We start from the raw sequence: 136,135 nt of genomic DNA on the forward strand, positions 1-136,135 counted from the left end.
CATCAGTTTACCAGCTGTTTCATCACGAATGACTACTTTGTCTCCTTTCTCAAAACTGGTTACCTTGACTTTTCTTCTTTTGTCATGAACAATTTTCGATTCCTTTTGAGCATTTTTCAAGGATCGATACACGTCTTCGTGACATTGCCGTATCCCTTCAGTTAGGTTTTCGACAAGATCTTCGTCATCTTGATAGAATGGTCTTACTGTATTTACCATGATATCAGTTGGCGAGACGGTCACCCTTCCAAAAATAATAAATTCGGGGGCGAATTTGGTTACCGAATGGTATCCCGCATTGTATGATTGTACCACAATAGGTAACTTATCATCCCAGTTTGAGAAGTTTTTGGGATTATTGGTTGACAATGTCAGCATCTCTTCCAATGTTCGGTTGAGTCTTTCAACTGCACCATTTGTTTCATGATGGTATGCTGTTGACATTGGATGTTTTATTTCTAAAAGTTGGCACACATCTTCAAACATTCTTGATGTGAAGTTTCTACCTTGATCGGACACTATTTGTTCCGGAACACCATGAACTGCTATGATGTTTTCAATTACAAATTTTATTGTAGTTTCCGCAGTTTGATCTGGAATTGCTTTCGCAATTGCAAACTTTGAAAATGCGTCGACTGCTACAATGATTACACGATTTCCTTGTCTTGTTTCTGAGAATGGTCCCATCACATCAATATGTACCCTCTGGAACGGTCTTCTAGGGATTTCCCAATTTCCTAGTGGTAGTACATGCGAATATGCTGGGGGTGTCTTTCTTAGTTGACACTCTTCGCATGCCATCACTACTTCTTCAATCTCCTTTTTCATTCCGAGCCAGACCGCAATGCTTTCCATCTTGGAAATAATTTTCAGTGCTCCGATATGATTGTTTGTTTTGTGAATGTGTCTGATAAGACGTTTGGACTCCTTGTTTCGTCCTTCAATCAGTATCGGTGGCAACTTGTCATCTTCTACCGGAAAACCGTAAACGAAGTCATTTATCAGAAAATATTTGCACTTTAATTTTCTTGCTTCTTCATTGTTTCCGTATTTCATTTTCCTCTTGATGTTTTGAATCAGTTCGCTATTTTGTTGCATTTTTTCCAAATTAATTTCTTGATGTTCATTGTCTTCTTTTATGAATGCGACTTGCTCTGATTCAATTTTCTGTCTAGATAATGCATCAGCTAGCGGGTTTTCTTTTCCCGGACGATAAGCGATTTCTACGTCATACATCTGGATAATCGCTTGATGTCTCAGGAGTCTTCCGCTCATTTCTTTTTCTTTTCTGTGAAGCAATGATTTCAGGGGCTGGTGGTCTGTTACGACTTTTACTTTTCTTCCAAACACGTATGGTCTGAAATGAGTAAGTCCCCATGTTATGGCTAGTGCTTCTAATTCAATTGGAGCGTATTTGTTCTCTACTGAAGTTGTCGGTCTGCTTGCGTAGCCTATAACTTTCAGTTCCCCTTCTTGGTTTTGAAGTAGGACTGCGGCAATTCCAATTTTCGAAGCATCGGTATGAAGTTCAAAATCACCATCCATTTTTGGAGTTGTGAGAATTGGTGGAGACATCAATTTTTTCTTGATTTCTTGAAATGCCTCTTCTTGTTCTTTTCCCCATTTGAACGGCACGTTTTTCTGGGTCAGCATGGTTAACGGTCTCCCGATAATACCAAAATCTTTTATAAATCTTCTGAAATATCCTGCCATTCCCATGAATGATTTTACATCACTGAGTGTTTGTGGCGTTGGGAATTTTTGTATTGCTTCTGTCTTTTCTCCATTTGGTGTGATGGTGTTATTTTCGATGGTGAAACCAAGGAAACTGATTTTTGTTCTTCCAATTTGAGATTTTTCAGCCTTGAGTTTGAGGCCCATCTTTATCATCAATTGGAAAAATTCTTCAAGGTGAGTGATATGTTGGTCTTCATCGTTTGATACAACGATGAGGTCATCCACATATAGTATGAGTGTCCCAGAGAACTGTCTCTCAACTTCTGCCATTGCTCTTTGAAAGGTATCGGGTGCGCCCTTGAGTCCCATGGGCATTTTCCTATATTGAAAAACTCCCATGTGACAACAAAAAGCCGTTCTTTCCTTATGAGCCTCGTGCATGGGAATCGTGTGAAACCCTTGTGCAATGTCGAACACCGAAAACAGTTTTCCTCGAGATGCCTCCTCACATATATCAATAGTATTCGGCATTATATATGTTCGACTCCGAGTTATCAAATTGAGACGTCTGTAGTCTATGACTATCCGTATTTCTCCATTTGGCTTGGGGATCATGAGCAAAGGTGAAGTATATGGTGATGTGGATTCTTCAATGAGACCATTAGCTTTCATTTGTTTTACTTGTTTTTCCAGTTTTGTTTTCTGCTGAGGATTGATTCGGTATGGACGAGATTGTGGTATTCGGTGATTGTCATTCAATTCAATGTGGTGGGTTGTGATTCCCTTGAACTGTCCAATCTTTCCATCCAGTCCTACAAATGCGAGATGGTATCTTTGAACGAGGAGTCTCACTTTTGTTTTTGATCTTCCTGATAATGCAGAATTCTCGAGTTTTATCTTTTTCAGAAGTGACTCAATATTTTCGTTGGCATATTGTTCTGGTGTCATTTCTTGTGGGCTTGTATCGGTTCCTTTCCAGACCTCGGCCTCTGCAATCCGAGTGCCTTTTCTGAGAACAAGATCTGAATTTCCGGGGTTCGTTATTCTCATTACGACATTTCCTTCATTGTCCATTTTGGTGAGTGTTGGACTGATAGAGTAAATGTCTTCGGTCTCTCGGTCGGTGTCATTGATAATGAACTCGCTGTTTTGCATTATCACTCCCGGCATTTTTCCTGATATGATTGCTTGGCATCTAGCCGGAATTACCTCATCATTCGCACACGTTACGGTTATCGTGTTCAACTTCTTGTGTCCAATTTGGTTTGGATCAAGTAGTTTGACTTCTTCTTTGCCCACTCTGACTATTTTCTTAGCCATATCAAAAGTCAATAGTTGTCCTTGTTTGTTGATTGCGCTGATGAAGTCTATGCCCAGCAGACATGCTGCCGGTGCTCCTTCATCTTTTGTTATCAGTACTTTGTGTGAAACACTTGCTTTGCCCATAGTCACTATAATGCTGACTTCTCCCAAAAATTGAAGTTTGGTTCCATTTGCTACTTTTGCTGAGCAATGTGTTACTGTAACATTGTCTTCTATTTTGAGTTGTTTCACTACTGATTCTGGAATGAGTGATACGGAGGCTCCCGAATCTAGAAGAGCCACAATTGGAGTTCCATCCAAGTGTATTGGTACAAATGGTAGGTGAGCTCTTCCACCCACGGTCATTATAGATCCTACTGGGAGTTGTATCTTTTCGTTTCTTTTCGTACGACACGTTTTGCACGAGTTTATCACTTTCTGGATATCCTTCTTCATTCCTTTCCAAACTGCAATCTTTCCAACTTCCTTTTTCGTAACTCGAATGTTCTTGTGCCCTAGTCCTCCATGTATGTCTTGTACTAGCGCTCTCGCCATTTCACAAGAATCCAGTAATACAGGTGGCACTTCTTGTTTTCGTTTCGGAATGATGTGCACTGTATTGTTTATGATACAATACTTTTCTTTCATTTGCTTAGTGGCTTGCCCTTTCCAAAAGAGTTTTAGCATTTTTTCGATTCTTGGGGACGAGTTTTGAACAGTTTTCAGTAGTTCGTCAGTCCATCCGGCTTCGTTGTCATCTTCCCAATTTTGGTCGTTTTTACTTTCAACGGTCATTAGTAATTCACTGTTTTTCTCAAAGGGAATTTTTGTATTTCCTATTTTGATGAATCCGTTGCCGATAGCAAACTCCAAATTTTTCTTATTAAATTGAGTGATTGCGTCTATTCCTAGTACACAATCTTCCGTGATCTCGTGACTTTTTACTAAACATTAAACTTATCTTGTGATTTCTGATCTTTACTGTTTCTGTTATCTTTCCATATAGATTCAGTGTTGTCCCATTCGCTGTTCTCGCCCGTACTGGTGACTTTTCGATACTTTCTTCTTTTCTCATTCTCTTTACCATTGATTCTGAGATAAGGGAAATGTTTGCTCCCGTGTCTAGTATTGCTCTAGTGACGACTTTGTTGACTTTGACTTTCAGTACTGGTATAGTTTTATTCTCTGTTTCATTCACTTCTGTGGCAATCCAGTATATTTCTGGCATTGTTATAATTGAATCACTTCTTTCAATATTGAACACATTCATTTCTGTTGGTTCGTCGTCTCTTAACATAATATTATTGACTTCTGGTTGCCACCGTCTTATCATTCTTTGTATAGTAGGCGGAGCTTTTCTTGTGATTTTTACCAATTCCGACATGGCGATTCCAGCTGCCTTTCTAACGAAGTATATTTTAAAAGCAATAACTATAGCTACGGCCACAATAGCTATAAGTACAATAGGCATTATTACTTTTTTCAAGAAGCCCAGTACTTCGTTTCTAACGAAGTCCGTTCCTATATCAATGCTGTTTTCTATTTCTTCAGCAATTGTTTTCACACTATTTGCAGCTTTTATCAACATATCTTCAACTGTTTCTGATGATAATCCTTCATTTCTTAGATTTTGCATCAGTTCGATTTGCGTTATTTTCATGTTGATCATTTTGTTTGTCCAAGTGGCCAGATAAGCGAATGGATTATCAATGTTTTCCATTTTGCTAAATACCGGTGGGGCTGAGAGCGTAAGGTTCAATTTTTCCGTCTTTTCGATAAATGTAACGGGTATATTCCGAACAACTGATAAGCCGTTTTGACTCTTCCAGTTACCTTCCGCATCTTTGTAAACTCCGAGTGTTACTTGGTCACATGGGATTTCCACACTATCTTTCATCAAGTCTTTTTCCATTCCTGGGGCGATGAACCATGTTTGATTCTGGACTTGGACCGGCGTGTCTATATAGCACGTTCCGTTAACCTTATGGTCATAGAATACTTTTTCTGCAATGACTTCACTACACTGTGAGACCAAGTAAACCATTCCAGCTCTTTTGGCTACAATGTCATTTCTTTTCAGTAATGTCCGCATTCCGAGAGTTGGATCAATTGCCAGTAGGGTTTTTGAGATTTCAATATGCGAGTTTTGCATTTCGCATATTCGATGATATATTTTATCAAATTCCTGATAATTTGTTTCGATTATTTTATCAGCTACAAATTGTAGTCTACCATTCAATTGTGAGTTCTCTCGGTTTTCGGAAGCCTTTCTGTGAAGTTCCGATATTTGTTTGATGTATTCTACTCCTGCCATTTCTCTATTTAGTGGAGTTTTGGTTGTAGTGGGGGGCATTTCTTTCTTCGTCACTGTCACTTCTTTTTCGTGATTTCCTTCCTTTGATATGATGGGGTGAGCGATTCCAAATTCATCATTGAGATAACCATCAAAGTGATGCGATGGCTGTTCGAGCTGTTTGATAGTAACTGCATTTTCCAGATTTCCAGGATTTTCTCGAAGTTCCCGGATAAGCTGTTTCCGATATTCCCCTTCCCTTATGGCTCTCAGTACAGCCATCTGCATGTTCGGAAGACGATAATTTTCCCATTGCCATTTTACTTGACTCATGGTTATATCATTTCTTCTCATTTCGTGGATAATTCTGGGATCTGTTATAGGGTCATGTGAGAATAGAGGGTACTTATCAATGGTGGCCTCTGGTCCGAAGAGTCGTTCAATCAGTGGTCCTTTTGGCTTTTCTTTTAGTGTTAACGACCTTCTCATTCTTTGATTCTTTTCTACTGAATTAATTAGTTCTGTCAGTGACTGGCGATGATTTTTGATTGAAATCATGAATCCATTATTTGTAATCACTGTCATCCTTAGGGAACAGTTTTCGATTTGTGAATCGGTTTGGTTCTGTGCTATTTCCATAGCCATTTGTAGAGATAATATGACCACCTTCGTTTTTGTTATGTAGGCCTCAGTAGTTTGTATTTTTGAGAACTTGCAAAATTTTGTTATTCCATCAGAAATCCATAAGATTAATGCATCCGTCAATTCACATTGACCTTCATGAGCTTGGCATCCTGCCATGTCTCCCAATGATGAGATTACTTTTACTCCATCTGGGGTGGCAATTTCTCCCACTTCTAGACTGAACACTGTTCCTTCATCACAGTTTCTTTCCTTTATCCATGGTTCCACTTTAGTAAGTGAGGGTAAGCTATGGAAGATTCCATTTCCTTTTGAAATCAGAGTTTGATTTCTCACTTGGTGATGGTTCATTGCTTCTTCGCACTCTGACTTTGTCATTGGTGTTGTGGTAATGTTCACAATGTTGGGTTTTCTGACAAACCATTCAAGCCACCCTTTAGGTGAGCAAACACTGTAGGTCGTTTTTGAACATCGGTATGCCTTTGCTTTCATCGATGCTCCGAATTCCGTGTATATGTCTACAGCGGCTTTTACGACGGTTTCAACTGGGTTCAATTCACATGACATTTGTGGAGGTGGAGCAAAATATTCTCCACTTCTCACGTTTGGACAGATTTGGAACTGGCTACTTACAACTGGAAGAAAAATTGTAAGGCAGGCAACAATCATTAGAAAATGAACTCCTGATTGCATGGGAGCTCTGTTTGCATTCCATCCTCCTCTTGAATAGGAATTTCCTCTATTTCCGGAATATCTTCCAAAATTCGAGGATCCTCTTTGGGGGGGATATCCAAATTGATGAGAATTTCTTTGCCCCTGGTTTCGATCTTGGTGATTGAAGTGATTTGCACGTCCTCGTGAAAATCCTTGGTTTCTGGGAGTGTTTAACCCACGGGGGTTACTATTCCCAATTTGCTCAATCATTCTTCTTTGTCTTTTCGATTCAATTGTTAATTCTCGAATTTGTTCTCTCAGACTCTCTTCTTCGTTGTTTCGGTCTGAGATTTTTACTCTATCAATTAAGTTTATAGTCTCTTCATCTTCCTCTTTTATTATTTCTTCCATTTTTTCGGCGAGGGATATAGCATCCTCGAGATCTTCAGGGGTATCTTTTTCTAGCATCTTAACTTTGATTCGTGAAGGGAGACCCTGAATAAATCGGTTAATGGTGATTTCGGTTCTTTGTTCGTTTTCCAATCCTGGAAAGGCTGTTCTGGTCACATTTTCAATCCTTTTTGCAAATCTCACCATTGACTCTGTGGTCTTCTTTGTTGTCTTGGATAGTTCATTCAAAGCTTTGTCTCTTCCACTGCTTACTCTCAATTTTTCAGCTAGTGCTTGAGTAGCCAATCCGAAATCAGCTTTTTCTTCGTTGGAAAGTCCGTCATATTTGAGCCTGGCTGATGCACTCAGCATCCTCGGGAATACAGCTATGGTGAGCTGTCTGCCTAGGCGCAAGGCATTGGACTCGCGGACAAATTTTTCGATCCATTGGATATATGGATCTTCGTCCTTTTCACCAGAGAATCTTGGCATTGTGGTAAGCAACGCCTCTGTGGCAGTTTTAATATCTTTAAAATTCATTCGATGCGCAGCTGGAAGATTGACTGCTTCTGCAGCGTCCCCTCCAGGTGCGTTGGCTCTCGCAGCACCCCTAGCTCCGCGCGCCTCGGCGGCCGGAACGTTAATACGGGGGGCTGGGTTTCTTGCCGGTACGCGTAAAACTCTTCTGTTTCGTAATTGCAGCATCTTGTAAAAAGATAACATTTTCCTCTTTCCCCCCTATTTAAGTACGCGTCTTATCAATTTTCTGAGAACCGCCTCTTTGACGTCATGATAGTCCCTCTGGAATATTTGTTTACTTCAGTTCATACGTCAATGCTCTCTGTCCATGCCACGTTCTTATCAGTTTTCGTTACAATTTTCCTGAATTCTCTGTGGAATTGAAATATGATGCAATAACTAACAAATTTATTCATGAATAGAATGAATTTTTTTTTCAACAATGAAAAAGCATGTTGTGTTTTCTAGCGCATTTATTACACTGCGCACGTTTTCTGCATTCTCCTCCATGTGCTCTGAGACAATTAATGCAGATGTCGGCTTGTATGGCTTTGGCAAGTCGTTCTGCAGATGACAGACGGCTGCACTCGAAATCTCGATGACTTCCGCCACAAATTTCGCAGTTTGCTTTCGCACGTTTGTGGCCATTGATTGTGTCGGCAGGGGACTCATCTACCATCTTCCGTTTCAACAACTGAAGCTCATCCTTCATCTGCTCCTGTACTGCAACAATCTTTCGAAGACCCATTTCAATTGATGCACAAGTTTGTTCGATATTTTTCAATTTGCTCTCTGCCAAGGATTCTTGGAGCAAGTCCTCCATGGGCGATCCTTCGGCCATTCCCTCGGAGGTTCTGAAATGTCTTTGTTTGCTATTTCGAAGCCATGGCTATGAAAAGAAAAGGAAAAGGTGGCAAACGAGAAAAACGGAAAGAAAGTCAGTTTCAGTTTTCTCCTTCCTTGGCAGCCTTTTTATAGACCTCCTTTCCCGAATCTCTTGTTATCACATGAGATTTTTGTGGAATTTCTTTTTGTTTCCTTACTTCTTCACTATTTCATTTTCTTTCCCGCTTTGTCAATTTTTACAACCTAGCGGTGCCATTAATTTTTGGTTGATAGACGACTGAAATTATGGTTGTCTTCTGGCTGATAGCGTCATCATGGTCTCATGACTTTGACTTCTTTTATTGTCGTAGTTTTAATTTCTTTCTTCTATTTGAAGCAGTCTTGGTTTCATTTGAGACATCTTAGTTCCGTTTCTAGTAATTCTGTCTTCATTCTGGTAAAATGAATTTCGAAATCCTTCCTGGACTGAGATATAATGGTTCCAAATGTCAGGTTTGCTTCTTTCCTGTTCGGTTTTTCTTATCCCTTCTCTTACTGCGTTATAGACGTTTTCTAAACTTTGTTTGTTTCTTGTTTCTGTTTAGTTACTACTCCTATGCTTTCTAGTTAACGATTTCCTGAATTAAGATCTTTCTTTCGATAGATCATTGGACGATGACTTTGGTCGTTTTTGGCGCCTTCGACTTGCGTCATGTCTGATTTGTGACGTCTGTACCTTGTTGCAAAGTATGTACTGTCACTAGGATGACTACATTGATAAGCGATGTATTTCGAGCATCGCTGTGTTCTCTTATCAGGGACTGCATGTTTATGTCATCCCATGGACTTTTGCCCTTCCAGAGTGTTCTTTCCGGGTGGATATCAACTAGAGAAACCGACGGATTTAACCGACTTTGAACCGGAACCTTACAGGCTACTCAGTTGGTTCCAAAAGAGGTCTCTACCCAATATCACGCGTCCAATCTGCCGTTATCGTCTCCTGTGTTACATTTCTGAAAACCAACTCAGCAGTTTTCTTGTTCCGGTATTTTCAGAGAACATTTTATTTAAATGCACTCGGCAGATTAAGCAGTCTTTTTCTTATGTTTATATAGTAGGAAAAACGGAGGCCTCCACGTTAACATGAATTTTTCAAGTAGTGAAATTTATATTGCAATTTGCCAGCTCTAACATGGTGTATTCTCAACCATTGTTAGACGTGGTCTTATTTTGACATTGCTTGGCACTCTTTGATTCTTGCGATTCGAGTTTCACAGGAACAGTATATTCCTGTGCGAGGTGAACCTCCATATTATAATATCACTGTATGTTAGGTACAGGAATACTATAAGGGTCTGTGTAGCGGTATAATATAGAATCTTCAAGCTCATGTCACGTCTATTCAATAACCAGTTTATTATAGAAAAGTGAAATAATAATATAAAATAATAACTTCTTGACCATGAGAGTGAAAACCGACCCCGAATTCCTGATAAGAGACTCTTTTATAGGCTCGCTTATCAGGGAATTCGAGGTGCAAGAACTGGTACCTTGACATATCGACAAAGTTATTTCTTCCTCAAATCGTCCCATTTTAGTGCTGAGTGGAGTGATTTTTGAGCTGTCCACTAAAAATGGCTCTAAGGAGTGTCCGTACAAAAGTGTTGTCAACTATGAAACTCTACCTTTGTTCTGTATGATTCGTTAATCCAAAAGGGAGAGAGATAAGAGAATTTGTTGTCTTTGGGAAACTGAAAATAAAGCTTCGATCTCTAATTTCATCATTCAAATTGATCAAAAAGCAGTCTGAAACCTGGTTTATAAGTTTTCAAGGATGCGTTTTCGATAGCTATGGGCCGATTTTCAAGAGATTATAACTGCTTAGAAATGTACCCCTATAGGAGGAAGAAAATTTTTAAATAGAGAATTTTAAATCAAGATCAAGTTAGAAGCGCCAATATTCACAAAAGTTGAAGCCGAATTCAATTCTTCTCATGACTTTCTAAGAGTGAATGAATCCACTTACTGTGAAAAGTGGAGGTCCTTGAATCAAATTGTTTGCAGCTGCATCGTTTTGGCTCACAATTTCACGTTGTCTCATGGTCTGAAACTGGTACTTTTAGTGGAATACGACAATATCAATCTCACTCGTTTTCTTGTCATCTGCTGTCTCTTCCGTTCCTTTTCACGCTGCATCTAGTATGGAGACGTCTAAAATTGATGATGTAATCAGTAATTAAAAAAATTAACAAATTCTCACTTTTTTTGACTTTTCCTGCATCGAAGACACCGTTGATCCGTTTGCATTGATCGACACGTTCCCAGATGATGTTATCTTGTATAATACACCGGTGAAGTTATTCGCACCGGCGTATTTCTCTTTTCCATCCTCTGCCAGTTTTGCTTCATTCGAATCGGAAGATTTTGAGTGTCTGTTTCCCATTGTTCTCCTTGTTTCTAAAAAAATGGAGATGTCGGTTGGATGAAGTTTTTACTGCTAATTTCTAGGCTGGCTCTCTTTTTAACCAAAGAAGTCAATGTCTACTTTTGACCGTATTCCGTTTTGTATTCAAAATGCTTATCTTGCTATAATTTAACCGTCGTCGCCAAAAAGTTCAGAAATAACGTTCATAGTTCTTTCGTCGTGTTACGTATTATCTGCATGTGAGTTTTTCTATACATTTTCAGAGTAGCGTGTCGTCTCACGAGAATCTTTTTTCTACTCAACCGAGATATAATCAGACTTGTCACGAGCACGGGGCAAAAGTTTTGAAATTTCGAATTTTTTGAAAAAGTACAGTTCTCGACAAAAAATTTAAAATGCAATCATGAGTATGTATGATAAATTAAGCACTTTTACTCTACATTTTCGGTAAATTCTTTAAAAAAACCATTTTATAATGAGTACCCAATTTTGAATCGTGGCCGAACGGTCCGGCCTGGCCTGGCCCGATTTTTGACAAGTCTGGATATAATTATTAGCACGACATGCGTATTACAATCGCGCTCTACCGAAATCGATGAAAATTGTGTGCGAAATTGAGAGACTCAGAGAAAAAGAGAAATTTCTCAAGGTAATTTCGGTGGAGCGCAGTTGTAAGAAATGTGCTAGCTGCTGTTGAAAAGTGTTAGTTGAAAATGATAAACTTTGAGATGTCTCTCTGAACAATTTTTTCTCTGCGAATCATTTCAAGAGATGTCTGGGGGTGTACTCATGAACCTTCAATTTTTGGACCCCGGGTACGTACCAGATTAGTGTAGGATTACTGTAGCTACCGTAACCAATGAAACTGAAAATACGGGGCCCATACTTTGGTAGTGACACTTCTGCCATTTTCAGACAATACTCTAAAAAATTTGAGCCAGTTTGGCCGGAACATCCAGAATCAGAAGTTTCCAGAATGTTCCAGAAACATCTAGAAACTTCTAAAAGCTTCTTGAAAGTTTAAAAATTGAGAACCGTCCATAAAATTCCAGACTTTCCCAGAGAGCCTTCCAGAATTCGGAAGTTTATAGATTTTTTCAGAATTTTCTAGAATCTTGCAAAAACAAGGTTTTAATTTCTCAAGTACTTCAAAATGTTGGCTCCTGTATCCCGTACTTTTTTCTTGAAACAATTTTTCCACTACTATACCTCCTTGAGAGGTACTGTAGCTACAGTTACCAAAAAAATCGGAAAACACCTCAAACTGAAAGCATATACTCAAATTTCAAAAAAAAAGTTTTCCATAGCTGAGGGGGATTTAAGTCTTGAATTTTGATGAAAACTTCCAGGAGCTTCCAAACCTTTTATTTATTTATTTATTTTTTTCACGACAAAATGGCTAAAAAAATTCACAGAAGACTTGAACATGTCCCTCACGAGACACTTTCTAGAACTTTCCAGATACTTTCAGCAATCATTTTGAATTTTAACGGGAATTCAAATGTTGGATTCTGACGAGAATTCAAATATTACGAAAACTTCCAAAAACTCCTTGATAAATTTTTGAATTTTGAGGAGGAATACAAAACTTTGAACATGGGAAGGAATTCGAAAAATTGAAATTCGACGGGAACTCAAAATTTTGGATTTCATCATCTCAAAACCTAATTTTGATTCAAAACAATCTTTCCAGCAGTTCCTATTTACAAAATTCAAGTCAACAAAATCCAGCAAATTTCCTGCTGGTTAACAACTAGACAGAGCATCTAGATCAGTTCTACATAACTTTAAGGTTGCGTTTTATATGATAGCACTATAAACATATAACTACCGTATCCCTATTCTGAAAGTGGAGAGAGTCGACTAGAGAAAGCGAAGGAAAAGTACTGTAAAGATATTCTGCTAAATATGAAGAGGGTCATGGGATGAAGAGATTGGAAATCGAGCGAAGATTGGAAGATGGGCAAGAAAAAGATTTCAAGACTCTGAGAGTGACATGGCTACATCTTATTTTTCCCCGTTTTTCACCGATTTCTCTCATTTTCTTACCTGAGTGACAGAACAGAAGAGGACGACAAGGAGCTGGTAAAGACAAGTCGTTGGTGGATGAAGGTTGACACAGGGCAGCGAGGGAGACGACGGTTGGCAAGAGTGTGGGAAGACTGAATGTTACCTGAAAAAAGCTGTAAATGTATTGAAATGAGTCAGAAACAAGTCATAACCGTAACGAGGTAATATCAAGCTTGAAAAGTTATGCTAATTAGCACTTGAAAAACTGAGAAAAAGAATCAGAAAAAAAGTTGAAAACTATTTTTTTAAACTAAAAGAAAAAAGTGATTTTCAATTGAAATTTCGAAAGGCATTTTGCCAACTCATGCCACTTGGATGACGTGGAAAAGATGCGAAAACAAAACCGCCCTTTAGTTCACGTGAACGTGGAAAATATTATTTTTTCATCTCAAAAATTTTGCAAATTTCATGTTTTTTGCCATGTGAAATTTATTTTTTATCCGTTTTTCTCTTTTTTTTCCGGTAACCGAAGTATTTTTTAATCCCTTTTTCAACCGATTTCTACTGGACTATAAGATATTTAAAATTCTAGATTGAGAGGTCTGCAACCAATAAAATTAAAGATATTATTCTGCAATCAATATTGCAAGCAATACCGCATAATTGCAAGTCATTATGATGACTGGCGGAGTCACAAAATTAAATTTTACCAAGAAAACAACAATCGAATGTGGTAATAATCAACAAAGTAACAGAAAAGAAACATGCGAAAAAAACAGTTATAAATTATTGAACGTAGTCCAATTTTTCATCTTCTTCATCGTCTAACTCCTCATCGTCAAAGTCGTAGTCCTCGACATCTGAATCCTCCTCGTCAGAATCATCATCGAAATAATCCGTGTCATCGTCATCGTAATCGTCATCAGTCTCATCATAGTGGGATAAATCATAGCTCGTGTAGTAGTCATCCTCCTTTTCGATAATTGTCTGCTCCGCCGGAATCACATGACAAGACAACGATTGAGCGTGTTTCTTACACGGTAGAAGTCGGATGAGAATATGTTTCGATTCGTTGTCCGTACGGATACGAATGTAGTTGTCTTCTGATTTTCTGGAATCAAAAAATATGTCGAGAAGTCGTTTATTTTCGAACTAACACAACACGATCGCCAAAAAGCGTGAAAAAGTCGAGGAAGACTGTGGGATACAAAGTATGGCAAAAGTGTTTTTGTCCGATTTGAACGTCGTGCTTAATCCATCTCTGTAATTATAATATATTTAGCAATCGATTAAAGAAAACGATACCATAATAAAATCGAACACGAGAACTGTATTGAACTGTCTCAGAATCAGAAGACGTTTGACATTGATGACCTGAAAAATTATTAATTTCTAAATTTCCCAAACAAAAGTATATTTCACCGTTGGCGACTTCAGAAATGCTTCCGTATCCGTATAACCGGTTACATCATTTCGACACAACACTTCAATCGATTCCAGCATTTCTTTATTGACTTTATTTAGGAAAAACTCTGTCAATTTCTCACCGGTCGAATGGAAAGTAAGGCGCTTTACGCGGATTGTATCGATTTGACTATTTTTCAGTTCTTCCACCCATTTATCAATTTTTTCTCTTGGTAAGAAGACATAAAGGTGTTCGATAAGTCCATGTTTTAGAATATAGACGAGAAGTTTGCTTCCACATGAGCTTGTTTGTTTGTTATGAGCACATTTATCGGTTTCATGGATAAAATAATCTGTGTCATCCTCCACTTCAATTCCACCATTACACATATAGACATTATCCATTGGATAGAGGCGAGAATCGACGAGAGATCTTTCGGCACGGGCGGTACGTCGGAGGTTTAATCTGAAAGTTTTTTTTTATTTCGGAAGAAAAATTGATCAGTTGGATACCTGGTCTCAAAATCCATTCGACTAATACATTCCATCTTGATTTCCGGCGGAAATTCGTTCCATTTCTCCATGATTTTGAAATCAACTGATTCAGTTTTCACTGCCATTTTCTCCAATTTTTCGATTATTTTCTCCATCATTTCTACTTGAAGACTCTGTTTCTTCTTCATTTCTTCCATCTCTTCTGTCAATTTTTTGAAACTTTCTTGGTTTTCCTCTCGAATCGATCGGAGCTCTTCAAGAATCGCCGCGCTGTTTTCCGTCATCTTCTGGAAATTTAAGGAATAAATATTACATTTTGAAGCATGCGGTTAAAAGATTTAAGATAAATATAAATTAAAAGAAGAAGAAAAAGAAATATTTTTAAAAGAGACCGTACAAATCGGGAAGAAGCGAAACGGGAAGAAACGAATCGGGAGAAACGAAAAAGAACAGTTTTCCGCAAGTTTTCCTGTCTTTTGCCATAGAAATGGCTGCGCACAATGTTCTAAATCGATTTTTAGTTCCGTAGCTTTATTTTTGACACAAATTTTAGCGCATAACCGATTTCGTTTCTTCCCGATTTGTACGGTCTCTTTTAAAAAATGGAACGAAGAGTACGGTAGACAACTCCGCAAACACGTTGCGGACCTACAGTACCATATCTGTCTTCTCATATAATTGTTTTCTCGATGACGTCATTATTTTTGTTAGTTTTTGGATTATTATTAGTTGAATTGAACGGAAAACTGTCAAAAATCTGTCAAAATAATCAAAAATTAATTAGAAATCGGAAAATAAATCAGTCGCTGTGAAGACTAGCTCTAAAAATCAGTGTGTTTGAAGATTTTATGAACTGCAATTTGTTTTCCACAAGAAATTGTTATTAATTTTCTCTGAATGTTTCATCGCGATATTTTAGTTTCGGCACAGTTCTTACAACCGCGCTCTACCGAAATTCTCTTGAGAAATGTCTCTTTTTATCCGAGTCTCTCAATATCGCGTTTCACTCAATCGAAATTTCAAGTTTCAGACAAAATGCCGGTTCTCGAAGAAAAGGAATTCGTGATGAGACACTGTTTCAGTAGGTGGTATACTGACGAGTTTGGACCGAAGGAGATTCGTTATAATATTCCTTGGTAAACAAATACAAATTTATTTTTTTTAACTCAAATTTCAGGAGTATTATACTGCAAGAGACATTGCCTAGAGGCCTACCTGTTCTGTTGGAAAGAAGATTCTGGATGGTCGATCGACGCCGATTATGAAGTAAAATTCGTGGGAAAAAGAAAGAGTTTCGGAGTGAAAGGAACTGTTCGATTCGATGGATATGAATCATTTGCGAATCAAATGCTCCCATTCGAGAAGGCGAATTCTCATGTGGTAAATGACAAATTGAAAGTCGAATGGCGTATCAAAATTAACAAAATGACTGGATTCGATGAGGAGGATTCCTCTGGAAATAAGGAGAATGATGATATCGTTCTGAAAGTGAAAGAAGAGAAGTTCGAAGTAGATAAGAAGGTAAGACAGTAAAATTCGCTCTATTCCGAATCCATCAATTGTCAGTTTCTTGCCGAAAACTCTACTTATTTCAACAATCTATTCTTCAAAAGTTCCGACGAATCTGGAAAAACTGAAATCGAACTCGAAGACGTCGATCCACAAGAATTCAAAAAGTTTCTCAAAGTTCTCCGTGAAGAGGAGCCTATCGATGGTACGGGAAACAAGGAAACACAATTTTAATTGAATTCAAGTCTTTTTATTTTCAGATGAAACTGTTGAAGAAATTCTGAAGTTGGCAGACAAGTACGACTCTAAAAATGCTTTGAAAAGATGCGAGGAATTCCTTATCGATAAATCCGCGAAGCCGCTGAAAATGAAATTCAATGCAGCGATCCAATACAAGCTGAATAAACTCAAGGTAGATCTGTACAAAATACCAGGAAATAATCTCAGTTTTTGCAGAAAAAATGCATGTCAAACATGGAATCGAAAGAAGATATTCAAGAGATCGCTGAACAAGACGCTCGTCATTTCAATGCTTCGGTTTGGAAGGAGCTGCTTCAGATGGCTCTTTCTTTGGATTAATCTTGTTTTTGTTACTGTTTTTGTTGATCAAAATACACGTTTTATCAATGAAAATAAGTATAACCGAGTTTGTTTTGAAATGATATCGTGCCGCTGTTAAAACTTCAGTGTTTATATATTTTTTTTTGAAATTATTTTACAGTGAAAATATTGAAGTCCTTTTGTTTTTAAAATTTTTTTCTGTAAATTTCGCAAAAAGTTAATTTCCAGTTTGAAAAATTGAGCAAAAAGAATTTTCTCGTGAGATGACACGCTGCTCTAAAAACATAGAAACTCACGTGTAGATAATACGTATAATACGTTGAGAAAATTACTTTCATCATTTCTGAATAAAACAGCTGACGTGTGCAGTTCCAATCGATAAAAAGTGATAAAGGTAAGGTAACCACTTTGAATACAAAACGGAAAACGGTCAAAAGTAAACATTGACTTCTTTGGTTAAAAAGATTGCCAGTCTAGAAATTAGCAGTAAAAACTTCATCCAACCGACATCCGATTTTTTTAGAAACAAGGAACAACATGGGATCAAAAAGTTCAAAAAGTTCGAATGAGACGAAATCGATTGAGGAAAAGAAAGAGAAAGAAGCTGACAATATAAAACACTTTATTGGCGTGCTTTATCAGGTATCAGCAGGAGGAAACGTATGTATTCATGCAAATGGATCATCGGTTTCTTCGGTTCAAGAACCATGGAGTGATAAAAGAGTGAGTGTTAGTTATCAAAGAATCATCTTGTTTAGAACTTTTTTGTAATAAAAAAACATTAGAAATTAGTGGGCTCAAAGACGTAGAGCACAAAATCAGGGGCCTAGGAGTATTTTTGTCTTGATTTTACTTCCATTAAATCTTTTGAAAAGTAACAGAAATCTTGAAAAAAGTAACGGATTCAGAAGCATGGTACCCAGGGATGTGCCTTTGGAGGCGCTTTGAGCGCTGAAAGATTTCAAAGTGGGCGAAAATGCGACGAGAGAGAGTGTGTAAAATCGAGAGAGTGTGTCTGCGTCTCTCCATTTCGCACACTCTTTCTCGTCGCATTTTCAAATTTCGGCTGAAAATGCGAGGCGCTCAACGCCACCCGGGCACATACCCGATGGTACCGGTCAAAAGGTCAGCAGAACAGGTAAAAATGATATTTTATTGAGTAGCCACAACCATTCGTGGAGTTGAATCGTTGGAGAGTGCTGACTTTGTCCATGATTTGCGGCGAATCTGAAAATTCAGGCGGAGAAGTATAGAGTATTTTTTCAACTAACCGCATTAAAACTGAGCAATCGCTGAACGAGAGCACTTGAAGACGCATTCCTGGAAACAGATACATTATTTGAGAGTGTATTGAGAGAAGAAGGAGACAAAACGATTCAATAACAGTGTAAAGAAAATTATACAGATGTTTCAAAAAGAAAGACATTCTGCTAAGCAACGCTAAAACGAAGAATGCCAATTTTCAAGTAGTATTTTTTTGCTAAGCAGCGTTAAATAATAACTATGTCGCACAGGATTCCACTTCCTGCCAAATTTTCAGATAATTTTTCGATGATGATTGATTTGCATTGGAAAAATTGATAAGATTTAAAAAATCTATATAATTTGGCTAAATTTTAGAGAAAATTGAGGAAAATAGAAAGAAAAACGGGCAGAAGTGAGTCATCACAAGCTTTGCACTTTAGCGCTGCTTAACAGCGCTAAAATCCTACGACACTCCGAAATTACGCAAGCGCGTGTTGTTTACCGTAAATCGACACCATTTATTTAGCGCTGCTAACCAGCGCTAAACTGAAGGTGGCCACCTTCAAAATGTGTTTAAAAATATCGGCGCCGATATCTTAAATCTTCTAACCGCATGCTTCAGAATGTAATATTTATTCCTTAAATTTCCAGAAGATGACTGAAAACAGCGCGGCGATTCTTGAAGAGCTCCGATCGATTCGAGAGGAAAACCAAGAAAGTTTCAAAAAATTGACAGATGAGATAGAAGTAATGAAGAAGAAACAGAATCTTCAAGTAGAAATGATGGAGAAAATTATCGGAAAATTGGAGAAAATTGAAGCGGAAAATACAGAAACCGGGAGAAAAATCGTGAAAACGGAACCAGTTGATTTCAAAATCATGGAGCAATGGAACGAATTTCCGCCGGAAATCAAGATGGAATGTATTAGTCGAATGGATTTTGAGACGAGGTATCCAAATCATAAATTTTCCTTGTCAAATTAAAATAAAACTTTCAGATTAAACCTCCGACGTACCGCCCGTGCCGAAAGATCTCTCGTTGATTCTCGCCTCTATCCAATGGATACTGTCTATATGTGTAATGATGGAATTGAAGTGGAAAGTGAAACGAATTATTTTCTCCATGAAACCGACAAATGTGCTCATAACAAACAAACAAGTTCATGTGGAAGCAAACTTCTCGGCTATATTCTAAAACATGGACTTATCGAACGCCTTTATGTTTTCTTGCCGAAGGAAAAAGTTAATAAATGGGTGACTGAGCTGAAAAATAGCCAAATCGATACAATCCGTGTAAAGCATCTCATTTTCCAATCGACCAGTAAGCAATTGACAGAGTATTTCCTAAATAATGTCAATAAAGAAATGCTGGAATCGATTCAAGTGTTGTGTCGGAATGATGCAATCGGTGTGTTGGAGACAGGAGCATTTCTGAAATCGCCAACGGTAAAATATACTTTTGTTTGGAACAATTTATGAAACAATTAATTTTCAGGTCATCAATGTCAGGCGTCTTCTGATTTTGAGACAGTTCAACACTGTTCTCGTGTTTGATTTTATCAAAGTATCGTTTAAATATTTAAAATTTATCGATCGTTTCATTTATTACAGAGATGGATTAAGCACGACGTCCAAATCGGACAAAAACTCTTTTGCCACACTTTGTATCCCACAACCTTCCGCAACTTTTTCACGAATTTTGGGGATCGTCTTGTGTTAGTTCGAATATAAACTACTTCTCAAAATATAATTTTTCCAGAAAATCAGAAGACAACTACATTCGTATTCGTACGGACAACGAATCGAAACATATTCTCATCCGACTTCTTCCGTGTAAGAAACACGCTCAATCGCTGTCTTGTCATGTGATTCCGGCGGAGCAGGAGACTATCGAAAAGGAGGATGACTACTACACGAGCTATGATTTATCCCATTATGATGAGACTGATAACGATGACGATGACTTTGATTTGTTTGACGAGTTGGGCTTTTTTGACGATGATTCTGACGAGGAGGATTCAGATGTTGAGGATTACGACTTTGACGATGGGGAGTTAGACGATGAAGAAGATGAAGAAGTGGACTACGTTCAATAATTCATAACTGCTTATTCTTGTTTTTTTTCGCATGTTTTATATATTTTTTTGTTTCATTTCTGTTACTTTTACAAAGCAACTGTCCAACTCGAATTTTTGAAAAATGGGGGTGACCAGGTGTCCAACATTTTGAAAACAATTTTATTCGAAAAATGTGTTTTGGTAAGAATGCATTGGACAATCCTTATTGACTCTTGAAGAGCTCCGATCGATTCGGGAGGAAAACCAAGAAAGTTTCAAAAAATTGACAGATGAGATAGAAGAAATGAAGAAGAAACAGAGTCTTCAAGTATTTTCCAAAAGCTTTTTCGTTAAGGCTCCCCCCTCCTCTCGAGAGCTGCTTCGTCCCGAAGCGTCAACCAATTTGAAATTTTAGAAGTGGTTGGAAACTTGCGGTTGAAACAGTACAAAAGAGCCTAAAACAGTGAAACAAACTATAAACAAACATTAAATACACAAAAATCACTACCTTGTGGAAATATGGGGATTCTTGAATTGATATGAAGGTTGACATCTGAGTTTCGGAAAAAAACGTCTTACATCTGACTAGGGAATGCTACGGTGTCAAGTGGAGATGAATGCTATCTTGTAGAGAATTGTACACTGATTTCAACACTATAATATATTATTTTCAAATATAGTTTATGAGTAAAGTTATTCATGTTTTTGTGAAAACTTATTGAAAAAGTAAACATTGTCAGGGCACGGACTCTACAGCGAGCCATCTCGATTCAAAAGAAAAAGCGGGAAAACGCCTGTTTTCAGCGGAGCGCGTTTGCGTTTTCAGCATTTTTCAGCCGCTATTTTTAATTTTCTCATCGTTTTAACAATGAATTATGTATTTTAATGGAACTTTTTTCACTTTTTATGATAAAATAATGATTTTATAGAACATTTATCTCTATTGTTCTTCTTTCCACTATGAATTTAAGAAAATTCGTCGACATACGGACCAGAAAATTAAAATTTTACAGAAAAAAGTGCGTTTGACTGGAACAGCGAGAAATGGCGACCATTGCGATGTGTAAAGAGACATTTAAAGGTAAGATATAATAACAAACAAACGATTTTTCGCTAAATTAACTGTTTTTTTCATTTTTATTTTGTGAAAAATTCATTTTTCTAGATAACTCCGCATTCTTCTGCCCTACTCGAACTTGCCAATGACACCAGATGAACAAATTTTGATGGACTTCATATTTTTTCCGACAGGTCCATTTTTCCTTTATGTCTCTTTCCGTTTGTTCAAAAGTCGTAGTTGAGGATGAACATTTTCCAGGAACAATTCGCTCTCCGGAACAAGTCTGAAAGGATCACTTCTCCCGTGAACCAACATTTCTCGGCGCTCCGACATCTACATTTCTTTCTTTTTTTCCCATTTTTCATAATAAAATTGATACTTCTTCATTTTTTTTTACAATTTGCGAGAAAATGTACATTTGGATAACACCAACTTCGTAATCGAGCACAATACTGCGAAATTAAACAAATTTTGCAAGCGAATATCACTTTTCGCTCTATAAATGAACGACTTAAGTCGCGACTTGCGTCTTTTCATTCCAAATCATATCGAAAATCACATTATTTTTGCGATTTTCAATTCGAAACGTTTTTCTTATGATTATACTGCTAAAATTTTGACTAAAATTTTTCTTTCCCATCGCTAAACGGTATTTTAATAGTAAAAAATCTTGGTCTGGAAAATAATTAAATTTGAATTTTAGTGCTTCGCGCCAAAAAAGCCGCTGTGCCGCTGAGCGCGATTGCGTCGCCGTTTTTTCGAGATGGCTCGCTGTAGAGTCCGTGTCAGGGGTCTCAAAGTTAACTTTATGAACAGTTTTGAAAATATTCAGTATGGTTTCCAGAGCCAAATTTGAGAAAAGGGTGGGATGGTATAAATTCTCTAAAATCTGACTATTCAAAATCAAAAATAAATATCACATTTCTTTACTTTATTGGCTTTTTGTGCAGAAAGAAAAAATCTGAAAAAAACCTGCGTGAACTTTGAAAAAATAAATAACGTCAAGGCCTACTCTACTTTTCCGAATTCTTCTATTCTCTTCCAGAATATCCACGTCGTCTCAATCAGTTCTCAGTTTTTCTTCCATCAAAAGCGCCCATCTTTTTCAAAGGGCCCGTCAGCGCCCGTCATCAGGAGAATCCATTAAAAAGGTGAGAATATACAAAGCGATCGTAATCAAAAATTTTCCGAAAGCGCGATATTTTGACCTGAGATTTCAAAATGAGAACATTCGAACTGTTTCGTTTTGGAGGCCTTAAAAAGTAGTTAATTTTACATGAAAGAGGCAGAGTTGGTTAGTGAAATTCCTAAAAGTTCATTACAAAAATGCAAAAAACGCTTTGACTTGGCCGGGAACCGAACCGAAACCCTTCTCCATGCACAGGTGAATCGCGACTCATGAATAATCATACGCTTACAAGTAATTGGGAAATCACTCACATGTCGCGAAAATGGAAGACTTGTAATACGCATGATCGCGAAACTATCCGGGTCGATGAATAATTGACGAAGTATTGGACTATCGCGATAAGTCTGATAAAATATTGGTTAATCGCGAAAATGTGGGCGAGTGTTTTTTTTATTTTTTCTTAATTTCTTTATTGAGAGAATAGGCTTGGTTTTGCAAAACGACCATTAAAGTTGCGGTCCGAATTTGACTTTTTGAACTTTTTTTTTTCATAATTTTCTTTTCGCTTTTATTGAATCGTTTTGAATCCTCCTTTTCTCACTACTCTCAAATAATGTGTCTGTTTCCAGGAATACCGCTTGTCATGCGTCTTCAAATGCTCTCGTTCAGTGATCACTGAGTTTTAATGCGGTTAGTTGTAAAAAAAACTCTAAATACTTCTCCGCCTACATTTTCAGATTCGCCGCAAATCATGGACAAAATCGACAGAAAGGAGAGAAGCGGATCGTCAGTTCACTGGGAATTAACCGATTTTAATGTCTATAAGTATGTGTAATGATGGAATTGAAGTGGAAAGTGAAACGAATTATTTTCTTCATGAAACTGACAAATGTGCTCATAACAAACGTACAAGCTCCTGTGGAAGCAAACTTCTCTCCTATATTCTAAAAACTGGAATCATCGAACGCCCTTCCAATCGACCAGTAAGCAATTGACCGAGTTTTTCCTTAATAATGTCAATAAGGAAACGGGGTGGAGAATTTCTGGAGTCGCCAACGGTAAAATATACTTTTTTTGGAACAATTTATGAAACAATTAATTTTCAGGTCATCAATGTCAGACGTCTTCTGATTTTGAGACAGTTCAACACTGTTCTCGGGTTGGATTTGATCAAAGTATCGTTTAAATATTTAAAATTTATCGATCGTTTCATTTATTACAGAGATGGATTAAGCACGACGTTCAAATCGGACAGAAGCTTTTTTGCCACACTTTGTTTCCCACAACCTTCCGAAACTTTTTCACGCTTTTTGGGGATCGTGTTGTGTTAGTTCGAATATAAACGACTCCTCGACATATTTTTTGATTCCAGAAAATCAGAAGACAACTACATTCGTATCCGTACTGACAACGAATCGAAACACATTCACAGGGGTGCGAGGCGTAAGGTCCGCAACGAAAAGTTTTGAATTTACAGTCCGAGTCGCCATGCGTGTGCGTCGCGTTTTTCATTGAAAAATACGACAAACACACGCTAAACTTGAACTTGGCACTCAGCCAAGTCCTTTTTTGGCACGGTGCCAACCGCTGTGAGACGGAGCGCGTTCACGTGACCTTGCGTTTTGCACCCCTGTGCACATTCTCATTCGAACTCTTCCGTGTAAGAAACACGCTCAATCGCTCTCTTGTCATGTGATTCCGTCGGAGCAGACAATAATCGAAAAGGAGGATGACTACTACACGAGCTACGATTTATTGCATTATGATGAGACTGATGACGATTACGATGACTTTGATTTTTTTGACGAGTTGGGCTTTTTTGATGATAATTTTGACGAGGAGGATTCAAATGTCGAGGACTACGGCTTTAACGATGACGAGTTAGACGATGAAGAAGATGAAGAATTGCATTACGTTCAATAATTCATAACTGCTTTTTCTTTTTTTTTTCGCATGTTTCTTTTCTGTTACTTTGTTGATTATTACCACATTCGATTGTTGTTTTCTCGGTAAAATTTAACTTTTTTCGAATTTTATAGGTTGCAGACCCTATATATCTTGCAATTAATTAGTGTTCCTTAATACTGATTTCTATTAGAATCGAAAACAATGATCGATGAAGTGATTGAGTACACGAGTTGCTTAGTGCCAGTTGTAAACGATATTCTGGATGTTAGCGAGACGAATGGAGTGATGTGGTAAGTGGCTAAATACCGGCTCATAATCTTGTCAATAATAAATAGTCTTTGCATATTTCGTATGGAAAATCAAAAAATTAATGTTTTTTTTTAAACAGTGCACCGGCAATATGCTTCAATCATTTGTCAGCGCGTGTAGTGTAATTTTGAGAGTTTTCGGCAGTCAAATAAACATGATTTACTAGAAAAACCTTTACATAAGAAAAAAGAAAATGAATTCAATACGAGATGTTATTACTTAATTTGCACCGTGGTCATCGTTACTTCCATCGTGATCCTCCTCGTCAACAGTGAGATATCTTCTCCAATTTTGAACGTTAATTTTTGTCAAGTATCTGATTTCTGGACAATTGATGTCTTGGAGAAGAAGCCACGTGTGAGTTGGAACCTTGGGCGAGCCAATTCTCACCACGTGGTAACAACGCATCTGAAATATCAATTTTATTGAAACCCCTTTTTTCTTTGAAAGAGACTCACTTTTGGCCACCCTTCTGATGCGAACTCCACGGGGTAAGGTTGTCCTGTCAGGTGATTTCGATAAGAGAAGACAGCTGATTCTCCTGAAGTTGTGTGCAAATGAACCGAGTCCGGAGTCAGTCGCTCGTTTCTATGGGATTTGCATACTTCCATCTGCCGGCCAGCTTCTTCTTTCGAATTCTGATCGGTTTTATTGATCCATCTTTCCGGAAATGAGCATTGATTTCTGATTCCTTGGTCCGAGTCTGGAGTACTCGAGTCAGATCCGTCTGTAAAATTTCATCTGATCCATAGTTGTCAAGGCCCGGTAGAAAATTTTCAAGGCCCGGCTTCAAAAAATGATCCTTTTTTTTCAAATTTTTTTTCGAAATTTTTTCAATTTTTCATCGGAAATGTGACCATTTTTGATAGTCGAAAATTTGACTTTTTCGCGAAAAACTTCAAAAAATTTGAAAAAATTTGAAAATTTGACTTTCGCGCCAATTTGCCCGGGCCTTCGGGCCGGGCCTTGACAACTATGAACTGATCGACAAAGTGATTTCTTACTCAAATCGTCACTTTTTAGTGCAAAATAGAGTGATTTTTGAGCTATTCCCTTAAATGACCATAACTCTCTAGGGAGTGTCGGTACAAAAACTTTGTCAACTACAAAACTGAAGTTCTACTTTTGATCTGTATGGTTTGTACATAATTTATTTTGTGGGACAATCAGTAATACCGTAGCACCCTCTAAAAGTTGATCATTTTCAACTGAAAAAGGCCAAATTGGATATCTTACTGCACGGTACTGTATCTCAATGACGTCTTCAACTGGAGATATTCTCGAAAGTCCACCTTTTTTGTCAAAAATTCGTAGAAAAGTCAGATTTCGAGATCTCAAAGCTTTTGGTTTTTTGGGATAAAATAGCAAATCATAGTAGACTAGTAGGGAAATTCAAGTTCAAAAGTGAAATTCAATGTTCAAAATTTAAGTTCAATATTATTGAGAAGTGGTCGAAAACGCTGGTGCCAAAAAGACTATTCTAAAAAAGATTTGAGACTTCATTGAGTTTATGGGTGTTGTCCAACATTCTAATAACTTTTTAGAAAGGATTCAAACAAAAAAGTTGTCAACTAATAAAGTGAAGCTCAAAATTTTGGATTTCATCATCTCAAAACCTAATTTCGATTCAAAACAATCTTTCCAGCAGTTCCTATTTACAAAATTCAAGTCAACAAAATCCAGCAAATTTCCTGCTGGTTAACAACTAGACAGATCATCTAGATGAGTTCTACATAACTTTAAGGTTGCGTTTTATATTATAGCACTATAAACATATAACTACCGTATCCCTATTCTGAAAGTGGAGAGACTAGAAAAGGCGATGGAAAAGTACTGTAAAGATATTCTGCTAAATATGAAGAGGGTCATGGGATGAAGAGATTGGAAATCGAGCGAAGATTGGGAGATGGGCAAGAAAAAGATTTCAAGACTCTGAGAGTGACATGGCAACATCTTATTTTTCCCCGTTTTTCACCGATTTCTCTCATTTTCTTACCTGGGTGAAAATCAGAGATGAAGAGGACGACAAGTAGATGGTGGATGACGGTAGAGACAGGGCAGCGAGGGAGACGACGGTTGGGAAGAGTGTGGGAAGAATGAAAGTGACCTGAAAAAAGCTGTAAATGTATTGAAATGAGTCAGAAACAAGTCATAACCGTAACGAGGTAATATCAAGCTTGAAAAGTTATGCTAATTAGCACTTAAAAAATTGAGAAAAAGAATCAGAAAAAAAGTTGAAAACTATCTTTTAAAACTAAAAGAAAAAAGTGATTTTCAATTGAAATTTCGAAAGGTATTTTGCCAACTCATGCCACGTGGATGAGGTGGAAAAGATGAGAAAACAAAACCGCCCTTGAGTTCACGTGAACGTGGAAAATATGTTTTTCTTCTCAAAAATTTTGCAAATTTCACGTTTTCTGCCACGTGAAATTTATTTTTTATCCGTTTTTTTCTTTTTTTCCGGTAACCAAAGTATTTTTTAATCCCTTTTTCGACCGCTTTCTACTGGACAAGAAGATATTTAAAATTCTGGATTAAGAGGTCTGCAACCAATAAAATTGAAGATATTATTCTGCAATCAATATTGCAAGCAATACCGCACAATTGCAAGTCATTATGATGACTGGAGGAGTCACAAAATTAAATTTTACCAAGAAAACAACAACCGAATGTGGTAATAATCAACAAAGTAACAGAAAAGAAACATGCGAAAAAAAAACAAGAAAAAGCAGTTCTGAATTATTGAACGTAGTCCATTTCTTCATCTTCTTCATCGTCTAAATCCTCATCGTCAAAGTCGTAGTCCTCGCCGTCTGAATCCTCCTCATCAGAATCATCGTCAAGAAAGCCCAACTCGTCAAATAAATCAAAGTCATCGTCATCGTCATCAGTCTCATCATAATGCAATAAATCGTAGCTCGTGTAGTAGTCATCCTCCTTTTCGATAATTGTCTGCTCCGACGGAATCACATGACAAGAGAGCGATTGAGCGTGTTTCTTACACGACAGTTTATTGCAATTCAGATAGAGAGCGAGATTTTCGTTACGCCGAGAAGCGGCCAAATTCCTAATTAAGAAACTATATCAATTGAAATTGTTTTTCTAAAACCAACCATGGGACGTCGAAATGTTCCTCGACTTTACTCAGATATTTTACACCTTCCGTAAAATTCGAAACGCTCTCGAAGACGTGCGTCAGTATAAATTCGCCGTTACGAGTAGAAGTCATCTGAAATCTAAGTATTCTTTCACAACGAAACTTTTCACAAAGATAATGACGAATTGGTATAGAAACCGTCCAGTAGTGGGCGCGAGTAAAGCTCAGCTTCACTCCAAAATCCACGGGGGAGGAGAAATGTCTGCGTCTCTCGCTGTCGGCAATGGTGGGGCGCGCTCTCTCGCACTCCCTTCCCCCGCGCTGTGGCCGCTGCCGCCACGGGGGAGTCACTAATTTCACTCCGCACGGTCCTCGGAGAGACGGAGTGATGCGCCAGTGGCGTTAGCGCGCTATGTTTAGCAGAAGCGGAATTTCGGAGTGTCGTACTAATGGAAAATCGGGTTTACGGTTCGAGTGGCAACTTTCCTCCATAACATCCGTTTGATTTCGTGATTATTGAAATAAATATTGAAGGAAAAGGACAACACAGCCTCCTTCGAGTGAAAAAAGTCGGAAAAAGTATCTGAGCGAGGAGAGAAGTCAAGAGGAAGACAAAGAAAAAGTTTAGGGTGATGGTACAAGCTCAGAAATAGAGAAAATGTTTTGAAACTTTGCGTTTGAATAGATCAATCCTTGTACTTTAATTTTGTAGTTGGTCGTTTTTTGATGCGGGTCTCCCCTGGACAGTTGTACTACATCGAACGTGTCTGAGTCTCTATAAGCTACAGTAACCCAGGGAGGGGTCCTACAAAAAAGTGACCAACTAAGAAAACGATATGCTAGGTTTGAACATTCTACAGACAATCTTTCATGTCTATAGGTCCATTTTTGAGCTCACGGCAAGTTGCAGAAGTGAGAAACGACTATTTCTCTATACATTATTGCTGATCGACAACTTACCGTGAGCTCAAACATGGGCCGGTAAACCATGAAATTTTGTGAGTACAATGTTGAAACCTAACATATCATTTTCTTAGTTGGTCACTTTTTTGTAGGACCCCTCCCTGGTTAAAAGCTATCAGATTTCCAGATGAGAATATCGATGGAATTCTAAAATTGGTTGACATGTATGATGCCCCGACAGCGTTCAAAAGATGTGAAGAATATCTGATCGAGAAGTCTCAAAAGTCATTGCAGACGAAATTGCTGATGTCGATTCGCAATAAGATGAGAAAGTTACAGGTTTTATTCATGTTCTTTTGCAAAATAATTTCAAACATTTTCAGAATTTCTGTCTCGTTAACATCAAAACGAAGGAGGATATTCGATCAGTGTTGCCAGGAAGTCTCAACGAATTGGGTGAATCGGTCTCGTCTTATCTTCTTCATTTACTCGCTTCACTTGAATCACACCCACCCCGCCCACTAAAGCGAAAGAGCAGCTAGTGACGCGTCGTTCTGTCTTTATTTATAATGAATCGTGTCTTTTGTTTTATTGTTTCCCTTTTTGAAAGTGTAGCTAACATAAAAGTGAAATTATCAGAACAAAAAAGACTTGTCGTTATAAAACATACGCAGTTCTATTTCAGAAGCTGTTTTAAAATTTTTAAAAATAGAAGACAAAAATGGGAAATATTGAAGAACGTCGGTGACCTACTTAAAACCATACTTGTCACGGGCCGGGCCGGGCCCGCTAAAAAAATCTTCCGGCCCGGCCCGGCCCGGGCTGGCCCGTTCGGCCCGTCAAAATATTGAAAAAAAAATTTTCGTCGTTTTCCCATTGTTTTTTCGTTTACTACTTTATGGCAAACATATTATTGATTAGAAATTATAAAAAGACAACAAGTGCAAAATGAGATTGTCAGAATAAGTTATTTTGTCACTATAAACTTTGAGCCTCTCAAAGTCTCTGTGATGATCAGCCGATGATCAGAATCAGGATCAAGAACTTGCTGGAGGCTTCTGAAAGTAGTCTAATCGAATCCCCCGACCTTGATTTAGTATAGACCGAAGAAAAAATTTAATTTCCAAGACTTTCAATTCTATTTTTCAAAAATAATTTTTTGGTTCCGGGCCCTGCGGGCCGGCCCGGGCCCTGAAATTTTCAGCGGGCCCGGCCCGTGATTTGACAAGTATGCTTAAAACTGAACAATTATCTAGAAGAAAACGTAGCTACTGATATATTTGAACACATTACTATCAGTTACACATCAAATAATCATTCGAGTAGATCCAGGGATTTTTGAAGAAGAGCTTTCATTGTCGATGGATCCAGATCACTGATATCGGATGGGAGAACTGATCGAATCTCGTCAACAGACACGATATTGCCGAAGCAGTGTTTCTGAAATATTTATTAAAAGAATTCAGAAAACTTTCGAATGAATTCCTTCAACTTCTCCAATTTGTATTTGATTGCTAATTGCAATTTCTTCTTCTTTTCCTTCCCAGATTCATCGATTAGAAATTCCTCACATTTCTTCGTGACAGCATGTGTATCGTACTTCTCAGCCATGTAGAGGATGACTTCCACTGTCTTTTCTATAAGAAATTATGATACTTTAAAGATGATGAAGTGCATTGGCTACCATTAATAGCTGGTTCTCCGTACAAAACTTCCAAAAAGACCTGGAAATCTTCTGGTTCGATATCACTGAGTTCTACTTTTCCGTTCGGAGATATCTCTGATAGAAACGACTTGAAGTAGACGGATTGGGCAACGAGATGCTAAAAAGAAAGTTTAGAAAAGCAGTGAAAATTGAGAAAAAGTAACTCACCAACTTAAATACATAGAATTTCGTCTCTTTGACTACAATCACAACATCCGAAAATGCTTTATTTCTTTCATCGAAATTTCTCAATGTTTTTCCATATAATCCAGTTGTATCGGTGATTTTGACCAGAATTTCGACTTGCAGTTTTCCATCAACAATGTAATCCTTTTCCAAGCTTCCCCAATCGATAAATTTCTGCCATCCATGAGCACTGAGCTTGGTGTTGCCATTTTTATTACCAAAATCGTGGGAACTTGTTCGACTCTTTTTCGTTCCTTCATTTGAAACAAAGCTGTATTCCTTACTTGTCTGAGCCGACCACTTATCCCCTCCTTCTAACGATTTTGAACAATGCAGGCAAAAATTCATTAAATTTCCATTACGATAGATATACATTTTCCTGAAATCGTAAATGACTTTCGTTATTTTCCAAAATCATACCACGGAATATTGAAATGTTCCTCTTCTTCGCTGTAAACTGGGCTCGCTCCGATTTCTGAAACATTTTCGAAAACGTGTTTGAGAACGAATTCCTTTCCAATGACTCTTGCTGATGTATCCTGAATTTTCAATGTTTATAATTCAAATTAGAACAAAATACACTCACATTATTCACTGAAGTATCTGGAAGTAACGATGAATCAACTGAATCTGGAACACTCATCGATTTCTTCATTGACTGTATCGCTAATGAATGTTGTTTCTTCGATTCTTCCAAATCTGATTTTATCGATCGAATCTCTTTCAACACTTGCTCAGATTGATGTTTCAGTTCACTATTCTGATTTTTCAGTTCACTATTCTGATCTCTCATAGTTTTAAAATTCTCTTCAATGAACTTGTCTTGTTCGTTCTGCCGATTTGTTAGTTCTGCATTCTGAGCTTTCATCGTCTTCAGAAGTTCTTCATTGAACTTATTTTGTTCATTCTCACGATTTATCATCGATTCACACAAATCCTTGAGCATTTTATTTCCAGAGAGACTTGTCGCATCGAATGAAGATTGCTGAATTTATAAAATATCAGGTGAAAAAACTATCTCGAGCTGGCTTACCTTGGAAAATATCGATTGAATCTCATTGGTTTCAGATTGAAGCTTTTGGAATTTCGACATCAAATTATTGGGATTATTGGCGTCGTCAGTGGTGTCAGACATCTAAAATTTTTTAATTAAGGAGAAATCATGATTAATAAAGTTTTGATTCAATGAAAACTTTCAAAGTATATTCTTGCATTTAGATAAAAACAATCAATGAGATATACAAGAGGTTCAGTAATTAATCTAAATAAGCGGTTTATTTGGCACTCAGCCCTCTTAAAGTAACGGAAAAAGTGTACAAGTTATTACAAAAATGCAGATAAGAGAATGATAAAATGACAAGTGAAGATTATTAATTTGACAGAAATGGTTACAGAATTAACGTAACTATTCAAGAAGAGCTAGAGATTTCTGGAATAGTGATGCCATTGTCGACGGTTCCATATCACTAATTTCTGATGATATCACAGAGCGGCGGTGTTGATATTGTCGAAGCAGTGTTTCTGGAATTTCTTATTTTAGATATTCTGGAGAGAAACATTTATAAATACCTTCAATTTCTCCAACTTGTACTTGATAGCTAATTGCAATTTCTTCTTCTTTTTCTTCCTAGATTCATCGATAAGAAATTCTTCGCACTTCTTTGTAACAGCATGTGTATCGTACTTCTCCGGCATGTATAGAACAACTTCCACTGTCTTTTCTGAAAGAAATTCTTATATTTCAAAGATGATAACTGGAGTTGACTACCATTGATAGCTGGTTCTCCGTACAAAGCTTCCAGGTAGACTTGAAAATCTTCGGGATCGATATCACTGAGTTCTACCTCTGCGTTCGGAGATATCTCTGATAGAAGCGACTTGAAGTATGCAGATTGGGCAATGAGAAGCTGAAAAACATTATCAGAAAAACTCCGGAGAAGTCACTTACCAACTTGAATACATAGAATTTCGTCTCTTTGACTACAATCACAACATCCGAAAATGATTTATTTCTTTCATCGAAATTTCTCAATGGTTTCCCATATAATCCAGTTGTTTTAGTAATTTTGACACGAAGTTCCACTTGCAGTTTCCCACCCTTTCCATATTCATCTTCCATGATTTTCCAGTCAAATTCAGTATCATTGAAGTCATCTTTATCACTAAAATATTTGGACTTTTTTCGAATCTTTCTCGTTCCTTGATTCGAAACAAAGCTGAATTCGATTTCTGTGTGCGCCGACCACTCATCCTCTTCTAACGATTTTGAACAGTGAAAGAAAAATAAAGCCGTGAAATTTCTGAAGCGACCGACATACATTCTCCTGAAATCAACATTGGTTTTCGTACTTTTCCAGAATCATACCACGGAATATTGAAATGTTCTTCTTTTTCACTGTGAATTTGGTTTGATCCGTTTTCTGGAGCATTTTCGAAAACATGTTTGAACACAAATTCCTTTCCAGTGACACTTGCTGAGGTATTCTGAACTATTAAATGTTTATAATTCGAACTATTATGAATTCATTTTTATCTGTGCATGAGAAGTCCGCGCCGCACTCACGCGGCGGCCACGCCCACCCCGATTTTAACGCTGCGTTCAATTTTTGAACACTGCCGCAAGAAATGGGCGTGGCCGCCGCGTGAGTGCGGCGCGGACTTCTCATGCACAGATAAAAATGAATTCATAATAGAAAGAAATAAACTCACATTTTTCACTGAAGTATCTGGAAATAACGATGAATCAACTGAATCCGGAACACTCATCAATTTCTTCATTGACTGCATTTCTAATGAATGTTGTTTCTTCGATTCTTCCAAATCTGATTTTATCGATCGAATCTCTTTCAGCACTTGCTCCGATTGATTTTTCAGTTCTGTATTCTGATCTTTCAAGTCTTTATTCGTCTTCAGAAGTTCTTCATTAAACTTATTTTGTTCCTTCTGCTGATTTCTCATCGATTCACAAATATCTTTAAGCATTTTATTTCCAGAGAGACTTGTCGCATCGAATGAAGATTGCTGAACTTTTGAAATATGAGATACTAAAACTATTTCAAGAGGGCCCACCTTGGAAAAGATCGATTGAATTTCATTGGTTTCAGATTGAAGCTTTTGGAATTTCAACATCAAATTATTGTTGGCGTCGTCAGCGGTGTCAGACATCTGAAAACAAGTTTTTAGGGAATGATAATCAATAGTTCTAATTCAATGAAAACGTTCAAATATATGTTTGCATGTAGATAAAAACAATCAATGTGATATACAAGAGCTTCCGTACTTTATCTAAATATGCGGTTTATTTGGCATTCAACCTTCTTAAAGTAACGGAAAAAGTGTACAAGTTATTACAAAAATGCAGATAAAAGAATGATAAAATGACAAGTGAAGATTATTAGAATGAATTTAATAGAACTGGTTACAGAATTAACGTAACTATTCAAGAAGAGCTAGAGATTTCTGGAATAGTGATGCCATTGTCGACGGTTCCATATCACTAATTTCTGATGATATCACAGAGCGGCGGTGTTGATATTGTCGAAGCAGTGTTTCTGGAATTTCTTATTTTAGATATTCTGGAGAGAAACATTTATAAATACCTTCAATTTCTCCAACTTGTACTTGGTCGCTAACTGCAATTTCTTCTTCTTTTTCTTCCTAGATTCATCGATAAGAAATTCTTCGCACTTCTTTGTAACAGCATGTGTATCGTACTTCTCCGCCATGTATAGAACAACTTCCACTGTCTTTTCTGAAAGAAATTCTTATATTTCAAAGATGATAACTGGAGTTGACTACCATTGATAGCTGGTTCTCCGTACAAAACTTCCAAAAAGACCTGGAAATCTTCGGGTTCGATATCACTGAGTTCTATCTCTGCGTTCGGAGATATCTCTGATAGAAGCGACTTGAAGTAGGCAGATTGGGCAACAAGAAGCTAAAAAGGATGTTCAGAAAATTAGTGAAACTCCGGAGAAGTCACTTACCAACTTAAATACATAGAATTTTGTATCTTTGACTACAATCACAACATCCGAAAATGCTTTATTTCTTTCATCGAAATTTCTCAATGTTTTTCCATATAATCCAATTGTATTTGTGATTTTGACACGAATTTCTGCTCTTAATTTTCCATCCCGTACATAGTCCTTTTCCAAGATTTCCCAGTCAACAAATTTATTCCATCCTGTATAAGTGAACTTTGTATTTCCATTTTTAGTACCAAACTCGTGGGAAAATTCTCGACTCTTTTTCGTTCCTTCATTTGAAACAAAGCTGTATTCCTTACTTGTCTGAGCCGACCACTCATCCACTTTTAACGATTTTGAACAATGCAGGCAAAAATTCATAAAATTTCCATTGCGATATATATACATTTTCCTGAAATCGTAAATGACTTTCGTTATTTTCCAGAATCATACCACGGAATATTGAAATGTTCCTCTTCTTCGCTGTAAACTGGGCTCGCTCCGATTTCTGAAACATTTTCGAAAACGTGTTTGAGTATAAATTCCTTTCCAGTGACACTTGCTGATGTATCCTGAATTTTCAATGTTTATAATTCAAATTAGAACAAAATACACTCACATTATTCACTGGAGTATCTGGAAGTAACGATGAATCAACTGAATCCGGAACACTCATCAATTTCTTCATTGACTGTATCTCTAATGAATGTTGTTTCTTCGATTCTTCCAAATCTGATTTTATCGATCGAATCTCTTTCAACACTTGCTCAGATTGATGTTTCAGTTCACTATTCTGATTTTTCAGTTCACTATTCTGATCTCTCATAGTTTTAAAATTCTCTTCAATGAACTTGTCTTGTTCGTTCTGCCGATTTGTTAGTTCTGTATTCTGATCTTTCATCGTCTTCAGAAGTTCTTCATTGAACTTATTTTGTTCATTCTGCTGATTTCTCATCGATTCACAGAAATCTTTAAGCATTCTATTTCCAGAGAGACTTGTCGCGTCGAATGAAGATTGCTGAATGTTGAAATATCAGGTACAAAAACTATCTCGAGCTGGCTGGCTTACCTTGGAAAATATCGATTGAATCTCATTGGTTTCAGATTGAAGTTTTTGAAATTTCAACATCAAATTATTGGGATTATTGGCGTCGTCAGTGGTGTCAGACATCTGAAATTATTTAATTAAGGAGAAATCATGATTAATAAAGTTTTGATTCAATGAAAACTTTCAAAGTATATTCTTGCATTTAGATAAAAACAATCAATGAGATATACAAGAGGTTCAGTAATTAATCTAAATAAGCGGTTTATTTGGCATTCGACATTCTTTAAGTACAAGTTATACCAAAAATGCAGATAAAAGAATGATAAAATGACAAGTGAAGGTTATTGAGATTAATTTAATAGCAACGGTTACAGAAATAAAATAACTATCCAAGAAAAGCTAGAGATTTCTGGAAAAGTGATGCCATTGTCGAGGGATCCATATCACTAATTTCTGATGGCACAACCGATCGAATATCTGCGGCAGTATTGATGTTGTCCAAGCAGTGTTCCTGGAGTTTCTTGTTATAAATATTATGGATGAAAGCAATGATAGTTACCTTCAATTGTTCCAACTTGTACTTGGTCGCTAACTGCAACTTCTTCTTCATTTTTTTCCCAGATTCATCGATAAGAAACTGCTCACATTTCTTAGTAACAGCGTGTGTATCGTACTTCTCCGCCATGTATAGAACAACTTCCACTGTCTTTTCTGAAAGAATTAATGCTACTTTGAAGGTGATAAGGTGCATTGGCTACCATTAATAGCTGGTTCTCCGTACAAAACTTCCAGGTAGACTTGAAAATCTTCTGATTCGATATCGCTGAGTTCTACTTTTCCGTTCGGAGATATCTCTGATAGAAACGACTTGAAGTAGACAGATTGAGCAGCGAGATGCTAAAAAGAATGTTTAGAAAAGCAGTGAAACTCCGGAGAAGTCACTCACCAACTTGAATACATAGAATTTCCTCTCTTTGACTACAATCACAACATCCGAAAATGATTTATTTCTCTCATCAAAATCTTTCAATGGTTTTCCATATAATCCAGTTGTTTTAGTGATTTTTACGGAAATTTCAGCTCGCAGCTTTCCATCAACAATGAAATCCTTTTCCAAGCTTCCCCAATCGATAAATTTCGACCATCCGTAAGAACAAGATGTGTCTTTTTTATTACCAAAATCCTTGGAACATTCTCGAGTCTTTCTCGTTCCTTGATTCGAAACAATACTGTATTCGATATTTGTCTGCGCTGACCACTCATCCGCTTCTATCGATTTCGGGAAATTCAAGTAAAAAGCCATAAAATTTCCATTGCGGTAGACTAACGCTTCCCTGAAATCGTCATTGGTTTTCATAATTTTCCAGAATAATACCATGTAATATTGAAATGCTCCTCTTCTTCACCCAGAACTTGACCCATTCCGATTTCTGAAGCATTTTCGAAAACGTGTTTGAACACAAATTCCTTTCCAGTGACACTTGCTGATGTATTCTGAATTTTCAATGTTTATATTTTGAACTAGAAAGAAATAAACTCGCATTTTCCACTGAAGTATCTGAAAGTAACGAGGAATCAGCTGAATCCGGAGGACTCATAAATTTCTTCATTGACTGTAAATCTGATAAATGTTGTTTCTTCGATTCTTCCAAATCTAATTTCATCGATCGAATCTCTTTCAACATTTCTTTATTCGTCTTTAGAACTTCTTGATTAAATTTTTCTTGTTCGTTCTTCCAATTTGTTAGTTCTGTATTCTGATCTTTCATCGTCTTCAGAAGTTCTTCATTGAACTTATTTTGTTCATTCTCACGATTTATCATCGATTCACAAATATCCTTGAGCAGTTTATTTCCAGAGAGACTTGTCGCATCGAATGAAGATTGCTGAATGTTTAAATATTTGGTACAAAAACTATCTTCAGTGGGCATACCTTGGAAAATATCGATTGAATTTCATTGGTTTCAGATTGAAGCTTTTGGAATTTCGACATCAAATTCTTGGGATTATTGGCGTCGTCAGTGGTGTCAGACATCTGAAAACAAGTTTTTAGGGAATTATGATTATAATTAATAGTTCCGATTCAATGAAAACGGTTAAATATATGTTTGCATGTAGATAAAAACAATCAAATATACAAGATTCCGTTCTTTATCTGAATATGCGGTTTATTTGGCATTCAACCTTCTTTAAGTAACGGAAAAAGAGTACAAGCTATTACAAAAATGCAGATGAAAGAATGATAAAATGGAAAGTGAAGATTATTAATTTGACAGAAATGGTTACAGAAATAAAGTAACTATCCAAGAAGAGCTAGAGATTTCTGGAATAGTGATGCCATAGTCGACGGTTCCATATCACTAATTTCTGATGAAATTACAGATCGAATCTCTGCGGCAGTATTGATATTGTCGAGGCAATGTTTCTGGAATTTCTTATTTTAGACCAGCCTGTCTGCCCGCCTTCGGCGGTGCAGTCGGCTGGCCTCTTCTCATTTACGTGGCCACCCCTTCTCAAATGTGCCCGCATGGCCGAGTGGTCTAAAGCGGCGGTCGTGTTCAAAGCACGCTAGTTCGGTTTTGCCCGCTGGCTTAGTTTCTCTTCTCTTTCCAAAACCGCTGCGGACAGCGCCTCAGACAACGCCCAATTGTCTTTTATATATAAGAATGATATTCTGGAGAGAAACATTTATAAATACCTTCAATTTCTCCAATTTATATTTTATTGCTAATTGCAATTTCTTCTTCAATTTTTTCTCAGATTCATCGATAAGGAATTCTTCACATTTCGCTGTAACAGCGTGTGTAACGTACTTCTTCGCCATGTAGAGGATGACTTCCACTGTCTTTTCTGAAAGAAGTTATTTTGAAGATGATAACCGGAGTTGGCTACCATTAATAGCTGGTTCTCCGTATAAAACTTCCAAAAAGACTTGAAACTCTTCTGATTCGATATCATTGAGTTCTACTTTTCCGTTCGGAGATATCTCGGATAGAAACCACTTGAAGTAGACGGATTGAGCAGCGAGATGCTAAAAAGAATGTTTAGAAAAGCAGTGAAACTCCGGAGAAGTCACTCACCAACTTGAATACATAGAATTTCCTCTCTTTGACTACAATCACAACATCCGAAAATGATTTATTTCTCTCATCAAAATCTTTCAATGGTTTTCCATATAATCCAGTTGTTTTAGTGATTTTGACACGAATTTCTACTTGTAATTTCCCATCATTCGCATATTCTTCTTCCATGATTTCCCAGTCAAGAAATGTTATCCATCCATAAGAAGTGAAGTTTTCGCCGTCTTTTTTATTACCAAAATCGTTCGAACATTCTCGAGTCTTTTTCGATCCTTGATTTGAAACTATACTGTATTCGATATTTGTTTGCGCTGACCATTTTTCCGCTTTCAACGATTTCGGACAGTTCAAGTAAAAAGCAATAAAACCTTTATTTAGGTAGACATACATTTTCCTGAAATCGTTATTTATTTTTGTAAATTTCCAGAATAATACCATGGAATATTGAAATGCTCCGCTTCTTCACTGAAAACTGGTCTCGTGCCGATTTCTGAAACATTTTCGAAGACGTGTTTGAGTACGAATTCCTTTCCAATGACACTTGCTGATGTATCCTGAGCTTTTAACGTTTTTATTTCGAACTGGAAAGAAGTACACTCCACGGTCTCTCCAAGCCCGAAAAAGACCCAGCCGGCGGCAATTTATTTATTAACGTACGAATGCTGTATTTTTCACTCTTTTTCATTCTGATAATGCGTTTTCGTATATTTTCTCACTGTTTGATAAAGTTTTTGAAAATTCAGTACAATCATCGTGCAAAATCATGTTCATGGCAGTTTCGAAATACGCGAAAGGGGAAGAGAAGCGACTTTATCCGAAAAATATTTGTCTGGCGCTTAGTTAAATGATTAGAACGGGTTATTCTTCCCCGATAAAATTTTTCTGAGCCGAAATACCAGTTAAATCATTAATCAAGACTCAAGATATTTCAACGACAAGCTGCATTTCTTTTTTATCGGTTTTGCGCTCCGCTGAGAACTTTCGCATGCAGTCTTTTTTTGAGTGGAGGAGACCGTGTACTCACATTTTTCACTGAAGTATCTGGAAATAACGATGAATCAGCTGAATCCGGAACACTCATCAATTTCTTCATTGACTGTATCTCTAATGAATGTTGTTTTTTCGATTCTTCAAAATCTGATTTAATCGATCGAATCTCTTTCAGCACTTGCTCAGATTGATGTTTCAGTTCTGTATTCGTCTTCAGAAGTCCTTCATTAAACTTGTTTTGCTCATTCTGCCGATTTGTTAGTCTTGTATTCTGATCTTTCATTGTCTTCAGAAGTTCTTCATTGAATTTGTTATGTTCGTTTTGCTGTCTTATCATCGTTTCACACAAATCCTTGAGCATTTTATTTCCAGAGAGACTTGTCGCATCGAATGAAGATTGCTGAATTTATAAAATATCAGGTGAAAAAACTATCTCGAGCTGGCTTACCTTGGAAAATATCGATTGAATTTCATTGGTTTCAGATTGAAGTTTTTGAAATTTCGACATCAAATCATTCCGATTGTTGGCGTCGTCAGCGATGTCAGGCATCTGAAATAATTTATTTAAGGAAGAAGTTTGATTAATATAGTTTTATTTAGCTGGAAATTTACAGAGAAAAATAATTTCAATTTATAAAACAGTACACTTAACAATGATTTGAAAATCGTTGCGATACCTAAACAACAAACACTGACATGCGCCTTTAAGGTACGGTACGTATTTGTTCATTTTATTTTTTTTCAGACATTTTTCTTTTATTTTCCGAAAGTTTTATACACTTTTCAACAATTTTTTGAGAAGCTTATAGTTAAAAGATTCTTATTAATTTCAGATCTCCTCGTCAAAAATGTCCACTAAAGAATTCGTTTTAAAGCACACTTTCAAAAATATCAATAGAGCGGTCGAGTCGATTCGGGAACACAGTGAAGTAGAAGAACATTTCAATATTCCGTGGTGAGTTCTAAAAACCACTCTCTTTGTTGAAATTTTCTCAAAATAATCTCATTTTTCAGGAGAATGAACGTTTCCCGCGAGAAGAACAATCTGGCATTTTATCTGTGCTGCACTAAAGAAATAGCAGGTGACACGTGGTCAATCGATACAGAAATCGAGTTGGAATTATGGTCGCCGAGTGGAAAATCTCGGAGTAGTCGAGGAGAAATGTGTTTTGGAAATAAGAAATATGCGGAGGGTTACTCACAATTCGGATGGTCGGCTTTCATTAATTGGAAAGAAATGGAGAGAGATTTTGTGAAAAATGGAAGTATTACTGTAGAAGGACGTGTCAGAATCACAGGAACTTCTGGATTATATACACCGAATTTGAGATGTTTTGATAAGACAATGGAAGAAGTTTCCGATGTTGTGTTGGATGTAAACGATCGAAAATTCTACGTTTCCAAATTGGTATTAGCACGACACACTTCTTACAACCGCGCTCTACCGAAACCGAAGAAAATTGTGTGCGAAATTGAGAGACTCAAGGAAAAAGATAAATTTCTCAAGGGAATATCGGTGGAGCGCAGTTGCAAGAACTGTGCCAAGCTAATACTTATTGATTTTTTTCAGTTCCTTGCCACCCACTCTCCATACTTCAAATCGTTATTTCTTGGAAATTTTCGAGAATCCAACTATCCAGAAGTGCCTCTTGATGACATTGATGCTGACGATTTCCAGAAGTTTCTCGAAGTTCTCTATGGAGATTCACCTATTAATGATAGCTGTGTTGAGGGAATTGTCCTTCTGGCCGATATGTATCAAACAGAAATTGTCATCAAAAAATGTGAAAGCTTCATTTTGAAAAAATCAACAAAGACGCTGAAGAAGAAACTGCAAATGGCGATTCGATACAATTTGGAGAATTTGAAAGTGAGCTGCTTTTTACTGAAAATTTCTGAATTTCAACATTTTCAGACCGATTGCCTCAACAAAATCAAGTCCTTCGCCGATGTTCGTAGCGTTCTCCCTAGTGATATTATCGATATGGATCACTCGATTTTAGCGGCACTCATGGAAAAAGTTTTGTCAACAGCGTTTTCATCTTTTCGATAATTATAATAATTTCACCGTACATTTTCATGAAAAGAAATAAAAACATTTTAACAAAATGAGAACATTGGGTGAAATGCCCTCCACGTCATTGTAAATTGACCACCTGTTACGATTTCTGTAAGAAAAGTTAAATAATCGTGTAAAATACGTATAAATATTGTCAATAATGCATTTTTAAGTGATATTTTGTTGAAAAAAACGAAGAAATTCGAGAAAAAACAACGAAACCCCTTTGAAAAAGCAAAAAAACGAGTAATTGAGAAAGAAAACTTGTCCGAGAGGACTACACGGACGAAGAAACTCGCGTCGGAAAACTCTTCCACGAAAGCTCAATTTCAGCCGGGAAAACGTGAATTTAGGGCGTTTAGAGCAATTTTTAGCATATGCTCCAATGATGAAAGTTGCTCAGAATTTTCTGAAGTATCATAATCTGAAATAAAAAATATGACTTCAGTCCTCCTTTAACTCAAATGTCGTTTCTGCTCTATTTCATTGTTTTTTAAATATAACAAAAAACAATTATTTAAAAATTTCAGTCATTAAACAAATGGAAAAACAAGTGAACTTCAATGAAGAACTCCTTCAAGAGATCCGTCTTCTTCGTCGAGAAATCGCTGAATCGACTAGAAGTAGAAATGAAAGTTCAGCGAAACTAGTCGATGAATTCCGATCGATGCGCGTGGAATTGAATAAATCGATCGCTCAAATCGGTCATCGTCTGATCGATTTCATGAAAGGACCCTATAACTGGAATGATTTGCCGACGGAAATGAAGCTTATGTGTGTAGATCAGTTGGATGTTTTTGATAGGTTAATTTTTAAATAAATAGTTTTTTAGATAAATAGTTTATTTTTTCAGATTCCAGTTATGGAACACGTCTTCTTCTGACAGAGCACTTGTAGACTTGCAAAAACTCAATTTTGATAAAATTCAAATCAAAATTACGACTGAAGGTTCCAGTGTTACCTTTATTAATATGAATAATGGTGTGACGAAGTGGACGTTTTCAAATCTTTTTATTGAATTTCTGTTCAAAATCGGGAAAATTGAAGAGTTATGGATTGATATAGATGAGGGACTCAAGACTGATTTGGAGGAGGACGAGGAGGAGGAGGGGGATATGGCTTTGGATGCAATCTGGGGACACCCGACACATATTGATGAATCACAACAAAATGCTCTAAATGATGTCATCTTTTGCCTTGGAAATTTGAATTGTAAACCGAGGAAAATCACATTGGACGCTATTGGTTTTAATACTGTTCCGATCGATCAACTTCGCGCTGTTTCAAGCGTAAGTTAAATAGTGTTTTCACAAGATTTCAAATGTTCATGGTTTAGATTGAAACTGCAAAACTCTGGCAGATCAGGAATCTTGATAAAGTCAATACGGACTGCGTTCGGAAAGTAGTCCAAGTATGTTTCTCACTGAATACCTTGAAGAATTCGTTTAAATAATCTTCAGGATTTTGTCTATCTGGGTCGTGCAATTGGAACAGCATTTCAAGTGAGTGCTAGCGACTGGAATCCATTCGATCACTTTTTAGAGAATTTTGCGAGTGAAGCAACTGAGTTCGACATTGTGTAAGATTATTAAGAGTGTGATCAGCATTTCCATCTCAACTGCTGTTTTACAGGTCACAAAGTGATCACTTCATTCGTCTCAGAACGGAGAACCAGAAGAAGCACGTTCTTCTGGAACACAGTTCCGGTTCAGAAGACGGATTCTTGGAAACCGAATATCTCCGTATTCGAGTCATTCCCTCGACAATGACTGAATCGGAATATGAAACAGATCATGATTGGATTTGGAAGGAAGAATTCGAGATGTCTAGCTTTCATTCTAGCTATTACGATCAGTCTTTCGATTCTGATTGGTAATACAACTTTTTGTATTCATTTTCTGTTGTTTTCGTTGTTTTTGTTGAATTTTATATTGTAAACTGTCTTGTTTTCGCAACTGCTGCGCAGACTGGTGCTCTGCGTGTCTCACTCTCTCGTGCATGCAGAAAGACTCAACTTTTCAAAAATTAACAATTTTACAGGACATTTTCATGCAAAGAAATATTATAACAAATTAAGAAAATTGGGGGGAAAATTATTTTTTTAATTGAGAGTTAGAAGTCCGATGAGCTGGCTTCCTCCTGCTTGATAGTGATATCAGATCTGAAATAAGCATCAGAAAGATGAAGAATTATAGAACATTCTCAATACCTAACTGGCTCAAAGTTTTCAATTTTTACAGAAATCATTTGATTTGAAGAACTCGATTCTCCAACTTCGCTATAATCCATCTCAATCGGCTCCAATTTCACATCCAGAGCTTCGACGGGCTTCTGTTGCTCTGGATCCGTCTTTATTTGTGTAATTGCATCTGGCTCTTCCGCCTCAACTTCTTCAACCATTTCTTCCATATTGTAATCATCAATCTGATTGATTTTCGCGTTTTTCGGCTTCTGTTTCTTTTTGATCCCCATTCGCTCACTCTCCAACGTCCATTCTTCATCTTTTTCCGGTCTAATCAATGGAAATTCTCTTTTTTTGAACGGAAAATTGAATGGCGGTTTTCTGTTTCGATTCAGAAACTTCTCTCTCACCAAGCGGAGATTTTCAACACGCTTTGCTTTTTTAGCGCGTTTCTTCGCCAACGCTTCGTGCATTCGTTTTGCAAGCGATTTCTGAAAATGTCCCAATTAGAAAATTTTCAATTCAATGACGTAGTAATACCATTTTCTCTGGTTTTTCTACATTTTCAGCTGCTTTCGGTTCATTGAATTTTGATTTTTGCTTGGCGTCTTCAATTTTGAATCTTGATCGGGTTTGTCTTTTCACTTCTTCTTCCTCTTCTTTTTCATCACTTCCCACTTCTTCTTCTACTACTTTTTTATCAGCTTTCTCTCTTTTCTTCTGCCGTAGAAACCGTGCTATTTCAGCTCGAGCTCTCTTTCTATCGCTTTTCAATTGTCTTGCTTTCATTGAAGCCTCAGCTAATGCATTTTTCTTGGTTTCATCGGCAGACACCTGAAAATGTTATTTATTTCCCATTTATTACAAAATTATCGCCACTTACATCTGTTTCGACACCAGGTTGTTGAGAGATATCTTCGTCGTTGTTCATTGTTATTTTTCCTGAAATTAAACGAGATTTTCTGATTGTAAAACGTGTCAAAAAGGTGTGAACAAATGCAATTGCTGTCCGATTTGATTTTAAAAAACCGGTGCTCTGCGTCTCCCACTCTCTCGTGCATGCAGAAGGAGCGCGTTTGAAACACGGATTTTTTGTCACAGTATTGAATCTTAGGCCGAGTGAAGTTAATTGCAAAACGAACTGTTAAGCAGTTGAATTCATAGAATGAAAATTGATGTTAAAAACTTTCCACTACGTTTTTAAGGAAAATTATAGAAAGATTTCAGGAAATAATAGTGAGATTTTGAGAAAATTTAAGCCAAAGTTGAGGACCTAGGAATTTCAACGGTGGATATGCTTCTGGCAATGACCTAGAAATATAACAAAATATAAGAAACATACAAAACATAAAAAAAAGTTATTTTTATTACACATTCATCCCCCTATTCTTTGGTAAAATGCCAAATAAACATGATCCTTCTGCTCGTAAAGTACATGTGGGCACTCCAATTCCACTTTATGAATGTAATAGAACTGATCCATTGTGTCCTGAAAATAAGCGAGATCTATGAGGGATACTGTAGTGTCTTCCATATCCATTGAAGATGAAACACCCATTCATGTTCATAGACAAAATAATGAGTTTCATTTTTAGTGGAACTTGAAATTGTGTACAATCGAAAATAGGATTGTTCAAGTGCAGGCAGTGGAATGTCATCGTAGTCGATTCTGTACAGTTTCAACTCAACCGATTTCACGTTGCCACGATGCAACAGGAGAATTTATATTTGTGCTGAAAAGCACAAAATTATTAGCTCGGCACAGTTCCTACAACTGCGCTCCACCGAAAAGCCCTTAAAAATTGTCTCTCTTTCTCTGCGACTCTCAATTTCGCACACAATTCTCTTCGGTTTCGGTAGAGTGCGGTTGTAAGAAGCGTACCATGCTAATATTGTTGCCTTACTCCAGAAATACACTTACTGAGATCAGTCTGCTCTCCAACATCACAAATACTCACTTCAATCGATTTGTTATTAGAGAACTTGCTGATGAATTCAACTGATGAATACCGTGGAATGGGAGGAGATATAGTGCGAATTGACTTGAGAAAGTTCTCTGTGACAACTTCCCGAATAGCTTTCAGTGATTCATCCATATAATCAATCATTGGATTACAGAGCACTTCCAGACGAGTTATATACACTTTGAGGTCTCCGTGTTGGTTCTGAAATTGGATACTTTGTAGTGGAAAGATAGACTGAAAGAAGAGAGCTCACGACATCTATAGTCACTTTGAAATCGAAATCGAAAGTCGCATTGTCTCTCTTCCCGGGTTGAAGTCTCATTGTTATTCTGAAAGTTGATTTCGCTTTCTGAACATTCAACGGCTGAATTCTCATATAATCTGTGTCATTTTCTTTCGGATGCCACATTTGACCGAATCGTTTGTACCACGACAGAAATTGATCTGAAAATTAAATTGCTTTTTGCACGGAAAAGAAGGTCCAAATCTTTTTTAGTTTACTTTTAGTCCTTATACTCGGATCCACATTATTGTATTCACAAACTGTAATATTCAAGAATCCCGGGTTATCATCGAGTTCTTCTAGCCATAAACTCGGTATCTTATCAGTCGCTTCTTCTCGAACTCTTGACGGATCTTGCAACAAAAGGTCCGTCAGGTTCCGGAAAGCCACGTGTCCATTATTCCGTTGGAAATTCTCTAATGTTTCTCTTCGCACTTCTGATTGTGTGTACTTATGATTCACTCTGCCATGATCCATACAACCACCGCTCACCACTATTTTCTTGATTTTGTACAGATTTTGGGATTCTTTTGTCTGTATTGATTTATTATCAGAATTCTCTTCAGATTCTCACCGAATATTTCGCAGTTATATTCCAAATGACAGGTGCAGGAAATCCCCATTTCGAGGTCAAATCCACAGTAATAATTGTATTTAGAACATCTTTCTCTGTGGGTAAAACTTCATAAGAATACTTTGTGTCGTCTGTGATACGCTCTATGGAGATACGAGCACGTCTTAGGTAATGAAGAAATTGGTCTGAAATGGTTACAGAAATGAAATTTCTGATGGCAATACGAGCGCGAGAAGTCTTGTTAACACGTTGAGTCCAGGACAACCAATGCAGACGCGCTCTATTGGCACGAATGGTACGTTTTTGTGTCACTGTGAACTTTCGAACTTACCACGGTTTGCACTAAGTTAAAGTTCGCCGTGACGCAAAAAATGTACCACTGTTGTCAATAGAGCGCGTTTTCATAGGTTGTCCTGGACTCAACGTGTGCTGATGATACAATTCCAATAAAAAAACTAACATTTGTTCAGAATGATATCAGTTCCACATAATTCCGCAGTCATATCCTCATCCATCAACGACGCCAATGCAAATGCACTTCGAATCCATCTGAATTTCACTGAACTCTGTCCCAGAACATGAAGTGCAAATGATTCGGCAACATTATCCTTCAGATCATTTATCTCTTCGTCTGGTCTATTTTTGAACGCTTTCATTTGTTTCAAATCAACTGAAATGTTTCATTGAAAACGGTACAGTAACCCAGGATACTGTAGTTGAATACTCACCCAACATCTCTTCCAAAGCCGGATTCCCATTATATCGTTTTCCTATCTTTTTCAAAATTTCACTCAATTTGTGATTTCGGGAGCAGACGATTAGTTGGAGTAAGACAAATAGAACAATTTTTAGACGACTAGTTCGAAAATTCATTTCTAAAAAACTGGAACTGATTTGATCACGGGGAATGAGACGGATGAAAGGGGAAATGTCAGAAAATCAGGGCACGTCTGATTACTTTCTTCTTTACCACGGATTATCTAATGCTCTACTCTCACACAGAAGACTTTCTGAGCAATCTGGATCCCCTACAGTAACCCGACGACGTAAGGAACCTTCATATGAAAACAAACTATATTTCATTGTGGTTTTCAGTATTGAATTATCAAAAATTGCAAAAGAATGAGAATATGTAAGAAACCAGTAAAGCTCTAGGACAGTATCAGGCAGAAATCTAGAAACGAACAAGAAATAAAAGTGGAAAACATGGAAAACAAGGAAAATTAGAATTATTGGAAACCCAGTGATTTCTGAAGAAGAGCTCTCGAGACTGCAGGGTCCATTTCCTCGATATCATCTGGCATCACTGAGCGAATATCGTCGAGAGGGGATTCTTTACTTATCGCCCCCCACATCAGTAGAGTCCCCCACGTTGAAATTTACCTAGGAAGAGCCCCCCACCCAGTACAAAACAGGTGGGGGCTTTTCCCTCACGGCGGGGGGCTCTACTTCTATTTTGGTGTGAAACAATGACCCCCCACCAGTAAAAAGTGGGGGACGATTGTTCAAGAACCTGGTATTCATGACTTATCGCCCCCACCCCCCTAGAGCCCCCCACCGAGAGTGGAGTTCTAATTCTTACTGTTTATCTTTAGCTGTAATCATTTATTGATAGCCCCCCACCATTGAACATCGGTCCCCCACCTATGGATTATTAGACCCCCATCATTGAATATCAGTCCCCCATTAATGACTTAAAAACCCCCCATTGTTTAACAATAGACCCCCATCATAGAACATCAGGCCCCCACTATTGAACCCCACACTACGAATGAAACAAATGGAAGCACGTTTTCAGACTATAAGCTTGAACATCATAAATATAAATTATGCCGAAAATGTCCTTCCGGGTCTTTTTTCCTAAGCCTGAAGATTCGGGTATAGTTGAATTATGTTGGACTCAATGGTTCAGGCGTTTAAGCGAAAAAGAGAAAGGGGGGGGGCTAAAGTTCAAAGAGTGGGGGGTCAATAATCAATCAGTTGGGGGGCTTTTCCCAGGTCCTTTTTGGGGGGTCATTCTTCAATATAGGGGGGGACGAAAAGTAAATATACCCCGTCGAGAGTTTTGATCTCCGAGAGACATTTTTCCTGGAAAAATCCAACTGATTATCAGAATAAAACTTTCAATCGAGGTACCTTCAAAATCTTCAAATTGTATCGAGTCGAAATTTGCAGTTTATTTTTCAATGTTTTCTTCGATTTTTCCAGCAGAAACTCTTCGCATCTTTTGATAGCAGTTGGTGCGTCGTACATATCCGCCAGGTGAAGAATTCCATCGACAGTGGCATCTGAAAACACTAGTTCATTGAAATGACAAAGGTTCGAACACCCTACCATTAACAGAAGGTTCACCATGAATAAGTTCAAGAAAATTCTGAAAATCTTCTGGATCGATTCCAGTGAGTGTCACTTCTGACTTCTGAGATTCTTCAAAATTTCCGAGAAAAAGTGATTTGAAATACGAGGATTGGATGGAGAGGAACTGAAATGAAAGTTTGTTGTCCCCAATCACATTATTCACATTTCTCACCATTCTCAATGTATAAAACTTAATATCCTTCACAACCAACACAACATCCGATAATTCTTTCATTGATTCATCGAATCGTTTCAACTTCTCCTTCCCGCATCCAACCATTTTCAGAATTCGCACGTTCATTTCGAACGTGATTGGTTTCTCGTCTGTTATAAATTTCTCCAACAGTTTGTTCAAACCCATAAGGTTTACCCAACCCCACTGTTTTTGATTTCTGTTATAAGACCAGAAGTGAGTCGATTGGAGGGAATCTTTCGCCGTTTGTAACTTGAAAGTGAATTCAGTGTCGAACGACCACTCGCTGTTTTGTTCTCTCAGACATTCAAAATTGAAGGAAAATTGATTACTGCTTTTTTGAATATGCATTTTCCTGTGAATTATATGTATTACTTCTCATGTGTTGTTTCAGAATTAATTACCATGGAATTCCGTAGTGTTCTTCTGTCACACCATAAGATTTATCGTCTTCTAATGCGTCAAAATCTTCAACGACATATCTCATCACGAATTTCTTCTCATTAGTTTCCATATTTTGTGGCTGAAAAACTTGCAAACCAGATTAAATATAATTTGAAAACTATAAGTGTAAAAGATATTTCAAAGAGCCGAAATCTTTTCTTCCAGCAAAATTCAATCGAACGCTTACCGATTTTTTAAATGAAAAAAAAACGAATTAAAAGTGAAATTAAAACAGGCAGATAAAAAAAAATTTCAGACAAAATGAGTTAATTACATACAAATTTATACAACATTAATGAGATAAAACGTTTCATTATTCTAGGATCTTCTCGCTGCTTCCCCCGCACGACTTCTCTCCATCGCTTCCCTCCACTGCTTCATCGAACCATCCGAGTCGACGAAATGCACTCTCTTCGCCGTTTTTACCTACAAATATAAAATTATTGGATTAATTTTTTCAAGCTTACCGATGGAATTTTCTTAAGATCCTTGACATGAAAATTGCGGAAATTCTCAAAAATGATGCTTTCCATTCGATTCCAGCAGCAGTGGAGGAAGAAAGAGGAAGTGCTGTGAAGCAGATCCGAATAGAAATACTTGACATGAATCGATTGAGGTGCCACTAATTGATGAAGTCTCTTCAGAACATGAGTATGCATTCCTGATATCTCGAACACTTCCAGTTTCGTAATATTACAATAATTCAGAATATATGCAAGTGAATGAGTGAATTTCTCCAGGTAAATCAGATTTCGATCACTTCCAAATGTATTGATTTTTGGAATTTTTAGTTCCGAATACTTAAAATTTCTCATAACACTCATGAAAACGTCCTCTTCTGGGAATAATTGAACTACATCGAATTTAAAGCGATATGAATCGATTAATGTCATTTCGGTGCGAGATGTGGCACGGAGACAGAGTCCGAAATTATTACATTCAATTAGGTTTACTATTAGCATGATAAGTTTTTTACAACCTTGCTCTACCGAAACCGAAGAAAATTGTGTGCGAAATCGAGAAACGCAGAGAAAAAGAGACAATTTTCAAGGGCATTTCGGTGGAGCGTAGTTGTAACAAAAGCTAATACAAAGACTTTTATAAGAATTACCTGTCTTCAAAATCCAAATACTCCATACATTTCATCTTCAACGTCGGCGACAAATCACTCCAATTTGTGTCAAATCTGACTTCATTTTCAGAATTCTCGATTTCATCTCTCCCAGAATCGATTAAATCCAACAAATCTTCTTCAATCACAAAATCGTTTTGATTAATTTCCATTTGAATCTTTTGAATTGTAGATTGGACGATATCAATGTCAGTGTCGATTTTTGGAAATCTGAGAACGTACCGGCCCTCCGACGAACCCAAATAATTCATACATCTGCTTCTCAACTCCACCGGCAAAGTTCTCTCAAAATTCAAATCGAATTCGTAGTCTGTCGACTGATTCTCAATTTCATCTCTCCCAGAATCGATCAAATCCAACATGTCCTCGTCGATCACAGAATTGCACTGATTGATTTCTATTTGGATTTTTTGAATTGTAGACAGAACGATTTCGTTGTCAGTTTCATTAATCGATGGTCTGAAAATACGGAAAATTAAGAAAAAAATTTTTTTTTATTACCTTTTCTCCAAATAATTCAAACATTTTCTCTTCAACTCTTCCGACAAATCACTAAAATTGAAATCCGACTCCAAATAATCACTGGAGTCCAAAATCTCCGCATATTCTATGAATTCATTTCTCCCAGACTCGATTTCATCTAACATAACCTCGTCGAGAATGAAATTGTCCTTATTGATTTCTTTCCGAACTTCTTGAAGCTTCGATAGAAGATTTTCGTAGTTGTAGCCTCTATTGATAGGTTTTTTGTCAATTTCAGCTATTAATAATCTGAAAAAATAAATATTTGGTTCGAAAAATGTTTTAAAATTCTATCAGAAATACCTTAATTCCCAGTCATCAACTACTCCTTGATTCATGATCCAATTTTCAGATTTTCAGAGCGGGCGATAGAGGTTTTCTGAAAAAAACGAGAAATGAAAAGAAAAATTAACAAAAACTGCAAAAAGTCCAAGCGAAAACGTCATTGACGCTGAAACTAGTCATAGCGCGCCAAGGTGCGCCAGACTTTGGTACGAAACTCCGAAATTACGCAACTGCGCTGTGTTTATAAAGGCGCGTGGTTTGAATTTCAATCCTGTTTATAATTAATTTTCGAAACTTTAAAAGTAATTTTCAGCCGAATTTTCTCACCAAATCTATAAAAATCGAATATTTAACAAATTTTGATTAGTTTGAACACGAAATGTACATCAAAAACTGATGAAAATGTATCATTTTTTCTCACTTTTAATGAAAATCTCTTCACTTTCAGTTTTCTCATTCTTTTTCAAAAAATTTTCCGTTTTTCATTCTAATTTTTCAGTTGAAAGCGCTCAATTCTACCAATATCTCGTCAAACGAATCGATCAAACATGTCCGAAGCCAATGAGAAGCGATTTGTGATCAAGCACGTTTTCAAGAACATTTCACGTATTGAAAGTGGACAAATAGTTTATGGAAGTACAAAAGAACATTTCGGTTACAATTGGTGAGTTTTAAAACAGTCTTTGAAATATTGAATTTTCTCAGGACGCTTGGCATGTCATGGGAACGGCCATCAACAATGAATTATATCAAGTTGATGTGTGAGAAAGTGCCAAATGACAGTACATGGTCGATTGAAACTACTATCAATTCGGAAATGCTCAGTAAAATGGGAAAGGAATCAGAAATTCATAAGTTCTCCGCTAATTCGACACCGGAAGTCATATTGATTGAAATCTATTGGGATGACTTGAAGAAATATGTTGTGAATAATCATTTGGAGGTCGAAATCAATGTGAAGATCAATGAAATCAAAAAAGGAAAAGTTTAGAAATTTCGACGAGTCGATGAAAGAGTACTCGGATGTTGTGTTGATTGTGGAGGATGAGAAATTCTATGTCTCAAAACTATTTCTGGCTTCTCACTGCACCTATTTCAACTCTCTTTTCTTCGGAAAATTCGGAGAAGCAGATAAATCGGAAGTAGAAATCAAGGAGATTCAAGCGGAGGACTTCCAAAATTTTATCGAATTGATAAATGGAGAATCGTTTGTCGATGACTCTACTGTCAACGGACTTCTTCAGTTGGCTGATTTCTTCGATTCCAAAACTGCATACAGAAGATGCGAGGAGTTTCTGATGAATAGTACGAAGAAGTCACTCAGAGAAAAAGTTGGATTAGCCATCAAGTACAATATCGATAAATTGAAGGTAGAAAATACAAAAAGTAATCTTAAAATCCCAATTGTTTACAGGAAAAGTGCATTTCGAGCATGAAAACTGTTGATGAAGTGCATTCAGTTCTTCCCGAAGTTTCGAGTCAAGTCGCCGATTCTGTCTGGAAAGAATTGTTGATGAAAACGCTCTCTTTCTCCAAATAATTCTCATTTTTTGTCTACTTTTTTCCCATTCTGTCACTGAAATCACACGAACGTTTTACCTATCAATTGTATGTTAAAAGTTTTACCCCGTCGAATAAACTATAGTTATTGAACCATATTTATCGAATCGTTTTTTTTTTTGCAGTAATTCATACTGTATATTCCATATTTTTGAATCTTTTCACGAAAAAAACACTTTCCCATTATTCACATTTGAAATCAAGCAGTTTCAGCTAGCTGACGTTTCAGAAAAAAAACTGCGCGGCGTCGTTGCAAAACAGACTCCGCCCAGTTTCTACGGAATTTGCAATTCTTTTTTTCAGAATGACTGCAAGCAACCCGTTTATCATAAAGCACGTAGTCAAGAACATTTCGAATTTTAATAAAGAAGAATGGGATTACAGTCAAAACGAGGAACATTCTGGAATCGGTTGGAAAATCGGAATCACTGAGAAGAACGGATTCGTTGCGATTCATTTGATCTGTAGTCATTCCACAAATGATGACAAATGGACCATTCAAACAGTCGATGACGAATTCAAAATCATTTCGATCAGTGGAAAAAGTTGCACGAAAAAAGTGAATCAATGCTTCAACGAGAAGTCGAAATCGAATGGATTCGATGATTTCATTACATGGGAAGAAATGATTAAGAACTACGTAATTGATGACAATTTGGTTGTGGAGATTCATGTGAATCAAATGATAATTTCTGGAATCGAAAAGAGAAAATTGAAAGTATTCGACGAGTCGATGAAGGAGTTCTCGGATGTCGTGTTGATTGTGGAGGATCAGAAGTTTTATGTATCGAAATTGGTAAGAAAACCGAAAAAATATGAAAAAGTCAATATAGAAATGTATTATTTCAGTATCTCGCCAGCCAATCCACGTATTTCCAAGCGTTTTTCTTGAGAAATTTCGAGGAATCGAAGAAATCTGAAGTGACTTTGAATGATATCAACGCGAAGGATTTTCAGAATTTTCTCGAGTTGCTTCATGGAGAATCGCCGATCGATGGTAGAGCGCGTTTGAAAATTGTAGATGAAAACTAGAATTTCAGACAGCACAATCGAAGGAATCGTCCGTTTGGCGGATATGTATGATGCTAAAATGGCTGTGAGAAAATGTGAACAATTTCTGATGGATAATTCTGGAAAACCGCTGAAAGAGAAGTTACAAATGGCTCATCAATACCATTTGGAGAACTTGAAGGTAGCAACAGCGCTCTAATGATAATAACCAATAAAGTTTATTTCAGATCAAATGCCTTTCCAACATCCAAAGTGCTGCAGAAATCCGTTCGGTCTTGACGTATGATCTGTCGAAAATGGATCCATCAGTGGTCGGAGCACTTCTTCAAAAAACTCTCGCACTTTTTAAATAAGAATTGTTGTTTTTTTCTAATAAAAAGGAACAGATTTTATTTATTCAAAACACCAACGAATCAACAAAAACAATAATTTTGAAACAAGAACAAAAAGATAAAACATTCAAAAATTCCTATCGCTGAACTCGTTATTGCACATCATGGTAAATATGACAAGGCTTTCTGGAGAAGAGCCGCGACGACCGATGGATCCATTTCGCTGACGTCGTATGAGAGAACAGAGCGAATATCTGCGACATTCTTGATTCTGGAGAGAACTCCATCCTTAAAAAACAACTTTTTATATCATAGCAATAGTCGGAAATGTACCTTCAAGTTATCCATATCGTACTGTTTTGCGATTTGTAACTTCTCTTTCAATGTCTTCACCGAGTACCTAATAAGATATTCTTCGCATTTTTTGAGTGCAATTCCAGCATTATACATGTCAGCCAACTGAAGAATTCCATCGATTGTTTCATCTGTAAAAATGATATTTTGAAAAATTCAAGTATTCATGAAAGATCGAACCGTCAATCGGCGATTCTCCGTACATCAATTCCAGAAAGTTCTGAAAATCTTCCGAATTGCAGCCATCGAGTTTGATTTCTGGTTTTTTAGACCCCCTTTGCTTTTTCGAGAGAAGCGATTCAAAATAAGTGGACTGTGTAGCGAGGAACTGGAAGTTTTATTGATTCAAATTGAACTCATACCCACACTTACCAATTTGGAGACATAGAATTTCTCATTTTCCACAGCCAATACGGCATCTGAGAATATATTCATTTTCGAGTCGAAATTCCTCAACTTCTTCTTCTTCGCGATTCCAGCCATTTTTCTGATTCTAATATGACTTTCAATAGTGATATTTCCATCGGTTATATAATCCTTTTCCATATCTTTCCATTCGATAAATTCAGGATCTCCGCAGTTTCTTTCACATGAGTAAAGTTTCATACACAAACCTTCTCTATGTACTTTTCCGGACACCGATACCAATCTCGCATAATTTTCCAGAGTGATTTCCCAGTTAGAAGTTTTTGGATGTTCGCAAAACAAATAATACGCGAGAAATCCCCTTTTTCGAGCGATTCTCTTTTTCCTGAATAATATAAATGTCACTTATCAATAAAACACGCTTCTACGTTACCATGGTACATTGAAATGTTCTTCTGTTGGACTGTCTTGATACTCAATTTCTTTAAGATTCCGAACATCTTGGAAAACGTGTTTTAGCACAAATTTCTTTTTCGGAGCAGACATATCTGAAGGTGCACTAACGCTTTGGAACTGTAACGTTTTGGAACTCCTTTAGCCTTAGAGCGCGCTTGCATTTTTCCATTCAATTTCAGATTTTAAGCCATATTTTAAATATTTTTTTTACTTTCTATCAAAAGAGTTTGTATTTTTGCCTTATTTTGATAGAAAATGAGAAAAAATTACAGTTCCAAAGCGTAGCAGTTCCAAAACGGAACAGTTCCAAAGCTTTAGTGCACCTATCTGAAGGACAAAGCAAGACAAGTGAGACCAGATGAGAACATTGGAATTGTAAAGATATTATTTGTAATATGCAGAATCAGATACTGTAGTCGAGAAGTACATTCAGAAACATAGAATGGTTGATGTTTATTAATTATTCGATAGAGTTTTAATATATAGAGAAACATTGCATTCAATCAAATAGTGCTCATAACAATGAATCTATCAAAAATACAACGATTCAAAAAATTGCACATCATGGTAAATATGACAACGCTTTCTGGAGAAGAGCCGCGACGACAGATGGATCCATTTCACTGACATCGTATGAGACAACAGATCGAATGTCTGCGACATTCTTGATTTCGGAGAGAGCTCTATCCTTAAAAATAAATTTCATATATAATCACAATGGGGCTATTCACCTCCGGAAAAACGTTTCTTTACCTCGATTCATTTGCCAGGAAAACAGTTTTTTCCGTTTTTCCGACAATCGAGGGAAAAAGCGTGTTTTTTTCGCATGTGAATATCCCCACAATAGTCGGAAATGTACCTTCAAGTTTTCCAGCTTGTATGTTTTAGCCATTTGCAACTTCTCTTTCAATGATTTTTCAGAATTATTAATCAAAAACTCTTCGCATTTTCTCATCGCAGTTGGAACCTGATACTTGTCAGCCAAATGAATAATTCCATCAACTGTTTCATCTGTAAATGATTTGTCATCTGCTTAATCTGACCTTGATGTCACCTACCATCAATTGGTGATTCTCCGTAGATCAATTCCAGAAAGTACTGAAAATCCTCTGATTTACAACCATCGAGTTTGTATTTTGGCTTTTCAGATTTCTCATGTTTTTTCGATAGGAGATCTTCGAAATACGCGGACTGTGTAGCCAGAAACTGAAAGTTTTTATTGACTGAAATTACACTCAACGTCGCATTTACCAATTTGGAGACATAGAATTTCTCATCTTCCACAGTCAAAATGACATCTGAGAATATATTCATTTTTGAGTCGAAATTTCTCAATTTCTTCTTTGCGATTCCAGTCATTTTCTTGATTTTAATATATTCTTCAATAGTGATATTTCCATCGGTCATATAATCCTTTTCCATATTGTTCCATTCGATAAATGAACCCCATCCCCGACTGTTGTATTCACTATTACTGATAAACGTCGATTCGCTGTTTCTTTTCTTTATTTTTCCTCCTACCGAGATTAGTCTCGCTTCCCGCTCAATGGTAATCGACCATTCGGTGGTTTTAGGATAATGACAATACAGATAATAAGCAAGGGATCCCTTTCTTCTAGTGACGCCTATTCTCCTGAATAAAATATATTTTCCCGTTGCAATCGAACAACGCTTCTACGTTACCATGGAACATTGAAATGTTCTTCTGTAGGACCGCATTGATACTCATTTTCTTTGAGATTCCGAACATCTTTGAAAACGTGTTTTAACACAAATTCCTTCCTCGAAGCAGACATATCTGAAATTTTGCGTAAATGTTTACAAAATTTGCAAAATAAACGCGAAAGATCATGCAAATTAGGGCGGAGTCTGTTTTGCAACATCTCCGCATAGTTTTTTTCAAAACGTTAGCTGACCGGAAAAATATTAAACATACAGAATCAGACACTGTAGTCGAGAAGTACATTCAGAAACATCGAACTGCTGATGTTTAGTGCTCATTCAAGTATATAAAAAGAGAAAAATATAAATTTCAACAAATTTATGGGAGAAGTGAGAGAGATTTCTGCAAGAGAGCTCCAACGACCGATGGGTCCATTTCACTAGTTGTGTATGACAAGACAGAACGAATTTCTTCAACATTTTTGATATTGGAAAGACACGCCGTCTGAAAAATGGAATGGCAATAGTTTATCAATTTCAGCGAAACACAACCTTCAAATTTTCCAGCTTGTATGTTTTAGCCATTTGCAACTTCTTTTTCAATGTTTTTCCAGAATTTTTCATCAGAAATTCTTCGCATTTTCTGATTGCAGTGGGAGCTTTATATTTGTCAGCCAAATGAGCAATTTGATCGATTGTTTCATCTGAAAATTCTTGTCACTTTATTAATCGGACCTTGATGTCACCTACCGTCAATTGGTGATTCTCCGTAGATCAATTCCAGAAAGTACTGAAAATCCTCTGATTTGCAGCCATCCAGTGTGATTTCTGGTTTTCCGGATTCTTCTTGTTTTTTAGTCAGAAGAGATTTGAAGTACGTTGATTGGTCGGCGAGAAACTGGAAATGAGAGAATTACTATCCGTGAACGGCGAAAATGATTTTAACTTACCAATTTTGAGACATAAAACTTCTCATCCTCCACAATAATTACCAAATCTGAAAACTCTTCCATTGTCGCATCGAAATGTTTCAATATCTTTCTCTTGATTCCAGTAATTTCGATAATTTTGACGTGAGTTTCAACAGTAATATGCTCATCAATCATATAATCTTTCTCCATTTCTTTCCAATCAATAAAATTTCGCCATCCCCATGAACCGTTTTCCGTATCATAAGTTGACAAGCTGCAGCTTAAGCTGGGGATTTTTTTTTGTTTTCCAGTTACTGATGTCAATTGTATGCTGAATTCAACACGAATGGACCACTTGTTAGTTTTAAGTTGCTCGCAATAAAGATAGACACCGAGAAATCCGTCTTTTCGAACGGCATTCAGTCTCCTAAAAATTTTATTTTTGGCACTTATCAAAAATGTTCAAAATTAATACTAAAAATCCTTGTTGTTCTCTTACCAAGGAATATTGAAATGTTCTTCTCTAGGACTGTATTGATTAACATCTTCTTTAAAATTCGGAACATCTTTGAAATCATGTCTCATCACGAACTGTTTCGCGGGAGCTGTCATTTCTGTAAATGTGGCTATTAGAAGGGATGAAAAACAAAAATTGAAAAATTTTCGAATTTTTAGGCAGATTTTTGGCTGAAGGTGTGAGGCTGAAGACGTGTGAGAGACACTTTTTTTATAATTTTGATAATTGGTGTAGAAAAGCGAAATCTTTCTTCAAAGTGTGATAAAAAAACTCGAAAAAAAGTACGAGAGACGAGAATTGCTCATTCGTGTGCTGATTGGGTGATTGGAAGGGGGCGGAGTCTCTCGTCAAACACTGATTGGTCGCGTGAAATTAAGAGTGAGCAATTTTCACATTTTTGACTTGGCCGAAACGGAAACTAGTCCCTCTCGCCAGGCACCGTCTCTCGATTGCACACACTCTCTCTCATTTAGCGTTTTCGCGGTTTGAATTTTAAGAAAATATTTTCTCAGCGCCCCCAATAAAAAAGTGTTTGTAGAAAAGTAGAAAAGTGTTTCAAATATGACTGTTGAATCCAACAACATTAAGAAAATAAAATAAAATGAAAATTTCAATGAAACGTTTATTAAAAATAACAGAAGAATCTGAATTAATCTCAAATTCGAAAGTGAAAATTATGGAAGAAGAGCGATCGATTTTTGAAGAAGTGCTCCGACGACAGATGGATCCATTTCACTGAAATCATAAGAGAAGACGGATCGGAGGTCGGCGGCGGTGGTGATTTTGGAGATACAGTTTTCCTGAAAAATCAATCGATATTTTCTCGTTCTCTTTGCAAATGTGTACCTTCAATTTATTCAAATCGTATCGTTTCGCCAATCGCAATTTCTCCTTCAACGTTTTCTCTGAATCTCTGATAAGAAACTCTTCGCATTTTCTCATTGCAATCGGGACGTCGTATATACCAGACAATCCAAGAATTCCATCGATTGTCTCATCTGTAATTAATAATTTGATCTCATCTGAATGTGAGAAAATCAATTTCAAAATCAAGTACCATCGATTGGCGATTCTCCGTAGATTAATTCCAGAAAGTACTGAAAATCTTTCGATTTGCAATTCTCCAGTGTGACCTCTGGTTTTCCGGATTCTTCTTGTTTTGCCATCAGAATCGATTTGAAATATGAAGATTGATTGGCGAGAAACTGAAATCTATTAATACTTTTAAATCAAAAATTAAGATTCCTACCAATTTCGAGACATAGAATTTCTCATCTCCCACAATCAATACAGCATCGGAGAATTCACTCATAGATTCGTCGAAATTTCTCAATTTCTTTCTCTCGATTCCAGTCATTTTCTTGATCTTCACGTAGGTTTCAATCATAATATCTCCATCAATCATATAATTCTTCTCCATTTCTTCCCATTTCATAAACTCTTTCCATCCACAACCAGTGTAGTTGCTACTACTCTCATACGTCAATTCGCTGTTTCTTCTCTCTATTTTACTTCCAATCGAGATTAGTCGAACTTCGCGCTCAATGGTGATCAACCAATCGGCGGTTTTTGGTTGATCGCAATACAAACAATAAAAAAGAAATTCATCTTTCCGTCCCACTTTTGTTTTCCTGTAACAAATACTTGGGAATACTCGGGACGAACTTTTAAAAATAAAGTTTTCAGATTTGCACCAAAATTGTTTAAATTTAAATATGATGACATGTTGTTTCTATTTTTCCAAATGTTCAGCCTGGTATTTACCATGGAACATTGAAGTGTTCTTCCACGAAGCTTGATTGTTCCTCTCCTTCTTTGAGACTCGAAACATTTTTGAAAATATGTCTCATCACGAACTCTTTGGCAGGTGCTGTCATCTGAAAAACATTTCTGGAATGATGATACTGTATGTCAGATATTGAAAGTGATTAATCAACATCAACATGAAAAAGAATCATTGAAAATCAATACAAATTCAAATTTAAATTTACAAATTTTACACACTATGAAGATGATAAAACGCTACAATTTACTTCAAAATGACACCACAAAATTCAAATTAATGAGACGAATAGGCTTTCAGGAACAACTCCTTCCAGACAGTTGGACAGAATTGATCGGCATCTTCTGGCACGACGTCCACGATTTCAGCCACTGTATTCATCTCGGATAGACATTTTTCCTGAAAATAATAAAAAGAAATTTTCAAATAACAATAGATCGAATACCTTCAATCGATCCATATTATATCTAACTGCTGAAATGAACTTCATTTTCAATGGATGTTTTGATTTCTCGAGCAAAAACTCTTCACATCTTCTGATTGCAGTTCTCGCATCATACATGTCTCCTAATTTCAGAATTCCAGTAACTGTATCATTATCAACTGAAGATTCTCCGTATAGAACTTCTAGAAAATGTTGAAGATCGTATGGGTCCACATCTTTCAATTCGATTTCCGGTTTTCCAGATTCTTTGAAATTTCCATGAAACAAAGTATTGAAATATGTCGAGTGAGCAGCGAGATACTGTAAATATATATATATATACATATTTATTTGTTTGTATTAGCTCGGCACAGTTCTTACAACTGCGCTCCACCGAAATGACCTTGAAAAATGTCTCTTTTTCTCTCAGTCTCTCAATTTCGCACACAACTTTCATCGGATTCGGTAGAGCGCGGTTGTAAGAAGCGTGTTTTGCTAATATATCAGTCTGCTTACCATTTTAATAACGTGAAATTTCAGATCTCCAGCGATCAAAACGACATCTGAAAATTCGGATTCGTTGAACGTCCTGAATGACTCTTTGATTCCAGTCGTTCCATTAATAGTCACATTGAGTTCGATTGTCACATTTCCATTAATCAAATAACTATCCATTTCTCCCAATGAAAAAAATTTGATATGGCTGTTCGATCCGATATCTTGAGAGAAAACACGATCGATTGAAATTGAATCATTTTCTCCGAAAATTTTTCTGATATTCATCACGATATTGGTATCGATTGACCACTCCTCAATTCCATGAAATTTGTCACAATGTAGATAGAAATATGCACCGCTTCCATCTACATAGACACCAAGTTTCCTTAAATATTTTAGTATTTTCCGATATTTAAGATTTTGAAAAACTACCATGGGATATTGAAATGAATCTCTGCCGGTAAATGATGATACTTGTCTTTCTCCATGTTCAAAAGATCGGTGAAAACGTGTTTCATCTTGAATACTTTGTCGGTTGACATTATCGAGCAGTTTTTCTGAAAAATAGATTAATATATAACAAAAATAAATCATAAAAGAATATGAGAGTAGAAAAATAGAGAGAAAAGCAGAGGGCATCGAGGAAATTTGCATAAATTACAAAATTTTTTTAGAAGTAAGCGAAAATTGGGTCAGCATGTGTTGAAGCCGTTTTAAACTTGAAATTGGGCGATATGTAGACAATAAATTGTATTTTTTCAAGATAAAACATTCCGGAACAAACTGATGGATGGATTTCTCTTGAAAAATCACGAAAAATTCAAAAATTATAAGCCCAAACACCGGTCGACAAAAAGCAGCAAATCAAGTAATCAGTACGACACTCCGCTCTTACGCCAATGCGTGTTGTTTAGCCACCGCCCATTTCAAGTTTTAGAATGAGTAATTTCGGACTGTTTTCATTGATTTTCAGATTTATTTCAGAGAGGTTATTGGTTTTTTGAAAAGAATTTGTCGAAATATATTTTAGAAAAACATAGTGCTTCGTTTGCAATTTTTGAACCGGTAAAATTCCGTCAGTTTTTACTTTTTTTCGAGATCCGTATTCATCAATGCCAACTGTAAAAAACTGAAAAAGCGTTTTGTCTGTTGAAAAAACTATTTTAAATCTTCCTTAATACAGCTTGTCACTCTTAATAATTGTGATCCATACACCAATTTCAAAACTGATTCGTTTTCAGCTGAAATAATCAAAAATGGTTGAAGTTTTCGAGTACAAGAGTGCGGCAAAAACAGTAACTTGTGCGGGTAACGGTATCATGGAAATTAGCGATCGAAATGGAATCAAATGGTATGAAAATACAGAAACAAATATTCAAATTTGTGTTTGCAGTACTTGGTTGGCGCACGCTTCTGTAAATACCCAGTTCGTTACAAACCGTACAAACTACTCGTGGATTTTTGATTGGGCACAGTTAGAAGCCCAAGGATGTGACGGACTAACTGGAAGCATTACTGTCAGATCAACTACCAACAGTTTCATTGCATTCAGCGTTAATGTTGACTTGAAAAATACTTATCAAATTATCGCGGATGAAAAGCCGGCTAACCATGGTGGTTACTCGGCCACCTATGAATATTCACTCACTCCACAATACACTCCAATTCAAAAAATTTCGTACGATGAAATGTTCCTGCCGTCCGAACTCACTGATGCAATTCTGGTCGTCGATGGAAAGAAATTGCATGTCAATAAAATGGTAATTTTTCTATTAAAATTTTCTACCAAATTCATTATTCTTTTCAGTTTCTCTCCTATCACTCTGAATTCTTCCGTGCACTTTTTTCATCGAATTACAAAGAAGGAAGTATGTCGGAAATTCCAATTGAAGATGTTTCATACGAAGATTTTGCACTTCTTCTCGGCACAATCCAACCAAAAGCAGTGTTCCCACACGGTACATTTTCCAGAATTCTTCTCGAATCCATCTAATTCGTTCAGATAAAACTGTCGAAAAGCTTCTGGAAATGGCTGATCGATTCATTATGCCATCAGTCATTGGCCAGGTCGAATATCATCTTCTTCACAACACTACAATTGGCAATGAAAAATTGATGTGGATGGCTGATACATATGGAATGGATAAGCTACTAGAGAAGACTGCCCGCCATACAAGGTCACCCGAAAAAGCGAAACTTCTAAGGAATTCTCCAGAATACAAAAAGCTGTCAAAGAATGCGAAGTCGATTGTTCTCGATTGGATAATTCAATTAATTTGATCTGTTTTTATGTTTCATTTTTATTGACGTTTTTTGTTATTGTTGTTGATTCTTTTTTATGTTTATTTCAGAGTGTTTTATTGATTTTTTGAAAAGAATTCGTCGAAATATATTTTAGAAAAACGTAGTGCTTTGTTTGCAATTTTTAAACCGGTAAAAATCCGTCAGTTTTTACTTTTTTTCGAGATTCGTATTCATCAATGCCAACTGTAAACAAAAAGCTTTTGCCTGTCGAAAAAACTGTTCTAAATCTTTTTTTTACTGCTTGTTACTTTTAATAATTATGCATTCACCAATTTCAAATCTAATTCGTTTTCAGCTGAAAAAATCAAAAAATGGTGGAAGTTATCCAGTACAAGAGTGCGGAATAAATAGTCCACAATTTTGGAAAAGTTATAATGGAAATTAGCGATCAAAATGGAATCAAATGGTATAAAAAATAAAGAAACAAAGCATTCACATTTATGTTTACAGTACTTGGTTGGCGCACGTTTCTGTAATCAACCAGCAGTACGCTACATACCGTGCAAACTACTCGTGGATTTTTGATTGGGCACAGTTAAAAGCCCAAAGATGTGTCGGACTAACTGGAAAAATCATTGTCAGATCAGCTGAAAACGTTTTTACCACGGACTCTACAGCGAGCCATCTCGAAAAAACGGCGACGCAATCGCGCTCAGCGGCACAGCGGCTTTTTTGGCGCGAAGCACTAAAATTCAAATTTAATTATTTTCCAGACCAAGATTTTTTACTATTAAAATACCGTTTAGCGATGGGAAAGAAAAATTTTAGTCAAAATTTTAGCAGTATAATCATAAGAAAAACGTTTCGAATTGAAAATCGCAAAAATAATGTGATTTTCGATATGATTTGGAATGAAAAGACGCAAGTCGCGACTTAAGTCGTTCATTTATAGAGCGAAAAGTGATATTCGCTTGCAAAATTTGTTTAATTTCGCAGTATTGTGCTCGATTACGAAGTTGGTGTTATCCAAATGTACATTTTCTCGCAAATTGTAAAAAAAAATGAAGAAGTATCAATTTTATTATGAAAAATGGGAAAAAAAGAAAGAAATGTAGATGTCGGAGCGCCGAGAAATGTTGGTTCACGGGAGAAGTGATCCTTTCAGACTTGTTCCGGAGAGCGAATTGTTCCTGGAAAATGTTCATCCTCAACTACGACTTTTGAACAAACGGAAAGAGACATAAAGGAAAAATGGACCTGTCGGAAAAAATATGAAGTCCATCAAAATTTGTTCATCTGGTGTCATTGGCAAGTTCGAGTAGGGCAGAAGAATGCGGAGTTATCTAGAAAAATGAATTTTTCACAAAATAAAAATGAAAAAAACAGTTAATTTAGCGAAAAATCGTTTGTTTGTTATTATATCTTACCTTTAAATGTCTCTTTACACATCGCAATGGTCGCCATTTCTCGCTGTTCCAGTCAAACGCACTTTTTTCTGTAAAATTTTAATTTTCTGGTCCGTATGTCGACGAATTTTCTTAAATTCATAGTGGAAAGAAGAACAATAGAGATAAATGTTCTATAAAATCATTATTTTATCATAAAAAGTGAAAAAAGTTCCATTAAAATACATAATTCATTGTTAAAACGATGAGAAAATTAAAAATAGCGGCTGAAAAATGCTGAAAACGCAAACGCGCTCCGCTGAAAACAGGCGTTTTCCCGCTTTTTCTTTTGAATCGAGATGGCTCGCTGTAGAGTCCGTGTTTTACTGCATTCAACGTTAATGTTGACTTGAAAAATCCTGTGCAAACCATCACGGAGGAAAGGGCAAGTAATTCATCGTCTTTTTCTGCCACCTATGAATATTCACTCACTCCACAATACACTCCAATCCAAAAAATTTCGTACGATGAAATGTTCCTTCCATCCGAACTCACTGATGCAATTCTGGTTGTCGATGGAAAGAAATTGAACGTCAATAAAATGGTAATTTTTCTGTTAAAATTTTCTACCAAATTCAATATTTTCTTCAGTTTCTCTCGTTTCATTCCGAATTCTTCCGTGCACTCTTCTCATCTAACTTCAAAGAAGGAAGTATAGTAAACAACGAATAAGACGCGGGTACATTTAACTACTAGTTTATTAGCGCTCTATAAGTTTACATAAAAGGGTGAAAGGGTGAAAGATGGAAGAAAATCAGTCTCGGGCCAAAACCCCGTAAGAACTGCCAAGATTACGAGAAATGTCAGCTTATATAGGCATCGAAAAGGGGCGGAGTTAATGGGTGACAATTAGTGGCGCCGAGCCTGTAGAGCGGGATGCGGAGTGTCGTTGTGGCGGCGATGACGAGAGAGCGCCGACGTTGAAGAGACGGCAGACACGACGACAGCGGGAGGCGAACATTGCAGGCCTAGGAATGGTGGTGACGAGACTGTGAGCGAAAGCGAGCAGTTTCGACCTGAAAATAAGCACTTTGTGTGTGTTAGAAACTCTGTTAAATCTTAAGAGCCGGGATAGGCTTAAGGTTTCGACAGAATACCTTACACCTCCCCCCTTTAAAACAAAACGACCGCCCTCGGTCGGCAATTAAGCGTTTTAAACGACCTTCAGAATGAGGATACACTCAGGTAAACTTGCGTGAACTTCGCATTCGACTTCAGATGACCAATCCCTTCGTGAAGTTGAGATGGTAAAAGCCGTGAAGGTGTCGACGGTTGACTTAGTCGTTGAACCTTCCAGGTTTCCTTCGGTTACGAGCGGGATTCCGTCTTGCTCCTGTAGGTGGTTGAGCCGGAACAGCTTCTTCGGAATGTCTTGACTTCTTTGACTTCTCAGTCGGCTTCTGAACTTTGGCCGGTCGTTTCTTGATCGTAGCAGATCCTTTTGATGAATCAGTTGTGCATTCAGCCTTCTCAGCTGAATTATTTACCCCAGATGGGTTGTTAACAGTTTTAGTATTTTCTTCCTTCCTGTCCGTTGATAACGCGTCGGTCTTTCGACCTTCGCAAGTGTTATCCGTAACAGGAAGTTTATCTTGAAGAACATACTTCTTTATTTGATCGAGATGTACTCTCTTCTCTTTCTTTTCGGGTCTACCAATATCTTGGATGATAGCTTCAGATCCGTTGACTTTGAGTACTCGGTATTCTCCAGTCCATGGAAGGACCAGTTTTCTGGAGAGACCTTTCTTCGACTCGTAGTTCTTCATCATGACCCGGTCTCCTGGTTGAATTCCGGAACCGAGAGCTCCTTTGTTGGCTTGAGCTTGTCTTACAGATTGTGCTCGAATGGAGTTTTCAGCAGCCAGTTTCCAGGCGTCTTGAAGAGTTGTTGTCAGATGGCGAGTCCATCCTTGATAGTCAGGTTCTTTTTGTGACAGCGGTGTCGGATCCAAGATCTTATCGATCACAAACACTGGATCTCTTCCGAACATCAAATAGAACGGAGTTTCTCCTGTAGTTGAGTGAACAGCGGTGTTGTAAGCAAACGCCACTTGCTTCAGAATCTCATCCCAGTTCGTGTGATCCTTGTTGACCAATTTGGATGTCATTTGATGGAACGTCCTGAACGATCTTTCGGTAGCTCCATTTCCCTTTGAGTGGTGTGGGATGGCCAGGTGATGTTTGACGCTAAGAAGTTCACAGAACATCTTGAACGCCTCCGCTTTGAAAGCGGGGCCATTGTCAGAGGCAATTTCCGTAGGTGTACCGAACTTGAGTACGCATTCCTCCAGAATTGCACGGGATACCGTGTCAGCAGTTGCATCCTTCAGCGGGATGGCGATCACGTACTTTGAAAACCAACAGATGACGTTCATGTAGTACTTGTTGCCATTGATTGACTCTTTCAGTGGTCCGCACAGATCGACTCCAATCTTCTCGAAGATGGTTGAAGTTAGCACGATCGATTGAGGTTCCCGAGTTGATGGATGTGGAATCCTCTTCAGCTGACATTGCACGCACTCTGCTGCCCACTTCAAGAAGTGCATCTTCATGTTAGGCCAGAAGTACCTAACTTGAGCCTTCTGGTGTGACTTTCTCCCGTTGAGATGACCTCCAGATATTGGGTTTGCGTGGAACGACTCGAACACCAGTCGCCGGAGACTCTCAGGTATGACTGTCCTGAGCTGTCCATGGAATGATACGGTAAGTATCCCTTTGTCGGAGATTACAACTCTGTCTAGCACGTCATTCCACTGCCTTGACAATGAATCAATCGGAGTAGCTGGATGCTTCAAGAAATTCTTGATCATAGAGATCTCCTTATCTTTGTCCTGTTCGTCCAGCAGACTGATCGGATTGCTATCTCCGTGTGCATTGAATGAACTAGCCGGACTTTTGGCTACCATGCAGTACGGAAACTCGACGATGTCTTCAAGTTCCTTTCCTTCCAAAGGCTTCGATTCATCCTTTGCTCTCGACAAGAAGTCAGCTACAGTGTTCTTCTTTCCGTCGATATGAACGATCTCCACATCGTATTGTTGAAGTTCAACCAACCATCTGGCCAGCATGTCGTTGACCTTGCTCTCAGCCATCAGAAAACGAAGTGGACGGTGATCCGTGTGGAGAATCACTTTCGATGCGTAGAGATACGGCTTGAACTGGCGCAGAGCAAAAACTATCGCTCCCAGTTCATTCTGAACTGCTGCTCGTTGAGCTTCACATGCCGACAGAGTCCTAGAGACATAAGCTAGTGCTTGGTAACTCTTCGGGTCATCAGGAGACGTCTGAGTCAGAACTGCTCCCTGTGCGACAGCACTTGCATCCGTGAAGACGTGGAATTCCCTATTGTAGTCCGGGAACGCTAACACAGGTTTGCTAGCCAAAGCTTTCTTCAGTGTAGAGACTGCTTTCTGCTGCTCTTCACCCATGACGAACTTTACATCTTTCCTCGTCAGTCTTGTTAACGGTTCAGTTATTTCTGCATAGTTTCTGATGAACTTCCTGAAGAATCCAGTCATTCCAATGAATCGACGCAGCTGTATGATGTTTAACGGCATCGGAGCTTCCAGAATCACCTTGACGTTGGCCTGGTTTGGACTGTAGTTTTCACCATTGATCTCATGTCCCAGAAACACAATGGTCGTCCGTACGAATTCACACTTCTTAGGCGAAGCCTTCAGATTGTACATTCTGAATCTCATCAGAACTTTCCTCAGAGTTGTCATGTGCTCCTCAAACGTTTTGCTGAATACCAGTACATCATCAATGTACAGCATGACGTCATCATCCATTCCAGCGAGCACGGTTTTCAGGGCTCTTTGAAAGTACGAAGCGGCTGACTTCAAGCCAAATGGAAGATGTGTGTAGGCGTAGACACGTTTCTCAGTGATGAAACCACACTTGTATGACGATTCTTGATCCAAACGGAGTTGAAGATAACCGTTAGCCATGTCTAGTGACGTGAAGAAACGAGCTTTCCCCACCTTCTCAATGATCGAATCAATCCTTGGAAGAGGATAGTTATCCGGAATTGTGATTTCGTTCAGCTTTCTGAAGTCCAGGCAGACTCGCAAAGCGCCATTCTTCTTTCTCACCAACACAATGTTGCTGGTCCAGGGGGTGTTGCTTTCCGTAATACGTCCCGATCTCAAAAGTCCATTGATATGACCTTCCAGCTCAGCCTGATACTTCGCCGGAGTTCTGTACGGTCTTCCTCTGACTGGAACTTCTGTGCTGGTGTAAATATGCACTGGATCTGTCTCTTTGAACTACCCAAGTCGTAAGCGTTTTTGGAAAACACGTCATGGAACTCATCCAACATAGCTTGGAGTAACGCCTTCTGAGTTTGAGTGATCCCCTCGGTTTTGCTGAGATCGATCTTGAACGTTGGATCCTCCTCTTCTTCGTCTCTGGCTGCCACATGCAAAATGGGAAGAGAGGTGGTTGAAGTGTCAAAAACACTGTAATCCTCCAGCAGCATTCCATGCTGGACTGCTTCTAGCGATTTTCAGATTGCTCTCAATCTCGACTGGTTCGTCAGAAACATTGCTGACCAGAAGTTTGCAAACTTTTGTGGTGACTACAGCTGGTGCCACGAACAATTCATCAGAGGAATCGATAGCAGATTCCACGACCAGAGGAGTATCAGGTGCCAGATTCTCTCCTCGTTCGATCTTGCATTGAATGAAGCATTCCGATCTTGGTTGAATCACTGTTTTCTCAGCAACGAACACGCTGAACTGTTCAGTTCTTGCTCGACCTGTGAGTCTAGCTCCCATTGGCAGAATGTCTTTACCGATTATCACTCTGTGATTGCCATAGTCCATTCTCAGCATTGGTAAACGTGACAGAATGTCATTCCCAAGAATAAAGTCATATTCTCCAGGTGCTGGTTTTGTACTTGGATCCTCCGAGAAATGCACGCGGTGACAAATTATGGTTGATCCGATCTTGAAAGTGATCTCAGCAGATCCAATCATCGGAATTGTGTTATTTCCGACACCGACCACGGCATTGGTGCTGCTCGGCAAGAGTTTGTAGATCCCAAGAAGCTTGGCGATCGACCTGCTGGCTACCGTAATACTTGCTCCAGTGTCAATCAGTGCAGTACACGACAACGAGTTAGCCTTGATAGCTACCTGAGCAGTGATATACTTAGGTCCCGGTTTTGCAGATCCCGAAGCCACATGCTTGACAAGCCCTTCACTTGGATGTTGCAGGATGTAGCATCCTCCCCGGTCAGTTCCATACTGATCGGCTGTCAGCTGATCGTTACGTCCTTTCAGCATATCAATCTGCTCAGTCAGAGCCTTTATCTTTTCCAGATATTCCATCTCAGTTGCACTTGCCATTGCTTGTTTTACTTGTGGCTGTGATTGACGGTGATTGTCCACAGGGTTCATCTTGTTACCCGATTGTTGATCTCTGGCTTTCTTGAAACATTCTCTTGCGAAGTGTCCTTCCTTTTTACAATAGTGACACATTCTTTTCTTTCTGTAGTTACCGTTTCCTTGGCTATTGTTTGGGCGACTCTGATTGCTTCCGCCTTCCTGTGTACTTGAGGAACCATTATTCCAAGGTTTCCTTTGAACACTAGCTGCTATTGCTCTCAGCTCAGCCAACAATTCGCTTTCAGAATTTGCTGGTGGCAACATAGCTTCAACATCGAGCGCTGCTTCCAGAGCCTCACGAGGGTTCTTCGGCTTGTGTAGCTTGACACCCATCTTCATATTGTCCTGTAGACCAAACAAGAAATGCTCGAAAATGCTGTCCTTAGCAGTTTCCGTCGTTGTACTGTTGTGAATCTGTTTCACCAAGCGTGTGATAGCTCTGTAGAATTCTTCAACCGTCTCATCAGGACGCATCTTTCTTGAACGAAGTTGCTCACGATAGCGATCACCCATCGCTGGATGTGCAAATCTTTTCTTCAGTTCATCGACCAACTCGTCGAACGTAGCATCATTCTTCTTATCCAGAATTTCCTGTACAGTATCTCTCGCTTCCTCGCGAAGATAAGCTAGCAGAAATCTTACTTTATTTCCAGCTTTCGTTGTATCTTCTGTCAAGTTGAATCTGTCTTCAAAAGACCGAATGAAAGCATTCAGATCCTCTTTGCTGGATCCACTATACGGCGTGATCTGTGCAGAATCCGCCAATGTAATCGCCATAACACGTGGAAGTGTTTCAGTATTTGAGTCATGCTCGGTTAAAATGTTTTCAGAATTTCCCTTCTCGTTATCACTAGCCACCGCGTCGGTCTCGCGACCTTCGCATATTGTGGCCGCGATAACAGGGCTCACCTTTACGTCTTCAACGCCAGAAGACCCATCAGGACCATGTTCCTGCTCAGCTCCAATTGTTGTTGTAGGAGCAATGTTCTCAGAGGACTCATTTGTCAGAGTGCTCTCACGACTCTCCTCCGACACAATCGGTATAGAATCGTCCAGTGTGAACGATTTCACATCTCTCTTCTTCTGTTTCCTCAGCTTCTTCTTGGCACTTTTACTCAGCTTCGAAGCAAGCACAGGTTCCAATTGAACCGACGTCGACGCAGCTGTTGTCGTCGTCTGGATAATATTGTGATTATCAAGGGAACTCCCCTCCTCACGAGATACTGGACTTCCATTGGGTTGTCCCATCAATGCCCCATGCATTGAGTTGACCACTGATTCCAGACCAAACTGTCCTGGTTGCATATCAGATTCAGCTCGCGCTGAATTGTCAACACTTGTCACGATTTCTTCTGCGATTGCAGAAATGTCAATCTCCTTCTCTCCGTCGTAGTAGATGTCTGGTATCTCCATGTGAGACACGTGGATGCCATTGTTATCAGTTGTTGAAACAGGAGTAGACACTCTCGGCTGGTTCTCACTACCAGAGAGATATTGGTTCACAGAATGGTTTTGGGTTGTTTGGGTGCGAAGCTTGGAGGTTTCAAGAGTATCCGCCGCGTCGGTGTTTCCACCTTCGCACTTGGCAGCCTTTTGAAGCTTCTTCAAATCCCCAGACAGGCATCTGAGCTGAGAAATCACCTCCTCTTGCTTCTTCTCCACCGCTACTGCTTTGTCGCCAGCTTCCTTCGCTTGTTGTTGCATCAAATTGATGGATCCTTCGATATTCCTCATCTTTTCAGCAAGGGAATCCTCCAGATGCTCCTTCAGCCAAGCCAGATCGGACGCGATCGCTCTTTTGAGTGCGGAAAAATGTTGCGGCGTGACAGTCGATCGTTCCGTGAGTCGATCGGCGGCTGCCACCACTGCCCATGGCGGGCGATTAGCCATTTGTCCACGATTGGGCATTGAACGCTTCGATGGTTGTTTCGAATCAAAATTACCTGAAACGAATAGAAATCCAGCAGCCCATGTGCTGCCGGAAACAGAAGCGAATGACCTAAGCCGGGTATACGGATAAAATCGATAATTTTAAGGCCGTAGGCAGCGCGTCGGTATTTCTACCTTCGCATGTGCTGCCCCGGTAAACAAGCGACGAAATAAAACACGTGACACGATTAAAACGAAGCTTATAAAACGGGAAGCGCATCCTACGCTGATTTTTCCCATCGGGAATTCAAAAACCTAACACTAACCTACGCGCCAGCGGAAACACTTAATGTAAATTGCGCACTTTACAAGAAGGGGCGGGCGGGAGGGTGTAAACGAAAAGAGAAAAAGCGGGTTATGGTCCCGAGCCAAGCTAACAAATAAAAGTAGAAAGTACGGGTGGGAAGCGTGGGTGGGTCTTAAAGTTATTCTAAAAGTAAGAAAAACCTACGATGCTGCTACCAGTAAACAACGAATAAGACGCGGGTACATTTAACTACTAGTTTATTAGCGCTCTATAAGTTTACATAAAAGGGTGAAAGGGTGAAAGATGGAAGAAAATCAGTCTCCGGCCAAAACCCCGTAAGAACTGCCAAGATTACGAGAAATGTCAGCTTATATAGGCATCGAAAAGGGGCGGAGTTAATGGGTGACAATTAGTGGCGCCGAGCCTGTAGAGCGGGATGCGGAGTGTCGTTGTGGCGGCGATGACGAGAGAGCGCCGACGTTGAAGAGACGGCAGACACGACGACAGCGGGAGGCGAACATTGCAGGCCTAGGAATGGTGGTGACGAGACTGTGAGCGAAAGCGAGCAGTTTCGACCTGAAAATAAGCACTTTGTGTGTGTTAGAAACTCTGTTAAATCTTAAGAGCCGGGATAGGCTTAAGGTTTCGACAGAATACCTTACAGTATGGCGGAGATTCCAATCGAAGATGTTTCTTACGAAGATTTTGGGCTTCTTCTCAGTACAATCTACCCGAAAACAGTGTTTCCACATGGTACATTGTTCGTAGAATTCTTCTCGAATCCATCTAATTCGTTCAGATAAAACTGTCGAAAAGCTTCTGGAAATGGCTGATCGATTCATTATGCCATCAGTGATTGGCCATGTCGAATATCATCTTCTCCACAATACTAAAATTGAAAATGAGAAATTGATGTGGATGGCTGATGCATATGGAATGAAAGAACTTCTAGAGAAGACTGTTCGTCAAACAAATACTATCGAAAAAGCGAAACTTTTGAAGAATTCTCCAGAATACCAGAAGTTGTCGAAGGATGCGAAGGCGACTGTTCTCGATCGGATTATGCAATTGATTTGATCCGTTTTTATCTGTTTCATTTTTTGTTGACTTTATTTGTTATTGTTGTTGATTTGTTTTCTGGACTTTTTGAAATGAATTCGTCAAAATTTCATTTTAGAAAAAGATACTGCTCTGTTTACAATTTTTAAACCGGTAATAATCCGTCAGTTTTTACTTTTTTCGAGATCCGTACTCATCAATGCCAATTGCAAAAATGAAAAAAAATGTTTTTTACTATCGAAAAAACAAGAAAAAAACTTAATGTTTACAGCTTGTTACTCTTATTACTCTTCATTCAAATCTTTTTCAGCTGAAATAATCAAAAATGGCGGAAGTTATCCAGTACAAAAGTGCGGAAAAAACAGTCAACAGCAGTCCGGTGGACGTAGTCCTCGAAGTTAGCGATCGAATTGGACCAGAAAAAGCACTGAAATCAAAGTCATGTTTACAGTAGTTGGATGACTTGTGTTCTTCACAATAATCAGAACGGTGCCGATTTGAAATGCCATCAGTGATTGGCCATGTCGAATATCATCTTCTCCACAATACTAAAATTGGAAATGAGAAATTGATGTGGATGGCTGATGCATATGGAATGAAACAACTACTAGAGAAGACTGTTCGTGAAACAACTACTGTCGAAAAAGCGAAGTTGTCGAAGGATCCGAAGACGATTGTACTCGATCACATTCTATTGTACTCGATCATTTCATTTTTGTTGATTTCATTTGTTATTGTTGTTGATTGTTTTGTTGAATTGAAATTCAAAACTCTCTGAAATTCTGAGAGATACCATGACTGTTCTTGTGAGAATAGGCTTATCAGAAGGAATTTATTGAATAAGAATAGGTTTATAAAAAGAAGAAGAAAGATAAGTATTATTATATTATTATAATAGACCTTTTCCCATTGATGTTATATTGATGTTATAGGACGGACACATTTACTTTACCCAACACTCTTACTTGTTAGAACATGGTCGTCTTATTATGTATAGGTTTATTATATAAGATATATAGGGTTTTTATGATGTAGCCTAAAATGAGAGATGGGTTACTAAAGTTAGCTACTAATGAAGAGGGGAATAAACATGATAACTATAAATAGGGGGATGTTAAACATAAAAATAACTACTGTTCGTTAAGCGTTTCCTAGCAAACGACTGGCAATAAGAAGAATCACATTCTCTGCGAGGGAAAGGGAAGTCACATACTATAACAAAACGGTACTCGTGTTTTACTTTGACCCTCTTTAAGCTTAACTTAGACTAACACTCTATTCTATCTTACCATCATTTATTAGTACTTGTGATTAGATATCAGAATATGAGATTATGGGTTTTAAATATCATATTTGGGAATAGATATAAATATAGGACTAAGGGATAAGCATAAAATGTAAAAGGAGTAAAATATAAGTGAGAGAGAGGTTTTACTCACATCCATTCATCTCCAACACACCACCAACTGCCGAATACTCGTTCCTTTCTTCCCCCTTTCCGGTGGGCTTGGCTTCGCTTAGGGTAACTGTTGAGGAAGCCTTAGCACGGTGACTCGCACAGTTGCATGTTTTTGTACTTCTCCAAAAAATACATATCGCCGCAACATAACTGAATAGGGAGGTTTCCAGGAAGCGGCATTGCTATCGATTTGTATCCTAATTTCGCTGAACGCATTGAAGTAGCACAGTCGCAATGGCTGCTCCACAACTATCGAGTTGACATCCATGATTGGAAGATAAACGTGAATTGTCACTCGATGTATCTGCCTAACGATAAGCCGTTGTTTGAACGTATTGCCCAGAAGAATAAAGAAGAATTTAGAAAGAATAGAAATACGAATTGACCACTAACACAGGTAGTCTAGAGTGAGGAACCCCACTAGCCTTTCTCTCTTTATATACCCTCCACTGTTTGCTCAGAGGCGGGGCCTCTACGTTTGAGTAGTAGCGTGTCAAAGTCTGTGTGCCTAACACTCGAGGTATTTACCACCATATGTCAATAGGCTTTTAGGGGGGAGTGATTTATATCGCACCTAATCTCATGGGAAATCGGACCATTATTTGCAAGATCTGGTCGGGATTATCGTGTTGCATTCTCATGGAAGACGTTAATCTCTACGGAGGGGTACTGTACACAAATCTCGGTAAAAATTAATTGCGTGGTCTGTTAGCTACAGTATCCCACAATCCTGTTAGTCAGTATCACAATCAATTCCCATTCTGACACATTCAGTGACGGGTGTTCTCAAAGTTTTCCTTCCAACCTGAAGTTCCATGTTTAACGTAAGCCTTCACAAGATCTTTTCTGGGTACGTAGAATTTTCAGCGGTAAATTTAGAGCTACTTTTGAATAAAACGGCAAAAAAGTGTTTCCTTCATAGTTGTCACCGGGCCGGCCCGGGCCTTGGACGGGCCTTGAGATAACTCGCTTCAAAATGACAATTAGGAGTCGATCAACCATGTCAAATTGAAAGTCTCGGAGCTCTACTTGGGTCTATTTCCATTTTCACTATGAGTTTAGTGAGAGCCGCTGCACAATCTGTTAAGTGTCCAGGCCTTAAACAAATCAAGGAAATCAAGGCCCGGCCACTAAATAGATTATACAGCGGCTCTCACTAAACTCACAGTGAAGGCAAAAGAATAACAGATTTCACAAGATCATAAGTTCCGAAACAGAAACCCAGGTCAAAATCTTGGAGCATCTCAGACTATCTAAAATGCTCCGAAGGTACAAATTGATCACTAGTCAGTTCGACGGTGTCAAGCAAACATCCCTACCAAGCATAGTTGTACGGAATGCCATTTTCCGAAAAACCGGAATCCGGAATCCGGAACCGGAATGACGAAAAAACCCGGAATTCCGGAATCCGGAATTTTCGGAATCCGGAATGATTCGATAAATTTGCAAGGCCAAGTCATTTTTTCGAGTGTTTTTAATGATAAATAAAGTTTAAAACTACTTTTGAGGTTCAAACCGAAAAAGAAGTAATGCAGTTTTCTTTAAAACTCAAAAATTTTTTAAAATTTAAACTTCAGAATTCCGGAAAAAAATTCAAAAAACCGGAATCCGGAATCCGGAATCGGAATGAAAATTTTCATTTTCCGGAATCCGGAATGAAAATTTTCATTTTCCGGAATCCGAAACCGGAACCGGAATGTCAAAAAAAACCCGGAATTCCGGAATCCGGAATTTCCGGAATCCGGATTCCGGACAACTATGCTACCAAGATCATCGCTCTGATGAAACAAAATCCGAGGTTGGCAATTCCACCCATTTCAAATACAGCAACAAGTAGTAATTGCTCCTTCTACTTGTCTTTTGAGATTGGTTATAACTGGAAGCCGAAACGAGGTCCGAACCTGGTCCACGTTTTTCCCCAGCCTCTCCACAAATCTCTTGGGAAAGTAAACTTGGAGATCAAAAATACGAAATAATGTTTTTTCAGTTTGTTTAGCTTTCAATAAATATTTAAAGGACTTTATAAGATAACAAATACACATTTGAAGGTTAGGTGACTACAGTACACTCAGAAGATGACGTCACGGCTACGAGTCGATTGTCATCTGGAGAAAGGGCAGATGATGGATTATGAGCAGAAAACTGTCTCTATCTAATCGTCCAATACACATCCATTCCCCTTTCCCTTATTCTTTTCATTGATTTTTTCTGTTTTTACAATGGCTACTCAATCAACATCATCCAATCCTCTGAAGCAAACTCCCCGGGAAAAAAACCATAACGACAACGTAAGTATTTAAAAAATTATACTGGAGAAGCCCGTAATCTGAATTTTCAGAAAATAATGCCGGGAATTGTGCTGCTTGACGAATTGGATCCAGATCAGAATAAAGCAGATGTAGAACATATCAACGACGAGGAGCTGGACTTTGGTGACGTTGAATACGAGAACATGGAGTTTAGAAATGCACCAACTGATATGGATCCGGGAAACTGATAACATGATATTAATGGAATTGCTTTAAACATCTTTTTGATGTAAATTAATGATTTTGGAACATTTTAAAAACAAGAAGATTCATAACAAAAACAACAGAAAAAACTCCGCTTCAAGAAGATTTTTGAACTTTTGACTGGCTGCCACATGCAAAATGGGAAGAGAGGTGGTTGAAGTGTCAAAAACACTGTAATCCTCCAGCAGCATTCCATGCTGGACTGCTTCTAGCGATTTTCAGATTGCTCTCAATCTCGACTGGTTCGTCAGAAACATTGCTGACCAGAAGTTTGCAAACTTTTGTGGTGACTACAGCTGGTGCCACGAACAATTCATCAGAGGAATCGATAGCAGATTCCACGACCAGAGGAGTATCAGGTGCCAGATTCTCTCCTCGTTCGATCTTGCATTGAATGAAGCATTCCGATCTTGGTTGAATCACTGTTTTCTCAGCAACGAACACGCTGAACTGTTCAGTTCTTGCTCGACCTGTGAGTCTAGCTCCCATTGGCAGAATGTCTTTACCGATTATCACTCTGTGATTGCCATAGTCCATTCTCAGCATTGGTAAACGTGACAGAATGTCATTCCCAAGAATAAAGTCATATTCTCCAGGTGCTGGTTTTGTACTTGGATCCTCCGAGAAATGCACGCGGTGACAAATTATGGTTGATCCGATCTTGAAAGTGATCTCAGCAGATCCAATCATCGGAATTGTGTTATTTCCGACACCGACCACGGCATTGGTGCTGCTCGGCAAGAGTTTGTAGATCCCAAGAAGCTTGGCGATCGACCTGCTGGCTACCGTAATACTTGCTCCAGTGTCAATCAGTGCAGTACACGACAACGAGTTAGCCTTGATAGCTACCTGAGCAGTGATATACTTAGGTCCCGGTTTTGCAGATCCCGAAGCCACATGCTTGACAAGCCCTTCACTTGGATGTTGCAGGATGTAGCATCCTCCCCGGTCAGTTCCATACTGATCGGCTGTCAGCTGATCGTTACGTCCTTTCAGCATATCAATCTGCTCAGTCAGAGCCTTTATCTTTTCCAGATATTCCATCTCAGTTGCACTTGCCATTGCTTGTTTTACTTGTGGCTGTGATTGACGGTGATTGTCCACAGGGTTCATCTTGTTACCCGATTGTTGATCTCTGGCTTTCTTGAAACATTCTCTTGCGAAGTGTCCTTCCTTTTTACAATAGTGACACATTCTTTTCTTTCTGTAGTTACCGTTTCCTTGGCTATTGTTTGGGCGACTCTGATTGCTTCCGCCTTCCTGTGTACTTGAGGAACCATTATTCCAAGGTTTCCTTTGAACACTAGCTGCTATTGCTCTCAGCTCAGCCAACAATTCGCTTTCAGAATTTGCTGGTGGCAACATAGCTTCAACATCGAGCGCTGCTTCCAGAGCCTCACGAGGGTTCTTCGGCTTGTGTAGCTTGACACCCATCTTCATATTGTCCTGTAGACCAAACAAGAAATGCTCGAAAATGCTGTCCTTAGCAGTTTCCGTCGTTGTACTGTTGTGAATCTGTTTCACCAAGCGTGTGATAGCTCTGTAGAATTCTTCAACCGTCTCATCAGGACGCATCTTTCTTGAACGAAGTTGCTCACGATAGCGATCACCCATCGCTGGATGTGCAAATCTTTTCTTCAGTTCATCGACCAACTCGTCGAACGTAGCATCATTCTTCTTATCCAGAATTTCCTGTACAGTATCTCTCGCTTCCTCGCGAAGATAAGCTAGCAGAAATCTTACTTTATTTCCAGCTTTCGTTGTATCTTCTGTCAAGTTGAATCTGTCTTCAAAAGACCGAATGAAAGCATTCAGATCCTCTTTGCTGGATCCACTATACGGCGTGATCTGTGCAGAATCCGCCAATGTAATCGCCATAACACGTGGAAGTGTTTCAGTATTTGAGTCATGCTCGGTTAAAATGTTTTCAGAATTTCCCTTCTCGTTATCACTAGCCACCGCGTCGGTCTCGCGACCTTCGCATATTGTGGCCGCGATAACAGGGCTCACCTTTACGTCTTCAACGCCAGAAGACCCATCAGGACCATGTTCCTGCTCAGCTCCAATTGTTGTTGTAGGAGCAATGTTCTCAGAGGACTCATTTGTCAGAGTGCTCTCACGACTCTCCTCCGACACAATCGGTATAGAATCGTCCAGTGTGAACGATTTCACATCTCTCTTCTTCTGTTTCCTCAGCTTCTTCTTGGCACTTTTACTCAGCTTCGAAGCAAGCACAGGTTCCAATTGAACCGACGTCGACGCAGCTGTTGTCGTCGTCTGGATAATATTGTGATTATCAAGGGAACTCCCCTCCTCACGAGATACTGGACTTCCATTGGGTTGTCCCATCAATGCCCCATGCATTGAGTTGACCACTGATTCCAGACCAAACTGTCCTGGTTGCATATCAGATTCAGCTCGCGCTGAATTGTCAACACTTGTCACGATTTCTTCTGCGATTGCAGAAATGTCAATCTCCTTCTCTCCGTCGTAGTAGATGTCTGGTATCTCCATGTGAGACACGTGGATGCCATTGTTATCAGTTGTTGAAACAGGAGTAGACACTCTCGGCTGGTTCTCACTACCAGAGAGATATTGGTTCACAGAATGGTTTTGGGTTGTTTGGGTGCGAAGCTTGGAGGTTTCAAGAGTATCCGCCGCGTCGGTGTTTCCACCTTCGCACTTGGCAGCCTTTTGAAGCTTCTTCAAATCCCCAGACAGGCATCTGAGCTGAGAAATCACCTCCTCTTGCTTCTTCTCCACCGCTACTGCTTTGTCGCCAGCTTCCTTCGCTTGTTGTTGCATCAAATTGATGGATCCTTCGATATTCCTCATCTTTTCAGCAAGGGAATCCTCCAGATGCTCCTTCAGCCAAGCCAGATCGGACGCGATCGCTCTTTTGAGTGCGGAAAAATGTTGCGGCGTGACAGTCGATCGTTCCGTGAGTCGATCGGCGGCTGCCACCACTGCCCATGGCGGGCGATTAGCCATTTGTCCACGATTGGGCATTGAACGCTTCGATGGTTGTTTCGAATCAAAATTACCTGAAACGAATAGAAATCCAGCAGCCCATGTGCTGCCGGAAACAGAAGCGAATGACCTAAGCCGGGTATACGGATAAAATCGATAATTTTAAGGCCGTAGGCAGCGCGTCGGTATTTCTACCTTCGCATGTGCTGCCCCGGTAAACAAGCGACGAAATAAAACACGTGACACGATTAAAACGAAGCTTATAAAACGGGAAGCGCATCCTACGCTGATTTTTCCCATCGGGAATTCAAAAACCTAACACTAACCTACGCGCCAGCGGAAACACTTAATGTAAATTGCGCACTTTACAAGAAGGGGCGGGCGGGAGGGTGTAAACGAAAAGAGAAAAAGCGGGTTATGGTCCCGAGCCAAGCTAACAAATAAAAGTAGAAAGTACGGGTGGGAAGCGTGGGTGGGTCTTAAAGTTATTCTAAAAGTAAGAAAAACCTACGATGCTGCTACCAGTAAACAACGAATAAGACGCGGGTACATTTAACTACTAGTTTATTAGCGCTCTATAAGTTTACATAAAAGGGTGAAAGGGTGAAAGATGGAAGAAAATCAGTCTCCGGCCAAAACCCCGTAAGAACTGCCAAGATTACGAGAAATGTCAGCTTATATAGGCATCGAAAAGGGGCGGAGTTAATGGGTGACAATTAGTGGCGCCGAGCCTGTAGAGCGGGATGCGGAGTGTCGTTGTGGCGGCGATGACGAGAGAGCGCCGACGTTGAAGAGACGGCAGACACGACGACAGCGGGAGGCGAACATTGCAGGCCTAGGAATGGTGGTGACGAGACTGTGAGCGAAAGCGAGCAGTTTCGACCTGAAAATAAGCACTTTGTGTGTGTTAGAAACTCTGTTAAATCTTAAGAGCCGGGATAGGCTTAAGGTTTCGACAGAATACCTTACAGTATGGCGGAGATTCCAATCGAAGATGTTTCTTACGAAGATTTTGGGCTTCTTCTCAGTACAATCTACCCGAAAACAGTGTTTCCACATGGTACATTGTTCGTAGAATTCTTCTCGAATCCATCTAATTCGTTCAGATAAAACTGTCGAAAAGCTTCTGGAAATGGCTGATCGATTCATTATGCCATCAGTGATTGGCCATGTCGAATATCATCTTCTCCACAATACTAAAATTGAAAATGAGAAATTGATGTGGATGGCTGATGCATATGGAATGAAAGAACTTCTAGAGAAGACTGTTCGTCAAACAAATACTATCGAAAAAGCGAAACTTTTGAAGAATTCTCCAGAATACCAGAAGTTGTCGAAGGATGCGAAGGCGACTGTTCTCGATCGGATTATGCAATTGATTTGATCCGTTTTTATCTGTTTCATTTTTTGTTGACTTTATTTGTTATTGTTGTTGATTTGTTTTCTGGACTTTTTGAAATGAATTCGTCAAAATTTCATTTTAGAAAAAGATACTGCTCTGTTTACAATTTTTAAACCGGTAATAATCCGTCAGTTTTTACTTTTTTCGAGATCCGTACTCATCAATGCCAATTGCAAAAATGAAAAAAAATGTTTTTTACTATCGAAAAAACAAGAAAAAAGTTTAATGTTTACAGCTTGTTACTCTTATTACTCTTCATTCAAATCTTTTTCAGCTGAAATAATCAAAAATGGCGGAAGTTATCCAGTACAAAAGTGCGGAAAAAACAGTCAACAGCAGTCCGGTGGACGTAGTCCTCGAAGTTAGCGATCGAATTGGACCAGAAAAAGCACTGAAATCAAAGTCATGTTTACAGTAGTTGGATGACTTGTGTTCTTCACAATAATCAGAACGGTGCCGATTTGAAATGCCATCAGTGATTGGCCATGTCGAATATCATCTTCTCCACAATACTAAAATTGGAAATGAGAAATTGATGTGGATGGCTGATGCATATGGAATGAAACAACTACTAGAGAAGACTGTTCGTGAAACAACTACTGTCGAAAAAGCGAAGTTGTCGAAGGATCCGAAGACGATTGTACTCGATCACATTCTATTGTACTCGATCATTTCATTTTTGTTGATTTCATTTGTTATTGTTGTTGATTGTTTTGTTGAATTGAAATTCAAAACTCTCTGAAATTCTGAGAGATACCATGACTGTTCTTGTGAGAATAGGCTTATCAGAAGGAATTTATTGAATAAGAATAGGTTTATAAAAAGAAGAAGAAAGATAAGTATTATTATATTATTATAATAGACCTTTTCCCATTGATGTTATATTGATGTTATAGGACGGACACATTTACTTTACCCAACACTCTTACTTGTTAGAACATGGTCGTCTTATTATGTATAGGTTTATTATATAAGATATATAGGGTTTTTATGATGTAGCCTAAAATGAGAGATGGGTTACTAAAGTTAGCTACTAATGAAGAGGGGAATAAACATGATAACTATAAATAGGGGGATGTTAAACATAAAAATAACTACTTTTCGTTAAGCGTTTCCTAGCAAACGACTGGCAATAAGAAGAATCACATTCTCTGCGAGGGAAAGGGAAGTCACATACTATAACAAAACGGTACTCGTGTTTTACTTTGACCCTCTTTAAGCTTAACTTAGACTAACACTCTATTCTATCTTACCATCATTTATTAGTACTTGTGATTAGATATCAGAATATGAGATTATGGGTTTTAAATATCATATTTGGGAATAGATATAAATATAGGACTAAGGGATAAGCATAAAATGTAAAAGGAGTAAAATATAAGTGAGAGAGAGGTTTTACTCACATCCATTCATCTCCAACACACCACCAACTGCCGAATACTCGTTCCTTTCTTCCCCCTTTCCGGTGGGCTTGGCTTCGCTTAGGGTAACTGTTGAGGAAGCCTTAGCACGGTGACTCGCACAGTTGCATGTTTTTGTACTTCTCCAAAAAATACATATCGCCGCAACATAACTGAATAGGGAGGTTTCCAGGAAGCGGCATTGCTATCGATTTGTATCCTAATTTCGCTGAACGCATTGAAGTAGCACAGTCGCAATGGCTGCTCCACAACTATCGAGTTGACATCCATGATTGGAAGATAAACGTGAATTGTCACTCGATGTATCTGCCTAACGATAAGCCGTTGTTTGAACGTATTGCCCAGAAGAATAAAGAAGAATTTAGAAAGAATAGAAATACGAATTGACCACTAACACAGGTAGTCTAGAGTGAGGAACCCCACTAGCCTTTCTCTCTTTATATACCCTCCACTGTTTGCTCAGAGGCGGGGCCTCTACGTTTGAGTAGTAGCGTGTCAAAGTCTGTGTGCCTAACACTCGAGGTATTTACCACCATATGTCAATAGGCTTTTAGGGGGGAGTGATTTATATCGCACCTAATCTCATGGGAAATCGGACCATTATTTGCAAGATCTGGTCGGGATTATCGTGTTGCATTCTCATGGAAGACGTTAATCTCTACGGAGGGGTACTGTACACAAATCTCGGTAAAAATTAATTGCGTGGTCTGTTAGCTACAGTATCCCACAATCCTGTTAGTCAGTATCACAATCAATTCCCATTCTGACACATTCAGTGACGGGTGTTCTCAAAGTTTTCCTTCCAACCTGAAGTTCCATGTTTAACGTAAGCCTTCACAAGATCTTTTCTGGGTACGTAGAATTTTCAGCGGTAAATTTAGAGCTACTTTTGAATAAAACGGCAAAAAAGTGTTTCCTTCATAGTTGTCACCGGGCCGGCCCGGGCCTTGGACGGGCCTTGAGATAACTCGCTTCAAAATGACAATTAGGAGTCGATCAACCATGTCAAATTGAAAGTCTCGGAGCTCTACTTGGGTCTATTTCCATTTTCACTATGAGTTTAGTGAGAGCCGCTGCACAATCTGTTAAGTGTCCAGGCCTTAAACAAATCAAGGAAATCAAGGCCCGGCCACTAAATAGATTATACAGCGGCTCTCACTAAACTCACAGTGAAGGCAAAAGAATAACAGATTTCACAAGATCATAAGTTATCGGAATGAAAATTTTCATTTTCCGGAATCCGGAATGAAAATTTTCATTTTCCGGAATCCGAAACCGGAACCGGAATGTCAAAAAAAACCCGGAATTCCGGAATCCGGAATTTCCGGAATCCGGATTCCGGACAACTATGCTACCAAGATCATCGCTCTGATGAAACAAAATCCGAGGTTGGCAATTCCACCCATTTCAAATACAGCAACAAGTAGTAATTGCTCCTTCTACTTGTCTTTTGAGATTGGTTATAACTGGAAGCCGAAACGAGGTCCGAACCTGGTCCACGTTTTTCCCCAGCCTCTCCACAAATCTCTTGGGAAAGTAAACTTGGAGATCAAAAATACGAAATAATGTTTTTTCAGTTTGTTTAGCTTTCAATAAATATTTAAAGGACTTTATAAGATAACAAATACACATTTGAAGGTTAGGTGACTACAGTACACTCAGAAGATGACGTCACGGCTACGAGTCGATTGTCATCTGGAGAAAGGGCAGATGATGGATTATGAGCAGAAAACTGTCTCTATCTAATCGTCCAATACACATCCATTCCCCTTTCCCTTATTCTTTTCATTGATTTTTTCTGTTTTTACAATGGCTACTCAATCAACATCATCCAATCCTCTGAAGCAAACTCCCCGGGAAAAAAACCATAACGACAACGTAAGTATTTAAAAAATTATACTGGAGAAGCCCGTAATCTGAATTTTCAGAAAATAATGCCGGGAATTGTGCTGCTTGACGAATTGGATCCAGATCAGAATAAAGCAGATGTAGAACATATCAACGACGAGGAGCTGGACTTTGGTGACGTTGAATACGAGAACATGGAGTTTAGAAATGCACCAACTGATATGGATCCGGGAAACTGATAACATGATATTAATGGAATTGCTTTAAACATCTTTTTGATGTAAATTAATGATTTTGGAACATTTTAAAAACAAGAAGATTCATAACAAAAACAACAGAAAAAACTCCGCTTCAAGAAGATTTTTGAACTTTTGATGTTATGTATAATTTTATGCAAACAAATTGATCAGCTATGTAAATTATTCCTGTCAGTTAATTATCATAAAGATACCAAACGATCATTCGAAAAGGCATATAAAGGGAGAGAAGTCAACACTTCTCAGCAAAAATGAACTGGTTCATAATCATTTCTTTATTCTTCATTTGGAATTTCCAAGAATGTCACTGCTGTTTGAAATCGAAAAGGAGTGCAGATTATTGCGAGTGCTCCGATATTGTTGATATTGTTTACTCATCATTTGACTCAGGTTTGAATGAGCCCAATAAATCTTATTTTATAAATTGATTTAATTTCAGATATAAATGACATACTAATTAGTGAGAAAGTTGGTTGCGTTAGAAATATTACTTGCCGTGATAGTTATTTGACGTATGTCACAACTACTTTTAGTACATCGGAAATCGTTCGCCCTGATGATAGTCATAAAGATAGTAAAGCAGTGAGTTCAATCCTAAATATGTTTTAATTCAAACCAGCCTATCTGCCCGCCTTCGGCGGTGCATCAGGCTGGTCTCTCCTCATAATTTTTCGAAATTTTTTGAAATTTTCATCAAAAATAGTCAAAAATCCTATGTATACTTGAGTTTTATAGATATGTAAATTTTTACTCTTTACTAAGTCCTCTATGGCACTGTATCTCGATGCCCTCGACTCGCTTTCCCACATTTCTTCGCTACTTCTCCTACTTCTCACACTCCGCTCATCCTCACCTAGCCTGCTCCATCCATCGCTGAAAGTCGTCCCATCTTCCCTCCGCAAACTCCTTGTCTTCTCGCGCAGTGGCGACTTTGCCTGCAATTCTCTTTCGTTTTCTTTCTTCCGTAGCTCCATTTTCTCACCCTCCAAGTGTGTGATCGAGCTCTTCAATCCCTCCGACACTCTCTTCTCCTTAGTCATTGCATTCTTGAGCTTCTCGATCTTCTTCTCCGCCTCCTCCAACTTCTTCTGCAATTGCTCTCTTTCAGCTTCACTTCTCGCCATCTCGTCGGCCATCTCAACATTCTTCTCTTCGAGCAGCCTCTGGAAATACTTATTATTTTCTTTCAACTTCTCGTTTTCTTTTTCTAATTCCTCTTTTTCTTCTTCATTTTCATCTCCCGCCTTCTCACACTCATCGCGCAACTGTTCAACAGTCTCCACCGCTTTTTCTCTCATCAATTTCAGCACTTTCTCCTGCCAACCATCGCATCGCACTTCTCCGTACCGCTCCCTCAACTCCGCGCAGTACTTCTCTACCGGCGCCAACATCAGGTCCTGTTTTCTCGCCGCCAGCGTGGTGTCTCCCAGCGCCTTCTGCAGGTTCTGCACCACTTCTTCCGATTTTTCCACGAATTTCTCGAATCCTCTGATTCTCTTCATTTTTTCCTTCAAACTCACATTCGTGCTCTCCAACTCGGTGACGTGTGCCCACAACGACCCATCCAAGCTGTTCGCGTCGTCTCCTCCTTTTCCTTCATCGCCCGCCTTCTGCGCCTCCTCGATATCCATCTTCTCCATCCTTCGATCGTTTTGCGTTTTCTGCCTGGAATTCCAAAAGTTTTTACTACTTTGGTATTCCTCTCGTCAATCGATCGCTTATTACGTCAATTACACAAATTTCCGTAAAATGTATACTAATTTTACGAAAAATTTGTATTTTCTCCGCAAAACTTTGAAATCGCCTGGGTTTTATACTCGCCCAAACGATAAATTCAACGTTTCGCTACGAAAAACACAAAAAACAACCGGTTCGGCCCCCAAATTATCCGGTGGTTACGAATTCAGTGGCCTTTTGACGAACACAACGAGATTTATACTTGAGAATTACTGATTTATTCTTATCCAAGAACAAACAGTAAAAGTACACGAGAGAAAAATAATAAAACAGCACAGAAAACAAACAAAACAGGGAGAAATTACCTTAAAAAGTAAGAACTAAAAAGAACTGTTAATCTTGCGTGGAGATGGCTTAGCCACGTGGCGGGATAGCGGAGCGTCGTTGCGAGTCTGTGCGTGTACCGTAAGAATGGGGTGTTGGATTCGGCGAGAATGCCCACCGGCAACTCAAAACAATTTTCAAAAAAATTCAAATTTTCAACTTTTTGTACTGTGACCCGGGCCGACCGGGCCGAGCCGGGCCGGTGAAAATTCTCAAATCGGCCCGGCGTGGCCCGTTGCAAGTATGCTCAAACGTGTCCGCATGGCCGAGTGGTCTAAAGCTGCTGTCGCTGTCCAAAGCACGGCAGTTCGATTTTGCCCGTTGGCTCAGTTTCTCTTCTCTTTCAAAAACCGTTGCGGAGATCGCCTCAGACAGACAGACAAACACCACTCGTCTTTTATATATAAGAATGATTTCACTTATAGTATGTGGACAGTGCTGATCTTCAAACTGGGGTACTAACAGGATCTGTTGATGTATTTTCTTTGTTTGGAATGACATGTGAGAACAAGAAATGGTATGCAACCAAATACCCTTTTGGAGTACATTATATCACGAATGACTCCGAAACCAAATTCATTACTGAAGGTTTGGATGGAAAAAGGTCGGAAATCGAAAGTGTTATGTGGTAAGTTGAATGTGTTTTTTTTTCTTGAATTTATTTTGCTTTTGCAGCCTCCCTATTGAGCCCAAATGCAGGTGCTCCGATATTACTGATATTGTTTACTCATCATTTGACTCAGGTTTGAATGAGCCCAATAAATCATATTTTATAAATTGATTTAATTTCAGATATAAATGACATACTAATTACTGAGAAAGATGGTTGCGTTAAAAATATTACTTGCCGTGATAGTTATTTGACGTATGTCACAACTTCTTTTAGTACATCAGAAATCGTTCGCCCTGATGATAGTCATGAAGATAGTAAAGCAGTGAGTTCAATCCTAAATATGTTTTAATTCAAATTTCACTTATAGTATGTGGACAGTGCTGATCTTCAAACTGGGGTACTAACAGGATCTGTTGATGTATTTTCTTTGTTTGGAATGACATGTGAGAACAAGAAATGGTATGTAACCAAATACCCTTTTGGAGTACATTATATCACGAAAGACTCCGAAACCAAATTCATTACTGAAGGTTTGGATGGAAAAAGGTCGGAAATCGAAAGTGTTATGTGGTAAGTTGAATGCGTTTTTTTTCTTGAATTGATTTTGCTTTTGCAGCCTTCCTATTGAACGCCCATGAATTTGTTGTATGACTACATTTTTTTGTCTGAAATTGTTTATCGGGAAATAAAATAAAGATTCACTATATTTGTCCCGTAATTTCTCTGTTCTTACAAGGAAATCATCTAGGGTTCTCTTTGAAAATACATATCTCATTCATTTGATGAAAAACTGGAAATAAATGGGCGTGAGATAGGAAAAAGTTGCTCATTTTGTGTTACTGACTATGAGAAGCAGAGTTGAAGGAAGTGATCAAAGAAGAACATGACCGAATCGAGATGGAGAATGTGTGAGTGGGAAGCAGGAATCAGAATCAGGGAGCATGACCCATGAGCAATTGGCTCCGCGACAATTCACAACTGTGACATTTCGCAACTGCGACACTTCGCAACTGCGACACTTCGCAACTCACGTATGTTTCGCAACTACGACACTTCGCAACTGCGACGTTTCGCAACCATGAAAATAGCAATGGTTCAACCTAGTTTGGTCAAAACAAATTTCTGATATCTAATTGATTTCGCATGTTCCCGGACCCCTTTTTATAATTTTATAATTACTATAATTACTGTTCATTAATTGCCTCCAAATATCCTCGAGTTTTGTGGAATTGTTCCTGCAAATTAGCCATCACTTCACTGAGATCCAAATTCGTGGAATAAGCTATCGTAAACTCCGTCCCAACTTCTTTTCCATTTTGCACCCATTATTTTATAATTTTTGCGACTGTATTTATGTGCAGACCATCAAGTCGGAACCGCACACTTTTGTTCGAAAGCTTCTCAAGACCGATTACTTTATCGCTTGTGCCAAAAATGACATTTTTGGCGGAACGAACTATTTCAAGGTCGGCGTTAGTGGGCTTATCGATGATCGTGGAAAACTCTGTAAGTGGAAGGCTATCAGTTTTTACGTTTGATAAAATGTTTTTGTAAGTCTGAGAGAGCGGAGCCAATTGATAATGATAATGATAGTGATAATGATAATAAAAATGATAATAATCAATGTCAGAATGTCAGCCAAAATAAACGAGTCCGGCTTGACCCAGATTTAAACTTCGACTACGCTCAGAATTTGAATGTATATATCGTATGGACCGTCCATAACCCGTCCATACACCTGTATTTTGAATGATGTTCCATTGATTGGAACAAGAAATCGCGGCGCGTCGGAGTCTAAAGATATCAATGATTGTCTTTAAAAATAATTTTATAACTCACTGATCATTAACCTCCTCCAGGAAAAAAATATAATGCGAAATAAAGATTGCAATCTAAACAAAATGTACCTAAAACAGACTGAAATAATAGAAGACCAGGAATGGCGCATCCTGCCTTTTACATGGAAGTCCCACCTCGAGTAGGGTGATAAAATTGGCGCCCTATTATTCTCCCTTGTAATCCTTAATAAATAATTGAAACTTCAAACCAAACTGATGTACAGTACCGCTCAAATGGCTATCAACTTTGGCTGTTTTTTGTGAAAAATGACCAAATTTGACAGTGTATTTCAGTGTCACCTGATTGTCCGGCAAACTTTATTTTGTATGGGTTGGAAAAAACAAAAATAGTACATAATTTTTGTAGTTGACCATTTTTTTGTAGGGGCAACATCTTGAAAGTTACACGCCTTCCCAAAACCGACGAAATTTCGGAGCTTTTCAATTTGACAACCTGTAACTTTCCTGGTAGAGTCCCTACAAAAAAATGATCAATCACAAAAATGATGCACTATTTTTGCTCTGTCCAGCAAAAACAAAATTATGTTTATTGGACAAACAGGTGACACCGAAATACACTGTCAAACTTAGTCATTTTCCACCGAAAACAGCCAATGTTGATAACCTTTTGAAAGATGACAGGCGGGTGGCTACAGTATAACAAACACCGACGTTGTACCAATTCTTAACGTCATCTGGCAGGTTGACGGTTCAATGACAACTTGTCATTTTCTGGCTGGAGAATGTCAATAGTCACATAACGGGAAGGACACAGGTAGTTGGTGTGCGGTCCGCATTCGGATTCAGTCTCATACCAGACGACGTGTATTGAGTATCGTGTAGGAAGTTTCTTTCTTCAGAGGCCCTGTCTATCTGTTTGGTTTTTCGTCAACTCTTTTTTCCAGTGCTTTATATAAATTTTGAGATTTTCCTTTTCTGATTCTCTCAAAAAAATATATATATAGCTACAGTACCACTCACATCAAATGTCTGAAACATTGTCTGAAAATGACCCTCTTTGACAGTAGTGTATTTCGGCGCCCTCTGTCGTATAAAGTAAATTATGACTAAAGCATACAGAACAAAGGTATAGTTTTATTTTTGTAGTTGACAACTTTTTTGTACGGCCACTTCCTAAAAAGCATACTTGCAACGGGCCGGGCCGGGCCGATTTGAGAATTTTCACCGGCCCGGCCCGGCCCGGCCCGGTCGGCCCGGGTCACAGTACAAAAATTTGAAAATTTGAATTTTTTTGAAAGTTTTTTTGATTTTTTAGCAAAAAAGTCGAATTTTCGATTATGTTTTTACATATCGATAAAACTCAAGTTTACATAGGAATTTTGACTATTTTTGACGAAAATTTTAAAAAATTTCGAAAAATTTTGTGAAAAAATTGTGCTCATTTTTTGACTCCGGGCCGACCGGGCCGGGCCGGGCCGGCAACTTTCTCTACCGGCCCGGCCCGGCCCGGCCGATATTTTGCAAGTATGCTAAAAAGTTATGAATGGTCACAGTGCAAATCTTCAAAATTTCACACTATTAGATTTTAAGAAGAAATTACTACGATCATCTGTAACTTTTTTGGGAATGTCCGTCCAATAAAGTAGTCAACTACAGAAATGAATCTCTACTTTTGTTCTGTATGGTTCATACATAATTTACTTTGTGGGAAAATCAGTGATACCGTAACACACTCTCAATTTTGTCATTTTGAACTGAAAAATGCCAAATTGTATCTTGTACTGTATTTCCCATTATTTTCAATCATTTTTCCGTCGTGTTGTTCGGAAGGAACCGCAGCCGGTATGCTGGAAGAACAAGCAATGTTTCATTAATGGAATAAACAAAACAAATCGTACTAGTTGGGCAGGTTGTAGGATGGATGCATGTGTGAAATTGGGAATGAAAAGTTTGTTTTTTTGTCAAAGTCATTGTCTGTGTTCATTTCTCAACTTTTCAGTTGGAAGAGCGAATGTGAAAGCTTATCCCGTGGTTTATGATGCTACTGATCTCTCGGAGGACGACTGTGTATTGGTATGTGCAAAGATGGTATTAAAAGGCTTATAACACAGTTCCAGATCTCCAATCCGTCAAGTCCTTCATCTTCAAACAATACCTTGGGCTGTGCAATTTGTGGAGAAAAAAGCAAGTGATATCATTATGGAGCTTTGACTTGTGACGGGTGTAGGGTATTTTAATTTCCAAAAACTTTCCTATGATTAATTTTTAGTTATTATTCTATCACAACCGTCACCTAATAGAGAGATTAAGATGCAGGTACACCAATGAATGCATCATTGATACGCAGTCTCGCAGGTCGTGTCAAAAAAGTAGAATAGTTAAATGTCTGGCGATGGGAATGAGATGTAAGTTTGACATTTGAAGATACAAAGTGCAATTGATTATTTTGATATTCGGATAACCAGATAAAGAAAAAGCAAACTCCCCGGGAAAATTTTTCGATCCATAACGACAACGTAAGTATTTAAAAAAGTATACTGGAGAAGCCCGTATTCTGAATTTTCAGAAAATAATGCCGGAAATTGTGCTGCTTGACGAAGAGAATGAGCATCAGAATCCAGAAGGTGTAGAATATGTCAACGACAAGGAACTGGCCTTTGGTGATGTTGAATACGAAAACATGGAGAAAGAGAATGGACCAACTGGTGTAGAATTGGAATCTAATAACTTGATATCAATTGAAATGTTTTAAAAATCTTTTCGATGTAAAATATTGATTTTGGAAGATTTTTCAAACAAGAAGATTCATAATAAAAAATGCAGAAAAAAACAGTAAAAGTTGATAAGGAGGATTCAGAAAGAACAAGTTCAATGAAGTAGTGCGAGAGCTTTTTGAAAGAGTTCGGCCATAATCGGTTTATCCAAATCGTTAATATCTCCGGGGATAACAGATTTAAGGTGAGTCGCTGTTTTGATTTCACTGAGGCACTTCTTCTGAAATTTTGATTTTTCAAATCTATTTTTATTTTCCAGCTGGTTTTACTACCGTCAATGCTTGCAAATTATAGCGAGTAGACATTTGCAACTTCTTTTTCAATGTCTTCTTAGATTTTTCGAGTAAAAACTCTTCGCATTTTCGAATGATTATTGGAGTATCATACATGTCAGCAACCATGAGGATTCCTTCAACAGTGGTTTCTGAAACAAACGCCTAATTTCGTTTACTGATAAGTACCCACCGTCAATAGCATGTTCTGCATAAAGAACTTCAAGGTACTTCTGAAAATCGTCCGCGTCGATTCCAGTCAATGTGATTTCAGATTTCTTTGACTCTTCGAAATGCCCCATCAAAAGCGAATTGAAATAATGAGAATGTCCAGAGAGATACTGAAAGAAATAAAGCTAAATAAGAGTTGAGACTTGCCTACTAACCAATTTCGACACAAAGAACTTCTTCTCATTGACAACAAGAACAACATCAGAAAATGATTTCATTTCATCGCCGAAACTTTTCAATTCATTCTTATAGATTCCTGACATTTCCTTGATTTTCACATGAATCTCAACGGCCAGCTTGCCATCATCGAGAAATTCTTCCTTCATTCTTTTCCATTCGATAAAAGGCTTCGGTTCGTAAGCATCAAATTTGTTGTTTCCATTCGCATTTCCATGGGAACCACTCATCAAATGAGAATGACATTTTCCGTTTGTCGAGACCAGTTTGAATTGAGCATCTGATGAAATCAACCATTTCTCCCCACTCAATGATTTGACGCATTTCAAACATAAGGCAAGGTGATCATCTTGTTTCCACAGATATACTTGCCTGAAATTGATATATTTCCCTTTTTTTTTGCTAAAAATCTAACCATGTTGAACCAAAATGTTCTTCTTCTTTGCCATAATTTCTTACTACTTCGTTCATGTACTGAACATCTGTGAAAACATGTTTCAGCACAAAACACTTTCCAGTCATTGGCAGCATCTGAGATGACTGAAAGAATACGAATTAAAAACGGAATCGACTATCTTGTTTCATACTTTTTCATCTGAACACTCTGGTGAAGTGACTGAATTCTTGAGGCAGATTGTCGTCTCTTCACCGAGTTCCTCTCCGACTGTGTCTCCTTCATGTTTTTGTGAAATTTTCTTGATTTCCTCTTCTGCCGATCGAAGTTTTTCTGTGATTTCCAAGTTCGAGTTTTCGAGAGTTTTCTGTTTCTCCAACAACTGTTGACACATATTATGAACGCTCTGGATGGTCGAGTTGATAGCACCGAATATCTAGAATTAAATGAATAAGCACTTTTCACAATATTTCATGAATCAATTCACCTCGTCTTGAAACTTCGATGTTGAATCGTTTCGTTCATTTCGATTCGGAGCAATTTTCTCGTTCTCTTCCGACATTTCACTAAAATTATATTGCATCAAGACAGCTGGAAAGTATTTAAAGTATTCGTGAACGAAAAATGTAAACGTTCAAATCAATGAAACAGAATCAAAACGATATTCTCATTTATAAAAAATCTATAACAAAAATAACAGAAAAAACAATGAACAACAAGGAAGATTTCAATGAAGAGCGCGAGATTTTTGAAACAGTGCGGCCATAATCGATGAATGGATTGTTATTGAGGAAACGAGGGAACAATACTATAAAAAATCTAACAATATTTCGGCGAACAGTGGAAAAATCGAAAAGAAAAAACAAAATTTCAATGAAACTCAAGAGATATTTGGAAAAGATCAGCCATAATCGATGAATCCATGTCGTGAGTATTTCCTGAGATAACTGATTTTATATCAGCAATCGATGTGATCTCGCCGAGACACTTTTTCTGAGAATTATTGATTGTACGTTTTGTTACAGATCTGGATTTACTTTGAGTCCTTCTAAATTATATCGAGCAGACATCTCCAACTTCTTCTTCAATGTCTTCCTTGATTTTTCGAGTAAAAACTCTTCGCATTTCCGGATTACCATTGGTGTCTCACACATGTCAGCAACCAAGAGGATTCCTTCGAGAGTGAATTCTGCGAAGTTATAAGTGAAGTTTATTTTTATAAATGCTGACTAAATGTTATTGTTCCCCATAAAGTATTTTTAGATAATTCTGAAAATCATCAGCATCGATTCGAGTCAGTTTGATTTCAGATGATTTTTTAAGTTGTCCTGAGAAAAGGGAACTGAAGTATGGAGATTGAGCGGAAAGAAACTGAAAATAAACTGAAAATATAGAGTATTAATCATTGTAAATGTACCAGTTTCGAAACATTGAACTTCTTGGATCTAACCTTTAGGGTTACATCCGAAAACTGTTTAATCGTTTCGCCGAAATTTCTCAGGTTATTTTTATAAACTCCACTCATCCAATCAATTCCAACATGAACTTCAAAAACTAATTTGTCATCGACGAGATATTCCTCCTCTATATCAAGCCATTCGAGTAAAGGTATCGGTCCGAGAGTATCTCCAATGCCACCAAATTCATTTCCAAAATCGATAACTCTCACTTCCTTATGCCTACTTCCATTTTTTGATATCAACTCGAAACTAGCTTCTGTTGTAATGCACCAAGTGTTATCCTTCAACGGTTTCATACATTGAAGAGAGATCATGAGTTGATTCTCTTCTATTTCGAGAAATATTTTCCTGAAATTTCGTTTTTTTTTAATTATTCAGTTGTCAAAATCTATACCATGATACTCCGAAATGTTCTTCTTCTTCTTTGCTGTAATATCTAGCATTATCCTTCATATATGAAACATTTTCGAATGTATTTTTCAAAACGAACGACTTTCCGTAAGTCGATGAATCTTTAGGGGAATATATAAGACACTCATTGTCACTCTTTTCTGGTATTTTGGATGTTATTTTCTCATTCTCATCGATCGTTGACTGCTTCGATTCGAAATTTTCTCGATATTCTTGGTGCAGCTTTTCAACTTGGTCTTCCACCAAACGAAACTTCTCGAAAATTTCCACTTTCAGAGTTTCCTGTTGTTTCATAAACATCGAACAGGTGCCTTCTACAATCTGAACAGCAGCTTTGAGACCATCGAGTGAATTTTTCTGAGAGTAAATACATAGATGTCGTCCACCAATATTTTTGAGTTACCTCATTATTTTCCACAATTCCTTGACAGCTAGTCGTGTCTTCGGTCAGTTCCTCCTCGACAGTGTCTTCAAGTTTTTGTGAAAATTTCCAGATTTCATCTTCAGCCGATTGAAGCCTTCCGGCAATTTCCATATTAGATTTTTCGAGAGTTTTCTGTTTATTCAACAACTCTTGACACATGTTGTGAACGCTCTTGATAGCATCGATTATCTAGAATTGAATGAATAAGTGTTGATTCACCTCGCTGACCTCCATGTTCACCTCCATGAATAGATTCACCTCGCTTAGAAACTTCGATGCTGAATCGCCTTGTTCATTTTGATTAGAAACAACTTTCTCGTTTTCTTCCGACATTTCACGGGAATTATATTCCGTCAAGTAACATGAAAAGTAATCAAAGTATTCAAGAACGAAAAATTAAACCGTTCCGATCAATGAAACAGAATCAACGCTATAGCGCGCTAAAATATTATTTATGAAAACAATTATAACAAAAACAACAAAAAGAAACAATGAATAACATGGAAGAACTATTTCAATGAAGTGTGAGAGATTTTTGAAACAGTTCTGCCATAATCGATGGATCCAAATCGTGAATATCTCCGGGGATAACAGATTTAAGATCAGTCGGTGTTTTGATTTCACTGAGACACTTTTTCTGAAATTTATGTTTATTTTTTCCTATTTTTGAACAAAATGTATTACCGTCAATGCTTCCAAGTGATAGCGAGTAGACATTTGCAACTTCTTTTTCAGTGTCTTCTTGGATTTTCTGAGGAGAAAATCCTCGCATTTCCGGATGACAATTGGTGTATCATACATGTCAGCCACCAAGAGGATTCCCTCGACAGTGATTTCTGAAACAAAAACTCAATTTTGAACTGGTGTCAGTACTAACCATCAATCGATTGTTCTCCATAAAGTAATTCAAGATAATTCTGAAAATCATTCGCATCGATTCCAGTCAATTTGATTTCAGACTTCTTCGATTCTTGGAAATTTCCCATTAAAAGCGAATTGAAATATGGAGAATGTCCAGATAGATACTGAAAGAAATTCATATATATAAGTGTTGAGACTCGACTACTTACCAATTTCAAAGTGTGAAACTTCTTCTCATTGACAACAAGAACAACATCAGAAAATGATTTCATTTCATCACCGAAACTTTTCAATTCATTCTTATAGATTCCTGACATTTCCTTGATTTTCACATGAATCTCAACGGCCAGCTTGCCATCATCGAGAAATTCTTCCTTCATTCTATTCCATTCGATTAAAGGATCCGCGCCATACAAGCCAAACTCCCTGTTGTCATTTTTTCCAAGGATTTCAGGGGTATTTCTTATCAACTGGGAATGACATTTTCCGTTTGTTGAAACCAGCTTGAAATTAGCATCTAATGTAATCAACCATTTCTCGTCACTCAATGAATTGGCACGTTTAAAATACAAGCAGTGTTGGTCATCTCGTTTCGTCAGTAATAACTGCCTGAAATTGATATTTTTCTTTTTTTTGTTGGAAATCTAACCATGTCACTCCAAAATGTTCTTCTTCTTTGCCATAATATAATTTTTTTTCCGTCATTTGCAGAACATTTGTGAAGACATGTTTCAGCACAAAGCATTTTCCTGTCATTGGCAATATCTGAGATGACTGAAAGAATACAAATTACAAACAGAATCCACTATCATGTTTCATACTTTTTCATCAGAACACTCTGTTGGAATGACTGAATTCTCGATGCCGTTTGTCGTCTCTTCATTTAGTTTCTCCTCGACAGTGTCTTCTTCGCGTTTCTGCGAAATTTTATCTATTTTTTCTTCAGCCAATCGAAGTTTCTCGACAATTTCCATGTTGGATTTTTCGAGATTTTCCTGTTTCTCCAACAACTTTTGACATATCTCAAGTACTTTCTCGATAGCCGACTCGAGCGGAGTATTGGTGATTTTCTGAAAAAAAAAGATGATTAGACGACTAAATCATATATTCAATCGACTTGCTTCTTCATTTCCATCGGTTTCTCTCTTTCGTCGCTTCGTTGTTGGATCGCCTTCCTCATTGTGACTTCGTTTCATTTTATCGTTTTCTTCTGTCATTTTTCTGGAATTTTATATGATATGATGGTTGTGAAGTCACCAAAAACGACTGAAAAATTTATACATACTGAAATTCCCGCCTCTGATTATAAACCACACCACCTTCCAGATGTCTCTACAATCACAAGAAAAGCACGGGCCATTGTGACAATCTGATCGTGGAAAAAGAGCTGCGGGAAAAAGAATTTCCGAAAATGTTTGAAAAACTTTTTATTTATTTTTGACCGAAAAAAACGAAATTTTCGAAAAAAATAATTTTAAAAACTGTGTGAAACGCAAGAGTTTTTCGGAGGCAAAAATCATGAATTTAAAATTTTTTTAACCGAAATTCTTTTAGCACAGCCCTGGTGGAGACAGCTGGAAGGGAGCTTGGTTCAATATCCGAGGCGGGAATTTCAGTACGCTAACCAAAATGACATTTTCTCTCGGAAAATCGTATTCCTGTAAAGAGAGTTCAATTAAATAAATATAAATGAGAGAATTATACACAAAATTTTCCTCCAGTAACAGAGATTTAAAAAATGTGTTTATTAAACAAAGGGAATGAAAAGAGGGGAGCATATTTAAAAGAGGGAACATGATAAAGTTGTTTAACAGTGTATCAAAAATGAGTAAAACAGAAAAACACTAGGGAAAATATTCTTCAAATTGCGATGATGCTGACGTCTTCTAGTTCGCGGATTTTCGGGGATTCTGAAAATAGAAAAACGGAATTTATCGGTCTTTTGATAGAACTGAAACCTTTTTCATGACAAAATCTTCCTCCGCATCGGCTCTTCTTTTCGTATATTCAGTAAACGACGTCGAGGCTTCGGGAGGACCTTCGATTGTCAATTTTCCATAATTCATGTCGTTTCGAACATAATCAAATCTATCGAGAAATTTGAAAAGTGCGTCTCGAAGCGAAACGGCAGTCATATCAGGTTTCAGAACTGCTACAGTAACCAACATATTCTGTATTCTGTCTATGGAGCAACTATTGAGATATCTGACATCTGTTATGCATAATCTTGTGTATATCTCGTCGAGTGTCTCCTGAATATGAGTAATGCAAACAGCAATCAATCTATTCTTCATAATCGTTTCCGCTCGTTCCATAGATATCGATTTTCGATAGAGACATCCGATAAGGATGAGCAGTCTTTCATTGGCTTTTCTTATATCTCGGAACTCACCGAGACTTTTGATTTGTGAACAGATAATGCATCGTCGATTACGGGAACGCGGGTTAATTGATTTTGGAGTGGAGGAAGATGGGTTTTGAGGAGAATCTTCTGGTAGATTACTTTGTTCCATTTTTTGACATGTGATATTCAGAATTTGATCGGAATTCGGAATCCAATCGGTATCAGGGCGTCTTCGTGAATCGGAATGTTTAGCTTAGCTTTGTATCGGTGGTGATCTATGTTCTTCGATCTCTATTTCTCCACATTGATCGAATTTTGTCAAGAAGAGTACAAGGGCGGTTCGAAGTGCTCCAGCAGTCATTTCAGGAGCCACACGTCTCACATTAATCAGCATATCCTGAAGTCTATCCAATGAGCAATCATAAAGATCTTTCCGACTCGTCAAACCGATTCTTCCATAAATCTCTTCAATAATCTCCGGAATATGACTTTTGCAGACAACTATACATCGGAAATTAGAGATTCGTTCTGCATGTTGGAATGAGATCAATTCACGGTATAGACATCCGGCTAGAATACTCAATCTGTCACATTCTCTTCTGATATTCAAGTAGTCGCCAGGACGTTTCATTTCTTTACAGATATGACATCGAAGTGGACAGCCGCGTGCAGATTGTGGATGAATCACTTGTTCCGGGTGTTCTAAATCTTGAATAGTGGGGACAGTGAACATATCGAATTGTGATTCATCAGGAGGATCCAGTGGCTCCAATTTGACTATTGAAGACGATGGCTCTTGCCAATTCACCTCGTGAAAATCTTCGATTTCTGGTAATTCTTTCTTCACAGATATATCTTTCGGAGTCAAGTTTTCAGAAATTGTAGTTTCTTGAGACGCCCTATCCAATATCGTCATCATATCTTCAGTAATTTCATCTTCTGATGCTCCTTTTCCACGAAAATTTTGTAGGCTTCCGGCAAGATTCAAGTTTTGTTCTAGCTTTGTTCCCGAACACGTTTTCGTCAATCTCCGCAATTTTCCACCGTCTGAAAAATAGTGAGAAGCATCTGCAGACACCGCTGGACACGATAACAATTCTCTTGCCATTACTGATAATAACTTGAATGGAGACTGACGCTCCGCCCACCAACGTGAAGGACAATCGGACTCTTCGGGACGTTCTCTCATTAGAAATTGTCGATATATCGTTATTTCTAAGCTGATAATGTTCATTCGACCTCTTGGATTCATCAAAGTGGTATCCTGAATTCCAGAATTTATCGCCCATCTCCAATTATTATTGACGAAGTCCTCGATGACTAGACTCTCCAAATCTTTCCATTTCTCCTCGGTGAAAATTTCAGTATAAGAGAATCTCGGATCCAATAGAACAGCCATTTCATGACTTGGTATATTATAGCTTTCGAATGAAAACTTTAATAAATTGAGAATTTTCTCTTGTTGAAATTGTTGAAATGAAAATTCCCTATCAGTCAGTCGTCGTAATCCCTCGATTGTAGGTATGATTTGAGAGATGCAACTACTCGGAGTGCTCATCGATCTGCAGTAGTAGACGCATTGTCGAAGAAGACGTTGGAGATGAATCAGATCATTGAATGACTTATTATAAATATAGAAATCTATTCCGTAGACTTCACAGAATGTTTCGAACGATTCGTGCTGAAAAAAGCAAACAATTATATGAAAAAACTATGAAAAACTCACGAGAAAAAGACATTTTGTCAGAAAAATGTATGTGCTCTCCCATGAGTTATTGTCCATCGACGGGAGATCTAATTCTTTGTTTCTTGATGATTGGAATCTGAATATTCATTTATTAACATTCGAAATTACTTGAATCAGTTTGAACCTTTGAAACTTGAAGTATAAATCGGATTCCGGTTCAAAAAATCGAATAAACTCTCTTAAAACATCAATTCCCATTGAAAACTCTTCGATTTTCAGCAATTCCGTCACAAAAATAGACATATTATGATAAAAACATATATGATGTTGTTCCACGTGCTCATTCAACGCAATCATTTGAAGAATTTCCGTATTTGAAGAGACTGAATGCCTGAATTTTACATCATGATGGGAGTGAACATTGACTTCGCGACGAATAGTTTCGACAATATGAGCGGCGTTCATTCTGAAAAAAAAACCAATTTTTCATACAAAAAATAACAAAAAACTCACTGATTATTCGATATTTTCTTCAAAAAGACAACGTTCTTCCTCTCATCAATATTCTCAAAATAATGTATCGAAAACACGAGAAATTTCTCATTCAAATCGTCGTAAACATCAATTGTCACACTAATTGGTCCAATAGCTTTCGGATAATTAATTAATGGTTTAATTATCGAATTTTGTCGTTTCACGTATTCCATCATCACATTATCCGACGGAATTACACTTTTCGGATTGAGATATGTGATTAGTTCTTGAAGTTTCGCATCTTTTGTAACTTCCAATGGAATTCCTTGACTTATGAGGAAATTTGACAATAATTCGACTAATTTTGGATCCGATTCCACGGAGAATGATACTTTCAAATTTTCGGGCGGATCGCTCGTACGGGAAACTGGCATTTGGCTACTGAAAGAGCAAATTTTGATTATAAAAATCGGCTCAAATCCGCCTACCTTGGGCCAATACTTCTGATAACCGGCGATGTCTCTGATTTTGGTACTTGCATGGTGTTCTGATGCTGAAATTTTCAAATAAAAATTAGAGAATCATATTCCATTTATTTTTTCGATAGTTAGAAACAAATTTGTTAAATTTAACGTATTTGAGTGAGATTTTGAAACAAAAAAGGAACAGATACAGTCAAAAAACGATAGAAACAATGCGCTGTCAAAGCTGAAAAAATACAAAAATGATGTGGAAAAACTTGCGCGTCAATTAAAATGCATTGCACACAACTGCGTACCGTAGTCCCGACTGCAAATTAATTTTTTTTTTGGAATTTTTTTCCTAGTTTCTTTACTTATTTTTTAAATAAAACTCGATAAATGGGTTAAATTGACACTTTTTGTGAATATTTACAGATTATTCACTTCCACTAACTATTGTTTTCAGACCGGCCAAAATGACAACTTCGAAAAAAGAATTCATTTTGAGTCATTGCTTCGAAAATGTTTCGGATATGAAAGAGAACGAAGACATTTTTAGTCCGGAAGAACAACATTTTGACGCTGATTGGTAAGGCCGGATACATCTCCTTTCGAAATTGATAAATTCAAACCGGTTTTCAGGTACATCGGCTTGGCGCGAATGGGAGAAAAAGTGTGGGCATACACATTTGTTGACGATGAGAGTGAAGAATACTCTATCGAAACAGAGTTTAAGATCATTATCATCTCAGCAAATGGAAGAAATATGAGTGAAAAGTTCGAATACACGTTCACTTCTTCGGAAAACGTTGGATATGGAGGTGACCTCATTTCTCGGGAAGAATTGCTGAAAGACTATTTGATCGATGGAAAATTGAAAGTTGAAGTTCATGTGAAGATTCTGAAAATGACTGGAATTGAGCGATGCATTTTGAGATTTTTCGATGAGTCAATGAAGGAATTCTCGGATGTTGTATTGGTTGCAGGAGAGAGGAAATTCTACGTCTCAAAATTAGTAAGACTCTCCATTTTTCTACTTGCTTTTTTTGTCAAACTCCAATTTTTCCAGTTCCTCGCTTCTCATTCTTCGTATTTCAAGTCTCTTCTTCTGGGAAATTTTGAAGAATCGAAGAAATCGGAGGTCGAACTCAAAGATATCGATTCGGGAGATTTTCAATGTTTCCTCGAAGTTCTTCATGGAGAAGAGGCTATTAATGGTAACATTTCACTATCGACGTTTTCTTAGATGATCAGTTTACTATTCAGATGACACTGTCGTCGGAATTGTCCGACTCGCCGACATGTATGATGCACCGACTGCACACAGAAGATGCGAACAGTTTCTGATGAAAGAATCCGAGAAATCGCTGAAAGAGAAGTTGGAATTGGCAGCGAAGTACAAAATGAGACGTGTAAAGGTATTTATCGATCTGTCGAATTGCTTTCAATGAATCTTTTTCCAGAATAAGTGCCTCTCCGAAGTCAAAACCGTCGCTGACATCAAATCAGTTCTGCCAGGAAATCTCGAGGAAATGGATCATTCTCTTCTCGCTTCGATTCTTCAAAAAGCAGTGACTCATCTTGTTTAATTTCTGAATAGATTATTGTTTTACGTTGTTGATAAAATATTCGGTTTTCTAAATTTGTGTGTTTTCTTCAATCTATTCATATTGTTGTTTGATTTCAATAATTATAATGTTACTTTTTATTATTTTGGTGGTTCTAACAGCTATTGAATAATTTTCAAATCAATCTGCAGCCAATCAATATGTCAACTTCAAAAAAGAAATTCACAATGACTCGAGTTTTTGTTGATCTGTTGGACTATGCTGAGGATTATGAGGACTTTCATCTAGGAGAGGAACACTTTCATATGCATTGGTAATTATTTGGAATCGTGTAAATTATCTATATAATTTTTTCAGGAATATATATTTATCTCGGGAGAATGGAAACGCGGAATTGCTCTTTTTTTTAAATGATCTGGATCCTGTTGATGAAGATTCAGAGTCTACCGATGAAACATTTTTCATCGAAGCAGAAATAGATGTCCAGATGTTATTGGAAAACAGGAGAATTGAAATAAAAAATCAAAAAGTTATCTGTCAGTCTCTGGATGATGACTATTTTCACAAAGTCCGTCTTATGAGCTGGGAAGACTTAAGAAGAAAATGTTCAGTATATGGAGAAGTGAAAATTGAAGTTCACTTTGAGATCACTAAAATGAGCGGAGTTTTGGCAAGAAAAACGGTGGGTTTTGGTGAAAAAATGAAAGAATTCTCGGATGTTGTACTGGTGGTTGGAGAGGAGAAGTTCTACGTCTCGAAATTGGTGAAATATCGAATTACTCCGTGATTCATAACTAAATTATTCAAAATTTCAGTTTCTGTCGTTCCAATCGACATATTTCAAAGCTCTTCTTCTTGGAAACTTCGAAGAATCCAAGAAATCGGAAGTGATTCTTCAGGATATCGATCACCGAGATTTTCAGAAGTTTCTAGAAGTTCTATACGGAGGAAACGCTATTGATGGTATACTTGGATTATTCATTCACTAAAAAAAACGAAAGTAATTTACAGATGACTATTTCGAAAATATTCTCCGTCTCGCAGACATGTACGATGCTCCAATTGCTCGTAGAAAATGTGAGGAGTTTCTGATGGAGAAATCGAAAAAATCATTGAAAGAAAAACTTGAATTATCGATGGAATACAATATGGAGAATGTAAAAGTAAATCAAATTTCAGATTTTCCTGCTTGCAATCTGTTAATTTTCAGGGAAAATGCCTCTCTGATATCAAAACTGTCGCCGATATCCGATCAGTTGTGCCTGAGAATCTCGAAGAAATGGATCATTCTCTCATGGCGACACTTTTCCAAAAAGCTTTGTATTCTCCTCTTAAATAACCTTTGCGTAATCATCATCAGTTCTTGTTAAATAATAAAACACTTTTTCTTAAAATTTGCATTTTTATTCAGTTTCCATTGTTTCATTCAATGATTCAAATTATTTTTGTAATTTAATATTGCTTTGTCATGTTTCTTGAAGCTATTAGCAGCCCATCACCTCTTACAACTGCGCCCCACCGCAAACGAGAGAGTAACGTCGAGAGACGCAGTTTTTCTCGCGCCGACAGAGATTTTCACAGATTTTGACCTATTTTCGTTATTTTTCATAATTTTTTCGGTAAATTGTTATGAAAAATAGCGAGAATAGGTCAAAAACTGTGAAAATCTGTGTCGGCGCGAGAAAAACTTTGCGTCGATACTCTCTTGTTTGCGATGGGGCGCAGTTGTAATAAAAATGCTCGGCTAATATATGTATTTACTTTTTTCTTTCAGGTCTATCAGTAAACAATCAATATGCCTTCTCCGAAAAAAGAATTCACTTTGACGCACGTCTTTGAAAATGTGGAAACAGAGGAGTATGCTTGCTAGACTGTTGAAGAGAAGCATTATAACGTGTTTTGGTAAGTAATCATAACAAAAAAGATGAATTATTATAACGATTCTATCCAGGAATCTCAATCTGTGTCAGTATAATGGGAACGTGGAGTTCTATGCTATCTCTTCCCTGACGGAAGATGATGGTTCTGTTGCTGGTTCTGTTGATTCTGATTGGTCGGAGCCAGACGGTGAAGAATATTGTGTCGAAACAGAATTAGATATCAAGTTGACGTTTGCCGATGGAAAAAAGATTGAAGAAAAGAGAAAATTTGAATTCAAAAATGGGGATGACTCAATGCATGAATTCATGTGTATTCCATGGAGCGATTTGAAAAGAGAGTGTTCAGTTGATGGGAAAGTAAAAGTAGAAGTTCGTGTCAAAATACTGAAAGCGACTGGAACGGAAACGAAGAAACTAATGAATTTCGATGAAGCAATGAAAGATTTTTCGGATGCTGTGCTTGTTGTGAAAAAAGAAAAGTTCTACATATCGAAACTGGTGAGATATCGATTCGATGAAAAAGTGAATCATTTGCAAATTTCAGTTTCTCGCTTATCAATCAACGTATTTCAAATCGCTTCTTCTCGGTAGTTTCAAGGAATCTAAAAAATCGGAAATAGCACTAAAGGATATCGATCCCGAAGATTTTCAGAAGTTTCTAGAAGTTCTGTATGGAGAGGTTGCTGTTGATGGTACGTTTCATTTTAGGGTCTAGTTCACAGCAATGATGTATGATGAAGTGTCTGCGTCTCTCACTCTTATTTTGCGACCTCGCGAATCCGGGAGAAATGGGCGGAGTGTCTTCTCGACTCCGCCCCTTTCTTATCAGTTTGTTTGTGTTTGTCGCCGGTGGAGTTTCCGACTAAGTAAATAAATCCATTTTCCGTTACAAATCACCAAATACATTTCAAATTTCGAATTTCAGATGACACTGTCGAAGGAATCGCCCATCTTGCGGATATGTATGATGCTCCTAAAGCTCTCAAAAGATGCGAGCAGTTTCTAATGAAAAAATCGAGAAAATCATTGAAGAGCAAGCTGGAATTGTCTGCGAAGTATAATATGGACGGTGTGAAGGTAATGCGGACTGTTTTTTTTATTTTACTTCACAAAAACTGTATTTCCAGAACAAATGTCTCGGGGACATAAAGAGCGTCGCCGATATTCAATCAGTTCTACCTGAAAATCTCGAAGAGATGGATCATTCTGTTATGGCATCGGTTCTCAGAAAAGCTATGTCTCATCTTGTGTAATTTTTTGTGGTTTTTGGTTCAAATTTTTAATGAATAGTTTTATATATGAATAGATTTAATTTTCATTCTATTGTATCTCAATTGTTGTGAAATCCCTTGATTTCACAAGTCGTATACGATACATAATAATACCTAAACACCCAAACAGTTAAAAAGGAACAAAGCTCCACCTTTCTAACCCCCCCCCTTTCAGATTCCGCCTCGTTCTTTTCCTTGGAATGGCCTCTTTCTGCTTCCATCTTCACTGTCCTGCTGCATCCGCGCTCTGCTGGACACTTCTCTGCGTCGCGACTCACTTGCCATGAGATGGGCTGCCGTCGACGGAGGAAATTTCGAATCTGTTGGAATGACGACGGAGTGCTGACACGCCTCTCCCTTTATCGTTCAAACCATCAACTACTTTTAATCTATCTATACCATTTTCAGACATTTCACTCCAATGATCACTATGTCAACTTTGAAAAAAGAATTCTCAATGTCATGGACCTTCAAAAAGGTGCCGACTGCGGAAAACAGTAAAAATTATTCTTCTTTCAGCAAACAAGAAGACCATTATAATTTTCTATGGTAAGTGTAAACATTTATAAAAAGTTTATAAAAAATTGTTTTTTTCTAGGAGACTTTCACTACAAGAAATTAACCAAAAAGCTGTTGTGAACTTGCACCTAATTGAACCGAAGGATGCTTCTGATTTTTCTGTCGAAACAGAATGCTATCTTACAGTATTCGATGTAGATGGAATGAGTGACACTGAGAGATTCACATGTAAATTCAAACCAGGAGATGATAACTTTGGAATCACCTTTTCGTCTTGGAAGAGACTCTCAAGGACTTACTTGATAAATGGAGAACTTGAAGTTGAAGCTCATGTGAAAATTCTGAATATCTCTAGATATGAAAACAAGAAGCTTAAAGTATTCGATGAGTCGATGAAACAATTCTCGGATATTGTATTGGTGGCAGGAGAGGAGAAGTTCTACGTTTCGAAACTGTTCCTCGCTTCCCATTCGACTTATTTCAATTCTCTTCTTCTCGGAAAATTCGCTGAATCTAAGAAATCGGAGGTCAACTTGAAAGATATCGATCCGAAAGATTTTCAAAAATTTTTGGAAGTTCTTTATGGAGAAGACGCAATTAATGGTATTTACATGATTTGGAAAACATATTTTAATTCTCAATTTTACTTCAGATTCGACAATCGAAGGAATTGTCCATCTCGCCGACATGTATGATGCTCCGACTGCACATAGAAGATGCGAGAAGTTTATGATGAAAGAGTCCGAGAAATCACTGAAGGAGAAGCTTGAATTGTCAGCGAGATACAAAATGATACGTGTCAAGGTCCTTATTGATTTCTTAAATTCTTTCATTTAATGAGTAAATTTCCAGAATAAATGTCTCTCTGAAATCAAAACCGCCGAAGACATCAAATCGGTTGTGCCAGAAAACATCGATGAAATGGATCCATCTCTGACTGCTGCCATCTTGAAGAAAGCCATATCTCATCTTAAATAATTCAATTTGTTTAATTTTCTCTTTTTGTAATGTTTTGTCCGTTGTATATGAAATTTTTAAAATCTATTAGGCAATTGAGAGAAAATCGAGAGATTTGAGAAACTTCGAGGAATTCAGAGACTCGAAAATGAATCTAAAATATAGGGTCAATAGAAATGTCTTGGTTTCAAGAATTTGAAGTTCTTTTTTATTGGAAAAGTAATGGACCTATTCTGGGGTAGCAAAAAATAGTTTTTTGCTGATTTTTTGCTATTCAGAAAGTAGCAAAAAAAGCAAAAAACTCCTGGTTTGGAGGTATTTTTTGCTTGACCTTTTCTAGGCCAGCCCGCGGTTTTCTAGGCCTTTCGCTGCAAGACCTGTGTTTGGTGTAGATTTACGGGAGCTTTTTTTGGGATTTTTTCAACAAAGTTCGGAAAAAAATGATTTAACGATTGCAAAGTATGGAATAAATCAATAAAATCACGAATTCAGTTCAAAAGTAGCGATAAAGTACATGAATGCTGAAAAAATCGCAAAAAATTCTCCCGTAAATCTACACATGGCCTAGAAAACCGCGGGCTGGCCTAGAAAAGGTCAAGCAAAAAATACCTCCAAACCAGGAGTTTTTTGCTTTTTTTGCTACTTTCTGAATAGCAAAAAATAAGCAAAAAACTATTTTTTGCTACCCCAGAATAGGTCCATAATAATAATCATGTTATGACAAGTGAGAAAAGAATTCAAAGTAAGATCACTTGATAATTTCTAGAAAAACAATAAAATATAACAAAATTATAGGCGAAACCTATTCCAGTGAAGCGAGCATGTGCATGAGATGCGACGAGACGGATGGATCCAATTTGCTGAGATCTCCTGGCAACACTGATCGAATATCCTCTTTCGTTTTGATTTTTACGAGACAGAAGTTCTGAAAAACAAATTGAATAGAAATAGAATTAATCCACGATTATTAACCTGCAACTTTTTCATCTTATAACGAGTCGACATCTGCAGTTTGATCTTCAATGATTTCTCGGATTTTTCTATCATAAACTGTTCGCATTTCTTATGAACAGACGGAGCATCATACATATCGGCAAGGTTCAGAATTCCGTCGACAGTGTCATCTGTAATTAAACTGTTTCGCCCGCCAATATCGAATTTTTTATAAATACCATTAAGAGCATCTTCTCCATGAACAATTTCTAGGAAGTTCTGAAAGTCATCCGAGTTGACGTCAGCGAGAGAAATTTCAGATTTCTTCGATTCTTCAAAATTTCCCAAAAAAAGTGATTTGAAATAAGTGGATTGAGAAGCGAGAAACTGAAATTAGAGTGAAATAAAAACTTCACAGTTTTACCGTTGTGTATTCAATAAATGAAATAAAATAAGTAATTCAACTCACCAATTTCAAAACGTAAAACTTTTTATCTTCTACGGTCAGCACAACATCTGAGAATTCCGATACTGTCTCATCAAAAATTCGTAATTGGGTTTTATTGATTCCAGTTGATTTTTTGATTTTCACACAGGCCACTACAAATATTTTGTCATCCACTGCGTAATTTGTTTCCATTAAATTCCATTCGACGAAGTCGCCCCAACCGTGTCCGTCCGCAATCTTTTTCTCGCTAGAGCTTCGAAAGGTATGAATTTTATTCCGAGTAATCACTCGTCCATTTACTGACATTAATTTGAACTCGAACTCTGTGTCAATCGACCAATTTCCATCAGTGCACAGCTTATCGCAACGCAGATAGAGAGCGAGATTTGTTTTCTTCCGAGCAGCGTTTAACTTCCTGATGAAGATGTTATTATTATTATCTATTAGTTTTCAAACTAACCATGGAATATTGAAATGTTCCTCGACTTTACTGAAATTGCTTTCACTTTCCTTAAAATTCGAAACGTTCTCGAAGACGTGTGTCAGAACAAACTCATTATAACAACCGGACTCCATCTGAAATCACAATTAGTCTTTTCAACTTTTCCGTTCACAAAAAAATAATTCTTGAGTGGACACTACTTCGAGCGGTATGGGAAATCGAGAAATCAATGGAAATTAATACGAAAAATCTTGTGATGAAAAGCAAGAATGGGATTTAAACCTACAGTAGTCAAAAGTCAAAGAAAAAAAAACAATTATCTAACAATAATGACAACAACAAAATGTAACAACTTATGATAAGATTAGTTGAGCGACGGGAATTCGATAGGATCCAGAAGTTTCGCTCGACAATACGGACAAGATCGGTGGACAGCCAGCCATTTTGTCGCACACTGAAAATGTTTTTTTGTTTAGAATAACAGAAATGGTCTATCGCATTTACCTTCAAATGAAGAACCTTCTTACACTGTGCACAATCCAATTTCTCTTCTTCTGATTTCATTTCGAAAAAACAAATTCCACATTCAACATCTGATTCTTCAATTGGCTCCGATTTCTTATCGATTTCTTTCCAATACTCTGTCATGAATCGATCAGAAAATGCTGGTAGATCAGAGAGCGGAATCAATTCAGAACATTCTCGATTCTTATTTATTTTCTGAATATTCACCTCCACCGATAGAAGATAATTTCGAATTTTTCCTTCAAATTGTTGGTATTCATAATTCGCCATTTCGTTGATATCAGGGCGATTCGATAGCGAAATTAATCTGAAATTTTCCGTTTGGATTTCCTGATTTTCGAATTGAATCTCACTTTTGAATCATATTGTTAGCATGTTTCAATGGTTCTCCACTATTATATTGATCTTTAATTTTCCATAATTCCGAAAGTTGATATCTAGGTCCACCGTGTCTTTTGTCGTCTGGAATTCCAGATTCCGATGGTTTAGAATCTGAAATTTTTTCCAGAAGACTCTTCACTATTCTATCTTGCTCCTCGACACGAATTGTCAATCGTCTGTTAGTTTCTTCAAGTCTGAAATGAGAAATTTCGATTTGATTGCCTATGAATATGTAGCTACCTTTTGATAATCTCATCTTTCTCTGAAATTTCACTCTTCTCTTTTTCGTTTTTTTCATCAATTGTTTTCTGAAGATTTGATACTTCTCTTCTCACCGATTCCAGCTGATTCTCTTTTCTGAAATCGAGAATTATATACATTCAAATGTATTGAAAACACTGTTGAGAACCTTTTGACCTCATCCCCCAATTTTGAAGTTTTCGATGTCAGCTTCTTGCGAGTATCGGTGAGTCTGAAATATATTGTGACTCAAAATGTTACTTTTTAAAATTACATTTTATTAGCTTTATTAATTTCCTCATTTTTCTGCGAAACTTCCAATTTCTTCGCTTCAAGTTGGGCAGATGACATCGACACTTGTCTGAAAATATTTTAAATCAAGTTTCTTCATTTTTTCCATTATTAGCTCGGCACAGTTCTTACAACTGTGCTCCATCGAAATGCCTTTGAAAAATGTCTCTTCGGTTTCGGTAGAGCGCGGTTGTGAGATACGTGCCGTCCTAATATAATCCTCACTCTTTCATAAGTCTCATCTCTTCATTTATCTCCTCTATCTGCTTCTCTAAACTCTCTTGAACCGTCTTTTTCTCATCTCTTTCCTTTTCCAATTTATTCTCAAATCCCTCAATTTTCCGTTGACAACTCGCTAATTTCTTCTCCAACTCATCCGTTTTCTTTGCTTTTTTCACTGCAGTTCTGAGTGTATGCTGTGTAGATTTCAGTTCCTTTTTCACTTGATCATATAATTTATTCTTGTGAACGCAATCTTCACAAGATGATTTCTCATTAACACCCTCTTCCTTCCCCACTTTTTTCGGGTTTATATTGTTAACGTCTTTCAGTTTATCACGTAACTCTGGACAATTTCTGTAGTCTAATTGACTCATTCGCTCTTTATCCATAATTTTTTGAGCTACAAATAGAGCTCTTGTCTGAAATTAACAATTATTAACTTTTAAATAAATAAAATTACTCTCACACTATCAAAATGTCCATGAACGCATATCAACAGACAACGTGAAATCGCAAAAAACAAATCACAAGTCCTTAGAAATGTATCTTTCTTATTGATTATCGTCGACAAGTAAACTCTATCTGCATGCAGCTCAATTTCGGGAAAAATTCTATTCAAACCCAAATTTTTCAATTCGTTCTTCAGATTCTCCATTGTGAATCCATCCTTTTTAGCATTCCGAACATATTTCACGGGAACTTTTTCATACTTCTTCCAGAACTCGGTGGTTTCTTCTTTCAACTTGTTAAGCGACTCGATAGTGACAAAGAATCTTTCGTCAGATTTGAAAAACTTTTCAACTTTTCTCATATAATCACAAAGATAATTCCAATCATCGTTCTTAATCTTTTGGAAAACTTTTTCGACAAAAAACAACTGATTGAATATTTCTGAGAATGCATCAATTGCCAGAATACAGTAATCTCCTTTCGATGTGATAATTGGAACAGCTTTGAATTCTGCTCTTCGAACCGGAGTGGGAATCAACTGCAAATTAAAAGTATTCAGAACAATAGAATACAGATTTAGAATTACATTAATATTACTAATCTGATCGCCATACTCTTTGTATACATCAGCGAGTTCCATTACAGCGTATCTTCCATTTTCATCGACAAAATCAATATTTTCACCAGGTGGATTTTTGCTTCGAATTGCTTCAAATAATTCACATTTCATAACAAATTCATGCGATTCAGCTTGGAAAACTCGAATTACAACTGGAGCGTTTTTGATGTTCTGAGAAATGAAATATTAAAAATTTTGATTTGATGAGAACAACTCACAGTTGGAGTGTAAGGAAGAAACATTTCGGGTCGTGCTGTCATAAATTCTCTGATCATTTCAAACAAAGTCGAGCAAGTATAGGTTAGCTCAGCATGAAGTGAGGGATGAGTTCTGATTGGAAACATCTTATAAAGAAGAGAAACAGTCACATGAAGATCTTCTTTCTGTTTCTTATTACAATTCGGAATCAAAGATTCCCAAATTGATATAATTTCAGAATTATCAGATTTCGAAGACGGTAAATAGTACTTTTCAAGTTTAGAACGTTCGGATTTTATAGTTATCTGAAAAAAGCTCAATTTAATTAATTTTTTTGAGATGAAACTCACTGAAATGTCTTTCATTGTCTGATCGAGTTTTTGACAAAATTGACTGTAAAATTCCGGATTGTATTTCACAAATTCATAGCAACCATCAAGTTGAGCATCGCATGTTTTGAAGAAGATCGAGGTGAATCCGTATGCTACTTTCATGTCCTAAAAGATTTCTAAGTCTTATTTAAAAAATAATTGAAAATATTACAGTGTCTTTCCATACGAAACAAACTTCTGATTCCATCCATACTCGAAGATCGTGTTTACTGATGAACTCTTCGTTTTTTATACTTTTCCATACTTCACAACGCGTCTGAAATTTCAAAAAATAGAAAATTTCTCGGGTTTTCCCAAGAAAATTCAGAAAAACTCTTACTCGATATGGCTCGAATGAATGAGTTCCGAAAAACTTATAACTCATCGGAAAGTTTCGATAAATTTTGAGGTACAACGCAAGCTCCGCAGCTGATCCGTACATTCCTGGAAACATTTGTATTCTATCGTTGTTTAATCGAATTTTAAACTTACTGAGTTGATTATTCGAGTTATCGAGTATCTCCTGAACCTCATCTGCTCCATCGTTTAAAATGTACCCGATTTTACCGACAATTTTTTTCTTATCGAAATCTTTCAGAAGCTGTAAAGAAATTACAATTTTCACTTATTCTTGCTGGGAAACTAACCTGTTTAGGGATATAACTGCTTACAACATTATAAAACGAAGTCGGACTCAAAAAATTGGAAAAATAGTCGACTTTTATATTCATTCTCTGAAATTGACAATAACTCAATCAATTATGAGTCCGATAAGGGCCGATAATTCAATGCGAATGAACGCCAACAATAATTGAAAATAATATGACAAAGTACTGTGATTTATAGTAAGAATTACAATACAAATTTAATCAAAAAGAGAAAGTGTTTGATAAAAACAACGAAATATAAATTTAATCGATTGAAGCGAGCAAGTGCATGAGATGCGACGAGACGGATGGATCCAGTTCGCTGAGATCTCCTGGCAACACTGATCGAATATCCTCTTTTGTTTTAATTTTTACGAGACAGAAATTCTGAAAAAATTGAATAGAAATAGAATTAATCCACGATTATCAACCTGCAACTTCTTCATCTTATAACGAGTCGACATTTGCAATTTGGTCTTCAATGATTTCTCGGATTTTTCTATCATAAACTGTTCGCATCGTCTAATCGCGGTAGGAGCATCATACATATCGGCAAGGCTAAGAATTCCGTCGACAGTTGCATCTGTAATTAAACTGATTCGCCCACAAATATCGAATTTTTTATAAATACCATTGATAGCATCTTCTCCATGAAGAACTTCTAGGAAATTTTGAAATTTCTCAGATTCGACTCCAGTGAGCGAGATTTCTGACTTTTTCGCTTCTTCAAAATCTCCAAGGAACAATGATGTGAAATAAGAAGACTGGCGAGCGAGGAACTGGAATTGACAGAAGATTGTTCAATAAATATTGATACAAAATGTTTACTCACTCACAGGCTCCCAAGCTTCCAATACGCCAAGCAATGCCAGAAAAAGACGCGTCAATCAAGTAGCTGGCGCAAATTCGGACGATTTTTCGAAAATTTTAGCCTTTTTCGATCTTTTGTTCTGTTACATTTCACGGATTGTTTTTGTTAGAAAGACATTCCTTAGACTGAGAGACGTTCAAAAAGTGTAAAAACTTTAATTTTGGTGGAGTAAATAAAAAGATACGGCCGTTTTCACAGTGAAATTCATGAAACTTTAAAAGTATAGAACTCCTCCTACGCTGAATAAAAATTCAACTTTTTGTGCTTAATAGTCTCGAAAAACACTAACTTAAAAAAGTTCGGGAATTGTTTTTGGAAAAATTGTCACAGAAACTTTAAATTCCCAAAAAACTGCATTTCAAGCCAAAAAATGAGGTCTAAAATTTGAATTCGCGCCGAAATTGCGAAATGCGTCAACAAAAATCGGCAAGTGCGCAAACAAAAACACGCGAAACGCGCAACACCGCACCTTGCTTTATCGGAAGCGGGGGAGACTGTGCTCACTAGTTTAGAAACGTGGAACTTTTCATCTTCCACGATTAGAACTACATCCGAGAAATCCGACGTTGTCTCATCAAAAAATTGACGTTTTCTATTATTGATTCCTGTGATTTTCTTTATTTTTACGTGAGCCATCACAAATATATCATCATCAACTTTGTGATCTTTTTCCATTTGATCCCATTCGATGAAATTGGGCCATCCGAAGCCCTTAGGCTGTATTCCGCCATCAGGGCCAGGGAAGCAATGAGATGAGCTTCTTGATATAATTTTTCCCTTCACTGACATCAATTTAATGTCTAAATCTATATCGATTGACCAGTCTCCATCCTTACACAATTTATCGCAATGCAGAAAGAGACCAAGACATGAACCTCTTCGAGAAGCATACAACTTCCTGAATAAAAAATAATAGAAAATTGACGAACTTTGTTTCAACATACCAGGGAACATCGAAATGTTCTTCTACATCACTGAAATCATTTTCACCTTCTTTGAAATTCGAAACGTTTTTGAAGACGTGTGTAAGAACAAATTCATTGTAGCCAGTGGAAGTCATCTGAAATCAATGTATTCTTTCACAACGAAACTCTCTACAAAGATAATGACGAATCGGTGAAGAAACCATCGCTGAAAAGAACTGAAGAGAAAAATCAAACAACTTTTATGAACGACATTAGTGAACCAAAACAACAGAAATCAATTAATAACAAAATAAAATTATAGTCGAAAGCTATTCAAATGAAGCGAGCAAATGAAGAAGATAGGACGAGACGGATTGGTCCAATTCGTTGAGACCTCCTGGCAAGACTGATCGAATATCCTCTTTCGTTTTGATGTGTACGAGGCAGTGGTTCTGAAAATGTTTGAAATTATTTGGGAAAAGAACATGAATAAAACCTGCAACTTGTTCATCTTATTGCGAATCGACATCAGCAATTTCGTCTTCAATGACTTCTGAGACTCTTTAATCAGAAATTCTTCGCATCTTTGGAAGGCTGTCGGAGCATCGTACATGTCAGCCAATTTCAGAATTCCATCGATATTGTCGTCTGGAAATTTGATTGTTTTGGTGTCGAAATTTAGCTCAAAATACCATTGATAGCTGATTCTCCATGAAGAACTTCAAGAAAGTTCTGAAAGTCATCCGAGTTGACGTCAGTGAGAGAAATTTCCGATTTCTTTGATTCTTCGAAATTTCCCAAAAAAAGTGATTTGAAATAGGTGGATTGAGAAGCGAGGAACTGAAATAAACAGTGAAATAAAATATTAGCAACTTCACCGTTGTGTATTCAATAAATGAAATAAAATTAGTAATTCAACTCACCAATTTCAAAACGTAAAACTTTTTATCTTCTACGGTCAGCACAACATCTGAGAATTCCGATACCGTCTCGTCGAAAATTCGTAATTGATTTTTATTGATTCCAGTCGACTTCTTGATTTTCACATGAGCCACCACAAATATTTTGTCATCCAGTTTATAGTCTTTTTCCATTAAATCCCATTCGACAAAATCGGGCCATCCGTAACCAACCGGACGAACTTTGTCTTTCGAGCTTCGAAAACAACGCTCCTCTTTTTTAGAAAGCATTCGCCCATTCACTGACATTAATTTGAACTCGAACTCTGTGTCAATCGACCAATTTCCATCTTCGCACAGTTTATTGCAATGCAGATAGAAGGCGAGATTTGTTTTCTTCCGAGTAGCGGTCAATTTCCTGATTAAAAGGTAATCAATAACATTATATATCTAGCGAAGTATTTTTCAAACTAACCACGGAATATTGAAATGTTCTTCGACAACACTGAAATTGCATTCACCTTCCTTTAAATTCGAAACATTCTCGAAGACGTGTGTCAGAACAAATTCATTGGAACAAACGGATGACATCTGAAATCACAATTAGTCATTTCAACTTTCCAGACAGGGATGTGCCTATGGAGGCGCTTTGGGCGCTGAAAGAATTCAAAGTGCGCGAAAATGCGACGAGAGAGAGTGTGTGTCTGCGTCTCTCCAAATCGTACACACTCTCTCGCCGCATTTTCGAATTTCGGCTAGAAATCCGAGGCGCTCAACGCCACCCGGGCACATACCTGTTTCCTGTTCACAAAAAATAATTCTGAATTGGTATATGAATCACCACTAAAAGTCGGCGAACAATACAAAAACAACTGATATTTATTAGCAGATTTTCAAAAGTATTTAGACTATTGAGACATTTTGATTAAAAAAAACAGAAGGAAACAAATAAAAAGAAACAAAAAAAATCAATATGAATTGATTACATCCAATGCATAATACGATCGAAAAGCATCGATTTCGCGTTCACCGACAACTCCTTGCAAACAGAAGATTTCTTCAGAAGTTTCGCTTTTTCTGCCGTATTAATTTCACGAATAGTCTTCTTCAGAAGTTCTTTCATTCCGTATTTATCGGCCATCAACATCAATTTCTCGTTTGCGATCTCGGAATTACAAATGAGATGATATTCACGAAACCGATGACTGATGGCATTAGGAATCGATCCGCCAGTTCCAGAAGTTTCTCGACAGTTTTATCTGAAAAATAATATGGCATTTCTTCAATAAATTCGTCTAGCTAACCATTTGGAAACACTGTTTTCGGGTAGATTGTACTGAGAAGAAGTCCAAAATCTTCGTAAGAAACATCTTCAATTGGAATTTCCGACATGCTTCCTTCTTTGTAATTCGATGAGAAGAGTGCACGGAAGAATTCAGAATGGAACGAGAGAAACTGAAATTTTAGTTGATTTTCAAGTTGTTAGCCAGAAAATTTTCAGAATACCATCTTATTAACGTGCAATTTCTTTCCGCTGACCACCAGAATAATATCATTTTGCTCTGACGGTCCAAACAATTCTTCGCGGGAAACTTCTAGATATGGCGTGTAATGAGGAGTGAGCGAATATTCGAAAGTGGCTTGTGAACTCAGTGAATTGCCTGATACAGTATGCGTGACAGTTTGATTCGGCTGTACCAACTTCACATCGAACACGGATGGATTGAAATCATTGTTTGGTGACCTGACGGTGATTGTTCCAGTGAGACTGTCAGCATCAAGATTCTTCAATTGATTCCAATCGAAGCTCCATGTGTAGGTAAAATAATTGGAAAGGTATATCTTCTCTTCTACTCCCCACGTGCTGAAAGTTATATTATAGATATTTAATATGGGTCACGAGCAGTTGAAACCGCTAAAACCACCAGACTTGCAGCGGGCCGGGCCACAGTACAAATTTTGAAACTTTACAAGAATTTAAAATATCGATTTTTACAAAAAAGTAGATTTTTTCACTTTATCTTTACATATCGATAAAACTTAAGCGTACATTGAATTTTTGATGAAATGTCAAAAAATTTCGAAACATTTTGTGAAAAAATTGTGCACATCTTTTCACTCCGGACCGGGCCGATATTTTGCAAGTCTGAAAAGCACCGCCTACACATTTAATTACAAACCATTTAATTCCATTTTGATCGCTAACTTCGAGGATTGCCTTACTATTAGTGCAACCGCACGTTTTTGCCTCACTTTGGTAGACGAGCGTTTCACTGGACATCTTGAATGATTTTGCCTGCAATTCGCAATTTTATTTCAAATTCGAATTGAAAAAATATTCTGAAGAAATGAGAGAATACAAAACAACGGAAAATTTTGCGCCGACGAGTCAAAATGTTGTAGAAAACAGTTTCGGAAGCAGCGATTTGCGCGAGTGAATATTATAATTATTCCAGACATTTTCGATCGATTTTGAAAGCGTTGCTAAAAACCTTTGACAATAATAATCTAATTTTAGTGTAAATTTGAAGGAATATCACAAAAAAGCGTTTGAAAAATTGAAAAAATTGAAAAATCAAATGATTTCAAAAAATGTTTTCTCTACAGTAAGATTTAAAGGCGCATAGCCAAAAACGGGCGCAGGTCTCGAAGCGATGTACAGATGTTTTTTGTTTTAATGTGAAAAATATGTTGAATTACAGCGAAATAACCATGAAAAATAAAAGAAAACAGTTTAAAAAATTTTTTGGGAAGAAAAAAAAATTTAGAATAACATAAAAGTTCCAAAATATTTTTTTTGAAAACGCTTGCGTGCGTCATTAGGGTACAGTATGACTACTCATTTTAAAACCGCGGCGAGATACAGAATGAATATGCTCAAGGTACACTGTCTCAAGTTTGTATTGAGTACAGTGTTTTCAGCAAAAATGCAAAAATGCAATTTTGAAATGAAGAAATTCCTCCCCGCTCTTCCAGATGACGTCAATCAAATGGATCAGTCATTATGGCCCGATCTTCTCAATCATGCCTTGTCTTTGAAATAAGTATTTGTCAAAAGTATATGCTTATTGGTCTTTTGTTGAATTTTTTTCCAGAAATTCAGAAGCACACCTGTTGTACGGATTCCGGTACTCCGGGTTTTTTCTCGGTCCTGCTTCAGATTCCAGATTCCGGTTAAAATTTTAAAAGTTTAAAAAGTACATGTTTACAGTGGATTTAACTTGATTTATCATTAAAAAAACGCTCGAAAAATTACTTGGCATTGCAAAATTAACAAGTCATTCCGGAATTCCCGGTTTATTTTGCATTCAGATTCCAGTTACTTGAAATTTCATTTCGAATTTCTGTTTACAGATTCCAGGAAAAAAGAATTTCGTAAAAGTATGAAGTACACCTTGTGAAGTGTACTCAGACATCTGAGTACCTTTCTCTTCTAATCATTCACGTCATTCAGGAGGATAGAGAGAGACGGTCCCAATACATAAGGAACACTCTCTCCCCCTCTCTCTCTGAATGACCTTTGTCTCATGACTCTCAAAGAGTCTACACAATTTCCCCCAACACCTTCAAATGTTGAAGAAGAGAGAACTCACTTAGCTTCTGGCTAACACTCTCTCTTCTTCTTTCTTTCTTTTCCCTTCTCAATCTATCATGAGACAGTCTGGCCACGAGAGCGAGATTGTTTCATTCTTTCCTACCATTCTCCACCAGAAGCTGGTATCAAAAGCTTCTCCCCTTTTTTCTCCCCTTTTTCCCTCATTTTCCAATCTCTGGGAAGTTTCATCAAGAACCTTCCTCTTCACCTCACATCCAACCTCTCTGTGAGACTTCACAAGAAGTCCTCACAATTCTCATACCTTATCACCAATCTGGTGAGCTTCTCAAGAAGCTCACATTCTATTGTTTTATTTTTATTGATTAACTCAAATCTCTTTATCTTTTACAATCAGAATAAATGGTTTAATTACCCACGTTTGAGGTATCATTTTCAATTGATTTCACGACAAACGTGACCCCAGGAGTGCGAGCAGAACACCCTTTGTTACATGAAGATTCATTCGGACCCGTTAAGCATCTTTCAGCGGAACGGCATGCCACTTCGCATCTAAACTCTTTGCCCTAAACTTTATCTGACATCGAATCTATCTGTCTCTATCTGCCTCTTTCCATCCACTGGCCTTTTTCTCTCCACCCTCTTCAATAAACAAAAAGACGAGGAGAGGAGGCTTTTGTCGTCTGCGTAACATATGTGTGTATAAAAGCTGCTCTTTTTCTCTATCTCTCTTCCGTACTCTTTTTTCACTTCTCTCTTCTTTTGATTTCATCATTTCTTATTGGAAAATGACGTCTATTTCATTTTCCTCTCCAACAAAAAAAGTTTTCAAGCAATTAAAATTGAATTTTTCAGACAATGTCCGACTCTGAAATGTCCGATGAGAATGAATCTGATGAAGGAGCGGAAGAAAAGCAGGAATTCTCAATTCGACACACTTTCGAGAAACCATTGGAAATGAAAATGGATGACGTTATATCCGCAAATGTCGAGAATCATTTGGGTATTCCATGGTTAGTGCTTTCTTGTATTATTATTTTATTCTTTTTCTGTTTTATTAGCTACAAGCTCGGCACAGTTCTTACAACTGTGCTCCACCGAAATTCCCTTGAAAAGTGTCTATTTTTTCTGAGTCTTCTAATTTCTCACGTTTTTTTCTTTGGTTTCGGTAGAGCGCGGTTGTGAGAAGCGTGCCGTGTTAATATTATCAAGTTGAAAACTGAAGTCATCGTAATTCCGAAATAGTATTTGAACGCTATGTATCATGCATTTCAGGAAGCTCGTTTTGGATAAAACTGGAGAGGACGAGCTGACAATACAGTTGGATTGTCTCAAGCCAGATTGTGCAACCGGGTGGATCATCAACACATGTGTAATAGTAAGCCTTATCAATGCGACAGAGAAAAAGGAACAGGAACAGGATACATTAGACTTTCAATTTACTCATCTCGACCACTTTCTTCCCTTGTATGAATTTAAAAAAGATATAGTAAAGGAAAACTTGACTGATGGAAACATCGTAGTGGAAGTCACCGTCACTATCAATGAACAAGAAACGTTCAAACGCTTGCTAAGAAGTTTCACAAGTGCAGAAGCAGTGGAAACATCGGATGTTACTCTTGTGGCGAAAGGAGTGCAGTTTCATGTCGTGAAGATGGTTAGTTGATCACATCCTTCAAAATCAGTATCTCCAAAATACATTTTACAGTATCTTGCCACTCATTGCGAGTATTTCAAATCAATGTTTTCGGGAAAATTCAGCGAAAAGAAGAAACAAGAGATCGAACTTAAGGATGTTGATCCATATCACCTGCAATGTTTCCTTGAGTTGATTTATGGAGAACTCCCAATTAGTGGTAAGAGTAATACATAGAATACTGGTATTCAACACAGTTTTCAGATCACAACATCTCAGGACTATTTGCTTTAGTGGACATGTTCATTGCTGAATCAGCACGCCGCCGATGTATCAAGTATCTCGAGGAAGAAACACAACTTCCGCTGAGAAAGAGACTTGAACTGTCGTTTAAGTATCAAATGGAAGACTTAAAAGTGGGTAGTTTGACATTGAAAAAAACCTAACATGTGTCAGAAATACCTTTGATTTAAATTTGTTTTTCGCGGTATTTTGGAAAGGCGCTGCGTGCGCCACTGTTTCGAAACCCTACCGCAACCCTAAGATTCGCGTTTGTCAAATGTGGGCCAGAGGCATTTCCGGCGATTCTCTGCTTGTTAATCAGTATAAAATCGCAAATTTCAGCGAATGTTCCTCGAGGATATCAAAACCGCAAATCTACTCGAAAAATGTCTGCCAGATGATCCGGGAGAAATGCCTCACGATCTTCTTACTGCTCTCATGGTGAAGTCAATGGAACTACACCGAACTAGAACAGCTCCGATCTTCAAACCAAAACGTGCCCCGAAAAGAAAGATGGATGATTAACTCTCTTGTGATCCCTCACCTTTTCTATGTCCCTTCTTATCAATATCATCTCAATGTTGTTCGATTTTCAATTAATTCTGTTTTCCACTGTGCAATCTTGTTAACCTATTGTACCAATGATTTACAATCTCACTTCACAAATTTGTTGAATAAATATTTTCCTTAATCATCTTGTCTTTTTTCATAATATTGACATAAAAACCATCATGAACCTTCTCAAGGAAGCATCGCAAGTGGTATGGATCAACATTCTTAAGTTCGATCTCTTGTTTCTTCTTTTCGCTGAATTTTCCGGAAAACATTGATTTGAAATAACTCGTGATCAACTAACCATCTTCACGACACTGCTTCTGCACTTGTGAAACTTCTTAGTTAAAAACAGTCTTTTAATCAAAATAGTATTGTCGTCGTCATTTGTGGCGCATTGTTTACAAACACCGTTAAAATACACACCCCTATCGTTTTAGCGGCCCGACCCCCTTTAAGTCCGAAGAGGATCAGACAAAACAGAGAGGAAAAATACTTGAGACAACAAGAACAAAAAAATGAACGAAGCGAAGTAAAGAATCAAGAAGAGAACCTACTCTAATGACACAGTGGGAGAGGAGACGTCCGTTAGAATGCTATTTTCCCATAGATGACGTCGCGACGTGGATTTGTGTGGTCTGCTAGATTATCTCTCATTGTGTCTTGTAATTAACACGTCACACTGCACAAATAGTGACAAATCGTCAATGTCGTTGTCCACTGCACACAGACCTAACCCAAGACAGCTGTGCTAATTGGTGGAGGCATGCCGAAAGCTTAAATCAAGAAGGGAAGAGGAAATGGATCCCCGAACCTATCAAAATTAAACTCTTGAAAAATATTCAAGGGTGGTCTGGTTGCTCATTGGTGCCAGAAGACGATAATGATGATGTGCTAGTTCTAACAATTTGTTGAAACATTGTCTGTTCCCTTGTTTATGTTATGATTTTAGATGTTTTAGATGTGTTTAATTGTAATTATATGTAGTACACTTTTCAGTTAGCTCGATAGATCATATTGACCTATAATTCAAATCACTTGCATAGAAATTTGATTTATTTGATTTATTTATATAAGCAAACAAAAAAGGTGGCGAAATTTTTGAAAACTCAGGTATTGTTCAAGAACAAAAGGAATAAAAAATGAAAAAACAAATCATTTGAAAGCTTTAGCACATAGTGCGACTTCATTCCCTTTCGATGATTCGAGCCCTGAAAATCCAGTTATCGGGGTATGAGAACTCCCATTGGTCTCTAGAGCAAGGCTCTTCTTTTGGCTCGTAAAGTACTTCCAGTATGTTACCATTTCTTGTTGGAATTGAAGCATATCTGAAAATTCTATGATTTTAACACAATTTTATGAACATATCTTATAGTCATACCGATCTTTCCTCTTCGTTTCCTCCCAGCGTTTTGTCATCATTTGAAATAGAGCATTCACTGGCTTCACTTCTTGTTGGATTCCAATTGAAAAACAACTTCCAACTGATCGGTCATTGTTCCGCCAGTTCTGCACAAGTTCAAAGTAATCCTCAGCAGTAAACTCTGGATCAGAAATAACTAAAGAAATCAAATGATTGGGAAGATTGATGAGAGCTGCAATCATTTCTCGTCGACGGCTCGTATGTTGAATGATTAACTTTTTCGCATTTTGAATAAAAGGATATTCGAGATCGCTTTCTCGATAAACATGTATTTGAATTTCAGCCAGTGATACGCATTCTGGATCAATCATCGAAATAACACCATCATAAGGACCTCTCAAACCACGCGAACTGGAGAGATACTTCATCTTGACCTGGAAACCAACTGGAAGCCTTAGAACTGTCTGAAATGTATCGAGTTGAAATTTCAAAACTTTCAGTGTTGAGCGTCTTCCTCCAAATAAAAACGTGTTCAATCGTTTCACAGCTTCATACAATTTCATTCTATACGGAAGACGATGAATTTGCTTTCCACTCGGAGAGTGAACAGTCAGCTGAATGTAGCATGTATACGGTGGTTCGCGATTGTAGCGACGGCATTCGAAAGGCAAAAAATCAGTCCGTGAATAATCCAAATCTGTTTTTAAACTTTCTACTGGACGCTTCATAGTTGCTTCCAGCCTTAAGAATTCCATCATATCTTCATATCTGTATAAATCCTCTTCAGGATCTTCTTCGATTTTTTCTGGGTTGTTCAGAAGGAATATTGCTTTCTCATAACGGTTGATTTCAGCTTCTAAAGCTCGTTCTCGTCTTAGTGTGTCGTAATGAATTACATCTCTCAAATCTCCCAGCAGAACGTCTCCCGGATTCAAAACTGAATGACCTGGAGAAATTTGGAATCCATATCGATCTATATCATGCTTAGCTCCGCCCTTGTCGTTATCATCCTGAATCAGTTTGGGAACTTCTTCTCCTGAATTGTATTCTCGATAAATTCCAAATCGATAGATGTGATCGTTGACAATGGTCCGAATCTCATCGAGATCTAGATACCTAATTTTGAGAGGCACGACTTTGTCGACGAAACGGATTGATGGTAGTCGATGGGAGATTCGAAATCTAAAAGAAGAATTGAGAAATTGATTTGAAAAAATAAATTACCTAACGTTTGCATCCATATTTAGAAGGACGGCTTTCAAACTTTCATACTGTAGTGGTTTGTGATTCATCTTGCAATCTGAAAAGTGGATTTCTTTAGAAATGTGAATAACTATCTATCAAGCAAGAGAATGCAATCCCCGCAAGACATGGAAAATGACTATGGACAACAGCCACAATAATGGTGGAAGGCTCTGGAGGGGACGCCCCGTTTAGTAAATCTCCTGCAATAATGATGAGAACAAGAACAGATGACAATTATCCCTTGTGTGCAGAAACACCTTCTGTTTAGGGAGAGGTACAATAGAGATTAATAGAGAAAGATGATGTATCGGGGTGTAATCCGTGGGGTAGAGTGTTTATGGATGACAGATTTACGGCCTCCAGCAGTGCCCTATCAATCCACTGCGCACACTACTTCGAGAGGGTTTCTGCAGAAGGCAGTGAGATTTTGAACGTATCTCAATTCTAGAACGAAAATGACGAACGAAATGACGGGCTGCAAAATTTCTTGTTGTGGTTAGTCCCGGAGTCGAAAAAGTGTTTGGGGAAGACTGTTCTGCATATTTAGGTATGGTAACATTTAATGAGTTACAATGATCTGTCGCGCTGTCGGCGCTTTTGATGTGGACATTCGGACATGACGAATATATTTAATGTTAATGAGCGTTTGGTTCAAATTCGCGAGAAATCCCCAAAATCCAAAATCCAATCAAAAATCCAAAGATGTATGAAAGACTCATAGGACTCATAACCAACCCAGACGAATTGGCGGTGTACAGTAATAAAGATTTACGTCTGACACAATAATTGCCCGATTTTTCATGAGATTAGGTGCGATACAAATCATCATTCCCATGAGGGGTCTATTGGCTTATGGCGGTAAATACGTGGAGTGTTATCACCTGTTGTCCGAATAGCATGTAAAAGTCTATGTGGCTTGGACACGCTGTTAGTCAATCCAAGAGGCTCCGCCTTTGAGTAAAGTACACAGTTGAGAGTATACAAAGAGAGAGGCTAATGGGGATTCCTTAGCATTCATACCAAGACTACATGTGTTAGTGGTCAATTCATATTACTATTTTTACTAAATTCTTGTTTCTGATTTTTAATTATTGGACAAAAGTCATCCAAAAACGGTCTTCGACAAACTCCAAGCCGAGAATCCTGAAAGGTTAGTTATTAAAGTTTGTCTCCCCCAAACACTTTTTCGACTCCGGGACAATCCGCAAAGAAACATTTCGTTTGCTGACTAGAATTGAGATACGTTTAAAATATCACGGCCTCCTGCAGAAACCCTCTCAAAGTAGTGTCCGCAGTGGATTGAGGAGGCCGTGAATCTGTCATCCATTAACACTCTACCCCACGGATTACCCCCGATACATTATCTTTCTCTCATAATCTCTAGTGTGTCTCTCCCTAAACAGAAGGTGTTTCTGCACACAAGGGATAATTGTCATCTGTTCTTGTTCTCATCATTATGGCAGGACATTTACTCAACGGGGCGGTGCAATCCTCTCCCTCCAAAACCTTCTATCGTTATTGTGGCTGTTCATAGTCATTTTCCATTTCTTGCCAGGTTTGGAACGTAATTTTTCTTTACATTCTTTCACATTATAGATAGTTATTCACATTTTTAAATAAATTCATTTTCTAGATTGCAAGATGAATCACAAACCACTACAGTATGAAAGTTTGAAAGCCGTGCTTCTATATATGGATGCAAACGTTAGGTAATTTATTTTTTCAAATCAATTTCTCAATTCTTCTTTTAGATTCCGAATCTCCCATCGACTACCATCAATCAGATCCGTCGAAAAAATCGTGCCTCTCAAAATTAGATATCTATATCTCGATGAGTTTCTGACCATTGTCAATGATCACATCTATCGATTTGGAGTTTATCGAGAATACAATTCAGGAGAAGAAGTTCCCAAACTGATTCAGGATGATAACGACAAGGGCGGAGCTCAGCATGATATAGATCGATATGGATTCCAAATTTCTCCAGGTCATTCAGTTTTAGATCCGGGAGACGTTCTGCTGGAAGATTTGAGAGATGTAATTCATTACGACACACCTGAACAAGAACGCGCTTTAGAAGCTGAAGTTAACCGATTTGAGAAAGCAATATTTCTTCTGAACAACCCAGAAGAAGTCGAAGACCCGCCTGAAGAGTATGAAAACGATGATGCAGCGATTGAGGCCTTGATGTTAGCAGATGCCATGAAATTGCCATTGGAAAGTTTAAAAACACATTTGGAATATTCACGGACTGATTTTTTGCCTTTCGAATGCCGTCGCTACAATCGCGAACCACCGTATACATGCTACATCCAGCTGACTGTTGACTCGCCGAGTGGAAAGCGTATTCATCGTCTTCCGTATAGAAAGAAACTGTATGAAGTTGTGAAACGGTTCAACACACTTTTATTTGGTGGAAGACCCTCAACACTGAAAGTGTTCAGATTTCAACTCGAGACATTTCAGACAGTTCTGAGGCTTCCAGTTGGTTTTCAGGTCAATATGAAGTATCTCTCCAGTTCGCGTGGTTTTAGAGGTCCTTACAATGGTGTTATTTCGATGATTGATCCAGCATGCATATCACTGGCTGAAATTCAAATACATGTTTATCGAGAAAGCGATCTCGAATATCCTTTTATTCGAAGTGCGAAAAAGTTAATCATTCAACATACGAGCCGTCGACGAGAAATGATTCCAGCTCTTATTAATCTTCCTAATCATTTGATTTCCTTGGTTTGTACTGATCCAGAGTTTACTGCTGAGGATTACTTTGAACTTGTGCAGAACTGGCGGAACAATGACCGACCAGTTGGAAGTTGTTTTTCAATTGGAATCCAACAAGAAGTGAAGCCAGTGAATGCTCTATTTCAAATGATGACAGAACGCTGGGAGGAAACAAAAAGAAACGATAGGTATGACTAGAAGACATGTTTTTAAAATTGTGTTAAAATCATAGAATTTTCAGATATGCTTCAATTCCAACAAGAAATGGTAACATACTGGAAGTACTTTACGAGCCAAAAGAAGAGCCTCGCTCTAGAGACCAATGGGAGTTCTTATACCCCGATAACTGGATTTTCAGGGCTCGAATCATCGAAAGGGAATGAAGTCGCACTATGTGCTAAAGCTTTCAAATGATTTGCTTTTTCATTCTTTTTATTCCTTCTGTTTTCGAACAATACCACGAAATGAGTTTTCAAAGCTTTCGTTACATTTTTTGTTTACTCAATCAATCAAATAAATAAATCTAATTTTTATGCAAGTGATTTGAAGTGATTGTTTTTTGAAAAAACCATATTGAAAAAATGCGCAGACGGGTTTGAAATATAACAATTTTTTTGTTAACTACTGAAGTCATTGGAGGACAAGATTTAAAAGGTAGTGATACTACATATAATTACAATTAAACACATCTAAAACATCTACAAACATAACATCAACAAGGGAACAGACAATGTTTCAACAAATTGTAAGAACTAGCACACCATCATTATCGTCTTCTGGCACCAATGAGCAACCAGACCACCCTTGAATCTTTTTCAAGAGTTCAATTTTGATGGCTGGCCACTTGTTCGGCGATCCATTCCCTCTTCCCTTCTTGATTTGAGCTTTCGGCATGCCTCCGCCAATTAGTACAGCTGTCTTGGGTTAGGTCAGTGTGCAGAGGACAACGACATTGATGATTTGTCACTATTTGTGCAGTGTGACGTGTTAATTAAAAAACACAATGAGAGATAATCTAGCAGACCACACAAATCCACTTCGCGACGTCATCTATGGGAAACTAGCATTCTAACGGACGTCTCCTCTGTCACTGTATCATTAGAGTAGGTTCTCTTCTTTGTTCTATTTACTTCGCTTTGTTCATTTTTTTTGTTTTTGTTGTTTGTATTTTTCCTCTCTGTTTTGTCTGCTCCTCCTTGGACTTAAAGGGGGTCGGGCAGCTCAAACGACAGGGGTGTGTATTTTGACGTAACGGTGTTTGCACACAATGCGCCACGAATGACGACGACAATACTATTTTGCTTAAAAGACTGTTTATAACATACTTGCAAGCTGAGCCGGCGCGTAGCCCGCTTAAAACGAAATATGATGAGCTGATATATATATACCAAAATGTAGATCTCAACGAGTTCTGCGTCTGTGATCTATTAGGGACCGGATGGCGAATCGGGGATATTTATCAGATCATAAAATTCAGTTTCAACCGTTTCTTCCCGATTAGCATGTATGCTAAAAATAAAAGTTGTGACACTTCTACCTCACTGTAAAAATAAGCAGCATGTAGAGTGTGCCCATTGTGTCACGGATTGTCCGACAATGTTTCCTTTCTGCGTATTTTGCATAGAAAAACTAATAATAAAGCAAAAATAAAGCTAACCTCTTGCGCAGATCTCTGCCAGTCCCAATCCCACCCATCACGTAAAACTGTGACTTCTCTTTTTTATTGATTGTCTCTCTATCCCCTGATTTTTTCCTCTGTGCTGTGTGTTCAACATATTTTTGGCTTGATTTTTCCATTCATGACTATATTCCTCCTTTTAACACTTATTTTCCAGATATCAACATGAATACCCTTCCACTGCAATATCAAAGTCTGAAATCAGTTCTCTTATATATGGATCCAAATGTCAGGTGAGTTTATTAGTTGTTAAAAGCGTTTTTCAAAATAATCTGTTTATACTTTCAGATTTAAAATTTCTCACCGCCTCCCATCCATTAGCTCAACAGATAAAGTGGTGCCTCTGCGAATCGAAAAATTAGATTTAGGAGATCTAACCACGACAGTAAACCAAACTACATACAAATTAGGGATCTATCGAGAATACAAAGAAGGAGAAAAAATAACTTTTAGAACTCAGAGGTACAATGAGTTCGGAGGATTTCCTCGCGATTTCGATCGATTTGGATTTGAAATATTTCCTGGGCACAATGTATTGGATCCTGGAGACGTTTCACTGCCATGCCCATATAGTCTCGTAAGACAAGTAGAAAGGGATACGGTGCATATTGAACGGATGTATAAAACTCGCTTAACGTTTTATGAAGATGTTCTAGAAACTCGTCTGGGATCAGAGAAGATAGAGATTCCTGACGAAGAAGATGATGACGCAATTATGAAGCGGTATTATTTGAGCCTCCCTATTAAGGAACTGGAGAGACATATCGGAGAGATACACGAAGATCTTCAGCCGTTTGAATGTCGTCGGTTCAACCTGAAACCACCATTTGTATGTTACATTATGTTGACAATAACTTCTAAGAGTCACAAACAAGTATCTCGGATACCATACAATATGAAGTTGCATGAAGCCATGAAGGCCTTGAATAGCTTCTTATTTGGAGGAAGACGTCAATCAATTCAAGTCCAGAACTTACAGTTTGCTATCAATGAGACTATTCTGAGACTGCCAATTGGTTTCAAAATTAAATTAGAACAACTCAAAGGATTGAATAATTTGGCAATGCGACATGATGCTATACTGTCAATGCTTGATAAGAAATCCTTCCCTTTAAAGAGTGTCAGCTTCTTTGCGGACGACGAAACAGATTTTCAATTTTTGGATGTGGGGAAAACAACGAGTCTTACAGCGATGGATGTTAACCCAGAGATTGACCTATTCTCTATTCTGAAGACACTTTCCAACCAACGAGTTAACTTGAGTTTTTACGATTCAGATTTTGGAATCGGGGAGTATCTTGGTCTAGTTCAGAGTTGGATAGAAAATGAACGACCGATAGGAACCTGCTATTCGTTCGGAATAGTAGAAGAAAACACGGCACGTCAAATATTGAAACTAGTCAGGGCAAATGTGGAGAGAGCGAAAAGAAGCAAAAGGTATGATTCCTAGATCGATCATCCAGACAACATTTATTTTTCAGATGTGTCTCGATTCCTATCAGGAATTCTGCAAGATTGGAGCTCTATTACATCCCAATGAAATCTCTGAATGACTCGGAGCAAGAGGAATTTATGTGGTTTTATGATTGGGTTCTGAAGATGAGAGTTGTTCGCTTTTAAAAGAGACGTTCTCTCGGCCACGGGGGTTCTAATTAAATTTTTTTTCACTCTTTGACTTCTCTTTTTTCTACACACTTTTTCATCAGAGGTTTGCCTTACATTTCAATATATTAAATCAATAAAGATTTTATCACTTTTACTTATCGTTTTTTGTAAAAGGTGGAATTTTTCGAAAAATCGAATTGAATAATGCAATAAATAATTGCTGAGTATCTTGACAATTTATATAAAACTTTAAATAATTCAGTGCAAAATAATTGTGCTAATTTTAGTTCCTGTATGTTTGTTTGATTACCGAAATGAATTATTTAATTCTAAATCTACAGTACTTTGCAAACAAAGAGCCCATTCATCCATTGCCCACCAATTCTAGTAAAGAAGGCAACGAAGAATAAACTCTGTTTTATTAAAGTTGTATTATTGCCCTAGAAACAAACGTATTATTTGCTATTTGAATTGTCTACTTCCGCTATAGAGTTACATGATTTTTAATGAGCAACATTACAGTATCATTGTCGAATGTTCGCATTTCTAATTTTCACAAAGACCCCAACCAGGTGCAATCGATAATGGCATCAGTCTTGTTAATCTGTTTGCACCGATTCCACTTCATAAGTTTAGCTGGAAATGCAAGTTTCATTTGGAACTCTGTTCAAAAAACTTTTTTTATCTGCCATATCCGAAAATTGCCTTATTTGCTTGAGTTTGAATTTGCTTATTTGCTTATTTGATACGTTCAAAACCTGTCATCCATTCACAACACTCCACCTCCACGGATTACAACCCGATACATCATCTTTCTCTCATAGTCTCTATTGTGTCTCTCCCTAAACATAAGGTCTTTCTGCACACAAGGGATAATTGTCAGTTATCGTGGCTGTTGTCCGTATCGGTAAGCCACCGGCAAATGGATAATATCTTGATTGGCTTTAGTAGTGGTCTTCTACAGAATACTACCAACACCAAGCGAAAACAACTGGAGACGACCGAGAACTTCAGAAACGGAGTCAAATCAAAAGGTAGTTATTTCATGAAGTTAGCTTTTTTCGGAACAGAAATGTTTACATTGATTTATTTCATATATTCATATAAAAAAACCAAAAAGGTAACCAAAAGCTTGGAAAACTCATTTTGTGATAGCGATCAAAAAGAGTAGGAATAGAAAACAATGAAATAGCAAACAATTTGAAAGCTTTAACTTTAGCATAGTGCTATTTCATTCCATTTCAATGATTCGAGCCCTGAAGATCCACTCATCGTGGTATGCGAACTCCCATTGGTCTCTTGAGCGAGGCTCTTCTTTTGGCTCGTAAAGTACTTCCAGTATGTTACCATTTCTTGTTGGAATTGAAGCATATCTGAAAATTCGATGATTTTAACACAATTTTAAAAACATGTCTTCTAGTCATACTGATCGTTCCTTTTTGTTTCCTCCCAGTGTTCTGTCATCATTTGAAACAGTGAATTCACTGGCTCTTCTTGTTGGATTCCAATTGAAAAACAACTTCCAACTGGTCGGTCATTGTTCCGCCAGTTCTGCACAAGTTCAAAGTAATTCTCCGCAGTAAACTCTGGATCAGAAATAATCAGAGAAATCAAATGATTAGGAAGATTGATGAGAGCTGGAATCATTTCTCGTCGACGGCTCGTATTTTGAATGATTAACTTTTTCGCACTTCGAATAAAAGGATATTCGAGATCACTTTCTCGATAAACATGTATTTGAATTTCAGCCAGTGATACGCATTCTGGATCAATCATCGAAATAACACCATCGTAAGGTCCTGTCAAACCAAAAATACTGGAGAGGTACTTCATCTCGACCTTGAAACCAGCCTCAGAACTGTACTAGATGTATCGAGTTGAAATCTCATCACAGCCAGTGTTGATCGTCTTCCTCCAAATAAAATTGTGTTGAACCGTTTCACAACTTCATACAATTTCATTCTATATGGAAGACGATGAATTTGCTTGCCACTCGGAGCGTGAACAGTCAGCTGAATGTAGCATGTATACGGTGGTTCGCGATTGTAACGACGGCATTCGAAAGGCAAGAAATCAATCCGTGAATAATCCAAATGTGTTTTTAAACTTTCTACTGGACGCTTCATGGCTTCTTCTAACATCAAGGCCTCAATCGCTGCATCATCGTTTTCATACTCTTCAGGCGGGTCTTCGATTTCTTCTGGGTTGTTCAGAAGAAATATTGCTTTCTCATAACGGTTGATTTCAGCTTCTAAAGCGCGTTCTCGTCCGGGTGTGTCGTACTGAACTTTATCTCTCAAGTCTCCCAGCAGAACGTCTCCCGGATCCAAAACTGAATGACCTGGAGAAATTTGGAATCCATATCGATCTAAATCATGCTGAACTCCGCCCTTGTCGTTATCATCCTGAATCAGTTTGGGAACTTCTTCTCCTGAATTGTATTCTCGATAAATTCCAAATCGATGGATGTGATCGTTGACAATGGTCCGAAACTCATCGAGATTTAGATACCTAATTTTGAGAGGCACGATTTTTTCGACGGATCGGATTGATGGTAGTCGATGAGAGATTCGGAATCTAAAAGTAGAATTGAGAAATTGAAAGAGAACTTTGAAAATTTCACTAAAGTACCTAACGTTTGCATCCATATATAGAAGGACGGCTTTCGAACTTTCATACTGTAGTGGTTTGTGATTCATCTTGCAATCTGAAAAGTGGATTTCTTTAGTAGTTCGAAGAAATATCTACTGTGCAAGACAATGCCAAAAAAAGTTTGTTAAAGAGCGCTTATGAACTAATACACTTCCAAACACCACAAGACATGGACAATGACTATGGACAACAGCCACAATAACGGTAGAAGGTTCTGGAGGGGAGGAGGATTAGACCGACCAATGGAGAAAATCCCTGCCATAACAAGAACAGGTGGTAATTATCCCTTGTGGGCAGAATCAAGAAGCACCATATGTTTAGGCGGAGACACTATAGAGATTATGAGAGAAAAATGATGTATCGGTGTAATACGTGTCAATGGATGACAGATATGAAGAACTTATCTCAAATCTAGATCGAATCTCCATTTTTGATAGTGACCGACTGAGAACGAAGAGAAGAAACATAGACAAACCGTACTGTGTGCACAGATGGAGAGGAGATTACATCTACTCTAACGAAGACTGTCTGATGGATTGTGCGGAAGAGAGGGTGACGTGACGTGGAAAACGTATTCTAATGACACCTTTTGATGAATGTAGGCAATGGATGGATAGGCTCTCTGTGAACAAAGCACTATAGGGTTAAAAGATTCAGATTTATTTCGGTAATCAGACAAACATACAGGACTTAAAATTAGCAGAATGGTAGGTAAGTATTTTGCACTGAAATGCTTTCTTATTATTTTACTGGGCAATTTTCAATTTCATAATCCAATTCAATTTTTCGTAAAACTCAATCTGCTCCATGTTCTGAAGATCCTTTACTGGAAAGTAGAATACTTCCAGTCTGGTGTCAAACGCAGTGGGAACTGAGATGTACCTGAAAAACAAACTCTGATTGTCACTTCTACTCTTCATGAAAATCAAACCTGTCCGAAACTTCCGATCCTTCCACTTGTGATCTGATCATTTCAAGATGTTCAATTGCTGCTTCTTCCTTTTTGATTCCAAAAGAGAAACATGATCCAACTGGTCGCTCATTCTCAATCCATTCCGAAACCCACTCGAAACATTCCTGTACTGAAACATCTCTCCAATCACATTTGAAAAAAATTCTCCAATTGAAAAGAGTCGCCAACACCCAGAAATCATCGGTCGGCAATAAGCCAACATACAAAATTCTTGCGTTTTGGATCCACGGGAGATCGAAATCTTCAGCGACAGCTAAATCCATATGAAGACGGTCTAATGGGAATGATGATGGGTCTAACATTGAACAAATAGCTCTGTCCCGGTTAGTAATGTCATCAAAGTTCTTGACTTGTTTTGTTGAAATTCGAAATCCAATCGGTAGTCTTAAAGTTGTTCGCTGATATGATAGATTAAACGTTTGAACTTTGATTACAGAACGTCTTCCTCCAAATAAGAAAGTATTTAAACGTTTTACAGCCACGTAATGCTTCATTTCGTATGGATATCTTTGTGTTTGTTTATTTCCTTCTGATTTTATTGTGAGTTGGAGATGACATACATACGGAACTTTGAAGTTTTTACGCCGACGTTCGTATGGTTGAAGACACGTGCTGTATAAATCAATACTATCTTCGAGATTCTCGACAGATTTTTCGATAAAACGATTGTATCTATCATGTGGTATTTCTGGGTTGAGTTTGGCAGCTAATGCTTCTTCATTACGTTGCAGATAATACTTATACTCTCGTTCCCTCCGAGCTCGACTATCATCCATTGATTCCTGAGTCACATCAGTTTTTATTTGGAGTGCCACATCTCCAGGTTCCACTACAAAATAACCGGATGAAAAAAAGAATCCGTATTGATCCAAATCACCAAAAACTCCGCCTTTTTCGTTGGAATTCTGAATAGCTTTTGGAACTTTTTCTCCGGGATTGTATTCTTGAAAGAGTCCAATCAGGTATTCAGTGTCGTTTATTTTGGTGGAATGCGAGGTTAATTCTAAACTTTCAATTCGAAGCGGAACTATTTTTTCGGTTAAACGAATGGATGGGAGGCGGTGACCAAGTTTGAATCTGCAAGAATTTTTGAAACTGGTGGAAAATGATGCAATCTGCTTACCTAACATTTGGTTCCATGTAGAGCAAAACTGCTTTCAGACTCTCATACTGCAGGGGGATTTCATTCATTTTGATACCTGAAAAAATAAGGGTTATATCAAGCAAAACCGAAAATGTTTTCTCAATAGAAACCGAAACGAGCGATACAAAAGAGATACCTCGAAAGTAGAAAAAGGTTAAAAAAAAGTCTCCCATAATGACTGTCGATATTAATCTGAGAAATGA

The 136,135-nt window shown here is 37.8% G+C and overlaps 48 protein-coding genes across 48 annotated transcripts; 19 read left to right on the top strand and 29 right to left on the bottom strand.

The window, feature by feature from the left end:
* Window positions 1-10,304: 10,304 nt before the first annotated feature.
* GCK72_007435 (uncharacterized protein) lies at window positions 10,305-10,745 on the bottom strand (the record flags this gene model as incomplete). Its single annotated transcript, XM_053726196.1, has 2 exons — window positions 10,305-10,406; window positions 10,563-10,745. 2 exons carry the CDS (start codon window positions 10,743-10,745, stop codon window positions 10,305-10,307), a joined length of 285 nt encoding a protein of 94 aa, XP_053590390.1.
* A 2,778-nt stretch (window positions 10,746-13,523) lies between these two features.
* GCK72_007436 (uncharacterized protein) lies at window positions 13,524-15,335 on the bottom strand (the record flags this gene model as incomplete). Its single annotated transcript, XM_053726197.1, has 6 exons — window positions 13,524-13,848; window positions 13,895-13,998; window positions 14,043-14,111; window positions 14,160-14,607; window positions 14,655-14,923; window positions 15,294-15,335. The coding sequence occupies 6 exons, from the start codon at window positions 15,333-15,335 to the stop codon at window positions 13,524-13,526; spliced, it is 1,257 nt and encodes a 418-aa protein (XP_053590391.1).
* Window positions 15,336-15,671: 336 nt separating this feature from the next.
* GCK72_007437 (uncharacterized protein) lies at window positions 15,672-16,724 on the top strand (the record flags this gene model as incomplete). Its single annotated transcript, XM_053726198.1, has 5 exons — window positions 15,672-15,717; window positions 15,814-16,157; window positions 16,203-16,350; window positions 16,406-16,557; window positions 16,602-16,724. The coding sequence occupies 5 exons, from the start codon at window positions 15,672-15,674 to the stop codon at window positions 16,722-16,724; spliced, it is 813 nt and encodes a 270-aa protein (XP_053590392.1).
* A 6,300-nt stretch (window positions 16,725-23,024) lies between these two features.
* GCK72_007438 (uncharacterized protein) lies at window positions 23,025-24,120 on the top strand (the record flags this gene model as incomplete). The annotated part of the gene is made up of 5 exons (XM_053726199.1): window positions 23,025-23,180; window positions 23,304-23,372; window positions 23,420-23,523; window positions 23,570-23,645; window positions 23,863-24,120. 5 exons carry the CDS (start codon window positions 23,025-23,027, stop codon window positions 24,118-24,120), a joined length of 663 nt encoding a protein of 220 aa, XP_053590393.1.
* Window positions 24,121-24,633: 513 nt separating this feature from the next.
* Window positions 24,634-25,025, bottom strand: GCK72_007439 (uncharacterized protein; the record flags this gene model as incomplete). Its single annotated transcript, XM_053726200.1, has 2 exons — window positions 24,634-24,822; window positions 24,873-25,025. The coding sequence occupies 2 exons, from the start codon at window positions 25,023-25,025 to the stop codon at window positions 24,634-24,636; spliced, it is 342 nt and encodes a 113-aa protein (XP_053590394.1).
* Window positions 25,026-28,636: 3,611 nt separating this feature from the next.
* On the top strand, window positions 28,637-28,956 carry GCK72_007440 (uncharacterized protein; the record flags this gene model as incomplete). Its single annotated transcript, XM_053726201.1, has 2 exons — window positions 28,637-28,753; window positions 28,798-28,956. The coding sequence occupies 2 exons, from the start codon at window positions 28,637-28,639 to the stop codon at window positions 28,954-28,956; spliced, it is 276 nt and encodes a 91-aa protein (XP_053590395.1).
* A 910-nt stretch (window positions 28,957-29,866) lies between these two features.
* GCK72_007441 (uncharacterized protein) lies at window positions 29,867-31,440 on the bottom strand (the record flags this gene model as incomplete). Its single annotated transcript, XM_053726202.1, has 6 exons — window positions 29,867-30,051; window positions 30,099-30,237; window positions 30,288-30,576; window positions 30,726-30,844; window positions 30,892-31,290; window positions 31,339-31,440. The coding sequence occupies 6 exons, from the start codon at window positions 31,438-31,440 to the stop codon at window positions 29,867-29,869; spliced, it is 1,233 nt and encodes a 410-aa protein (XP_053590396.1).
* A 347-nt stretch (window positions 31,441-31,787) lies between these two features.
* On the bottom strand, window positions 31,788-33,470 carry GCK72_007442 (uncharacterized protein; the record flags this gene model as incomplete). Its single annotated transcript, XM_053726203.1, has 7 exons — window positions 31,788-31,826; window positions 31,875-32,026; window positions 32,074-32,212; window positions 32,290-32,459; window positions 32,624-32,789; window positions 33,015-33,326; window positions 33,375-33,470. The coding sequence occupies 7 exons, from the start codon at window positions 33,468-33,470 to the stop codon at window positions 31,788-31,790; spliced, it is 1,074 nt and encodes a 357-aa protein (XP_053590397.1).
* A 347-nt stretch (window positions 33,471-33,817) lies between these two features.
* Window positions 33,818-35,444, bottom strand: GCK72_007443 (uncharacterized protein; the record flags this gene model as incomplete). The annotated part of the gene is made up of 7 exons (XM_053726204.1): window positions 33,818-33,856; window positions 33,905-34,056; window positions 34,104-34,242; window positions 34,292-34,580; window positions 34,727-34,845; window positions 34,893-35,291; window positions 35,343-35,444. 7 exons carry the CDS (start codon window positions 35,442-35,444, stop codon window positions 33,818-33,820), a joined length of 1,239 nt encoding a protein of 412 aa, XP_053590398.1.
* Window positions 35,445-35,706: 262 nt separating this feature from the next.
* On the bottom strand, window positions 35,707-39,941 carry GCK72_007444 (uncharacterized protein; the record flags this gene model as incomplete). The annotated part of the gene is made up of 12 exons (XM_053726205.1): window positions 35,707-35,832; window positions 35,881-36,032; window positions 36,080-36,218; window positions 36,268-36,655; window positions 36,891-37,207; window positions 37,255-37,356; window positions 38,020-38,171; window positions 38,214-38,352; window positions 38,402-38,690; window positions 38,837-38,955; window positions 39,426-39,791; window positions 39,840-39,941. The coding sequence occupies 12 exons, from the start codon at window positions 39,939-39,941 to the stop codon at window positions 35,707-35,709; spliced, it is 2,391 nt and encodes a 796-aa protein (XP_053590399.1).
* A 298-nt stretch (window positions 39,942-40,239) lies between these two features.
* GCK72_007445 (uncharacterized protein) lies at window positions 40,240-41,444 on the top strand (the record flags this gene model as incomplete). The annotated part of the gene is made up of 3 exons (XM_053726206.1): window positions 40,240-40,346; window positions 40,406-41,261; window positions 41,307-41,444. 3 exons carry the CDS (start codon window positions 40,240-40,242, stop codon window positions 41,442-41,444), a joined length of 1,101 nt encoding a protein of 366 aa, XP_053590400.1.
* A 2,118-nt stretch (window positions 41,445-43,562) lies between these two features.
* GCK72_007446 (uncharacterized protein) lies at window positions 43,563-44,563 on the bottom strand (the record flags this gene model as incomplete). The annotated part of the gene is made up of 4 exons (XM_053726207.1): window positions 43,563-43,611; window positions 43,660-44,123; window positions 44,173-44,466; window positions 44,516-44,563. 4 exons carry the CDS (start codon window positions 44,561-44,563, stop codon window positions 43,563-43,565), a joined length of 855 nt encoding a protein of 284 aa, XP_053590401.1.
* A 526-nt stretch (window positions 44,564-45,089) lies between these two features.
* On the bottom strand, window positions 45,090-47,109 carry GCK72_007447 (uncharacterized protein; the record flags this gene model as incomplete). Its single annotated transcript, XM_053726208.1, has 6 exons — window positions 45,090-45,121; window positions 45,554-45,797; window positions 45,850-46,040; window positions 46,098-46,380; window positions 46,454-46,638; window positions 46,914-47,109. The coding sequence occupies 6 exons, from the start codon at window positions 47,107-47,109 to the stop codon at window positions 45,090-45,092; spliced, it is 1,131 nt and encodes a 376-aa protein (XP_053590402.1).
* A 1,453-nt stretch (window positions 47,110-48,562) lies between these two features.
* Window positions 48,563-50,410, bottom strand: GCK72_007448 (uncharacterized protein; the record flags this gene model as incomplete). The annotated part of the gene is made up of 5 exons (XM_053726209.1): window positions 48,563-48,741; window positions 48,788-48,935; window positions 48,984-49,359; window positions 49,409-49,527; window positions 49,916-50,410. 5 exons carry the CDS (start codon window positions 50,408-50,410, stop codon window positions 48,563-48,565), a joined length of 1,317 nt encoding a protein of 438 aa, XP_053590403.1.
* A 145-nt stretch (window positions 50,411-50,555) lies between these two features.
* On the bottom strand, window positions 50,556-51,440 carry GCK72_007449 (uncharacterized protein; the record flags this gene model as incomplete). Its single annotated transcript, XM_053726210.1, has 3 exons — window positions 50,556-51,039; window positions 51,082-51,351; window positions 51,406-51,440. The coding sequence occupies 3 exons, from the start codon at window positions 51,438-51,440 to the stop codon at window positions 50,556-50,558; spliced, it is 789 nt and encodes a 262-aa protein (XP_053590404.1).
* A 662-nt stretch (window positions 51,441-52,102) lies between these two features.
* Window positions 52,103-52,378, top strand: GCK72_007450 (uncharacterized protein; the record flags this gene model as incomplete). The annotated part of the gene is made up of 1 exon (XM_053726211.1): window positions 52,103-52,378. The coding sequence occupies one exon, from the start codon at window positions 52,103-52,105 to the stop codon at window positions 52,376-52,378; it is 276 nt and encodes a 91-aa protein (XP_053590405.1).
* A 16-nt stretch (window positions 52,379-52,394) lies between these two features.
* GCK72_007451 (uncharacterized protein) lies at window positions 52,395-52,927 on the top strand (the record flags this gene model as incomplete). The annotated part of the gene is made up of 2 exons (XM_053726212.1): window positions 52,395-52,757; window positions 52,802-52,927. 2 exons carry the CDS (start codon window positions 52,395-52,397, stop codon window positions 52,925-52,927), a joined length of 489 nt encoding a protein of 162 aa, XP_053590406.1.
* A 324-nt stretch (window positions 52,928-53,251) lies between these two features.
* Window positions 53,252-54,311, top strand: GCK72_007452 (uncharacterized protein; the record flags this gene model as incomplete). The annotated part of the gene is made up of 4 exons (XM_053726213.1): window positions 53,252-53,743; window positions 53,797-53,944; window positions 53,988-54,139; window positions 54,186-54,311. The coding sequence occupies 4 exons, from the start codon at window positions 53,252-53,254 to the stop codon at window positions 54,309-54,311; spliced, it is 918 nt and encodes a 305-aa protein (XP_053590407.1).
* Window positions 54,312-54,452: 141 nt separating this feature from the next.
* On the bottom strand, window positions 54,453-55,556 carry GCK72_007453 (uncharacterized protein; the record flags this gene model as incomplete). Its single annotated transcript, XM_053726214.1, has 5 exons — window positions 54,453-54,578; window positions 54,624-54,775; window positions 54,825-54,972; window positions 55,017-55,395; window positions 55,444-55,556. 5 exons carry the CDS (start codon window positions 55,554-55,556, stop codon window positions 54,453-54,455), a joined length of 918 nt encoding a protein of 305 aa, XP_053590408.1.
* Window positions 55,557-56,028: 472 nt separating this feature from the next.
* GCK72_007454 (uncharacterized protein) lies at window positions 56,029-57,262 on the bottom strand (the record flags this gene model as incomplete). The annotated part of the gene is made up of 5 exons (XM_053726215.1): window positions 56,029-56,154; window positions 56,326-56,477; window positions 56,525-56,672; window positions 56,718-57,099; window positions 57,150-57,262. The coding sequence occupies 5 exons, from the start codon at window positions 57,260-57,262 to the stop codon at window positions 56,029-56,031; spliced, it is 921 nt and encodes a 306-aa protein (XP_053590409.1).
* A 245-nt stretch (window positions 57,263-57,507) lies between these two features.
* GCK72_007455 (uncharacterized protein) lies at window positions 57,508-58,651 on the bottom strand (the record flags this gene model as incomplete). Its single annotated transcript, XM_053726216.1, has 5 exons — window positions 57,508-57,633; window positions 57,681-57,832; window positions 57,879-58,026; window positions 58,079-58,466; window positions 58,539-58,651. 5 exons carry the CDS (start codon window positions 58,649-58,651, stop codon window positions 57,508-57,510), a joined length of 927 nt encoding a protein of 308 aa, XP_053590410.1.
* Window positions 58,652-59,230: 579 nt separating this feature from the next.
* On the bottom strand, window positions 59,231-60,433 carry GCK72_007456 (uncharacterized protein; the record flags this gene model as incomplete). The annotated part of the gene is made up of 5 exons (XM_053726217.1): window positions 59,231-59,356; window positions 59,403-59,554; window positions 59,614-59,761; window positions 59,806-60,187; window positions 60,321-60,433. 5 exons carry the CDS (start codon window positions 60,431-60,433, stop codon window positions 59,231-59,233), a joined length of 921 nt encoding a protein of 306 aa, XP_053590411.1.
* Window positions 60,434-60,615: 182 nt separating this feature from the next.
* On the bottom strand, window positions 60,616-61,803 carry GCK72_007457 (uncharacterized protein; the record flags this gene model as incomplete). Its single annotated transcript, XM_053726218.1, has 4 exons — window positions 60,616-60,738; window positions 60,785-61,084; window positions 61,280-61,646; window positions 61,694-61,803. The coding sequence occupies 4 exons, from the start codon at window positions 61,801-61,803 to the stop codon at window positions 60,616-60,618; spliced, it is 900 nt and encodes a 299-aa protein (XP_053590412.1).
* Window positions 61,804-73,181: 11,378 nt separating this feature from the next.
* On the top strand, window positions 73,182-73,593 carry GCK72_007458 (uncharacterized protein; the record flags this gene model as incomplete). Its single annotated transcript, XM_053726219.1, has 2 exons — window positions 73,182-73,269; window positions 73,316-73,593. 2 exons carry the CDS (start codon window positions 73,182-73,184, stop codon window positions 73,591-73,593), a joined length of 366 nt encoding a protein of 121 aa, XP_053590413.1.
* Window positions 73,594-74,077: 484 nt separating this feature from the next.
* On the top strand, window positions 74,078-74,353 carry GCK72_007459 (uncharacterized protein; the record flags this gene model as incomplete). Its single annotated transcript, XM_053726220.1, has 1 exon — window positions 74,078-74,353. The coding sequence occupies one exon, from the start codon at window positions 74,078-74,080 to the stop codon at window positions 74,351-74,353; it is 276 nt and encodes a 91-aa protein (XP_053590414.1).
* A 7,136-nt stretch (window positions 74,354-81,489) lies between these two features.
* GCK72_007460 (uncharacterized protein) lies at window positions 81,490-81,901 on the top strand (the record flags this gene model as incomplete). The annotated part of the gene is made up of 2 exons (XM_053726221.1): window positions 81,490-81,577; window positions 81,624-81,901. The coding sequence occupies 2 exons, from the start codon at window positions 81,490-81,492 to the stop codon at window positions 81,899-81,901; spliced, it is 366 nt and encodes a 121-aa protein (XP_053590415.1).
* A 484-nt stretch (window positions 81,902-82,385) lies between these two features.
* Window positions 82,386-82,661, top strand: GCK72_007461 (uncharacterized protein; the record flags this gene model as incomplete). The annotated part of the gene is made up of 1 exon (XM_053726222.1): window positions 82,386-82,661. One exon carries the CDS (start codon window positions 82,386-82,388, stop codon window positions 82,659-82,661), a length of 276 nt encoding a protein of 91 aa, XP_053590416.1.
* Window positions 82,662-85,149: 2,488 nt separating this feature from the next.
* On the top strand, window positions 85,150-85,427 carry GCK72_007462 (uncharacterized protein; the record flags this gene model as incomplete). Its single annotated transcript, XM_053726223.1, has 2 exons — window positions 85,150-85,218; window positions 85,269-85,427. The coding sequence occupies 2 exons, from the start codon at window positions 85,150-85,152 to the stop codon at window positions 85,425-85,427; spliced, it is 228 nt and encodes a 75-aa protein (XP_053590417.1).
* Window positions 85,428-86,294: 867 nt separating this feature from the next.
* On the bottom strand, window positions 86,295-87,085 carry GCK72_007463 (uncharacterized protein; the record flags this gene model as incomplete). Its single annotated transcript, XM_053726224.1, has 2 exons — window positions 86,295-86,380; window positions 86,428-87,085. The coding sequence occupies 2 exons, from the start codon at window positions 87,083-87,085 to the stop codon at window positions 86,295-86,297; spliced, it is 744 nt and encodes a 247-aa protein (XP_053590418.1).
* A 915-nt stretch (window positions 87,086-88,000) lies between these two features.
* Window positions 88,001-88,693, top strand: GCK72_007464 (uncharacterized protein; the record flags this gene model as incomplete). The annotated part of the gene is made up of 4 exons (XM_003100096.2): window positions 88,001-88,134; window positions 88,182-88,249; window positions 88,299-88,441; window positions 88,487-88,693. The coding sequence occupies 4 exons, from the start codon at window positions 88,001-88,003 to the stop codon at window positions 88,691-88,693; spliced, it is 552 nt and encodes a 183-aa protein (XP_003100144.2).
* Window positions 88,694-92,786: 4,093 nt separating this feature from the next.
* Window positions 92,787-94,328, bottom strand: GCK72_007465 (uncharacterized protein; the record flags this gene model as incomplete). The annotated part of the gene is made up of 7 exons (XM_053726225.1): window positions 92,787-92,912; window positions 92,965-93,101; window positions 93,158-93,305; window positions 93,351-93,744; window positions 93,788-93,912; window positions 93,960-94,202; window positions 94,254-94,328. 7 exons carry the CDS (start codon window positions 94,326-94,328, stop codon window positions 92,787-92,789), a joined length of 1,248 nt encoding a protein of 415 aa, XP_053590419.1.
* A 308-nt stretch (window positions 94,329-94,636) lies between these two features.
* GCK72_007466 (uncharacterized protein) lies at window positions 94,637-96,394 on the bottom strand (the record flags this gene model as incomplete). The annotated part of the gene is made up of 6 exons (XM_053726226.1): window positions 94,637-94,759; window positions 94,804-94,995; window positions 95,217-95,574; window positions 95,621-95,994; window positions 96,041-96,250; window positions 96,302-96,394. The coding sequence occupies 6 exons, from the start codon at window positions 96,392-96,394 to the stop codon at window positions 94,637-94,639; spliced, it is 1,350 nt and encodes a 449-aa protein (XP_053590420.1).
* Window positions 96,395-96,575: 181 nt separating this feature from the next.
* Window positions 96,576-96,862, bottom strand: GCK72_007467 (uncharacterized protein; the record flags this gene model as incomplete). The annotated part of the gene is made up of 2 exons (XM_053726227.1): window positions 96,576-96,698; window positions 96,746-96,862. The coding sequence occupies 2 exons, from the start codon at window positions 96,860-96,862 to the stop codon at window positions 96,576-96,578; spliced, it is 240 nt and encodes a 79-aa protein (XP_053590421.1).
* Window positions 96,863-96,933: 71 nt separating this feature from the next.
* Window positions 96,934-98,102, bottom strand: GCK72_007468 (uncharacterized protein; the record flags this gene model as incomplete). Its single annotated transcript, XM_053726228.1, has 5 exons — window positions 96,934-97,086; window positions 97,132-97,348; window positions 97,572-97,696; window positions 97,744-97,992; window positions 98,040-98,102. The coding sequence occupies 5 exons, from the start codon at window positions 98,100-98,102 to the stop codon at window positions 96,934-96,936; spliced, it is 807 nt and encodes a 268-aa protein (XP_053590422.1).
* A 706-nt stretch (window positions 98,103-98,808) lies between these two features.
* GCK72_007469 (uncharacterized protein) lies at window positions 98,809-99,435 on the bottom strand (the record flags this gene model as incomplete). Its single annotated transcript, XM_053726229.1, has 2 exons — window positions 98,809-98,832; window positions 98,881-99,435. The coding sequence occupies 2 exons, from the start codon at window positions 99,433-99,435 to the stop codon at window positions 98,809-98,811; spliced, it is 579 nt and encodes a 192-aa protein (XP_053590423.1).
* An 84-nt stretch (window positions 99,436-99,519) lies between these two features.
* GCK72_007470 (uncharacterized protein) lies at window positions 99,520-101,968 on the bottom strand (the record flags this gene model as incomplete). Its single annotated transcript, XM_053726230.1, has 5 exons — window positions 99,520-100,947; window positions 100,993-101,089; window positions 101,138-101,419; window positions 101,467-101,868; window positions 101,916-101,968. The coding sequence occupies 5 exons, from the start codon at window positions 101,966-101,968 to the stop codon at window positions 99,520-99,522; spliced, it is 2,262 nt and encodes a 753-aa protein (XP_053590424.1).
* Window positions 101,969-102,364: 396 nt separating this feature from the next.
* On the top strand, window positions 102,365-103,477 carry GCK72_007471 (uncharacterized protein; the record flags this gene model as incomplete). The annotated part of the gene is made up of 5 exons (XM_053726231.1): window positions 102,365-102,477; window positions 102,531-102,903; window positions 102,958-103,105; window positions 103,155-103,306; window positions 103,352-103,477. The coding sequence occupies 5 exons, from the start codon at window positions 102,365-102,367 to the stop codon at window positions 103,475-103,477; spliced, it is 912 nt and encodes a 303-aa protein (XP_053590425.1).
* A 179-nt stretch (window positions 103,478-103,656) lies between these two features.
* Window positions 103,657-106,589, top strand: GCK72_007472 (uncharacterized protein; the record flags this gene model as incomplete). Its single annotated transcript, XM_053726232.1, has 9 exons — window positions 103,657-103,769; window positions 103,814-104,138; window positions 104,272-104,419; window positions 104,468-104,619; window positions 104,667-104,776; window positions 105,408-105,834; window positions 105,881-106,028; window positions 106,262-106,413; window positions 106,464-106,589. 9 exons carry the CDS (start codon window positions 103,657-103,659, stop codon window positions 106,587-106,589), a joined length of 1,701 nt encoding a protein of 566 aa, XP_053590426.1.
* Window positions 106,590-107,028: 439 nt separating this feature from the next.
* GCK72_007473 (uncharacterized protein) lies at window positions 107,029-108,104 on the top strand (the record flags this gene model as incomplete). Its single annotated transcript, XM_053726233.1, has 4 exons — window positions 107,029-107,156; window positions 107,206-107,729; window positions 107,779-107,930; window positions 107,979-108,104. The coding sequence occupies 4 exons, from the start codon at window positions 107,029-107,031 to the stop codon at window positions 108,102-108,104; spliced, it is 930 nt and encodes a 309-aa protein (XP_053590427.1).
* Window positions 108,105-108,885: 781 nt separating this feature from the next.
* On the bottom strand, window positions 108,886-110,040 carry GCK72_007474 (uncharacterized protein; the record flags this gene model as incomplete). Its single annotated transcript, XM_053726234.1, has 5 exons — window positions 108,886-109,008; window positions 109,056-109,207; window positions 109,256-109,403; window positions 109,486-109,879; window positions 109,925-110,040. The coding sequence occupies 5 exons, from the start codon at window positions 110,038-110,040 to the stop codon at window positions 108,886-108,888; spliced, it is 933 nt and encodes a 310-aa protein (XP_053590428.1).
* A 230-nt stretch (window positions 110,041-110,270) lies between these two features.
* GCK72_007475 (uncharacterized protein) lies at window positions 110,271-113,934 on the bottom strand (the record flags this gene model as incomplete). The annotated part of the gene is made up of 15 exons (XM_003100104.2): window positions 110,271-110,360; window positions 110,411-110,738; window positions 110,785-111,006; window positions 111,053-111,169; window positions 111,222-111,284; window positions 111,327-111,413; window positions 111,569-111,984; window positions 112,032-112,553; window positions 112,602-112,805; window positions 112,853-113,137; window positions 113,183-113,329; window positions 113,376-113,480; window positions 113,544-113,647; window positions 113,696-113,804; window positions 113,851-113,934. The coding sequence occupies 15 exons, from the start codon at window positions 113,932-113,934 to the stop codon at window positions 110,271-110,273; spliced, it is 2,883 nt and encodes a 960-aa protein (XP_003100152.2).
* Window positions 113,935-114,114: 180 nt separating this feature from the next.
* GCK72_007476 (uncharacterized protein) lies at window positions 114,115-115,781 on the bottom strand (the record flags this gene model as incomplete). The annotated part of the gene is made up of 5 exons (XM_053726235.1): window positions 114,115-114,237; window positions 114,282-114,433; window positions 114,482-114,629; window positions 115,226-115,619; window positions 115,666-115,781. The coding sequence occupies 5 exons, from the start codon at window positions 115,779-115,781 to the stop codon at window positions 114,115-114,117; spliced, it is 933 nt and encodes a 310-aa protein (XP_053590429.1).
* A 5,155-nt stretch (window positions 115,782-120,936) lies between these two features.
* On the top strand, window positions 120,937-122,521 carry GCK72_007477 (uncharacterized protein; the record flags this gene model as incomplete). Its single annotated transcript, XM_053726236.1, has 5 exons — window positions 120,937-121,091; window positions 121,354-121,735; window positions 121,787-121,934; window positions 121,979-122,130; window positions 122,339-122,521. 5 exons carry the CDS (start codon window positions 120,937-120,939, stop codon window positions 122,519-122,521), a joined length of 1,020 nt encoding a protein of 339 aa, XP_053590430.1.
* Window positions 122,522-123,734: 1,213 nt separating this feature from the next.
* On the bottom strand, window positions 123,735-125,203 carry GCK72_007478 (uncharacterized protein; the record flags this gene model as incomplete). The annotated part of the gene is made up of 3 exons (XM_053726237.1): window positions 123,735-123,876; window positions 123,930-125,093; window positions 125,136-125,203. The coding sequence occupies 3 exons, from the start codon at window positions 125,201-125,203 to the stop codon at window positions 123,735-123,737; spliced, it is 1,374 nt and encodes a 457-aa protein (XP_053590431.1).
* Window positions 125,204-126,797: 1,594 nt separating this feature from the next.
* On the top strand, window positions 126,798-128,263 carry GCK72_007479 (uncharacterized protein; the record flags this gene model as incomplete). Its single annotated transcript, XM_053726238.1, has 3 exons — window positions 126,798-126,865; window positions 126,908-128,068; window positions 128,122-128,263. The coding sequence occupies 3 exons, from the start codon at window positions 126,798-126,800 to the stop codon at window positions 128,261-128,263; spliced, it is 1,371 nt and encodes a 456-aa protein (XP_053590432.1).
* A 1,460-nt stretch (window positions 128,264-129,723) lies between these two features.
* GCK72_007480 (uncharacterized protein) lies at window positions 129,724-131,178 on the top strand (the record flags this gene model as incomplete). Its single annotated transcript, XM_053726239.1, has 3 exons — window positions 129,724-129,791; window positions 129,847-130,995; window positions 131,040-131,178. The coding sequence occupies 3 exons, from the start codon at window positions 129,724-129,726 to the stop codon at window positions 131,176-131,178; spliced, it is 1,356 nt and encodes a 451-aa protein (XP_053590433.1).
* A 1,216-nt stretch (window positions 131,179-132,394) lies between these two features.
* On the bottom strand, window positions 132,395-133,862 carry GCK72_007481 (uncharacterized protein; the record flags this gene model as incomplete). The annotated part of the gene is made up of 4 exons (XM_053726240.1): window positions 132,395-132,536; window positions 132,590-133,021; window positions 133,117-133,740; window positions 133,795-133,862. 4 exons carry the CDS (start codon window positions 133,860-133,862, stop codon window positions 132,395-132,397), a joined length of 1,266 nt encoding a protein of 421 aa, XP_053590434.1.
* Window positions 133,863-134,561: 699 nt separating this feature from the next.
* On the bottom strand, window positions 134,562-135,979 carry GCK72_007482 (uncharacterized protein; the record flags this gene model as incomplete). The annotated part of the gene is made up of 3 exons (XM_053726241.1): window positions 134,562-134,697; window positions 134,747-135,865; window positions 135,912-135,979. The coding sequence occupies 3 exons, from the start codon at window positions 135,977-135,979 to the stop codon at window positions 134,562-134,564; spliced, it is 1,323 nt and encodes a 440-aa protein (XP_053590435.1).
* Window positions 135,980-136,135: the final 156 nt, after the last annotated feature.

Source organism: Caenorhabditis remanei, chromosome II, assembly GCF_010183535.1.
Source record: "Caenorhabditis remanei strain PX506 chromosome II, whole genome shotgun sequence".
Classification (NCBI taxonomy): domain Eukaryota; kingdom Metazoa; phylum Nematoda; class Chromadorea; order Rhabditida; family Rhabditidae; genus Caenorhabditis; species Caenorhabditis remanei.